The sequence below is a fragment of the Mustela erminea genome, chromosome 20, assembly GCF_009829155.1.
Source record: "Mustela erminea isolate mMusErm1 chromosome 20, mMusErm1.Pri, whole genome shotgun sequence".
Classification (NCBI taxonomy): domain Eukaryota; kingdom Metazoa; phylum Chordata; class Mammalia; order Carnivora; family Mustelidae; genus Mustela; species Mustela erminea.
The window spans coordinates 143,023-265,491 of NC_045633.1; the positions used below are offsets into that span (position 1 = coordinate 143,023).

A 122,469-nucleotide genomic window follows, 5' to 3' on the forward strand; every position below is an offset into this window, starting at 1 on the left:
TTCTTATTGGCAGTTTTTTAATTTCATTGTATGGATATACCACATTTCCTTTATCCATTCATCAGTTTCTAGACATTTGGGTTGTTTCTACTTTGGGACTATTATAATTAATGCTTCTGTGACCACCATGTACAAGACCTGAGGGAATATGCTTTTACTTTTCTTGGGTGTATATTTAGGAATGGAATTGCTGGATCATATCACTCTATAGTCAACCATTTGAAGAACTGCCAAACTGTTTTCTAAGGCAGATGTATCATTTTACATTCCCACAAGCCTTGTATGGTTTACAATCTTTCCATACCCGTGCAACAATTGTTAATTATTTTTATTTTTTATTATGGCGTTCCTAATGGGTATAAAGTGGTACCTCATTTTGGTTTTGATTTGCATTTTCCTCATGGCTACTGATGTTGAGCATCTTTTCATGAGCTTATTGGCCAGTTGTATATCATCTTTGAAGAACTATCTATCCAGGTCATTTGCCCAGTTCTAATTTGGGTTATTTGTCTTTTTTTTTTAATTTTTAAAATTTATTTTCAGCATAACAGTATTCTTTGTTTTTGTACCACACCCAGTGCTCCATGCAATCCGTGCCCTCTATAATACCCACCACCTGGTACCCCAACCTCCCACCCCCCGCCCCTTCAAAATCCTCAGATTGTTTTTCAGAGCCCATAGTCTCTCATGGTTCACCTCCCCTTCCAATTTCCCCCAACTCCCTTCTCCTCTCTAACTCCCCATGTCCTCCATGCTATTTGTTATGCTCCACAAATAAGTGAAACCATATGATAATTGACTCTGTCTGCTTGACTTATTTCACTCAGCATCATCTCTTCCAGTCCCATCCATGTTGCTACAAAAGTTGGGTATTCGTCCTTTCTGATGGAGGCATCATACTCCATAGTGTATATGGACCACATCTTCCTTATCCGTTCGTCCGTTGAAGGGCATCTTGGTTCTTTCCACAGTTTGTCGACCGTGACCATTGCTGCTATAAACATTGGGGTACGGATGGCCCTTCTTTTCACGACATCTGTATCTTTGGGGTAAATACCCAGGTGTGCAATTGCAGGGTCATATTTGTCTTTTTATTTTTTTTTTTTTAAGATTTTATTTATTTATTTGAGAGAGAGACAGTGAGAGAGAACATGAGCGAGGAGGTCAGAGGGAGAAGCAGACTCCCCATGGAGCTGGGACCCTGATGCGGGACTCGATCGCGGAACTCCAGGATCATGACCTGAGCCAAAGGCAGTCGTCCAACCAACAGAGCCACCCAGGCGTCCCTGTCTTTTTATTTTTAAGTTACCACAGTTATTTATATATTCTAGGTACAAGTCTCTTATCAGGTATTTGGCAAAATATTTTTTCCATTCCGTGGATTGTTATTCACTTTCTCTGTGATGTCCCTTGAAACACAAAAGGTGTTAATTTTGGTGGCATGCAGCTTATATTTTTTTTTCTTTTGCTGCATCTGCTTTGGTGTCATATATAGGAAAATATTGCCTAATCCATAGTCATGAAGACTCTAAGAGTTTTACAGTTTTAGCTTTTACATCTAACTCTATGATCCACTCTGAGTTAATTTTTGTATGTTCTTGTGAAGTAGGGCTTCAAAATCATTCTCTTGCATGTACAGATCAAATATCTATATAATGTATATTATATATATGTATCTCTATATAGATACATAATATATAATGTATCATAGTCTTGTGACTATATGTACAGTCACTATATTATACTATATGATATAATGTATCATATTCTTGTGTTGGAGGGCCAGTAAATGGTGTATTAAATTACGAATATGCAGTTTATGATTATGCTGGCACAAGCCACCCACACAGAATCAGTAGATAGTTCTCTCAGCATCCAAGCTCCGACTTCAGGGAACTGAAAACTCCTGGGGTCATTGTTTTTTTTAATATGGAACGCTTCACGAATTTGCATGTCATCCTTGCGCAGGGGCCATGCTAATCTTCTCTGTATTGTTCCAATTTTTAGTATGTGTGCTGCTGAAGCGAGCACTCCTGGGGTCATTTTGATTGAAATTTCAGTACACCCACGAAAAGAAAGTAAAGCCACAAGATTTATTACTTACAAATCTCAGACGTGGAGGGGCAATCAACTGGGGGAAGGGCAGCCTTCTGTCCTGGGTCATGACCACAGGAGAGAGAGAGCAGGGTAGCACCTATCTAAGCAACCATCTATGTGATTGGACAGAGGTCACTAACTTTTTAAGGGCTCAACTCCAAGTGGCTATTTTAGAAGGTGCCCTGGGAGAAACAAAATGGGAACTTGGGGCAGGAATGCTAAGTTCAGCTCTGAATGTAAACTCCAGACTCTGAATGTGAAGAGGGTTGTCATACAATAAAATGCCCAGGCAGTGACTCAAAATAGCTGTTTTCTCATTATGCACTTCTGACCTGCCAAGAAGCAGGCAAAGCTGACTGTAGAGTCCACAGAGAGTCCTCAAAGAACATGGGTGCTGGTAGTTAGAAATCAGGTGTGTATAGAAGTTGGGAAGAGTGAGAGCTTTCAAGAAGGGGACCAATAACCTTGACTAGCCCACTCAGCTTGATTATGCCATTTCCCAGTTTTAGACCTTTTCTGAAGCTCCATCTGAAACCCCTCACAAATTCTCCTAACAAGTAAACAACTCCCAGAATCTATTTCCTTTAGGAGGTTTTCTTAAATCTGTCAAATAATACCTTCACCCAGGCTATCCTAGGTTTGTTGATGCAAAACTTACCAACACTTACGCCTTCTACATAATGATGAAGCTGCTTTAGGATCTTGGGTGGACACCTACTCCCACAGAGGGAAATGCACAGCACAATAAGGGAGCCGAAGATGCAAGATAATTGTCTATTAAAAGATCTCCCCCCCACAACCACCCCTACTCCCACTGCAAGGTTTATACACACCCTCTCAGCTCCCAACATCTCCCTCCACGCCTGCTTCTTCTCCACTCTCTTAACAAGCAGGTAGTCTAGCTGATACCCCTTAGTTTCTCTGTTGTTATTATCTGATGGCAGCAATTTCCTTAGAAATGTGGACCTTCTGAGACTCATGGGTGGCTCAGTTGGTTGAGCATCTAACTTTTGGCTTTGACTCAGGTCATGGTGTCCGAGTCATGAGACCAAGCGTAGGTGCCAGCTTCCACACTCAGCAGACAGTCTGCTTAGGATTCTCTCTCCCTTTGCCCCTCCCCCAACTCATGCTCTCTCTCTCTCTCTCTCAAATAAATAAATAAATAAACAAATAAATATTTTTTTAAAAAGAAATGTGGACCTTCTGATAAGAGCAAATGGCTGATAACAGTTTACTGTTTTATTAATTAACTTACTGGGTAAGGCTTCAAGGTGTTTGCACTCTGAAAATATTAACTTAGTGTAAACTTCTCCAAAGGGGGAATTGATTCTTGAGCATCCCCAGGACTTGGTGCAATTGAGAGACAGTCAGGAGACAGCTCTGAACAGGAGGACTGTGAAACCTAGAGAGACCATCAATTTCAGTCCTTCCCTGGCCTTTAACTAAATCTCCCCTGTCCACTAATGTGTTATCAATCCAAGAGAATTAGGCAGGGAGACTGGTCATTATAATACAAAGTGTGGACAAAGTAAAGAAAGCACTGATGGTAGAGGAAGGAATTGCACGAAGATCCCACATGTTAGATTTAAATAGTGAGGCAGTTTCTCTAACCATGTAAAGTAGTTGGACTGGAATTTCAGGATCACGTGGTTGGGAGATAAGAGGTTTAGAAACTCCCCTCTTCCCCACCTGGAGGATTCTGGAGACTTGGCAGGACCTTATTTGGACATCAGCCCTCAGGTATCCCCAGTCTTAAAGACTTAAGAACACTTACTTGCCCTTTCCGTTTAGTGTAGTAAAATCCCACTGCTCTGAGATTTTTATTGTCACCAAGCTTCTGACCCAGGCTTTCAAGCAATAACCTCAGGGCCATCCTAATTCTTCTGCTTAGGTGTTTGACCAAGGGTCTGCTACAGCACTACACTAGCTCAACAATTTTGCAAATATTTATTAAGCACCTCCCACGTGACAGGCACTGTTCTAGATACTTTCCTATCTTTGCAAGCATTTAAAAAATGTTCTACATGCAGGAAAGTACATAAAATCTATGTGCTCATTTTTTTTTAAAAGATTATTTATTTATTTGACAGACAGACATCATAAGTAGGCAGAGAGGCAGGCAGAGAGAGAGGGGGAAGCAGGTTCCCTGCTGAGCAGAGAGCCCTGAGATCACCACCTGGGCGGAAGGCAGAGGCTTAACCCTCTGAGCCACCGGTGCCCCTATGTGCTCATTTTTGAAAGTTTGTTTGTTATTCATGCTCTGCACCCAGCGTGGGGTTCAAACTCATGACCCCAAGATCTAGAGTCCTGTGCTCTTCAGACTGAGCCAGGCAGGTGCTCCATCTACGAGTGTATTTCAAAGAATAGTTAAAAGGTACCCCTGTAACCACTACCCAGGGCCAGAAATGTTGTGCTCCAGAGCACCACTTCACACCGTCTTCCTCTCTTCTAGGGCTATAAGCACTATTCTGATATTCTATATATGTAGGATGAAATTATCATACATATGAAATTTTTATATATTTATATATTATTTATATATATGAAATTTATATATACTTATAAACATAAATATAAATATATAATCTATGTAAATGGATTTCTAAACAATATACTGTGATTCTGAGGGATTTTGAGCCTTATGGAAATGGAATTGGACTGTATGTCTTGTTTCTTCTGAGCTACAGTGTTTGCAAGTTTTTTATTGTTCTACAGTATTCCATTGTTTGCATTACCATTAATATTTATATGCATTTGACTGCTGATGACCATTGATTTCAGTTTTTGGCTATTAGGAACAATGCTTCTGGGATCACTCTGTAGTCATATACAAGTATGTGAGCTTCTAGTGAACTTTCTTTTGTTCTACCCTGTGAGAATCACTGCTGTTCAGCACTACCAGAACTCTCCTTAATAATGCAGTTGGACTCTGACTCTGCAAGGGGCAACCGTGAGGAAGAGGAGGCGCACGACGCGCCCAAGGTCGCTCAGCAGCCAGTGGCAGAATTCAGACCATCATCAGGGACTTCAGATATCGTCCGCTTCCGTGTCCCCCCACACTGAGGGGATCTGCCAGAGATGGGACCAGCTAAGATGAGAGGCACCACCTCCCAGTGTAAAATGTAAAGGCGCACGGAGATACTTGGTACTCAGGATTGACACTTGACTTTGTTTTTAGATCGGCCAACTGCAGCCTGAGCAGCCTGTGCAGCCAACTGTTCTTATAAATAAGATTTGTTTGCTTGTTTTTGAGATATTGCATTCAAATGTTGTTTATCTTGATTACAAAATTCTTGGGCGCCCCCTTAAATTCCGTGCCAGAAGCCAGCGCCTCACTTGACTCCCCCTAATCTCAGCCCTGCGACCCAGGCGGGGTCCTCTGGCCCCCCTCGACCTCGCCATCCTCAACCTTCTCCAACGCTTTCCAGCCCGGTCGGCGCCACCGCTTTCTGTCCCTAGGAGGCGCGGTCGCCCTGTCTCCAGCACATCGTTCTCTCTCCGTTCCCGGGCGCGGCGCGGGTCGGGGCGACCGCGGGAGGAGCGCGCCCGGGTGCGGGGCCGGCGCGTGCGCGCGACTCGCAGCCTCCGGCTCGGGTGCGCGGATGGTCCGCAAGCGCAGCGACCAGGCCTGGCTGGGTAAGCGGGGTTCTGAAGCCTCCGGCTTGAGGACAGTTCGCCCCAAGCCCCGTCCTCGGACGCTGCAGTTGGGGACTGGAATGGCGGTTCCTCCGGGGCTCTGTGGCGTGCCCACTGCCCAGACCGTTCCGCCCCATTCTTGGGAACGCCAGGGGACGTGCGGGGCAGGTTTTGGGGAAGTGAGAAGCGAAAAGGACGGGCCAGGACGAAATGCCCCTGGCTGAGGCTGGGTAAGGACGCCCGGGACCCTCGGCATCCAGGTCTGGACGGCCGGGGGGATGCCCGCGTGAGCGGCTTAGAGCCAGGGTCGGTAATCTTCCCGTTTCCGAGGCCCCTTGCCGGCGACTAGATTCTCCCGCAGGGCCAGCAGCGGAGGCGGCCGCCTGTGGAAGCCCCCGCGGCCTCTTTGCCGGAGTGGGGCGTCGGCCCTCGCGGAGCAGGGTCCCATCGCAGTGCCGCCGGACCTGGGGTCTCGGGTCCGGAGAGTGGGGATGACCAGCCCCGCTGGGCTGCACCCCCGGGCGTCCTGCAGGAGACCTGCGGACACGGGATCTCACGAGGTAAGAGCTAGCGAATGGCAGGAGCCTGAGCCTGCTGCCTCTTACCTCGAGCAGGGGGCATTTCCCAGCACGGCCTTCCGTCCAACCCCTTCCATAGGTTGTTCCATGGACCCCCCGGAAACATGTCAGTATTATCCGGTTGGGAAGGGGCAGCACGAGCGTCTCCACTGACCTTTTCAGCTTTGCGCTCTCCACTCTTCCCGGACTGTGCTCGTCCCATCAGCCAGCTCATTTCCCAGCCGTTCCCTCCGCACTTGCGGCACCACAGCCCCTCTTGGCCTTAGAATCCAGACCTCCTGCTATTCCCAAGGTCTCCACTGAATTCCACCTTTAACTGCCCCCTCACCTATGTGAAAACCTGCGCACATGTGTAAGCACCCAGGCCCTCAGGTTCAGCTTTCTCAGAACTTTACACTACACCACTGTGACTGAAAGTCTGTATATCCCCGCCCTGTATATCCACACTCATTTAGCCTTTATTTTTAACTTTCTGAGGAACTTCCTTCCACATTGTTGTCCAAATTATGTGGCATGGAGTCTAGCTATTGAGGGCTCCACACACCTAAGTTTAGGACCTTGACCTTACTTAATCAATACCCTGGACCCATGCCTGAAAAGGAAGGGCTATAGTGAAAGATAATGTAGGGTAATGGTAGAGATTTCTAGGATAAACTGAGATATCCCTTTAGTTCAAAGGCTCTCAGCTGTGGCTGTATACTATGTTATTACACCTGAGTGCAGCCTGGGCAAAAGAATTTTTAGAAACTGGTTAATTTTAATGTACAGCCAGGGTAGAGAGCCACTGCTTTAACCCTGAGGGCAGGTAGGTGGGGCCTGCCATGGCCAGAAGCGCTGGGCCAAGCACGCCTAGCTGGGAGCAGTGTCAACCCTTTTATCCTAGAATGCTGCACAAATTAACATTTTCCATGTGTTCCCTGCAGAAACTGGAAGCACTGCCCTATATTAAGAAACATGCCTGGGGTCCAGAGTCTATCATGGCCCGTCTCCCTCTCTGATTTCTCCCCTTCAGATTTTCCCCTGTGCTCCTCCTGCTATTGCTTCTATTCCATGTACGAGTGAAGCCGTATGATGACTGTCTTTCTCTGCTTGACTTACTTCACTTAGCATCATCTCCTCCGGTTCCATCGATATGCATCCTTTCTTTCTTTCTTTTTTTTTTTGAATTAGTGTTTTTTTAAATTTATTTATTTTCAGCGTAACAGTATTCCTTATTTTTGCACCACACCCAGTGCTCCGTGCAATCCGTGCCCTCTATAATACCCACCACCTGGTACCCCGACCTCCCATCCCCCGCCCCTTCAAACCCCTGAGATTGTTTTTCAGAGTCCATAGTCTCTCATGGTTCACCTCCCCTTCCAATTTCCCCCAACTCCCTTCTCCTCTCTAACTACCCATGTCCTCCATGCTTTTTGTTATGCTCCACAAATAAGTGAAACCATATGATAATTGACTCTCTCTGCTTGACTTATTTCACTCAGCATCATCTCTTCCAGTCCCGTCCATGTTGCTACAAAAGTTGGGTATTCGTCCTTTCTGATGGAGGCATAATACTCCATAGTGTATATGGACCACATCTTCCTTATCCATTCGTCTGTTGAAGGGCATCTTGGTTCTTTCCACAGTTTGGCGACCTTTCTAATGGCTGAGTAATATTCCATTGTATATATGGATATCTTTATCCATTCACTTTTTGAGGGGTAACTGGGTGATGGGTACTAAGGAGGGCACATGTTGTGATGAGCACTGGGTGTTATCCACAGCTAATGAATCATTGAACACCCCATCAAAAACTAATGATAGTGACTAACTGAACATAATATAAAAGAAGAAGAAGAAAGATGCCTGACAGCTTTGTGTAAGGTAATTGGAAGTAAGGTAAAACAAGCCAAAAAGGCAAACTAAGAAACATTGAGTAATCTCCAGATTTGGTAAAGAAAGCCTGGGCTAGATTAGTGATAAGGAATGTAGGAAAAGGTAGTTGGGACAGTTACAGAAAGAATGACGGACGATGGTGGCTACCTAGATGGAAGTTTTTGGCAGGCTGTATAGCTCTTATAACTGTTATAAGGACTGACTGCACTAACATATCCTAGTTGACCCCCAGAAGAGAGTCACCAGAACTGCTGGAGTCTTTCTAGAACTCCAGAGACCGTGAATAAGCTGGGGTCATTGTGGCTGGCCCAATGTCAGGCTCTAACAAATTGAACTATATCCATTCATGGTTAGAAGAGCTTCTGCTTTATGGTGGCCAGAGGCCCTTTCTGATATGGGGCAACAGCTATACTCCTGGGGATGATTCCTCATAAGAAATTCAACAGGGAAAAAACAAGCTCTGTGCATGGCAGGAAAATGCTTATAAAGCATTATTATAACAATGGTATATTCCAATAATAAAGGGAATTAATAAAATAAACTCATTTAACTTAAATAGCTAGCGTTAAGGGGCACCTGGGTGGCTCAGTCAGTGAAGCCTCCAGCTCTTGATTTCATCTCAAGTCATAATCTCAGGGTCAGGAGATCCAGCCCTGGGTCAGGCTCCATGCTCAGTGGGAAGTCAGCTTGAGGCTTTGGCTCCCTCCCTCTGCCCCTCCCCCCACCCTAGTGCTCTCCTTCCCTCCCCCTCAAATACATAAATCTAAAAATAAATAAATAGATAGCATTAAACTGTCATTATGAAAATGTGAATGAACCAGAGAACATTCATAAAGTATAAAGAGAATTTTCTTTTTGGGAGGCAGAATTAGATTCCTCTTTTGCTTGGAGTAGCTTCCTCTTCCTCAGTAACTAAACCATGATTATAGAGTATTTAAATATGTAGACATGGGCAAAGAAACTTTCTAACATGAACATGTTTTTCTTAGAGAGGGTCAGAATTATGGAGAAAAGGGAATTTCTTTTTCAAAATTGTCCCAGTGAGAGATATTGTAGCATACAAATTAGGAGAAAACTCTCTCAAGCCAGATCATTTGGGTCCTGGTCTGCAGCTTACCAAATGGATGGCTTTTGACAAGATTAACACTTTTCAGTGGCTTGGTTTCTTCATCTGTAAAATGGGTTAATAGTCCCCATGTTAGAAAGTTATTGGGAGGTTTAATCTATTTGTGGAAACTCTTAGAACAGCCCCTACATATAATAAGTATTCTATAAGTGCTAGCTATTTATTCTTTTATTAATTTTTGTCTTTTTATGTTATGTTAGTCACCATTAGTTTTTTTTTTCCCTATGTACACCTTCTTTCTTTTCTTTTCTTTTTTTTTTAATTCTCTTTTTTTTTCATCATTAGTTTTTCGTGTAGTATTCCATGATACATTATTTGCATATATCACCCAGGGTTCCATGCAATCCATGCCCTCCTTAATACCCATCACCAGGCTCACCCATTCCCCCCACTCCCCTCCCCTCTAAAACACTCAGTTTGTTTCCCAGAGTCCATAGTTGGCTCAGGGCTCATCTCCCCATCCAATTTCCCCACCTTCATTTTCCCCTTCCTTCTCCTAATGTCCTCCGTGCTATTCCTTATGTTCCACAAATAAGTGAAACCATCTGATGGTCATCTTTCTCTGTTTGACTTATTTCACTCAGCATAATCTCCTCCACTTCCATCCATGTTGATGCAATGTTGGGTATTCATCCTTTCTGATGGAGGCATAATATTCCATTGTATTTATGGACCACATCTTCTTTAGCCATTCCTCTGTTGAAGGGCATTTTGGCTCCTTCCACAGTTTGGGTATTGTGGACATTGCTGCTATGAACTTTGGGGTGCATATGGCCCTTTTCTTCTCTACATCTCTTTCTTTGGGATAAATACCCAGTAGCGCAATTGCTGGGTCATAGGGCAGCACTATTTTTAACTTTCTGAGGAACTTCCACATTGTTGTCCAAAGTGGCTGTACCAGCTTGCATTCCCACCAACAGTGTAAGAGGATTCCCCTTTCTCCACATCCTCTCCAACACTTGTTTCTTGCCTTGTCGATTTTTGCCATTCTACCTGTGTGTAAGGTGGTATCTCCATGTGGTTTTGATTTGACATACAAATGGCTAGCAGACACATGAAAAAATGTTCATCATCATTAGCCGTCAGGGGAATTCGAATCAAAACCACATTGAGATACCACCTTACACCAGTTAGATTATGGACATTTAAAATTACAAATTTATGTATATCCTCTTTTAAAAAGTTTTTCCAATGGGACACCTGGGTGTCTCAGTGGGTTAAGCCTGTGCGTTTGGCTCAGGTCATGATCTCAGGGTCCTGGGATTGAGCCCTGCATCGGGCTCTCTGCTCGGCGGGGAGCCTGCTTCCTCCTCTCTCTCTGCCTGCCTCTCTGCCTACTTGTGATCTCTCTCTGTGTCTCAAATAAAGAAATGAAATCTTTAAAAAAAAACTTTTACCAATGTCAGTTATACTTCAATTTTAAAAATATGCAAAACATTTTATTTTCCAATCTTATTTGTGACAAGCCATTTAATTATCTTCTTGGCTTGTGTGACTCCCTTCTTTTAATCACTTTAACCAATAAAGTAACATCTTTCCTTCTGCTATTGAGGTTGATTCTTTCTTGATGGTCAGTGTTCAGGTATTCCAGGCTAATGTGAATGAGCCTTCCTTGGTACATTTTAATGCACGATGAAGCTGTCAATGTCCAAGACTACTAAAATGTTATAACTCCAGGTGATATTTTAAAATAAATCTTACCATCAAGAAACACTGATTATATGATTCTGAAAGCAAAGTCTCCTTTGCAATTTTATAGCAAAACTATCCTCGATGCTCTACTCTCCCTCTCTGGGGAGCTTATCTGTGGAGGAATCTGAAACCTCCAGTTTCTTCCACAGGAACTGGGAACAAGAATGAGGACAAGCTCAGTAATGGAGAACATCAAGGGATAGACCCCAAAATAGTGTCATCTATTCCTGGACTCAGAGGAAGAAACACCTTTACATGACATTGTCCAGAACCTTAAATTAGAGAAATCTCAAGACAAGCCCTTGAGGATAGGGAGTACTACTCCTAGACTGTGAGCTTGCTGGACACAGGAAACCCATGCCTAATGAGAGACCCTATATCTGCACTGACCACAGTCACAGTCACAGCAAGAGCTTCTGGCAGAGATACTCTCTGACCCATCATCTTTGAAGTCATGCTGGTGAAAAGTATTACCTCCATCCTGACTACAGAAAACATTTCAGCCAAAGTTCCAACCTGATAGCATCAATGGATTCACCAGAGAAATAAGCTCTACAAGTGAAGGGCCTGTGAAAAGGGTTTTTCTCAGAATACATCCCTCATCCAGTATGGAAAGATCCACACCAATGAGAAACCCTGTCATTATCCCCAGTGTGACAAGACCTTCTGTGGGAGCTCCAACCTCATTAAGCACCAGTGAATCCACTCTGGCAAATATATATCTGTGGGGAGTATGGCAAGGGCTTTATAGTCAGCTCTGTGCTGCTGGCTCACCAAATACTGCATACTGCACTGAAGCCCTACATCTGTCCCCAGTACATGAAGGCTCTGGGGATGGGTAGAAGCTAATATTCTACAAGAGGGTTCACACAGGTGAGCAGCTTCTGCTGCTTTAACTGTGGTGACAGCTTTAGGTGGAAGACCTCCCTCACCTAGCACATTCATCTACAAACAGGGGGAAAGCCTTACAGGTGTGAGGAGTATGGGGAGAGCTTCAGCCTCTGCACCAAGCTCAAACGCCATGTGGCTTGTCACCAGCCCCAGGCACCACCTGAGGGCATTAGCCCTTCTAGTCCTCCCTCTGCTGGAGCTGAGCAGAAGCCCCAGGTCCTTCATGCCCCTTCAACAAGCTCCTTTTCTTTATCTTGCCCCTCCACCACAGTGATTGATGTTCCCACCCCATCCAGTCTCCAGGCTCTAACCATGCCCGGCTTCTTCAGACTCCTCCCCGACACCATCTTTTCCCTCCCTTATGTCTCCATTTTCCGTCTCCAGTATTTAGCACCCCTCCCTCATTCCTCCTCCACTCACCCCTTCCTCAGCTCTCCCTCTGCCCCAGGGATCCCTGCAGAGTCCAGACTCCAAGTTCCCCCTCCACAGATGAACCAGAAGCAGTAATGGCTGCTGAGTTTTCCTGTCCTGAGTGTGGGAAGAATCTCCCGGCCAGTGGCATGCTTCTCCATACAGGTGAGCAGCCTCATATGTGCTCTGACTTCGGGAAGTGCTTCACCCAGAGCTCCTTTCTGACCCAGCATAGAGAGCCCCATGAAGCAGAAAGGCCACACTTGAATTTAGAGTGTGGCTGTGGCTTCAGTCCGCGTGTCCACTTGATCAATCACCCAAAACATGCACACAGAGGAATAGCCATTCGCAGTACGGGGTTCTTCAATGTGGGAAATCTTTCAGCCAGAGGTCTAACCTTGCCAGATGAACCCATGCGGTGCGGTCCTAGATGAGCCCTGATAGCCTGGCAGGCGGACCTGTAGATGGGCCATTCATTTCCTTCTGTTTCCGTACCCTGAGGAAAGGCTTATTCTGCCTCTGTCCTCCTCAGAAATGCTGAGCGGTTTTGCTTTGCTCGGCTCAGCCCTGCTTTGTTTTGTTTACCTGAATTCCTCTCCCTTCCCTCAACTTCACAGTTTACAGAAGGATTCAGATGGTAAGCAAAAGTATGTTACTGAAATATGGGTATATACTCAGTATGGACAAGGATATTAAGTGACATCTTAATATCAGTGATTAATAAGTCATTTTTCTGTGCTTTAAAAAATCATTTAATTTTTTAAAATTTATTTATTTATTTTTAATTTTTTATTTTTTATAAACATATATTTTTATCCCCAGGGGTACAGGTCTGTGAATCACCAGGTTTACACACTTCACAGCACTCACCAAAGCACATACCCTCCCCAATGTCCATAATCCCATCCCCTTCTCCCAAACCCCCTCCCCCCAGCAACCCTCAGTTTGTTTTGTGAGATTAAGAGTCACTTATGGTTTGTCTCCCTCCCAATCCCATCTTGTTTCATTGATTCTTCTCCTACCCACTTAAGCCCCCATGTTGCATCACCACTTCCTCATATCAGGGAGATCATATGATAGTTGTCTTTCTCGGCTTGACTTATTTCGCTAAGCATGATTTATTTTTTATTTATTTTCAGCATAACAGTATTCATTATTTTTGCACCACACCCAGGGCTCCATGCAATCTGTGCCCTCTATAGTACCCACCACCTGGTTCCCCCAACCTCCCACCCCCCTGACACTTCAAAACCCTCAGATTGTTTTTCAGAGTCCACAGTCTCTCATGGTTCACCTCCCCTTCCAATTTCCCCCAACTCCCTTCTCCTCTCCATCTCCCCATGTCCTCCATGCTATTTGTTATGCTCCACAAATAAGTGAAACCATATGATAATTGACTCTGTCTGCTTGACTTATTTCACTCAGCATCATCTCTTCCAGTCCCGTCCATGTTGCTACAAAAGTTGGGTGTTCGTCCTTTCTGATGGAGACATAATACTCCATAGTGTATATGGACCTTATCTTCTTTATCCATTCGTCCGTTGAAGGGCATCTTGGTTCCACTCTCCCATCTTCTTCTTCCACCACTGTTTCTGTGTTTTTGTGTTTGTCCTGATAGTATATAAATCTTACACTTGGGGTTCTTTTTGACGAAGTTCTTCCTTTATTTGCATATATATATTTTTTTCTCTTGTCATATACTTTTATCAGTCTTTTTGTTTGTCTGTTTTTGTTTGTCTACTTCATAAATCTTACCTTGGGACCCATTCGGGCTGAACCTTCTCTTTCATCTTCCCTTTCTTTCCTGTCTCTCACTCTCTCTCTCTTTTTTTCTTTTTCTTTTCTTTTGTCTCTCATTTGGGTGGGGAATCCTGATTGCTCAGAAGTGTTCCAGGGTGCACCTTGACTGCACCATGGTCGATACATCCAGCTACATCTGTTCAGTCATCTCTCACCAAAATGACTAGGAGGAGGAATGCCCAACAGAAGAAAAATACAGAGGATGGACCTTCTGCAACAGAGCTAATGGATATCAACATAGACAATATGTCGGAAAGAGAATTCAGGCTAACAATTATGCAGGCAAGAGCTAGGTTGGAGAAAGCCATGGATGACCAAATGGAAGTGATTAAGGCCGAGCTGAAAGCGACCAGAGATGATGTTCACAATGTTAGGGTGGAGCTAAAAGCTACCAGGGCTGAGGTTCACAATGCTCTCAATGAGTTCCAATCTAATCTAAACTCTCTCAAAGCTAGGGTAACTGAGACAGAAGATAGAATTAGTGATCTGGAGGACAAACAGATAGAGAGAAAGGATCAGGAGGATGCCTGGCACAAACAGCTTAGAAACCACAAAAACAGAATCAGGGAAATAAATGATGCCATGAAACATCCCAACGTCAGAATTGTTGGAGTCCCTGAAGGGGAGGAGAAAGAAAGAAGTCTAGAAGATAAAGTGGAACAAGTTCTTCATGAAAATTTTCCCAATCTCATGAATGGAACCAGCGTTCATGTACTAGAGGCCGAATGGTCTCCACCCAAGATTACAGATTTCCAAAAAAACATCAAGGCACCTGATAGTCAAATTGAGGAATCATAATTGTAGGTAAAATCTCTTGAAAGCCGCTAGGACAAAGAGGTTCCTTACTTACAGAGGAAATCCCATCAGAATAACGTCAGAGCTGTCCACAGAGACCTGGCAAGCTAAAAAATCATTTTATTTGTTGGTTTTCCCAACAGTGTGCTATTAAAAGTGGGGGAAAAAAGTTGAGCTACACTGTGAGAATTCAGACTACATAGATGTCCTTAATAGCATCAGTCATCCAGTTTCTAAGCCCTAATCTTGATTCCTATTTCTCTTGTAACTTAAGTCCCACCAGGCACCACATCCTATTTGTTCTGCTTCAGAAAGTCTTCTCACCTTTGTCCCCTCCTCTCAGTGGCCAGTGCTACTGCCTTAAGTGCAAACTCTTGTCATCATTTCCCTGGAGTATATGAAAGACTCCTAGCCAACCTCCCCTGCTTCCAGTCTCTGCATTCTGGTTCATCATCCATATAATCCACCAGTTAGAGTCCTCACTTTAACCCCAGACTCCAATACTAAATCTGATGTCATTTCCCTGCTTAAAAGAATTCGTGCCTGCCACCCCATCTCCAAATGTGGCCTATAAAATAGAGTTCAAATGCTTCAGCATACCTTAAATGGCTTCTCACTTGGCTTTGTCCTACCTCCACAGCTTTAGTGGCCATGGCATTCACGCCTCTTGCACTTGTTTTATTTCCAACTACCCAGGATGTCCTTCCCCCTTTTCTGTGACCTAAACGTGTCCTACTTATCATATGAGTCCCAACTCCATTGAAAGCTTTCCCAAACTCTCTTATCATACTTGGTATGATAACTTATACTGCAGCATGATGAACCATCATGACTGTCTGGTCACATCGCTGCCTCCTCTAGTAAACTGAGCTCCATGAGAGCCAAGACGCAGGCACAGTGCTTGACTCATAGTAGATAATCAATAAATATTAAATAATATAATAATATAATATAATAATATAATATTAAATAAGGAACCACTTCCAGTTGCTCAAGTTTTTTTTTTTAAGATTTTATTTACTTATTTGTCAGAAGAGAGAGAGAGATAGCACACACAAGCAGGCAGAGTGGCAGACAGAGGCAGAGAGAGAAGCAGGCTCCCCGCCGAGCAAGGAGCCTGATGCAGGACTCGATCCCAGGATCTTGGGATCATGCATGACCTGAGCCAAAGGAAGTGGCTTAACTGGCTGAGCCACCGAGGCGTCCCAAGTTGCTCAAGTCTTTTATCCTAAAACTTGGGTTTCTTTTACTCTTCTTGTCCTCTCAAGTGACAAAATGGATATATTTGGAAATTTAACCAAAATGATCACATCCTATTTATGTCTTCCTAGTCCATGTGCCTGCCATTCAGTCATTGCATGGTTATTTTTATAGTGATAGCAGAGAAAAACAACTGAGAACAACACTGTTTACTTGGGTCCAGTGCATTTCATCCACAAATTTGTAATAATGAGATTACTAAAAATTTACAGGATGATCTCATCAAATTTTTAGCAGCATCAGTGATAGTGCCAAAAGGCCTTCAAGTTATTTTCAATAATCAGCATTTTTGATGGCAAAATACTTGAGATTAATAAGTCACTATTATAGGATCTCTTTACCAGCTGGCCTAGTGAATACAGCACATAGGATATGAGATGAAGATCTCATGGGAACAACTCCATACACTTGGCCTGTGGCATAACTTCAGCCTGGGCTCAAGTTATACAATTAATGAGACCAACTGAGCACAAGAATGCCTGCCTCAGCTAAAAACCTCACTGTTCCCAGGATTAGATACATATTTCAGAAAAATCAGGTCACAGTTATAGATTTACTTTTATGTATGATGTTACATTATTATGAAATGCAAGAAGAAAATAAAAGTATAGGCACAGCCATTAAACTTTTAGCAAGTTGGACTACATCTTTAAGCATACTTTGTTCAATTAATTTCATCTTAAGTAACTCTGGACTCACTTCAAGTGCCCATTAAGTTTCATCTACAAAATAAGGCAAAAAGTTTCAATAAAACAGACCATAGTACAGAAATTACGAATTCACTGGTAAACATTTAGCAATAGAATGTGTTTTCACAGAAATGTTCAGCAATTAATGAAGACTTGAAACCCAATTTTTTGGTCATTTTATGTAACTGAAATGTCTAAGGGTACAGACATTTCTCAGTTCTGGTACATCATGATCCAGGGGTTGAGATATTATCAAGAAGGCTTGATCTATCCCTGTCTTTCAGGTCTGCTCTGAAATATGGCTTCAGTATTGGCTTCAATATAAGGTTCCAGCCTGAAGCTCTAGCAACTCCAGGTCCAGTTGAAGTACTACTACATTTCAGTATCCAAGAAATAAGTCCCAAAATTGGGACTCATGGACATGTAGCCCTACCAAACCCAGTACTGTGGTTAGGAGGACAGAATGTTCTGGTTTGTCTAAGCCTGGGTCATGTTGCCCCTCCTGAAGCTGGAGGATGGAGTCAACACCACCAGAACTAAGAACTGAAAATGAGAAGTCGGTAGTGATTTTGCAAAGAAAACCCAGGTTGGGGGCACCTGAGTGGCTCAGTGGGTTAAAGCCTCTGCCTTCGGCTCAGGTCATGATCTCAGGGTCCTGGGATTAAGTCCCGCGTCGGGCTCTCTGCTCAGCAGGGAGCCTGCTTCCTCCTCTCTCTCTCTCTGCCTGCCTCTCTGCCTACTTGTGATCTCTCTCTGTCAAATAAATAAATAAAATCTTTAAAAAAGAAAGAAAGAAAGAAAGAAAGAAAGAAAGAAAGAAAGAAAGAAAGAAAACCCAGGTTTTTATTACCAGAAGAAGGCATATGTTGGGCAGACACAGAACAATAGATGGCCATTATAACAAGGTTCACCTGCTCCAAGGGCAAAGGGAGCCAATAACCCCTTTTTAGACCCTTTCATCCTGTTGTCATTAGCCCACTAGAGAGTTCCACCCTGATTCTGTCTTATTTCTAAATCCCTTCACAGTTCATCTTCAGTAACTCATATCCTGTATCCTCACTTTCTGGGACAATTCTAATTTCAGATATCCTGTCTTAAGCCTCCCCATAAACAAAATTTATATTTAGTAGATTAGACGTTGGACTGATCTTTGCTTTGGACAGTATGGTCATGGAATGTAGAATCCCAGGAAAGACATACAAAAGAAAATGACCGGGAATTGTTGCTTCACACCCTCAGACAGCTGAGGCATGTCTGAAAAGGGGCTGGCATGCTGCCCACTGGGGTTTACTTAACAACCAGTAAGTTTGTTCTCCCCCTGCCTAAAACAAAGAAAACCTAAACCTCTAGAAACTAGAAGCTTTGGAAGCAGCCCAATTACTTGATAGTATGCGAGACACCTTAAGAAATAATGGTGACTGCAAAGACCAAAGGAGCTGCTCTGCACCACCTCTACACAGATCAGCTAGGAAAGTGCATACTACCTAAATGTAAGGCTGAGTACTGGGCAGGTGTCCACATGGAGGCAACAGTAGCAGAGGATGGCACCATCTCTGGGCCTTCACCAAGAAAAATTCTTCACGGAAACTTCCAAGTTAAGACAAAGGGATGGGAGTGCCCAGGCAATCGTTTGGCTATGACCAGCAAAACTCAGCGGAGAGAGGAGAGCCTAGAATGTTTTCAGGTAAAAACACTTTGGGTCATTTGCTTTCTCCAAAAGCCATTATCATAAGCTGAGGGGACTGTATGTTAAGGGAGATGCCAAGTAACTTGTACTGGAATAAGGCCCATCTTGTCAGCAGCAAGTCGAAATTCCAACTGGGAAATAGCTATCATGGGAAGAATTCCATTATAGCTCAGTAAGGGCTATGGAATAAGTTAGAAGCACTATGAACATTTGACCGTTCAACAAGGTTACTTAAAAAAAAAAAAAGCCTCAGATGGGGCACCTGGATGGCTCAGTGGGTTAAAGCCTCTGCCTTCTGTTCAGGTCATGATCTCAGGGTTCTGGGATCGAGCCCCGCATCGGGCTCTCTGCTCAGCAGAGAGCCTGCTTCCTTCTCTCTCTGCCTGCCTCTCTGCCTACTTGTGATCTCTGTCTGTCAAATAAATAAATAAAATCTTTGAAAAAAAAAAAAGACTCAGGAAAAAAAAACCTCAGAAAGTTAAGTAGAAGTTAGTGTTCAGTTTCAAACCAATAGAATGAATAACTACAGACCCCCTTTCTAAAAATGTATGTTTCTCATTTTTCTTTTATATATTCAGATTAAATATAAAAAATTATTTTTCTTTTATATATTAAATTAATATTATGTACATCAGTCCTGATCAAAGCTAGAGGCATCCTGTTGGATTATAGTCCTGCAAAAGCATTTATATAGGGTTAAATAATGTAACATATTTGAAGCATTCAATAAAAACATATTTTTAGAACAAGAACTTCATGCCAGTTTCTGTGCTAGTACAGAGGACAGAACAGTGAACCAGGCAGAAATTAGCCCTGCACTATCATGTAGCTTTCTAGTGACCTACTTTGATACAGAGCTTATACAGGTCTCACTAAGCTTTCTTCTTTTTCCTCCAAGTAATCAGATTTTTCAGATTGAAATAATATACTTAACAGTAGACACATGTCAAGCTTGAGACTACCCAGTATCTTTGGAATATTCTTTTTATATTTGGGGATTTTGTCCAAGGTAGAATTCCTGCCTCCTTAAGGTAGAACTCAATTTCCCAGGCTTTCTTGAATCTAAAGAGTAGGCAAAGACCTAGCTATTGTAAACTGGGGAGCACATGATTCTCTGATTCAGAAGACATCAATTCAAAGATGCAAGCTTCATGAAGAATCCACTTTCCAGAAGATGTTAGGGTAGAAGGATCCGGCTTTCCAGAGCACCATGGTGAAGTTTTTGGCATCCGGAGTCCAACAGTACAAATTGTGGTGGTGTCTCATAGCAGCTGGCCCACAGAATTGTTTGTTTCTGGCTGCACAGATTACTGGCCTCTCTGGCCATACCAGAGACACTGTGAGCTACCTAAGATTTTCAATTGCTTATCTTTTTAAAACCAATTAGAGTAAGTTCTGTTCTTTGCAAAGAACTGTGACTAATACATATACTGAACTACTGTTTTATGCCAGACCCTAAGGTGCATATTCCTGTTACTTTACTTAAATTTCATAAGCTTCATTTAAGGTATAAATTATTATAAATTGTACAGATGAAAAAACTGAGATTCAAAAGCCACTTAATTCATTTTACGCATAGTCACTAAAGACCAACTGTGCGTCAGCCACCGGGAATAGAGTATTAGAGGAAATAGCTCCCTGCAACTATAAAAAGAATGGCATATTGGTTTTTTTAAGCATCTCTTACCAAATAAGAGGGACCAGATATCAGCTGTCTAGAGAGAAGGACCTCATGCCTAGTAAGGCCTCACTTTAAATATAGAAAACCCCTAAAAATAGCCACCCATGTTAGAGACTCAACAGGTGATTGGCCCAAAAAGAGGGAGGAGAATCTAGGCCTCCCTGAAGGAGAGCAAAAGGACAGTGCAGTTTCCAGCTTCTCTCACGACCACAATGGCTCTGCCTCTGAGGTCCTTGAGGCGGGGCTTTGCAAGTGCAGCAAAGGGGGACCATGGAGGGGCAGGAGGTGAGTTTGGCTGAGACCTGATCCTGTGGCTTGCCTACCTGTACCCCTCTCCCACCTCTGGCCTCCCAGGGTCCAATGACACCTCCACAGACGAACGCTCCCACTCTGACCTTCAGAGGCCCTGGCCTCCCACTTCTCTCTCATCTCGGCTTCCCCTCTCCTTCTGTAGCCAACACCTGGCGTTTCCTGACCTTTGTTCTGGCACTGCCGAGCGTGGCCCTCTGCACCCTCAACTCCTGGCTCCACGCAGGCCACAAGGAACGCCCTAAGTTCATCCCCTATCGCCACCTCCGTATCCGCACCAAGGTACGCTGGTCTGAGGCCTCTGCCCCAGGGTGGGAGCGAGGGTCAGGTGGCCAAAGGGTGCTGGGGTGGGGGTGAGGGACGGACGCAGAACCCCTCGGCCTGGACCGCGCTGACAATCCGCTCTCCCTCTCTTCACAGCCCTACTCCTGGGGAGACGGCAACCACACTCTTTTCCACAATCCCCACGTCAACCCTCTGCCCACTGGCTATGAACAGCCCTGAGACCCTGGGAGATGCCACCAGGTGCAATAAAGGTGGAAGCTATGTGTCCGCAGCCTCCTTGGGACGGGGGGTGGGGGTGCGTCAGAATAGCTCCCCTGGGTGCAGAGGTACAGTGCGGTCTGTGCTCTCCTTGTTCTTCCCAAGGCCATGATTTGGGAGGTGCTGGGGGGATGTCCTCGATGACTAGGTGGGAGACCCCCCCCCCACTCCTTTTCACTCACCTATTAATAACTAGGGCTCTGGGCTGTGAAGGTCTTTCACATAACACTGAATCCTCACAGTATCTCTAGCAGCAAGATGTAATTTTGATTCCCCTTCTCTAGAGGAGGAACTGAGATTCTTAGAGATTAAATTACTTAAATGAGGCCCCTGCTCAGAGGCCCTCTGGGAACTCCGGGCTGCAGATCACTTTTTGCCTGACACACACTGACAGTGTCTGTGAATTATGGCTTTCTGGAGACAACCTTGATTCCAAACAGAGGATCTACAGCCCTATGCATGAGGCATCATGACCTAATTTTGGATTTGGAATATTTCAGCCATTCTCTATGACCACTCATAATGTGTCTTCTGATTGGTCTGGGACATCAGACGTTCCTTTTTGGAAGTCTTTGGGGGACCTCCTTCAAGGGGGGTAGTAGTTCAAACAAGTTCAGGACATTTCACCCCACTCCTAGGACAGTCTGCTCGTTTGCCATTACCAAGGATCCTGAAGCCTGTGTTGAACCCCATGAGCAAAACACACATAGAGTTCTTCCTTTGGTTTCTCCCCTGATACTACTCATAGCACCACTTAAAAAAGATTATCTCCGGCCTCAGTCACCTAAACAAGTGAGAGAACGTTTTCTAGGCCCACAAAGAGGTTACCCCAATTCTTCCTAGAACAGGACTCAGGTCCCTGAATTAGAGCTCTTTCATACAAGAAGAATGTGTTATAAACATCCTTATTTAATGAGGCAATTCCTTTTTTTTATTATATTAGTCACCATATGTACATCATTAATTTTCGATGTAGTGTTCCATGATTCACTGTTTGCGCACAGCGCGCAGTGCTCCGTGGAATAGGCACAATTCTTTATACATATGAACATTCGTGTTGTCTTCACGCTTGGTTCCGGAAAACGTGCGTTATTACTGAGGACCTGACAAATATGTTAAAATATAAAAACCTTCCAATGCCTTGAAAAGTTTGCTTAGCACCCAATAAGTTGCTCAGACCAGCCCAGAACTATACAGAAATTTTTCCCATGGAAGCAGATTTGTAGGCAAAGGCAAAACCAGTCCTTGGGGGTAGAGACAAGCAGAAAAGTGAATTATTAGGACAAAGGCAAATTTGCAGCCTCACAGCTGGCATCCCCCCCACTGAATGTAGCAGTGTCTTCAGGTTTGTTATCCGTCATTTCTTTGTACTGACGTTTGAAGAAGCCAAGCTGTGAGAGGAAGTAAATCAGAAGAGCTGGGCAAGAGGGCAGGGAAGAAAGCTGGGGGTAGGAAGAAGCTGAGAGAGAAGACAAGCAGGGAAATAAGCTGACTCGTATTTGTGTGCCAAAACACTCATGTGAATAACAGCTATCTTGTATTATCTACTGTGTGCAAGCACAGAAGTTATGCATAAAAGTTATAGTAGAAAAGCATAAATTCATAGGCAGGCCTACACACATACCCCGGCTTCACTTCTGTCTCACTTAAACTACACTGTAATATAGGCATGACTATCATTTCAAAAATGAGGAAACAAGCTCAGAGAAATTGGACAACTTGCCTCACATTAAAAAGTGAGTAGGGCACGGATTGCATGGAGCACTGGGTCTGGTGCAAAATTTTTGGGACTTCATCAAAATCAAAAGCTTCTGCACAGCCAAGGAAATAGTCAAAAAAACAAAACAAAACAAAAAAAAACAACCAAAGAGGCAACCCACGGAATGGGAGAAGATATTTGCAAATGACAGTACAGACAAAAGGTTGATATCTAGGATCTATAATGAACTCCTCAAACTCAACACACACAAAACAGGCAATCATATCAAAAAATGGGCAGAAGGGGCACCTGGGTGGCTCAGTGGGTTAAGCCTCTGCCTTCAGCCCAGTCATGATTCCAGGGTCCTGGGATCGAGCCCCGCATCGGGCTCTTTGCATGACAGGGAGCCTGCTTCCCCCTCTTCCTCTGCCTGTCTCTCTGCCTACTTGTGATCTCTCTCTCTCTCTCAATCTCTCTCTCTCTCTGTGTCACATTAAAAAAAAGTTAAAAAAAATGGGCAGAAGATATGAACAGACACTTCTCCAAAGAAGACATACAAATGGCTATCAGACACATGAAAAAATGTTCATCATCACTAGCCCTCAGGGAGATTCAAATTAAAACCACATTGAGATACCACCTTACACCAGTTAGAATGGTCAAAATTAACAAAACAGGAAACACCATGTGTTGGAGGGGATGTGGAGAAAGGGGAACCCTCTTACACTGTTGGTGGGAATGCAAGTTGGTGCAACCTCTTTGGAGAACAGTGTGAAGATTCCTCAAGAAATTAAAACTAGAGCTTCTCTATGACCCTGCAATTGCACTCCTGGGTATTTACCCCAAAGATACAGATGTCCTGAAAAGAAGGTCCATCTGTACCCCAATGTTTATAGCAGCAATGGCCACGGTCACCAAACTGTGGAAAGAACCAAAATGCCCTTCAACGGATGAATGGATAAGGAAGATGTGGTCCATATACACTATGGAGTATTATGCCTCCATCAGAAAGGACGAATACCCAACTTTCGTAGCAACATGGATGGGACTGGAAGAGATTCTGCTGAGTGAAATAAGTCAAGCAGAGAGAGTCAAATTATCATACGGTTTCACTTATTTGTGGAGCATAACAAATAGCATGGAGGACAAGGGGAGATGGAGAGGAGAAGGGAGTTGGGGGAAATTGGAAGGGGAGGTGAACCATGAGAGACTGTGGACTCTGAGAAACAGTCTGAGGGGTTTGAAGGGTGGGGGGGGGGGGTGGGAGGTTGGGGGAACCAGGTGGTGGGTATTATAGAGGGCACGGATTGCACGGAGCACAGGGTGTGGTACAAAAACAATGAATACTGTTACGCTGAAAATAAAATTTTAAAAAATTGCATTGAAAAAAAAAAACCCTGAATACTGTTATGCTGAAAATAAATAAAAAGAATTTAAATGGGAGGTCGGGGAACCAGGTGGTGGGTATTATAGAGAGCACGGATTGCGTGGAGCACTGGGTGTGGTGCAAAAATAATGAATACTGTTACACTGAAAATTAAAAATAAATTTAAAAAATTTTTAAAAAAATAAAGGCAACCCCCACACACAAAATATAAATATTTAATATCACTAGTTCTTATTTAAAAATAAACTTAAAAGGTATTTTAAAAAGTAAGTAGCATAAAGCCAAAACGTACACACAGACCCACCTGATTCCATTGTCAGAGCTCTTCCCACTTTACTATCCTGTCTCTGGGGGGCTGTCTCTAGCCTGACTCTGGAGGGTTAGATGCTGGTGGTATTGAGAGTGAAATGAAAACAGTCACCTTGTGCAGGATGGCTGTGATGGGAGCCAAGGGCAGAAGTCCTCCAACAGAGCTTCCCACAATGAGAGGAATAGGATCATAGACCTCATACGCTTCAAGCACCATAGAAGGCTGATTTGTGAATGAGACAGTATCAAACTCTTTGCTGTCTCAGACACTTTAAGGTTCCTCAACTTTTAAGTATCTTCGAAACACTCATGAGCCACAGTAGCCACCAGCCCCAGGGACCACTGACTGAAGCCTGCACTGGACCCGCTCATGTCCAGGCAGATACCAGCTCTGGAAGGGCACCAGCTGTGGCCATTCTGGGACCATTGGCTTAGGTCCACCTCTGCAACCACCAGGTCCCAAAAATTGTCCCTTAATTCCCTTTGTTCTGTTTGAGTGCTGTTATCCGTCCTTTCCTGACTCGCAGCCACCAATCTCCAAGTTATTACTGGTCCCCAAGTGCAGGGCACTTTTGCATTGGGCATTACTTTCCAATGGCTCAGTGCTGGTGGCTGCCTCCCCCTTCTGTTTATCCTCCAATATCTGCCCATACACTTCCAACTCCTCTGCACTTCTCCACTGATGATCCTGCGCCCTCTTAGAGATCCAGAAGTGTGTAATCTTACATCTCAGGCTGATTTCATGGGAGCTTAGAGTGCTCTGGTAGATAGCTAGCTCAATTCAGGGGACCGGTTGAAATAGGGTCCCCTACTCCTCCACCACCTTGCACCTCCCCCTGTTACAATCATTCTAGGAAATCTTTGTTGCCTTACCTGAAAGCTCATTATGCCATGTTTCAAAATGACACAAAAGCTTTGATAGCTTCATGCCATTATTGAACAAAGTTTCAAAATGGACAACAGCCTAGGAAAAAATAGATATCTGACCCAATGGTACAATATTTTCTGGATATATTTTAATTTTTGGATCAGGATCACTCATCCCAGCATTCACACTTCCCTATACTAAATGTGGACCAGAGTCTCATTCAATATTGACTTTGATGAAATTATTCTAAGTTGCAACATTTTACTTCTTCATCTTAGTTTTTATGCTTCGACCAAAATTTTTGAGTCATTATCCCATTTTTGTGATTCAGGGATATAGCACAACACAATAGCAACTCTGAAAATATGCAAAGGGAAAAGTGTGAAAAGAACACCTGTTACTTTCCTTTTACACAAGAGCCCACTGCAGCCCTTGGAGTCCATGGACAACCGTTAGGAAGATAATAGGAAGGATATAGCAAGATTTCTATGAAAGTCACCATTTCAGATATGTGAGTTGTATGGGTTAAAAATTCTTTCTTGCTGAATTTTTTTTCCTCTGAAACTCAGCACTTAGGAGATGACATGGAACACATTTGGTAAAACAACAATCCAAAGCTGGACTCTCTTAAAGTCTAATCTGGAGCCCTACTTAAATCTATTGCATAATATTTCATCCTTCTGGAGACTCCAAAGGGATTGGGGACCCTATGATGATGAAAGAAGGAGACATTTTTCTGTGGCAGTAAAGAGTCGTTTTCTAGCTCCCCTATAATCTCATGATCAACTGCCTCCCCTTTCTGTGTTTCTAATTAGGACATCCACATGGACCAAACACCTGGGAAGTGGCAGCAACAATGGATCACTCCAGGGCAGGGAATGACCTGAGATGTGTTGACACCTAGCTCACTAACAGACACCACTTTGAACTTTATGCTAAGATGGGTGGCATAAACGTAACAATGACCATACTGGGGGCAGCAGGTCTCTGATCTAGGAGTTCAAAGTGCCTGCCAATCACTAACCATACGCAAACAATATCCCCTTCCCTATCTCCTAGGATTTGTAAGAAGCACTAGTGTATTGGTTCACTCAAATGACCTTTCCACCAGTGGCTCTTTTCTTGCCTCACTCCAACCTGCCACAGCTCCACTAGCTCCTCATCAGTGACAGCTTGGAGAACTGAGTGAGTAGAATAAGAAGCCAGATTATGCCAATATAGGAACATAATAACCTCCCTTCTATTTAACTTTCTTGTCCAGGCCCCAGGATTCAGGGCTGGCCACCATCCAGTATTGGTTAAGGGACACCATGGGCATCCCTGTACAGGACCCATATACCTAAAAGGCCTTAATTTTAATTTTAATTGAATTATTAATTAAATTTAAATTAATTAACTAAATTAATTTAAATTTAATTAAAAAATAAAATCTTTGACTTTTTTTTCCCAAAAAACGTACATACATTGATTTTGTGTGATGTGTTAATTTGTTAAGGCCAACATTTAAATACACACTTTTTATAATTAAGTCTCAGAATTTTTTCATTCACTATATCTGAAATCTCAAAAAATTGAAGTGTCCTGGGTTTCTTGATCTCTGAGAGATGCTAGAGCTAGGTGAGCCAAAGTGGCACTGGGGCAATACTCCTGCTAGCTTTCTATTCCTCCCTCCCATTTAGCAATGCTGACAAAGCCTGAAAAACACGTTTACAAATTCCAGTGTGCAGACATTTTATTCCCAGTTCAGTTTGGGAAATCTGGACTGAGATTCCGGAGACAAAGCTGATACTGACATTATTTTACTAGGAATAGAGCACAGAGCAAGTCATGGTTTCTGCCTCATAACCGCCCTCTAGAAATGGAATGCAATCCTAACATCAACTTGGATAGCTCAGATGTCAACCTGAAAATTACAGGGAGTCACTAAAGATAGAGGAGGATTGTGGCTTGTTCAGTACTGCATTTTGGAAAGACCATTGGTAGCAAGTGAAGCAAGAGAGACTAGAGCTTGACTCTATTGTTCATGTATTTCTAAGTAGAAATCCAAACCCACTCCACCCAGGGGCATGTTTAAGATCCTGCTCTGAGGTTTCCAGTTACAGCTTTGACAAGACAAATGACCCCTCCCAGACAAGGCACTTTGTGTGGACACACTGCATCCTCCCAAGGAGAGAAAGCAGCCTGACCCTAGCCTCACTCATGTTGAACAGTTCTCCCCTGTAGGCCTAACTTAGGTGGGAATAAGAGAGCCAGGAAACTTCTCAGAGGATATCAGGTCCAAGGGACAATAGTAGGTAGTTTCTTATTGGGCAGCTTGAGGGTCTGAAGTCCCATTTTCTGGGACAGTCTGTCCGTTTGCTTCCACCATCATTTCCTTATACTGACGCTTGAAGAAGCCAACCTGTTGGGGAGGAAGGAAAAGAAAATTAGGAAACCAGTGGAAGAGAGGGAAAGAGATGGCTTGAGGAGAGCGACCACTCTTTCTACAACTCCTACTATTGTGCAAGCACGGCACGAGAATATTTAGACATACCGAGTCATTTAGACTTTATTTATTTTTTTTAGGATGTGTACATTTTGCTTTATGTAAAGTATTTCAACATGAAAAAAAAGAAACCATAAGTAAATGTTGAACTCTAGTTAATCATTTGGTTGATGAATTATCTAGGGTTGGAGGGTACCATTGCTTACAGCTTACTTTAATAGACATCCAAAAAAATAACAAGAATAATAAGAATTGCTAGATAGTTAACGGGTGATGCAGAGACACATATGCACTTAAGGAAGGTTGGAAACTATTTATACTGTAGTTTCTAGGTTACATGGGTTGTCGATGTACAACTTAGTTGACTTTTCTGGATGTATGATGGGCTTTAAAACAAAATATTAGGAAGAACTGAATCATACTGAGCATTTGTACTCTAATCCTCTTCAGTAGAACTTGAACATACCTCTATATCATTTATATATGCATATCATTTTATAGATCTTTTCAATGGAGCCAAATACTTGCATTTTATAGGTGTTCTAATATTTCTGCCTTGTGCATAAATATACAAAACTAAAATTGCTTTTAGATTTTTAAAAAAGATTTTATTTATTTATTTGACAGAGAGAGATCACAAGCAGGCAGAGAGGCAGGCAGAGAGAGAGGAGGAAGCAGGCTCCCTGCTGAGCAGAGAGCCCAATGCGGGGCTCGATCTCAGGACCCTGAGATCATGACCTGAGCCAAAGGCAGTGGCTTAACTCACAGAGCCACCCAGGAGCCCCTGCTTTTAGATTTTACCAAGATTTGTATACTGGGTGGAATCAGCTTCAGAATGAGAAATCAAGGCCCAGCATGAACAAGACACTGCCTATAGTCAGACGGAATCGGTGGTTGTGTCAACACCTAATTCAGGCCACTGCTTTTATGTTGTAATTTGCTGTGAAGGGAAACATGTAGTGAGGAAGAAAAGAGTGGAAAAGACCCAGAGAGCAACTAAAGGAGACCTGAAAATGAGATAGAGAAGCACAGATATGGGAGACAGTTGGGAACCAGTGATATCATAGATGAACGGGGATGTCTCACATGCAATGACTTGCCAAGACTGTGCACCTATACCCAAGCAGAGCTCTTTCTTACATTATGGAAATAATGGGATCAAATTGCTGGTGGCGTCAAGAGCAGGATGGAAAGTCTCACCTTGTACAGGACGGCTGTGATGAGAGCCAGCAGCAGCAGTCCTCCCACAGAGCTGCCCACAATGATGGGGATAGGATTGTAGACCTCATACTTCTCCAGCACCGTCTCCATCTGGAGTGGAGATGACCTTATCAGAAAGTATCGGAACTCTTCCTCTCCCAGACTCTTTCTAGGTTCACCAAACTTTAACTCCCTCCCCTCCTTCCTTTTCTCCAAAAGGCGGGATATAGAAGCACTCATGGGCTTAGGGATAGATTTCCTGCTGATGGACATTCATCCTTCCTCCCTCCAGGCTTCTGAGCCTCCCACACAGCACCATGGATTTAGCATTAGTAGCCCTCCTACTTACGGCCTGGCCACTCCTACCACACGGTCACTACCTGAGCTCTCAAGAATGCCTCCTGTCCTGGAAGCTGGGAATACACGGATCTGTTGAGCGTGATTTCAGCCACAGTCATTACCAATACCTTCTTCTGCAATGTCTGCAATACACAGGGACCGAGCTGGGGAAATAGCCTGAGGAAAGGCCTCAGAGTTGGAGAACTCTCCTGACTTGAGGATCGCGCAGACATATCTAGTACCACCCAAATCCAGGGGAGGGACTCTGCTGTTGGACCCACGCACCTGGCTGACCCAGCCAAAGTTGAGTTTGCCCTTCAGGATGAAGTCAAGTTCCTCCTGAATGCCAAAAGTGGGGAGGTCACAGTGGAACTTCAGGCAGTCAGCAATGGAGCAGTTCTAGGGACAGGAGAAGAATGAAGCTGAGGAGGCAAGAACCACCAGAAAAAAGGAAGTCTGTCAGGTCTGGGTTGGAGAATAGATGAACAAATATAGGACATATATAAAGATCTCCAACCTAGCAATTGCATTTCCCTAAATCCCCCATTGGACAGCTGGTCCTGCAGTGGGAATCCAGGGTCTTTCTCACCAGTACAAGACTCCCTGGAATCTGGGTCACAAAGTCAGGATGCTGGGGAGGTACCCTCTCCGACACACAGGAGAGATTCTGGTGTGAGAGAGAAACAGCCACAGAATGATCAACATTTCACTGGTAAGAGGATGTGAGGCACTATAGGATCAGACTCTGGAGAATTAGGAAGGGCAAGGAGATACCTGAGAAGGGGCCACCACAGCCTCATCCCACACAGCCATTCCATTCAGCAGGACAGGAACCCAGAAATTAACGCTGATGGTCACATCTCGCTGACTCAGGTTATTCACCTGCAGAAAATTGAGACAACGTTATTGTGCTCCCAGAAGAATCCAAAATACCACTTCATTCCTGGATATAGCCCTCAGCTCCTTATTCTCTCTCCCACCAGCTCCCAACATTAGCAGCACCATGGGAGGGAAGATATGGACACTCCCTGCCTTCTCACACGATAACGATGCTCAGCTTCTTTCTTGTTCTTCTCATCAGAAGTTGAAAAGTTGAAGTACTTTGTAGACTCTTCCTGCCTGGAGAGAGAGGGCTTGTTGGTGAGAAACACTCCCAGAGCCATGCTCAGTTGTGCCCCTGTCTGAGGCCAAGGCTCTGCTGGGCCCCCAGCAGACAATCCCATGAAAGAATTATGATCCCCACATGCTTCTGCAGCCTCAGCTTCAACTCTTCTCCTATGGCATTTTCCCCAGTCACCCAGAACTGCTAGCTCATCCTTTGATACCCTGGCTCTTTCACATCCCCATAGCTTTGTTCAAGTTCTTTCTTTTGCTTGGAACACCCTTACCCCTCCTCTTCTGGAAATGCTCACTTAAAGGCCCAACTTAAACATGACCTCTCATAACATTTAAACATTTTCCCATGGGAAAAAAAAAAAAGGTGTTCACATGACTTTCTCCTCTACTAGGTATATGGTTGGCATCTGGCAATGCTTGCAGAGGCTGATGCCAGAACAAATAAGCCTAAGGGGACTCAAGGGAATCATGGTTGGATCACTCGGGGGAAAAAATGCAGTGCAAGCCCCTCCACGATGGAATGAAGAAAAAAGATGTGGCCATCCTGGGGCAGTCAAGTAAGCGTGAGAAAGGATGGTGCATAAACACAAGCCCCTGGAGTGGTCACAAATGTTCCAGCCTCAGGTGGCTTTCCGTGCATCCATCCATCCATCCATCCATCCGTCACCTCCTTCAGTAAACATTTACCCTATACCTGGCTGTGTACTTGGCTCTGGAGAGTCAACAGTTAACAAGCCATAATCCTTTCCTTCCCAGAGTTAACATCTAAGGTCTCAGTGGAATCAAGCAAACAAGCAGGGGTGCTGCACATTTCACCCGTATGTAGTGTACAGAAGCCTGGCCAGCCATACAGAAATTCCATGGGCTCCCCACAGTTTCCCACAAATGTAACTGTCAGTGTGATGATTAAATACACAGGCTTGGAACCAGACCATCTGACATTTCTGTCTACCATTTCCTACCCAAGTAACCTAAGGTAAGTTAATTAACCTCTGTGGATTCTTCCTGTATAACCTGAGGTTGCTAATAATAGTGCCTGTGATAGAGTTGTTGCAGCAATGATATAAATGTTAGAATTCATATTTTCCCTTACAGTGCTAACCTTTATGTTTTTCACTCCTACCCTTTCCCTCTCTGCTTCAGTTTTCGCCCTTTAAAATCTTCCAGTTCTAACACTCTTTTCAAATTTGAGTAAATCACTCATCTTCCCCAACCCTTGCAATGGCATAGTAGCATATGGACATGAGCACCAGCTCCAGAGCCAGACCATTTGACTGAGTCCTGGTTCTGTCATTTACCAGCTGACTGAGAAGAGTAAGTTACTTAACCTCTTGATTTCTTTGTTGGTGATAGAGGGGGGTTAACAATAATCATACTGGGTGCCTGGGTGGCTCCGTGGGTTAAGCCGCTGCCTTCGGCTCAGGTCGTGATCTCAGGGTCCTGGGATCGAGCCCTACATCGGGCTCTCTGCTCAGCGGGGAGCCTTCTTCCCACCCCCCTTCTCTCTGCCTGCCTCTCTGTCTACTTGTGATCTCTCTCTGTCAAATAAATAAATAAAATCTTTAAAAACAAAACAATAAGCATATCACATAGTTATTAGAAGGATTAAATGAATGTACTTGTAAAGTACTTTTTAAATGCTTGGCATATCGTATGTATATATAACTATAAGTTCTTAATGTAAGTTCCACTATTTTCCTGTGGACAGTAGGGGAGATTCATACATGGTTTTGGAAGGGCAATGACACGGTTTGATTGTCTCTCCCCAGTTGCGCTAGAAATTCATGGGTCATCAGCAGCAGCAACAGTGGCAAACTCTGTCCCATGGCAATATGACAAGCTTCTGACCACCTTCCAAACTTCTGGAGTTCAGCCGGATTTTCTGGGTGTCCTTGCCCCTCCTCCAGCCTGGCCCGACCCTGCTCCACCACCCACCTTCAGAACTGACAGCAACAGCCCTGCACATGACTTTCCTGTGACCTGCCACAGCCCTGGACTCTGGTGACTTTCCCAGCAGTTTGTCACATCTCTGGTCTCCTGTTTGCTGTGTGAAACCCTGACCTTTTCTTTCCTCTGTGTGGTGACAAACCACATCTCCCACTTCAGAGTGTTCATAGAAGCCTCAGTCTTAATCTAGCTACTTTCACTTCAGCACACTCAAATTTAGCATGAAGAATAGAATTGGCTTCATGTTAACGGAAGCCTGCGCCTTGGAGATAGACGGAGGTGTGCAAGAGTGGTGGCAAACTGTATGTGTGTGTCCCACCAATAGGTAAACCCATCAGAGAAGAAGCAAGAAGTATATAGTGTATGTTACTATAGCATAAATAGATGACTGGTCACAAGTATTCCCATGTGAGGAACTAGAGGGCTAGTTATATACCTATCCTTTAAAGATCAGTCTGGGCTGCAAGGGGAGATTTAGGCTTACAGGAGAGTCAAAATTTCACACCTGCTGATCACCACGTAGACAGCATATTTCACTGGGAGCTCCAGATGAACGTCGGTTTTGCTGGTCATAGGTTTATTATTCTCACTGGAGAGAGAGTGGGGGGAACCTCATTGAACAGAAACCCAGGGGAGAACTCTCTGCAGGGGCATGAGACGAAAGCGGGAGGGATACAGCTGGCCTCACCTGCTTGCACTGGCCTTCAGAAGCATCTTGTTGCCCAGGGTGGCCTTGTAGGAGACATCAAATGTGACTGTGAAGGTGCCCTGGGAGAAGACAGAAGGAATGAGGACAAGGAAGGTCATGGGAGAATACGAGACAGGAGCAGGTCAGGACAGGGGAGAGAGTGACGAGCATCTGTGGGGAGGCGCTCACCTTGGTGCCCTCTTGGAAGATGGGGTGGTTGATGCTACAGCTGCTGCTTGTCCGGCCCTCATCCCCAGCAGGCCCTCCCTCACACGCCAGGCGCAGTGGGCGCTGATGGGCTTGCTTCCAGGGAAGGAAATCAAATTCAAAAATGTTACTCATGTACATTTTGGGGCTTGATATATAACAGTGGTGGCACTGTGGAGCAGTAGGAGAAAGGACAGAATTTTCAACAAAAAATACTAGGAAAATTAGCCCATACAAAAAAAAAAAAAAATCAAGCAATCTGAAAAACAAACAAACAAAAAACCCAATGTTTCCTACCTCACTCCATACACTACAATAAATTCCAACTAGATTAAATATTTCACGTGAAAAGGCAAAATTATGAAGCTCCTAAAATGTAATAAAGGGGAATATCTTGGTAACATTGGAGTAGGGAATTATTTCTTAAACAAGATCAGCTGGGAGCCAACCGAGGGCGTTCCTGTCCAGGCTGCAGCCGCAGGAGGGAGCCCCGTGGAAGCGCCCTCCCGAGGCCCCACTGTCCACGCTGACCACCCAGCCTTCCCGCTGTGGATGTCATGAGTAACACCACAGTGCCCAATGCCCCCAGGCCAACAGGGACTCCATGGTAATGTATGTGCAGAAGAAAAAGCGAGTGGACCAGCTTTGCCATCACCTGCTCCCCATTTACAGCTACGACCCCGCGGAGGAACTGCATGAGGCCGAGAAGAAGCTGCTCTTGGATGTGGGGGACCCCAAGGTGGTACACAGCTGGCAGAGTGGCGACCAGCACACGCTGATGCCCCTGCTGGACGTCAAGACCTGACCTCACCCCCGTCCCCTCCCCCCAGAACCATGACATCACTAAGATCAGCACATAAAAACACTAAACCTAAAGGAAGTTTTGGTAAAAATCAACCACAATCAAATTAACACATTTGATTTATTAAAAGTCCCTCTAAAAGAAACTGAAAAGACAATCAATAGGGCTGGAAAATATAGCTAAACCCATGTAAATGGAAAAGTACTGGTAACCAGAATATCAAAGAATGCTTACAATTAAGAAAAGTATGTGAAAGTGCGTGGGTGGGTAATGGGATAGGGCCTTAAGGAAGTCAGTTTATGTAATGTAGGTATTATATGCAACTGATGGGTCTCTGAATTCTGCCCCTGAAACTAATAATACGATATATGTTAACTAAATTGAATTTAAATAAAAAATTAAATGAAAATGAAAGTATGGACAATTCAGTAGAAAAATAAGAAAAAAATTTGCACAGGCACTTCCTAAAAGAAGAAATCAAAATCACCAGGAAATAGACGAAAGGTTCCTCAACTTTATTAAAGAAATGCAAATTAAAACTGTAAGGAAATATCACCAGATGGACAAAAATTTAAAACTCTGACAATGCCAAGTGTTACAGTGGATAGAAACTCACAGGAACTCTAATAATCTGCTGATGGAAGTGAAAATAGGTGAAAATGGTTGGTCTCTACTTATTATAATTGAAGATACAGGAATCCAAGATCCAGCAAGTCCATATGTGGCAAATACCTTCCAAATGTTATGCATACGTGCACCAATATACATGCTCAAGAATAGTCATGGCCAAAATCAGGGAACAACTCAAATGACCACAAATTGTAATATGAGTACAGATGTCCACTCACACCATTGTTGTTTAATGTATTACTGGAGTCCTGGCCTCAATAATCCAACAATAAAAAGAAATAAAAGGCATCCAAATTGCAAGAAAGAAGTCAAGCTATTCACTATTCACAGAGGACAAAATTCGCTATTTAAAAACCTGGAAGACTCTGCAAAAAGTTCCTGGAACTGATAAACAAATTCAGCAAACTCAAACAATATAAAATCAAGGTACATAAATCTATTGCATTTCTTTTTTATTGTTGTTTTTTGTTGTTGTTTTTACTTATTAAAATTCAGTTAGCCAAGGTATAGTACATCATTAGTTTTGTGATATAATGTTCAAAGATTTATTAGTTGAGAATATCACCAAGTGCTCATCATATCACATGCCCTCTTTAATGCCCATCACCCATTTACCCCACCCCCCACCCACTGTTACATTTCTATACACCAGTAATGAAGCAGCAGAGTGAGAAATCAAGAAATTGATCCCATTTACAATTGCACCAAAAACCAAAAGATACCTACAAATAAATCTAACCAGAGGTAAGGGATCCATACTCTTCAAAAATTGAACACTAAGGAAAAAAGTTGAAGAGGACACAAAGAAATGAAAAAATATTTCATACTTATAGATTGGAATTAAAACATTATTAAAATGTCATACTACCCAAGGCAACCTACACATTTAAAGCAATCCCTAACAAAATATCACCAGCATTCTTCACAGAGCTAGAACAAACAAACTTAAAATTTTTATAGGACCAAAAGACCACAAATAGCCAAAGCAATCTCGAAAAAGAAGAGCAAAGTTGGGGGCATCACAATCTAGACGTCAAGTTGTGTTACAAAGCTGTAGTCATCAAGATAGTATGATACAGATACAAAAATAGACACACAGATAAATGAAACAGAAAAGAAAGCCCAGAAATGGGCCTACAACTATATGGTCAACTAATCTTTGATAAAACAAGAAAGAATATCCAATGGAAAAAAGTCTCTTCAACAAATGGTGATGGGAGAATTGGACAGTCACATGTAGAAGAATGAAACTGGACCACTTCCATACAACATACAAAACAATAAATTCAAAGTGGAATAAAGACCTAAATGTGAGACAGGAAACCATCCTAGGGAAGAACAGAGGCAGCAACCTATAGGACCTCAGTCTAAGCAACTTCTTACCAGGCACATCTCTGGGGGCAAGGGAAACAAAACCAAAGTGAACTTTTGGGACTTCATCAAGATGAAAAGTTTCTGCACAATGAAGGAAACAATTAACAAGATAAAAAGGTAACCAATGGAATGGGAGAGGATATTTGCAAATGACATATCTGATAAAGGGTTAGTAATCAAAATCTATAAAGAATTTATCAAACTCAACAACCAAAAAAATGAATAATCCTGTTAAGAAATGGGCATAAAAAATTTTTAAAAACTACATTGAGATATCACCTCACACCTATCAGAATGGCTAACATGGGGAGTTAGAGAGGAGAAGGGAGTTGGGGGAAACTGGAAGGGGAGGTGAACCATGAGAGACTATGGACTCTGAAAAGCAATCTGAGGGTTTTGAAGGGGTGGGGGGTGGGAGGTCGGGGTACAAGGTGGTGGGTATTATAGAGGGCACGGATTGCATGGAGCACTGGGTGTGGTGCAAAAATAATGAATACTGTTATGCTGAAAATAAATAAAAAATAAATTTTAAAAAAAGAATGGCTAACATAAACAACATAAGAAACAATAGGTGTTGGCAGTGATGCAGAAAAACGGAAACACTCTTACACTGTGAGTGAGAATGAAAACTGGTGCAGCCACTCTGAAGAACAGTATGGAGCTTCCTTGAGAATTAAAAAATAGAACTACCCTACAACTCAGCAACTGCACTATTAGCTATTTACCCAAAGGATATAAAAATAGTGATTCAGTGGGGCACATGGAACCCAATGTTTACAGCAACATTAAATATGAAAGACTAACTATTGAAAGAGCCCCAATATCCATCAAGTAATGAATGGATAAGGAAGATGTGGTATACTAGTACAATGGAATATTATCCTGCCATCTAAAAGAATAAATGAAATCTTGCTGTTTGCAAAATAGAACTAGAAAGTATTATGCTAACTGAAATAAGTCAGTCAATGAAAGATACCATATGATTTCACTCGTATGTGAACACTAACAAACAAAACATTTTTGAACAAACAAAACAGATGAACTAGGGGAAGGGAAAAAAAGAGGAAGGCAAACCATGAGGGACTCAACTGTAGAGAACACAGTGGAGATTTCTGGAGAGGAGGTGGGCCGAGGATGGGCTAAATGGGTGACGGATATTAAGGAGGGACTTGTGATGAGCACTGAGTGTTCTATGTAAGGTATTACACTACATGTCAACTACCTAGAAATTAAATAAAAACTTTCATTAAAAATTTTAAGATGGGTAAATAAATTGTGATATGGTCATTCAAGGGATTCTGTATACAATAAAAATGTTCTATAGGCAATGTTCATAAAGTAATGTTTACAATAGCTAAACTGTGGAAAGAGCCAAGATGCCCTTCAACAGACAAATGAATAAAGATGTGGTCCATATATGCATTGGAATATTACTCAGCCATCAGAAAGGATGAATACTCAACTTTTGAATCAGCATGGATGGAAGTGGAGGAGATTATGCTAAGTGAAATAAGTCAAGCAGAAAAAGTCAATTATCATATGGCTTCACTTATATGTGGAACACAAGAAATAGCATGATGGACATTAGGAGAAGGAAAGGAAAATGAAGGGGGAGAAACCTGAGGGGGAGATGAACCATGAGAGACTGTGGACTCTAGGAAACAAACTAAGGGTGTTAGAGGGAAGAGGGGGTAGGAAAACGGGGTAACATGGTGATGGTATTAAGGAGGGCACATACCGCATAGAGCACTGGGTGATATACAAAAACAATTGATCATGGCACACTACTTCAAAAGCTAATGAAGTACAGTACATAACTAACATAACATAATTTTAAAAATGTTCTACAGCCATAGGCAACAACATGGAATGAATTTCACAAACATATATTGAAGAAATGAAAAAACACACAAAAGAACATATAACATGTTTCCATAAATTTCAAATATTGGCAAAAAACAACAGTTTTTTCATAGATGAACTCATGGGTGGTAAAACCATAAAATACACAAGGAATTGATTATCACAAAGTCAGAATAGAGGTTACTTTGGGGAGAGACTGAGGTTTTCATGAGGAAAAGAACATAGAGAGAGTACTTCTGGAGGTACTACCAGTGTATTATTTCTTGAGCTGGATGTTATTTGCTTAATATTATTTATTTAAACATACATCTGATTTATGCACCATTCTCTCTCTGTCTCTCTCTCTTCTTCAGAATTGTCTGTATCTATGTTTAGATTTCATCATAGAAGAATTGAAAAGAACCTCCTGTAACCCAGGGCAGGGAAGAGACATAAGAGAACAGGGGAGCTTATTTACCTGTGTTTCTAACACTCGTCGATAGGACAGCCCTGCTGGGTAGTAGAAGTGGACCACAGTTCCATAGGAGTCCTCACCCTCATTCCACAGAGTCACTGTCACATTAAGCTCCAGGGAGCTCCCTACCACAAGGGTCTGCAGGCTGAAAGAGGAAGGACAAAAGTGAAAAAGAGACTCCACTGGAAATCAGCTGGAATTGGATCAAGGCTAAGGCCAGGGCTGCAGGAACTCATGAACAGATAACATTCCCATAAAAATTTGATTTCTTTGTTAGAAGGAAGCCAAAGGGAAACAAGCATTTCTCATCCCATGGGGATAGGAGACCCATATGCTTACGTGTCTAGAAATGAAAAGAGACAGACATCTCTCAGCTCACCCTGAGAAGCTGAGATTGATGCTCAGGTCCCCTTCACAGAGGTGATCTTGTCCACAGTTCTTCTCAAAGGGGAGCTGCAGAAAAGCAGGAGATTCTCTTTCTCTCCATGTCTTTTTTTTTTCTTTTTAAATGTTTTTTTATTTTATTTATTTATTTATTTATTTTTTAAAAGATTTTTTATTTATTTTTTTGTCAGACAGAGAGCGAGCGAGAGCGAGCACAGGCAGACAGAGTGGAAGGCAGAGTCAGAGGGAGAAGCAGGCTCCCTGCGGAGCAAGGAGCCCGATGTGGGACTCGATCCCAGGACGCTGGGATCATGACCTGAGCCGAAGGCAGCTGCTTAACCAACGGAGCCACCCAGGCGTCCCTCTCTCCATGTCTTAATTGTTCTGCATTTCCCTCATGAGAACCACTCATCCTGAGTGTTTGTTATTGAGTGTTACTGAGCACCCATCCCACACCTAGCACTATGCTAGACATTGCCAAGAAGTGGGGCAGTAAGAAAGGGACAGAATGATAAGATCCTTGGTTTCAAGGAACATGAAGTTTAGCTGAGGAGTTAATTCCATCTCACATTGGAACAATTATTCAACAAACAAAATTAAGTGTCAGTAGGGGACAGGTTCTGAGTTGGGAGAGGCATTAGGAAGCATGGAAGCACGGGTCAATTAGACATGACTCTTGTACTCACAGAACTCACAATTTCCAGAGATCAACCAAAGTGGATGCCAAATGCCCTGATTCCAGTGATTCCAGTCACGTAATATTTGGTATCACCGTGATGTAATAGGAAGCCAGTGAAGGAGCGACAGATGCTGACTGTGATTTCCAGAAAGGGGGAAGATAAGACTAGGGCTTAGAGAATTAGAAAGGATCTTTGAGGTGGAGAGAAAGAAATGTTTTCCAAGTAGGAACTACGACATGCACAAAGAAACAGAGGAAGGAATGAGAAAAATTGGGAAGGATTTGGAGAATAAGAATCAGAATTTATGTTGAGGTAAAGTGGTGACTAGCTGGGATGTGTGTAAGGGTCCAAGCTAGGCAGGGCCGTGGTAACTGGGTGGAGGCATTATGGACTTGATGTGGTTGATGAAAAGTTGAAAACCACAGAGTGAAAGTCAGTACATCCCTGGGACTTCACTGGAAGACTCACAGAAGCAGTGAAGAGGTCCTGTGAGTCCATAGCCAGCACAGGGCGAAGGTTCTGAGATGAGGGGATGGGCTTCCCAACCAAGGAGAAGTTGAGGCGTAGGATGATGGGATTGACCACGTCCTCCACACAGTCCTGAGGGAGAATGGGCTTTCAAGAACCCACTATCCTTCTCGTTATTTTCCACCACTGACCCTTCTCCTCAACTGCATCCATTTCCTACTGTCAGGACAGCATTCTGTCCTAGCTGTGGAGTCGGGTTCTCTGGCTTCAATTTCCTCTCTCTGACTCCAATATCCCCACCCTTTACACGCCACTCAACAGGGAGCAGAGGTACCAGAGGTTCTCCTTGGGCTCCTTCTCCCCATCCCCTTCCCAGAACCAAAGTCCTTACTGGTAAAAGCAGCTTAATGGTTTCACAGTAAACTCCCATTCCCAGGGTTTTCCTTCGAATCAAAGTCCAGTTCTTGGTTTCGTCAAAAATGGCACGAGAAACCAGACGGCCTGGGTCTAATACCAGATCATACTTGACAGAGCTTTGGACATCACCTGAAGCAGAAGGGAGGAATGGAAGATGGAAAGTCCAAGAGAACCTCGAATGTTCAGGTTTTGTTTATTCATGCAAAAAAATATTGCTGAGAACTTCCTATGGGCTATGAGCTGTATCAGGTGCTAGAATACATGTGGAGAAGAAGATAAAGAAATATCATCCCTGCCCTCATGAAGCTCTCAGTCTAGGAAAGGAGACGGGCATGCAGGACACAATCTCCCAGCATGATAAACCCAATGATGGGATCCTCAGTAGTACCAAGGAGGGCTTGCCTGGGATCAGAAATGCCTTCCTGGGTGGGCCTTGTCTGAGCCCCAACCTGGAAGATGACCACGGGTTGGTGAAGAATGGGAGGAGAAGCTCCCAGACCATGAGAACAATGGCTCGGACCAGAAGAGAGAGGGAGGATGGGAGAGTGGGGTGAGGTGAGGCCGGAAGGGCAGGCAGGAGCGAGATCAACGAGGGCATCGTAGAGAAGGATTTGGGCCTTCCTGAGTGGGGGAGAGGAGAGGTGTTAAGTGGGCAAGTGAGGAGAACAGATTTGTGTTTTAGGCCCAGTACTTCTAGTTGCTCTATGGAGACAGGTGGGGAGGCCGCAAGAACAGACGTGGAGACAGCTCAAAGAATAGGAAAGACAAGTGGTGGCTTCAAGGTAGGCAGTGGCTGGAGCAGGTGGAGAGAAGTGGGCAGACTCCAGGTCGTCTCCTGGACTTGCAGCCCACTGGCCTGGGTGTGGGGAGAGGGGGAGAGAAGGGACCCAAGGTTTCCTACACTGGCAGGCAGGTGGATGTGGAGGTGGTACCTGGATTCCTTAGCCCATTTTCTCCTGAGGTAGGCTTGGGGTCTCAAGGGGATAAGGGACTGGGTCCACTGGGAAGAAACTCACCTAGCTGGTCCAGTGAGCTTTTGTGGATAGTGAGACACACTGTGGCATTCCCAGCTTCCAGGGTGGATGGCATGTCTCCCCAGCACTGGTACACAACCTTTGGCACCTCCGCTGGCATGAATCTCATGGCCACCCCCACATTCAGCACTGGCCGACTCCTGAGGGTGCATGCAGGGGCTGAGGACCTGGATCTGGCCTCGGGCAGGAGGACAAGGGAGGGGGCAGCTTGTTGAATGGACACACAGTGGGCAAGGGTGGGATGTGGAGAGTTCTCACCTGAGCAGCAGCACCTGTCCCCAGGCCCCGACAGCCAGGTCCACCAGTCCGTCCTGGGTGAGGTCCTGACCCCCACTCAGGGACTGCCCAAAATACTGGAGTGAAGGAGAGAGCTGGGAGCCCGCGATCCGCTGGCCAGAGGGGAAAAGGAAAAGTGGAAGTCAAGGGGAAGGCATCTGAAAGATTTGAGAAGAAAGACTTGGAAAGAAAACTGCAGTGAAAGCAGAACTGAATGGAAAAATTCAGAGAGATAAGAGGGTAGGAATGGAAAGCAAGAGTACTGAGACCCCAGGGACCCCAGACATAGAGCTCCTTCGTTTAATGTCTCACAGGAGGAAACTAAGGCTCCTAGAGGCTAAATCAGTCGCTCGCCTAAGGCCACACAGCTGACATGGCCAGCCAGGCATTTGACCCACGCCCTGCAATCTCTTCACCACTAAGCTGCCCACAGGAGAAAGGAGAGATACTCTGTGCTTAGCTTGGCCTGGTGATATTCAGGGCACTAGACCCCTAAAAGGAGCATGGCTACTGTTCAGGTCAGTGACATGACAGGGCATCAGGCAAATCTGAGACCTAGAAAAGCACGTGGAACTGGGAGAGGCTTCAGACTTGGCCTCACCTGACTGTGGGAGGGGCTGATGCCCAGCCCTGAGGTTCCATGAAATAGGTAGACAGCACCCCGGCTCTCCTGCTCTCCTGGGGCCCCGATGGCCACGTCCGTCAGCTTGTCCCCATTCACATCCCCCAGCACCGTCAGCGCTGCCCCAAAGCGGCCCCAGGGGTGGCCTTGCTCCCCAAAGAGAATGGCCTCACATTGCCACTTAGCCCTCTGCAGAACAAAACCAGTGTCAGGTCCCAACACAGGCAATCCCTCCACCCCTCACCCAGGCCCCACCCAGCCCTGGGCTCATCAGACACTCACCCCCTGGGGCAAGGGGCACACAGACACCTGCCCCCCTCGGGTTGGCTTGTAGTAATGAGGAGCCCCGATGAGGACCAGGTCAGAGCTGCCGTCTCTATCCACATCCACAGTGCAGAGGGAGGCCCCAAAGTAAGAGCCGATCTGCAGGGCACAGCCAAAAGTCATCCCGCCTGCCCCTGCCAGAGGCAGCCCCTTCTGGGACAGGTCCCACTTCTCCCCAGCCACCGGGACCTCCTCCTACAGGCTCCCAGACCCCTTCATCTCCTCTCTCTCTGCCCCTGCAGACCCTGGCTCCCTCACGTTCCACTCCGGCTTCCTCAGCATCCAACCTGAGTCCCTGCGACTTCAGCCTTCGGCCTCCATTGCCCAGACGTCTTGGTGAAGATGACAGCCTTCCCAGTATGCTGATGGCGGGGGGCCCCCAGGATCAGGCTGGGGACCCCCTTCCAAAAGGCCAGCTCAGTGGAGTAACCTGAGGAGGGCACAGCTCAGCACAAAAGCTTCCTCCCCACCCCCGAGCTCCTGCCCTTCCCAGGCTCCTGTCCCACCTGTGCCCCCAACCACAGCCTTTTCTCACCCAGGTAAGAGTCCCTCATGTCCACATTCTCTTGAGACATGTTGATGAAAGTGGGGCTTTGGTTTTGGGGGTACAGGAAGGCACCTCCAGACCAGCCGAAGCTCCCCACTGCCCCCAGAACTGGTCCATCCTGGGAGGAAAGGGTTCCAGGGCTGAGCCAGACCAAGCCTAAAGAAGACAGCCTGTTCCACAGCAAGGCCTGCCACCGACTCTGCTCACTGTCTGGAATTCTCTTCCCCCTCCCCAGTCTTCTTCAACAACTTCAGGGTCGCTCACTCCTAACGTCTCAGCCGTGCCCAGTGCCACTGTTCCAGTAAGTACCAACTCTTCTCACCCATGACCCTTTCTACTCCATCCTCTAGTACACCAGAGTTAAGTTCCCCGGGACCAAGGCCACCACCCAGCTGGCAATCCAAGATGGCTCCCTGTCGCCAAGCCCCTGAGGATTGCATCCTCCCAGTCAAATCTGTGGAGATACCTTGTGTTTAAACACATGAAGCATTTGAGCTGGACACCTCTCTCTTATCTCTTTCTAGGACTCCACTCCTTTCTCAGGAAGACTCAACCTCAAACTCACCTCCTCTGTGAGGTCTTCTTTGGCTCCCTCAGGGAGTGATAGGCCTTTCCTACTCTGCATACTTTGTTTTTTGCCTTTTTAAACTTTTGACTATGGATAATTTAGAACATATACAAAAGTAGAAAGAAATGCTTAATGAACTCCTAAGTACCCATGACCCACCTTCAGTGACCAATTCATGACCAACCTTGTTTCATTTCTATGTCCCCCCAATTCACCCCCAAAATCACTTTAAAGCAAACCCCTCTGGATGTTTGGAACACACATCTACTTGCACACAAGCCATGCTATATTGTCGTTTCTTTCGTCTGCATGATCTGGCCGCCCCCATCTGTCCCCCCGCCCACACACACTCTGCTCCAGCTACGCCGGCCCTTCTATCTCTCTGGTCCAGTAACTGTGTTCAGGCCTCAAGACTTTTGCACTTGCTTTTTCCTCTTCCTGGAGCAATCTCTCTCAGATTTTTCCAGGGCTGGCCCTTTCTCATCATTTGGCCTCAGTTGTCACTCCTCGGGCCTCCTCTGATCACCTCTTTTGCTCTATCCTAATGCCTAGCACAATCTGAAGTTATTTGTGGTTGTTTGTTGTCTCCCCCCACTGGATATGTGCCCTATGAGAGCAGGAACCGTGGCTACCCTGTTCTCTGCTGTGCTCCTGGCACCTACATACACTACCCATATGTCTGTCTCTGAACAGACAATGAACTTGAAGACAGAATCTGCTTTCTTATTTACTCCTGGGTCCCAACCCCCAGCACAGGGCTGGCCCAGGATTGGTGCCTGACTCCTGTTTATCAAGTATGTGTTCCACTCACCATTGCGAGCGCTGAACTGAAGCCTTCTTGTGACATCTCATGTTGGAAAGAGCTACTTGCCTTCGACTGGGTTCCTGTGGGGAAACAGGCCACTTAGGCTCTGGGGACCATGAGACCACAAGGACTCAGAGCACAAGGAGAAGAATGAATCTGAAGCTCGGGTTCTGGGGCACAATTCTGGGTGAGCCGTGAATAGGGATAGCCCCTCCCTACTTCAGGGGACAGCTGGGTCCAGAACCTTCAATCCCAAGACCCAGGCTCGCCCTGCATTTACCCTCGACTGCAAAGATCTTCTCCTGAAGCTGCTCCTGGACGCTGCCGAGTGCCGCAAAGTTGTCCACCCTGAACACGTGGTCCTGAGAGGGCAGTGAGCCGATGGTGTTCAGCTCCTGCCTGGCAGTGGGTTCCTGGAAAGCATTCCCCACCTGTGACAGACAGACAGGTGAGGAGGAGACCACCAGCCTTTCTGCCAGAGTGAGATACAGCCTGAGTCTGAGGGAGACATGAGGAAGTGGACGTACCCCAATGGCATAGCGAATGATGCCAGCTTTCTGTGCCTGGGGGATGACGTTGCTGTAGTCCAGGGGGTCTTTGTATTTCTGCCCATCCGTGATGACAATGAGGATCTTCTTGGCACTTTTTCGGGCCCCATTCTTACTATGAAATAGTTCTTCCCTGTCAAGGAAGAAAGGGAGATGACTCTGAAGATGATATTGATTCTGGAATGAAATAATCTGTAGGGTGTCTTGGTGGCTCAGTTGGTTAAGCAACTGCCTTCAGCTCAGGTAAATCCTGGAGTCCCGGGATCGAGTCCCACATCGGACTCCCCGGTCGACGGAGAGTCTGCTTCTCCCTCTGACCTCTCCCCTCTCATAGTCTCTCTCTCTCTCTCTCTGTCTGTCTGGCTCTCTCTCAAATAAATAAATAAAATATTTAAAAAAGAAATAACCTGTAGCACTAGAAGTTCATCTGGAGAGACTGGGGAGTCCTGGTACCGTCAAATTATCTCAGGCATGTTAAAAAATCGCCTCACCCTTTTTTGAAAGTAATGCATTGATTAGTAAGACTAATAATAAAGGTACTCAGGGCACCTGGGTGGCTCAGTGGGTTAAGCCGCTGCCTTCGGCTCAGGTCATGATCTCAGGGTCCTGGGATTGAGTCCCGCATCGGGCTCTCTGCTCGTCAGGGAGCCTGCTTCCCTCTCTCTCTCTCTGCCTGCCTCTCTGTCTACATGTGATCTCTGTCTGTCAAATAAACAAATAAAATCTTTAAAAAAATAATAAAGGTACTCATATTCCTTTTTCTATAACTCCATCTACCATGGAATCTCATTTTCAGGAGGCAGTATGGTTCAGAATAGGAACCTTAGAGTCTAACAGACTTGGACAGTTGTTTTTACCTCTTTGAGTCTCTGCTTCTCTCTGTGAAGGTGAAAATAATAATTGTACCATAGCTATTCCTCAAAGATGATCCCCAGTGTGCAGCACCTGGTTCCATTCCCATATTGAATCTGACCTGTGACCAGTTTCAGCAATAGCATGAAATAGAAATGACACCATGCCAGTTATAGGCCTAAGAAGCCTTAATAGCTCTTGCACTTTGGGAGGCTATGAGCCATCATGAGGGAAGTCTATAGCTATGGAGAGAAAGACTCTACCACCCCAGCTGAGCCCAGCCTTCCAGCCAGTCCTACCCAGGCAGTACTATGGGAATGAATCTCCCATGTTCTAACTTCTGAAAGCAGATGAGCCCCAAATCATGAAAACTATTAATAAAAGAGTTGATGCTTAAGCCACTAAATTTGGGAGTGGTTTGTTAAGGAACAATAGATAAATGAGACAAAACATATGAGGTTATTCTGAGGATCAAATTCACCCCTAGAGAATGGCCTATAGGTAAGCATTAATTCTATAGTAGCTATTACAAATGATTAAAAATGTAACTATATGATCTTGTAGTTCTATAGATGCAGAATAAACACACACACACACACACACACACACACACACACACACACACACTCCACATATAATACTGGAAACAACCTAAATGTCCAAGATCAGGGAAGGGATTTAGCAAAGCATGATCCACCTGCTCGGTGAGAAAGTAGCCATTTCAAAGGAAAACAGTAAAAGCTGTAGAAAACATGGCACAAGCTCATGTAACAGATGAAAAAAAATAAGAAGGCAGGATGAAATTAGTTTCTGCCCACACTGTGACTATATAAAATATGTCTGAATAAAGACAAGGATGGACATGGCCCTGTGCTTTGTGGGTGGGATTTGTTTATTCATTTCTCATCCTTTCTTTTTGCTAAAATACTGTGAGGTGGTGGTAGAGGGACTATAACACTTTTCCCAAAAATTCCCTTAATGTTAATGCAATTGTACCTTTTTTGTAATGAAGCTTCTAAAAAAAAGAAAAAGAAAAGAAAAAACCAGTGGGTGGCAGAGAGGCCCTGAGATGGCTTTGGCTCTGGTGAGTGGGGAAGGTGCTGTTCTGGGTGAGGGGAGCAGAATGGGTCTTGAGGACAACTGCACCATCACCCACCACTGCAAGGAGCTCCAACAGTTGGGAAGAGGTATCACTCCTTTGTAACTTTCTTTTTATTATTATTATTTTTTATTATGTTATGCTAGTCACCATACAGCACTTCATTAGCTTTTGATGTAGTGTTCCAAGATTCATTGTTTACATGTAGTACTGAGCGCTCCATGCAATACGTGCCCTCCTTAACCCCATCGCCAAGCCAACCCATCCCCCCACCCTGTTTGTTCCTCAGAGTTCAGTGCCTCGTGGTTCATCTCCCACTCTGACTCCCCCAACCTTCACTTTCCTTCCTTCTCTAATGTCCTCCGTGCTCTTCCTTATGCTCCACAAGTAAGTGAAGCCGGGTGATAACTGGGTTTCTCTGTTTGATTTACTTCACTCAGCATCATCTCCTCCACTCCCACCCATGCTGATGCAAGATTTGGGTATTCATCCTTCCTGATGGCTAAGTAACAGTCCAGTATATATAGGGACCACATCTTTTTCCATCGTCTGTTGAAGGGCATCTTGGCTCTTTCCACAGTTTGGCTGTTGTGGACACTGCTGCTCTGGACACTGGGATGCATGTGGCCCTTCTTTTAAAGGACAGAGGCATTCGTCTTGGTTGTCCAGTCCCATGGGGCAAGTGTTCAAGGCAGAAAAGCCACCCAGCAAAAAAGAGGGTACATTTGGTGGAAGCATTTCTTGTTCAGCATTTCTCCTGCACCACCTCCAGAGCGGGACCCAGGGGTCCTCAGGAAGTCGAAAATCCCATATATTCAGCCCATTTCTTTCCCATAAGAATCACATCTGAAGGTTTTAGCGGGGAGGGGGTGTGGGGAACTGGTTATCCCAGGGGTGGGTATGAAGGAGGTCACATATTGCATGGAGCACTGGGTGTTATACCCAAACAATGAATCGTGGAACACTACATCAAAAACTAATGATGTGCTGTATGCTGACTAATATAACATTAAAAAAAAAAAAAAGAACCGCATCATCTCTTCTTGCCCCACCGCCAACTCATTCTTTATGGTTGGCCTAGCTGGACCAATCAAGGCTCATATGGGTGAGGAATGTGGGAAGAAAGGAAATGAGTGAAGAGAGAGGCGCAGAAACACTCGGCCACAATTCCAAGTATCTACCAGGGAGGTAAAGCAGGGGTGCACCATTCTCTGGATAAAACACTTACCTAGAACTCCTGGTGCAAAAGAATTGCATGCATGTTATCTCCTTTAATCCTTACAACCAAGTTGTAAGTGTATCCTCATTTGACAGTTTCCTGAGACTTAGAAAGACTCAGTAACTCCCAGGGTGGCCCGGGTCACCAACAGGGAGCTAGAATGAGAACGTGGGCGGACCTGAACCAAAGTCCATGTCTCTGGCTGCCCCATTTGGAATTAGGGTCCAGCCAAGCCAAGGGCAGGCAAAGAGGAAACACTGAAGAGAAGTGCTGTACTATATCAGGGGAATAATCCAAGGATATCTCCACCTACTTCCCCCTCACTTCCCTTTGGAGCCCCTTTCCCCAGAGTTCCCACAGCTGTGCAGAAGGGCTGTGCAGACCAGCATAGGAAATGGTGTGGTGGCTTATCCACATGAGGCAGAAGAGGGAACTTACACCACTGTCCGGATCCCCGTGGCTGTAAATGTGAGGCCATCCAGCTGGACAATGGGATCCACCAGGCTCTGAGGGTTCGAGATCCTCTGGAATTGGCGGAAGGTAAAGTGGACCTTCATAAGGTTGGAGTACTGTATCAGGGAAAACTGCAAAGGAGAAGAGGAATGCCCCGGGGCTCAGGGTTATTCTTTAATAAACTTTTTACTTTGGCATACCTTTGGATTTACAAACAACTTTTCATGTGTCTTTGAGGCTAAAACCCAAGGGAAATATGGCCCCAAAAGAAACTAGAAAATCGAAACCAAATGATGCTTCTTTCAGAGTTTGCAAGGAATAACCTTTCCTACCTCAACATTTCTTAACTTGGACTTAAAAAATTTTTTCATAACATGTGAAATCAACTTATAGACTACATTTTCTCACTTCTCAAGAATTTCTGCATACATATGCATGAATTACTGGGAAATAAAATAAGATAAATCATGAATTACATGGAAACATAATAAAGAAATCATTAATTATTTGGCTAAGTTACCTTTAGTCTAATTTCACAGTAAAACTTTTTTTGCAATCCTTTCAATGCTTTTAAATAGGGGAAAAAAAAAAAGTATTACCTAGGCCATGTGGGGACATATCAAATGCCATGGGGGAATTCCCTCAGGTCAGGACTCAAATCAGCTCTGTATTAGGACACTAGTCTCATCATGGCATAGGTCCCCTAAGCTAACCCCTAGCAATACCAGGTTTCCTACTAGGTTGGTCTTCCCAAGGCAGCTGCCACCCGCTCCTCCCTTCCCAGATCTCGGGGACCCAGTCTCACCAGGGTGTTGGTGCCTTCAAACTGTCCCATTACAGCTCTGACAAAGTCCTTCATCTGCTTAAAGTCACTTTGGACAATGCTGCCAGAACCATCAATCAGGAAGACAATGTCCATCTCTTGACTTGGACACTCTATAGAGAAGGAGGAAGGAATCAGAGATGCCCGTGTGGGTCCCAGCCATCTCCCAGGGTCCAAAAACCCTTCCTGCACCACAGAGTTAAGGGGCCATTCTTGGCCTAGGAATCAATTCCCAGCCAGTTTCCACACTTTCCATGGAGGAGGCCCAAATCCATTGCCCAAAACTTAAGAAACAAAACAAATGACTGAAGAAAAAGGAAAGAGAGAGAGAGAGAGAAAGAAAGAAAAAGAAGGAAACAGACTCTTAACTGCAGAGAACAAACTGATGGTTACCAGAGGCGAGGTGGTTGGAGGACGGGTAAATCAGTGAGAGGGCTTGCGGAGTGTACGTGTTGTGACGAGTACCAGGTGATGTATGGAACTGTTGGATCACTATATTGTACACCCACTAGCATAACACAGTACGGTAACTATACTGGCATCAAAATAAAGACTTCTAAACTAAAAAAAAAAAGAACTCCGTTGCCCCAGCACCCCTGCCCCCACCTGCGGAATCCCTCGCTTGGCTCCTTCCACAAGGTCTAGAAAGGGGAGAAAGAAGGAAAGGACAGAGGCAGGATGGTTTCTTACTCGACTACTCAACAAATAGTTATTGACTACGCACTAGGAATGCCATAGAGCACGAGGGAAAGGCAATTTAGCAAAGTGATTCAAGTGTGCATTCTGAGCATGCTGGGCTCAAACCCCAGCTCTGCCACCTACTAGTGGTGAATTCAGGCAACTTACTTAACTACACTGGGCTTCAGTTTTCCCATCTGTAAAAGGGGACAGTAAAATAGCAGTGCCTAACAAATGGGGTAGGCTAAAAAGTGCTGCTGTGTACCTAAAATACCTAAGACAGGGCCTGGCCCCCCATAGCTGTTATGGAGATTAGCTGTTATGACCATCATCACTGTGTGCCAGGCATTGTTCTAGGCACAAGAACACACCCACAGCAGATGCTAAGGTTTGCCCCCAAGAAGACACACGCCTTTTCAGGACAGAGGTCCTTATTATCAGCTACAGGGAGTAGTTGTGGATGCCTCCCAGATGATAACTCAGGAGAGGCCTTGCCTAAGATTACAACTCCTGCTCCTGGGGACGCCCTGCATCCAGCCATGTTCCAAGCTCCTCTGGATTGGCTGAGGAGCCCATCTTCTTTCACTGCCCAGTCCCGCTTCCTTCACACTCTAAGAACTGTTGTTCCCAAGAGTATTCCCAAATGAACCTCAGAGTCTATTTCTCAGGAAACTTGGTCTAAGACCATAGCTTGAAAAAAGATATCACCCCCGCCCTCATGGAGTCCACCATAATGGAAAATCACAGCTTACACCCATAAACAAATAAGACACTTCACATTGACCCCAAACTCACATAAGTGTTTGTGGCCTGTGTGAAGGACACAGTTGGTAGCTCCACCAGTGCCCCACATCCTGTGTTGCTCCCCAGGTGGCAGGAGATCAGCCACCACAGACAGTCATGAAGCTTGATGCTGAACTGTGGAAGCTGGCCTCCTGGCACTGAAATAAAAAATCAAAAATACTGGGATGCCTGGGTGGCTCAGTGGGTTAAGCAGCTGCCTTCAGCTCAGGTCATGATTCCAGCATCCTGGGATCAAGTCCTACATCCAGCTCCTTGCTCAGCGGGGAGCCTGCTTCTCCCTCTGCCGCTCTGTCTGCCTGTGCGTGTGTGCTCGCTCTCTCTCTCTCTGACAAATAAATAAATAAAATCTTTTAAAAAAGTCAAAAATGCTTTCTTCTTGCTCCCCACACCTCCCCATCCCATCTATGCAACCAGCTGGTGCTTCACCCCCGCTGAGAAGAAATGGAAGACCACTTCCCCCTGCTTTCTTTTTTTTTTTTTTAATTTATTTAGTCAACATACAGGACATCATTAGTTTCAGATATAGTGTTCAGTAATTTATCAGTTGGGTATAGCACCCAGTGCTCATCACATCATGTGCCCTACTTAATGCCCATCACTCAATGACCCCTCCATCCCCTACCTCCCTTCCAGCAACCCTCAGTTTATTTCCTATAGTTAAGTCTCTCATGGTTTTTCTCCCTCTCTGATGACTTCCCATTCTGGTGTCCCTCCCTTACCATTTGAAGCTCTGTGCTAAGTATACTCTTACATTCTGCCACCCACCTCTCCCCTGTTAACCACCAGTTTGTTCTCTACAGTTAAAAGTCTGGTTGTTGTTTTTTTTTTCTGAATTCTTGACCAGGAAATTCAGCCCCACACATGGCAGGCCAAGAAGCCCTCACTGCACCCCTCCTCACCCGATGACCCCACAGCTGAGTAGCTGAAGTCCCCATCCCCACATCTTACACCTGTGCTCGTTTTGTTAGCTGCACCACAAAACCACCCTCATATCCTCTCTCGGGCCACGATGGTGGCAAGTTCTCTCAAAATATCACTTCTGGGGTGCCTGGGTGGCTCAGTGGGTTAAAGCCTCTGCCTTCGGCCCAGGTCATGATCCCAGGGTCCTGGGATTGAGCCCCTCATTGGGCTCTCTGCTCGGCAGGGAGCCTGCTTCCTCCTCTCTCTCTGCCTGCCTCTCTGCCTACTTGTGATCTCTGTCCATCAAATAAATAAATAAAGTCTTTTAAAAATATCACTTCTGTTTCTTGTTCCTTTTACTATCTCCACTGGGCTTCCAAAAGCAAGCACCAGGCTATAGCTGAGCACCTTCTGAAAAACAGACCAAATCAGTCAGGTGAGGTTGGCTCCAGGTCTCAGCTCTGTCATTTCCTAACAGCAGGAACTCAGCTCTCTGAGCTTCAGTTTTCTTGCTTGTTAGACAGGACCATCCTACTTACCAGCCCGGATCTTGTGGGGTGCAATAAAAATGCACACCAGTCATCAGGCATTGTCTGGCTACAACTGAGGTAGTTCTACCTCTACTCAAACTTGATTTGCCTACACCAGGCTCACATGCCTGTGTTCCATTTTCATCAGGCATCCCACTGCGTGAGTCATGGAGACATCCAGGAGAAGAGACTCACCTCCTAGTGCTTAAATACCACACCGCCTCCGCTGGCTGCACAGACATCCCAGGCAAGCCATGGTATCCCCGACTCCTGGAATCCCGCTCTTTACTCTCTGTCCCCTTTGTAGACTCTGCTCTCGGAATCTGGGTGCGAGGCCTTGCTGTTGCAGCTCTAACCTTTGCCTAAAAGCCCACCATGGCTGGTATCATTGCTTCTCTAGTCTGAAACATTGCTCTCAGTCAGTGCCTTGAGTGGCCCCTGTCTCTGACTTGGAGCCCATTATCTCCTCCTCCTAGTGCAAACACATGGTCCTAGCTAGAAGGTCAGTCATGACAGTATTCACATATTATGTGTTGGGCAGAGGTCGAAACACTTTATATATATTAAATCTTTTGATTGTCACAACCACCTTAATTATTCAGACCCAGTTTACCAATGAGGAAATTAAAGCCCAGGAAAGAAGTCCGAAGTACACAGAAGACCAACTCATTCAGGCTGACTCCCAGAGTTGCTGCTCAGTGTCTCTGACACCATTCTTTGCAGAAAGCATCATTGCTGGCAAAACTGTGCATCACAGTGTCCATGGCTCTAGCATTTGCTCCCCTTAGAAGCTCAGCAGTCAATGATCCAGAACAGCCTCCTTCTTGGACCCTATCCAAGGATCTGTCATCCTCACCACATTTTCAAAATCCAGGGTCTTTCTTCTGAAAGCCCAGAAAGCATCCCTCCACTTGTTGGCAACTGTGAGGCCCTCATGCCTCCTGCAGCCAGCACTCTGAGACTCCCTTCTGCCTCACCAGAACTTTCTCCCCTTGACTAGCTTAGAGTTCCTTCTGTGATCTGCCCTCCCTACCAGGCCAGACCATGTTCCCAGACCTTCTTGGGCTTGCTGAGGCCTCTGAGAAGGGGCCATGGGCACAGGAAGCCAAGACCACAATCACATGCTCTGCCCACTCTTCAGTGCCAGCATGTACTCACATAGCATCACTGTCTCTGTAGGACCTACCTGGCAGGGAAGCAGGCATGGTCCAAATGGTCTGCAGGTGGGAACCCAACAGGAAGCAGAAGCCTTCTGCATACATATTCTCCCCACAGGCTCTGTGCATGGTGGGACCACAGGCCTAAGGGCAGAGGCCTGTGTGAACAAGGGGGTCCCCAGGACTCTCCATACTCTTTTCCGGTGCCAGCCTCCCCCAGCCCCTGCTCCTCCCCTCATCACCTCCTATGACCCAGGGAAACTTACCAGTATCCAGGAACGATTGGTGCAGGCTGCCAGGGACAGGCCCAGGGACATGTTCATGACCTCTGGGGGTGCTGAGAGGGCAGATACACATGATCATTCATGGGCACATCCCCATTTGAGGGGAGAGTCAGGGCTAGAGGCCAGGGAGGGAGCACTGCAGTCGAGGACTAAGGGCCACAATTCCTGGGTGGTCACTCACTGTGCAGTGGTATGGGTTGACATAGGCCAGTGGCAGCCACACAGTCGTACAACCGTCCTGTTTGGTTGACCGCCACCACCTCCAGGGGGGCTCCCACCACGAGTCTGTAGGCACAAACATGACATATAGTTACAGGAAGGGTAAGGGCACAGGGCACTTCAAGTGAGGAAGTATCACTGTGTAACAGGGAAGTGAGACTTTGAGAGGGAAGCTCTTGGCATTTGCCACTCATGAAGCTTTAAATAATGGGGCCTGAGTTCAACCCACATGTGCCAAAGGACCATGCTGGGCTTTTTCTTTGTTTGTGTGGGTGTATACATAAATAAATGTGTATTTATATACAAAAATGGTTTTAGTGTTATTGTTTTTTCAGAATTCACCAAAAATAAAACTATCCAATGCAAAGCAGCATTTCCCAGCCATGAACAAGAGCATTTGGTTTTTGAGGTGCCATCGTGCTGAGCTACCCAAGAATAGATCACCTCAGTTGAAACGGAAAAACCTGCTAAAGCCATAAGTTGTCAAAACAAATAGATGATTCTGTAATTAATTAGACAGTTTTAATAACAATAATTTAAGTTGGACAATTTAAAACCACAGTATCTGAGGAGGATATGTGCTATGGTGAGTGCTGTGATGTGTGTAAGATTAACAACTCACAGACCTGTACCCCTGGGGCTAATAACACATGATATGTTAATAAAAAATAAAAAGAAACAAAAAAATAAAACCACAGTATACGAACTCACAGACCTGTACCCCTGGGGCTAATAACACATGATATGTTAATAAAAAATAAAAAGAAACAAAAAAATAAAACCACAGTATCCAAATTCATATCAAAATCTATCATATAAGTGCAACAATTTTTGCAAAACTGTTTGAAATGAGAGAATTAATTTTGAATTAAAAAGTTATATTTACCAACAATCTCTCCTCTCAAATGAAATGACTAAATAAATGTTTGTGTCTTTCAATTAATTGCCAAGCAAAGGAACCCAGGGTAGGGGAGCTGAAGATGTTCTACACCTTGATCTAGGCAGCAGATACCTGGCTATATACATATGAAAAATTCATTGAGTTGGACCTTTCTAGTTTGTGCACTTCAGTTTATGAGCTCTGGATTTCAAAACAAACAAAGGAAAAGACAAAACTCTGGCACCTGGCACTTGCTTCCATGTCCCAGCTGGATGAGGAGGAGGGATGGATGTGCATGTAGAACTCAGTGACCTCAAAATGCTACTTCTTGCCCAGCTGAATCTTCCTGTATTCTCAGGCCCATTGCCAATGTCACCTCCTCTGTGAAGCCTTCCTGGAATTCCCTCTTGGGTTTGATCTCTCCTTTGCGGTGCCTCCCAGACTTTGGTTATGCTTGGATCACATGGTAACTTCAACATCTTGGGGCCCGGTCACTGGGAGCTGAGACTGCGCTTCTGGAGGCAGGGTGAGGCACATAGCGTGCCTGTCCCAGAGTGACATAAAGATGCGGGGCCTCTTGTACATGGGGAAAAAAGGGTTTTTTTTTTCCTTTTTCCCTTTTTTTGGGTTTTCTGTTCTTCTCCTCCTCCTCTTCCTCCTCCTCCTCTTCCTCCTCATTTCCTTCTCCTTTTCCTTCTTCTTATTCTTCTTTGCAATCTGCCTCTCTACCTTTCCTGGTATCTCCTTTTTTCTCTTTAATGCTGCATTCCCTCAGGCACAGGGGTACTCATGGGACAAGTGAAAAACCCCATAAGACTGGGTGAACTGTGCACCCGAGTCAACCCTGACCTTGTTCAGCTCGTGCCAGGGACTGAGGGTGGCAGCTGAGAAACATTCCCCAGCACGCCGGGCTGCATGTGAGCCAAGGCTTTAAGCCACAGCACAGCTCCACTGTCCCATGAATTTAATTTACAGTATACAAATGCTAAGATTAAATTATTAACATTTTCAAAAGGAAGACTGCAAAACATTACTTCAAGCACAAGGGTGACTGTACTGGTCACATGCACTGATCACAGAAGAACAGATTCAGGACCTCCCTCCTGAAGGATTATCTTGTCCAGAGTCTATGGTCCTTCTTGGGATTGTGAATAGTTAGTAGTAGGGGTGTCATGGGCCTTGGAGGAGCAGTGGACAGGCTTCTTGCCCATGCTGCCCTTCCTCCAGGACACCCTCCTAATCATGCCATGTTCAACCATTTGCCTGCAGGTGGAAGGAATAGAGGTAAGGGTGTGGGCAGGGCCTACCTAGATCTGTCAAACTGGACCACGCTCTGTCCAAAGCTAGCTCCATCCTCTCGAAATATCACGGGCTCCTCCACATCCAAGTTGAATCCATGATAAGAAGCCAGAACTGAGGAATATGGAAAGAGAGGCAGGGGTAGGGGGAACCGTCAGAAAAGCCTCATCTGCTCTGGACCCCTGACTTCTTGGGATCTTGATGCCCACCCCAGTTCAGCTCATGTGCCCAGGAGAAGGGTGTTCTCTTTTTCTTTGTTTCCTGATTTGCCATCTATATGGCTCCTGTCTCTCTCCCTCAGAAATAATTAAGCCACAATACAAAAAATGACAATCCAGAAAAATGCCCCCTCCAGGACATTTCATAGGACATCCACAATCTGAAATTAGGCCTGTCATCTCCTGGTCTGTTAGATCAGGCATGTCCCCTGAAGAGAAAGTGACCATGTAATTTATTTTCTAAACCGAGACCTTCTGTGAGTGAAAGGGGCACCATTAATAATTATACCAGGATCATTGGGACCGGACCAGGCAGATCAGGGCTTATGGTTACCCTCCTTAAATACTGTCCTGCTCCATCTTCTCATTATACAGAGACCCTAAGGTCCAGACTAGGGAACAGACTGAGAATTTTATTTGTAAATTTGATAATTTGTAGTTTTATATTTTCCATGTTCCCCTCTCTTGGTGTTAGGCTCTAAGAGGGCAAGGATTGCAACAGTTTTGTGTGGTGCCTGGTCCAGTGCCTGGCCCTTAGCAAATGACTAATTACTATTTGTTGGCTGGCCTAGAACTGCATAACAAGTCACTGATACAACCAGGATTCCAACCCACTCCGTTGACCCTTGGCATTCTCCTCTCTGGCGACTAAGCTCTAAACCTCAGCAGAAGACCCTCTACATTTCAAGGGCTTTTCCCAACACCCTTACTCCCAAGCAACATTGCTACTAACCATTTCTACTAGAATTCCCAGTCTCCGATTGAGGCATCAACTCCAACCCACAAAGTAAGGAAATTCTAAGGAGTTAAAGCATCAGGCCAGGAAGTGACAGGCAACGTCCAGACACTTGAACCCTAGGGTTCTAAGGAGAAGGCCAGATGTTGATGGTGCTGTAACCCTACTATAGGGAGCTTCACATCCTATATCTTCCTTTCAAAGAATGATTCTGTTTCTGAGTCTGAAAACAGGCTCTATGACCTGACAAGTAAGAGGGTGCCAAGGGTCTCAGACTCAAATACCTCAGAGGCCAGGCAGGTGATATCAGTAACTGAAGTGGGTAAGTGTGAGCACCAGGAATTACTGGTACTTACAGTCTGTGGCCCCTTTAAAGGAAGAAGCCACTACCAAGCTCTAGTGTTCAGAGCTCTAGACCTTACAATCTCTCAAGAGATGCTGACAGTCTAGACTTTTGTGTGGAATCTGATTTTTAATAGACACACAAGTGATTTCAAATGACACATCGATGTGGTCCTGATACAGTTTTTAATTTCTGGACTATTCTTTTGGCAACAGCGGGACAACATACCTGAAATCAAGACTTGAAGGACATGAGGGGCCAAGGAGGTGATATCCACCGTTTCCTCGTCCTAGTGACTCCTATGGCCTTCACCCTGAGGCCCTGGGGCAGAGTCCTATCCCCCATACCACACACCAGAATCCTCACAGGAGGAATTGTGGAGAGGGAGCTCATCCTCCACCCCAGCATAGCCTGTAAGTCCAACTTCTCTCTCTTTGCTCAGGTTATGACCCTCCCCTGATTCCAGGTCATTCCTCTTTCCACACAAGACTGGACACTATAGTGGGTCCTCCCCTGTTCTCAGCCCCTCCAGAGAGATATATGAGCTAACCACCAGCCCCAGCCTGTCCTACCAGATGGGAAAGCACCACCCCCAGGCTTCTCCCAGCCCTGAAAGCCCCCACTCACCACCCAGGAGGAGCACAATTGCAAAAGCCATCACAGAGCATGCATTGAAGAAGTGAAGAGCTGAGCAGCAGAGCACCGAAGGACACTCAGTGCCCTGGGGGAGAGTTAAAACACTGACTCAGAGCCTTGAGGTGACAGAAGGAAGAGCGCAGTCAGGAAGTTCTCAGTTAATCACAGAACAGAGGCAGGGGCAGGAGGCCAAAGACGCCTTTGGGGAAAATCTCCCATACTTTCCCACCACCATCATCTCTGCAAATCTGGCTTCCTTTTCCAGGGCCTGCTTTTCCCATAAGACCACCTTTCCCCAGCCCTTGAGACCCAGTTAGTATCAAGGGAATCTAGGATCCCTCTGGGGCCTCAGAAACCAGACTGCATATAAGTGGAAGGGATGAAATAGATGGTTACAGAGGCCCCACTGTAAGAATACGAGCCTGGAGAGAGGCAGACCTCCACCTCAGATAGCGGTGCTGGATGGGGGATAGCATAAGTGAGGATGTTGTTTAAAAAAGCAGTGTGGTGTGGTGCCACACCACAATGTGGTGCCATAAACAATGTGGTGCCATAAACAAAGAATCTTAGAACACAGAAAAAAATAAAATAAAATTTAAATAAATAAATAAACAGACTCCATCAAGAGATCAATGAAAAATCAAGTGGGTAAATAGACTTAGTAGTCTTAAATTGACTGACTGACTAGTAAGCAATAAAAGAGAACAGACTACAGATACATATAACAACATGGATGAATCTCAACTTTGTCATAAGTAAAAGCAAGTCAGACACCAAGCTGCATAATGTTTGACTACTTTCAAACAAATAGGAAAAACTGATCCACGAGGATAGAAATAGAACAGTGATTGCCACCAGTGGAGGTGGAGAAGAAACTTCTAGCACTTGTTAAATTTAACATTCAACCCTTGCTATTTTAATATTTAATAACAATACTTTAAAGTTAGTTAAATGGTAGAAGGGTAGATAGTGGGTAGTTGTTATTTATTCTCTGTAATTTTCTGTGTGCTTTGAATATTCTACAATTAAGCATATATGAGTGTTTCTCAAAAGCTTGAAAAAAGGCACATAGTATAAAAGCCGAGGAATAGACTTAGAAGGGTAGAATACATGACGAAATCCCTAACTATGGCATATTATTTTACGTATACTTGTGACAGTTATTTAAACACCTAAAATGCAGGTTACATGTCAAGTATAGACAATACGAAATAGTCTTCTAGACAAAAGTTTTAGTTCAGTTTTCTTGAGCTGATATTTAAGGAAGAGAAAAAATTAACTAGATACTGGAAAGGGCATTGATGCTGGGAATAGGGCCAAAGTTTGTGGTTGCTGGTTTTAAGGCCGACTTCCCTCCTCCCTGCTGAGAATGGCAAGGTCAAGTCAAGCTTGGGCTAAGGAGATCTAGCAAACAGCACCCATGCTTCTGTTCCATGGATCTTCTCTGTGTTTAGAACCACAAAGTAAAACCATATGATAATTGACTTTCTCTGTTTGACTTATTTCACTTAGTATAATCTCCTCCAGTCCCGTCCATGTTGATGTAAAATTTGGGTATCCATCCTTTCTGAGGGCTGAGTAATATCTCAGTGCATATGGAGCACTGGCTGTTATACACAATGAATCATGTAACACTATATCAAAATTGTGTAATGGTATACTGTATGTGACTAACACAATTAAATCAATCAATCAATTAATTAATCAATTAATTTTAATTTCTTGTTTTCTTTTTTTATAAATTAATTTATTTATTTTCAGAAAAACAGTATTCATTATTTTTGCACCACACCCAGTGTTCCATGCAATCCGTGCCGTCTATAATACCCACCACCTGGTACCCCAACCTCCCACCCCCCCGCCACTTCAAACCCTCAGATTATTTTTCAGAGTCCATAGTCTCTCATGATTCTTATACTCGTTTTAATCAGGAAAGGATGCTGAATCTTGTCAAATGCTTTTGTTTCTTTCTTTTTAGCCCAAGCTGGGAATTACAAAACTTGAAAGAAGTTTTCTATCTTGTACATAGCGATTCGGGGTCTCTTCTGATTCCATACAAATTTTAGGATTATTTGCTCCAGCTCTTTGAAGAATACCGGTGGGATTTTGATTGGAATGGCATTAAAAGTATAGATTGCTCTAGGACATTTTAACAATGTTTATTCTTCCGATCCAAGAGCATGGAATGGTCTTCCATCTTTTTGTGTCTTCTTCAATTTCTTTCATGAGTGTTCTGTAGTTCCTCGAGTACAGATCCTTTACCTCTTTGGTTAGGTTTATTCCCAGGTATCTTATGGTTCTTGGTGCTATAGTAAATGGAATCGATTCTCTAATTTCCCTTTCTGTATAAGAAAGCCACTGATTTCTGCACATTGACTTTGTATCCTGCCACGTTGCTGAATTGCTGTATGAGTTCTAGTAGTTTGGGGGTGGAGTCTTTTGGGTTTTCCATATAAAGAATCATGTCATCTGTGAAGAGAGAAAGTTTGACTTCTTCATTGCCAATTTGGATACCTTTTATTTCTCTTTGTTGTCTGATTGCTGTTGCTAGGACTTTTAATACTATGTTGAACAAGAGTGGTGAGAGTGAGCATCCTGGTCGTGTTGCTGACCTCAACAGGAAGGCTGCAAGCTTTTTCCCATTGAGGATGATATTTGCTGTGGGTCTTTCATAGATAGATTTTATGAAGTTCAGGAATGTTCCCTCTATTCCTATACTTTGAAGCATTTGTACATAATACTATAATCTCAGGAAAACAAATAACAACAAAAACACTAGGCCACCTACTAATTAATTTTAATTTCTTTTCAGGGTTCCAGAATTTATTGTTTATGCACACACCCAGTGCTCCATGCAATACTTGCCCTCCTTAATACCCAGCCCCAGAATCACCCATCCCTCCACCCCCTCCCTTCCAAGACCCTCAGTTTGTTTCTAAGAGTCCACAGTCTCTCATGGTTCATCTCCCCCTCTGATTTTCCCCGATTCATTTTTCTTTTCCTTCTACTAATGTCCTCCATGTTATTCCTTATGCTCCACAAGTAAGTGAAACCATATAATTGAGTCATTCTGCTTGACTTATTTCACTCAGCATAATCTCCTCCAGTCCCATCCATGTTGCTACAAAAGCTGGGTATACATCCTTTTTGATAGCTGAGTAATATTCCGTTGCATAAATGGACCATATCTTCTTTATCCATTTGTCTATTGAAGGGCATCTTGGCTCTTTCCACTGTTTGGCTATTGTGGATATTGCTGCTATGTACATTGGAGTACCTATGGCCCATCTTTTCACTACATCTGTATCTTTGAGGTAAATACCCAGTAGTACAGTTGAAGGGTCATAGGATAGCTCTATTTTTAATTTTTTGAGGCATTTCCACACTATTTTCCAAAGTGGCTGCCCCAGCTTGCATTCCCATCAGTGTAAGAGGGTTCCTCTTTCTCCACATCCTCTCCAACACTTGTTGTTTCCTGCATTGTTAATCTTTGCCATTCTAAGTGGTGTAAGATTGTATTTCAGTGTGGTTTCGATTTGAATTTCCCTGATGGCTAATGATGATGAACACTTTTTCATGTGTCTGTTCATCATTTCTGTGTCTTTATTGGAGAATTGTCTGTTCATGTCTCCTGCCCATTTTTTGACATGATTATCTGCTTTTTGGGTGTTGAGTTTGAAAGTTCTTTATAGATCTTGGATATCAGCCCTTTTTCTGTAGTGTCATTTGCAAATATCTTCTCCCATTCTGTGGGTTGCCTCTTTGTTTTGTTGAATGTTTCTTTTGCTGCGCAGCTTTTTATCTTTTTTAAATTTTTTTTTTTTTTATTTATTTGACAGACAGAGATCACAGGCCGAGAGGGAGGCAGGGAGAGGGGAGCAATCCCAGGACCCTGGGATCATGACCTGAGCCGAAGGCAGAGGATTTAACCCACTGAGCCACCCAGGCGCCCTCACAGCTTTTTATCTTGATGAAGCCCCGAAATTTCATTTTTTTTTTTACTGGATGTTAACTAACTTGAATTTTTTTTTTTTAAGTTTCTTGTTAGTGTTCCAGAATTCATTGTTTATGCACCACTCCCAGTGCCCCATGCAATCCGTGCCCTCCACAATCCCCACCACCTGGTACCCGACCTCCCATGCCCCTCCTCTCCAAAACCCTCGTTAGTTCCTCAGAGTCCACAGTCTCTCATGACTCGTCTCCCCCTCCAACTTCCCCCAACTCTCTTCTGTCCATCTCTGCATGTCCTCCGTGTTGTTACTTGTGCTCGCTTTCATTCCTCTTGCCTTTGAAGATGTGTCTTGAAAGAAGCTGCTGTGGCTGATGTCGAAGAGGTTACTGCCTAGGTCGTCCTCTAAGATTTTGATGATTCCTGCAACACGTTGAGGTCTTTCATCCATTTAGAGTTCATCTTTGTGTATGGTGTCACAGAATGTTCGAGTTCCATTCTTCTATACGTAGCTGTCCAATATTCCCAGCACCAGTTATTGAAGAGACTGTCTTTTTTTGACTGTATACTTTTTCCTGCTTTGTTGAAGATGATTTGACCATAGAGTTGAGGGTCTGTATCTAGGCTCTCTACTCTGTTCCACTGGTCTATGTGTCTGCTTTTGTGCCAGTAACGTGCTTTCTTGGTGATCACAGCTTTGTAGTAAAGCTTGAAGTGAGGCAACTTGATGCCCCCAGCTTTGGCTTTCCTTTCCAACATTTTCTTGGTGATTCAGGGTCTTCCTGGTTCCATACAAATTTTCATATTGTTTGTTCCAGCACTTTGTAAAATGCTATTGGTGTTTTTTTTTAATTTTAAATTTTTTATAAACATATAATATATTTTTATCCCCAGGGGTACAGGTCTGTGAATCACCAGGTTTACACACTTCACAGCACTCACCAAAGCATATACCCTCCCCAATGTCCGTAACCCAACCCCCCTTCTCCCAACCCCCTCCCCCCAGCAACCCTCAGTTTGTTTTGTGAGATTAAGAGTCACTTATGGTTTGTCTCCCTCCCAATCTCATCTTGCTTCATTTATTCTTCTCCTACCCCCTTAACCCCCCATGTTGCATCTCCACTTCCTCATATCAGGGAGATCATATGATAGTTGTCTTTCTCTGCTTGACTTATTTCGCTAAGCATGATATGCTCTAGTTCCATCAACATTGTCGCAAATGGCAAGATTTCATTTCTTTTGAGGGCTGCATAGTATTCCATTGTGTGTATATATACCATGTCTTCCTTATCCATTCATCTGTTAATGGACATCTAGGTTCTTCCCATAGTTTGGCTATTGTGGACATTGTTGCTATAAACATTTGGGTGCAAGTGCCCCTTTGGATCACTACTTTTGTATCATTAGTGTAAATACCCAGTAGTGTGATTGTTGGGTTGTAGGGTAGCTCTATTTTCAACTTTTTAAGGAACCTCCATGGTGCCTTCCGGAGTGGCTGCACCAGCTTGCATTCCCACCAACAGTGTAGGAGGGTTCCCCTTTCTCCACATCCTCTTCAACATCTGTCATTTCCAGTCTTCTTAATTTTAACCATTCTGACTGGTGTGAGATGATATCTCATTGTGGTTTTGATTTGTATTTCCCTGATGCCAAGTGATGTGGAACACTTTTTCATGTGTCTATTGGCCATCTGGATGTCTTCTTTGCAGAAATGTCTGTTTATGTTCTCTGCCCATTTCTTTTCTTTTAATTTTACTTATTTATTTGACAGACAGAGATCACAAGTAGGCAGAGAGGCAGACAGAGAGAGAGAGGGGGAATCAGGCTCCCCGCCGGGCAGAGAGCCTGATGTGGGGCTTGATCCCAGGACTCTGAGATCATGACCTGAGCTGAAGGCAGAGGCTTAACCCACTGAGCCACCCAGGTGCCCCAACCTCTGCCCATTTCTTGATTGGATTATTTGTTCTTTGGGTGTTGAGTTTGGTAAGCTCTTTATAGGTTTTGGAATCTAGCCCTTTATCTGATATGTCATTTGTGAATATCTTCTCCCATTCTGTCAATTGTCTCTTGGTTTTGTCGACTGTTTCCTTTGCTGTGCAAAATATTTTGATCTTGATGAAGTCCAGATAGTTCATTTTTGCCTTTACTTCCTTGCCTTTAGCTATATCTCTAGGAATAAGTTGATATGGCTGAGGCCAAAGAGATTGCTGTCTGTGTTCTCCTCAAGGGCTTTGATGGATTCCTTTCTCACATTGAGGTCTTTTATCCATTTTGAGTCTATTTTTGTGTGTGGTGTAAGGAAATGGCTCAGTTTCATTCTTCTGCATGTGGTTGTCCAATTTCCCCAGCATCATTTACTGAAGAGACTGTCTTTTTTCCATTGGACATTCTTTCCTGCTTTGACCATAGAGTTGAGGATCTATTTCTGGGCTCTCTATTCTCTTCCATTGATGTATATGTCTGTTTTTGTGCCAGTACCACACTGCCTTGATGATGACAGCTTTGTAATAGAGTTTTTTTTTTTATTTTATTTCCAGCATAACAGTATTCATTATTTTTGCACCACACCCCATGCTCCATGCAATCCGTGCCCTCTATAATACCCACCACCTGGTACCCCAACCTCCCACCCCCCGTCCCTTCAAAACCCTCAGATTGTTTTTCAGAGTCCATAGTCTCTCATGGTTCACCTCCCCTTCCAATTTCCCCCAACTCCCTTCTCCACTCTAAGTCCCCATGTCCTCCATGCTATTTGTTATGCTCCACAAATAAGTGAAACCATATGATAATTGACTCTCTCTGCTTGACTTATTTCACTCAGCATAATCTCTTCCAGTCCCTATGTTCTCCTCTAGGATTCTGATGGATTCCTGCCTCATGTTGAGATCTTTTATCCATTTCGAGTTTATCTTTGTTTATGGTGTAAGAGAATGGTCAAGTTTCATTCTTCTACAAATAGCTGTCCAATTTTCCCAGCACCAGTTATTGAAGAGACTGGTGTTTTTTTCCCACTGGATATTTTTTCCCGCTTTGTTGAAGATGATTTGGCCATAGAGTTGAGGGCCAATATCTGGGATCTCTACTCTGTTCCATAGGTCTAGGTGTCTCTTTTTATACCAGTACCATGCTGTCTTGGTGATCACAGCTTTGTAGTAAAGCTTGAAATTAATCAACGTGAGGCTCCCAGTTTTGTTTTTCTTTTTCAACATTTTCTTAGCAATTTGGGGTCTCTTCTGGATCCTTACAAATTTTAGGACTGTTTGCTTCAGCTTTTTGAAAAATGCCAGTGGAATTTTGATCAGAATGGCATTGGAAGTATAGATTGCTCTAGGCAGTATAGACATTTTAACAATGTTTATTCTTCCTATCCATGAGCATGGAATGGTCTTCCATCTTTTTGTGTCTTCTTAAATTTCTTTCATGACTGTGTTTCTAATTAGAACATCCACATGGCCCAGAGATGGCAGCAACAGTGGGATCACTTCAGGGCAGGGAATGACGTGATATGTGTTGACACCCAGCTCAGTAACAGACATAGTAGTAACAATGACCATATTGGGGACAGCAGATCTCTGATATAAGAGTTCAAAGTGCCTGCCAGTCACTAACCTTATGCAAACAATGTCCCCTTCACTGCCTCCTAGGATTTGTAAGAAACACCAGTGTACTGGTTCACTCAAATGACCTTTCCACCAGAGGCCTTTTTCTTGCCCCATCCCCATCTGCCACAGCTCCATTAGCTTCCCATCAGTGACAGCTTTGAGAATTGAGTGAGTAGAATAAGAAACCAGGTTACCCCAATATAGGGATGTAATAGCCTTCCCTTTATTTAACATTCTTGTCCTGGCCCCAGGATTCAGGGCTGGCCAGCATCCACCATTGGTTAGGGGACACCATGGGCATCATTGTACAGGATCTACATCCCTAAAAGGCCTTAATTTTAGATCTTTGACTTATTTCCCAATAAAGGTACATACATTGGTTTTAACGACACATGTTTATTTGTTAAGGCCAACATTTAAATACTGGCACTAAATACCTAATGACATTTAAATTTAAATTAAATAAAAATTTTTATAATTATGTCTCAGCATTTCTTCATTTACTATATTTGCAATCTCAAAATATGGAAGTGCCCTGGTCCTCTTGATCTCTGAGAGATGCTAGAGCTAGGTGAGCCAAGTGGCATTGAGTCAATACTCTGCTGGAGTTCTTTTTTTTTTTTTTCTATGAGACCAGTATTACCTTTATTCAATATCAGAAAAACCCCTATAAAAAGAATTACAGACCAATATCTCCGATGAACATGGATACAAAAATTCTCAACAAGATACCAGCAAATCAAATCAAACAGTACATCAAAAGAGCCATTTGCCATGATTAAGTGGTATTTGTGGTTCAATATTTGCAAATGGATCCAGGTGATATACCACATTAATGAAAGAAAGAATAAGAACCATATGTTCTTCCCAGCAGAATAAGCATTTGACCAAGTACAGCATCCATTTTCAATAGAAACTCTCAACAAAGTAGGTATAGATGGAACATACCCCAACATCATAAAGACCATATATGAAAGACCCACAGCCAACATCACCCTCAATGTGGAAAAACTGAGAACAGAAACGTCCCCTCTGCTGGGGTTCTATTCCTCCTTCCCAGCTAGCAATGCTGACAAAGCCTGAAAACCAAGTTTACAAATTCCAGTGTGCAGACATTTTATTTCCAGTTCAGGTTGGGAAATCTGGACCTAGATCCCTGAGACAAAGGGCTAATATTGATAGGATTTTACTAGGAATAAGGATGATGGGGAGGCACAGAGCAAGTCATGGCATGTGGGCATGGTTAGAATCCCGTTTTGGGGTTTCCAATTACAACCTTGACAGGACAAATGGCCCTCCCCAGGCAAGGCATGTAGTGTGGACACACTGCATCCTCCCAAAGGGAGAAATCAGCTTGACCTTAGCCTCACTCATGTGGAGCATTTCTCCTCCTGTAGGCCTAACTTTGGTGGTTGTAAGAGAACAAGAAAGCTTCTCAGAAGATAACAGGTTCAAGGGACAATAGGAGGTAGTTTCTTATTGGGTAACTTGAGGGTCAGAAGTCCCATTTTCTGGGACAGTCTGTCCACTTGCTTCTGCCATCATTTCTTTATACTGACGCTTGAAGAAGCCAACCTGTGGGGGAGGAAGGAAAAAAGGATTAGGAAACCCAGTGGAAGAGAGGGAAAGAGATGGCTCAGGGGAGAGGGATCACCATTTCTGCAACATCTACTCTATGTTCAAGCACTGTACTAGAGTCTTTGGACATACTGGGTCATTTAGACTTTGCCACGATTTGTGAACTAGGTGGAATCACCTTCAGAACAAGAAATCAAGGTCCAGCATGGACCAGACACTGCCTACAGCTACAGACAGAATCAGTGGTGGTGTCAACACCTAATCCAGGCCACTGCTTTTATGTTAATATTTGCCATGAAAAGAAACATGTAGTGAGGAAGACAGTACAAAAGACAGGAAGAAGAGAGTGGAAAAGTCTCACCTTGTACAGGACGGCTGTGATGAGAGCCAGCAGCAGCAGTCCTCCCACAGAGCTGCCCACAATGATGGGGATAGGATTGTAGACCTCATACTTCTCCAGCACCGTCTCCATCTGGAGTGGAGATGACCTTATCAGAAAGTATCGGAACTCTTCCTCTCCCAGACTCTTTCTAGGTTCACCAAACTTTAACTCCCTCCCCTCCTTCCTTTTCTCCAAAAGGCGGGATATAGAAGCACTCATGGGCTTAGGGACAGATTTCCTGCTGATGGACATTCATCCTTCCTCCCTCCAGGCTGAGCCTCCCACACAGCACCACAGATTTAGCATTAAGAGCCCTCTTACCAGCCTGGCCACTCCTACTACATGGTCACTACCTGAGCTCTCAAGAATGCCTCCTGTCCTGGAAGCTGGGAATACACGGATCTGTTGAACGTGATTTCAGCCACACTCACCACAGATACCTTCTTCTGCAATGTCTGCAATATAGAGGGGCAGAGCTGGGGACTATCTCTGGGAAAGGCTCAGAGGTCAAGTAAAGTCCTGGTTTGAGGGTGGCCACAGACACATATGGTCCACCTGGATTCAGGGAAGAGACTCTGCTGTTGGGCCCACACACCTGGCTAACCCAACCAAAACTGATGTTGCCCTTCAGGATGAAGTCAAGTTCCTCCTGGATGCCAAAGGAAGGGAGGTCACAACAGAACCTCAGACAGTCAGCAATGGAGCAGTCCTAGGAATAGAGAAGTAACACGAGGCTAGAGATAGGTGGTTTTAAAGGTAGAAGACAGCATTAAACTGACTGATGAGAGGAGTAGCCACATTTGAATTCAAGAGGACTGTTCAGCAGACAGCCATCTGAATATAATATTGATTCCTGAATTAAATTCCTCTGAAGTGTGGCTTCAAGTGGAAATGGCCCATAACCCTCCTTACCAGCACATAACTCTTCTGATTTTTGGTCAGGAAGTCAGACTTTGTGTGAACTATTCTCTCTGAAGAGCACTGAATGGAGGGATTCTAGGAAAATACAAAGCAAGCATTTCAATGGGGTCATTGGAAATTCATGAGGGACAGAGAGAATCCAGGTAAACTACATGAGCTGTACACAGTCCTGGAGTACCTGGGGGTGGAAGACCTCTAACTCTGTCCACACAGGTACTCCATTCAGCTTCACAGGCACAGAGAAGATGATGCTGATAGGCAGGTCCCTCTGTCCCAAGTTGTTCACCTGCACAGAGGACAGTGAGGGCAAAGACCATGTCAAAACCCATTTCTCTCCCTAATTATTGGATACCAGGTCCTTGACATAGCCCCCAGTCCTGAGTCATCATCACTTACCTGGTATCTATGCTGAGCCTGGCTGCTTTCCTCCTGGTCTGAGGCTGAGAAGTTGAGGTACTTGGTGGACTGTTCAAGGCTGGTGAGAGAAAAGGCATGGATGAATTTGAGGTCCCATGGGGGCCTCCTAAAAAGTTCTGGCTAGCAGCATCACAGGATAGGTAGTCACTGGGGTCTTGGGGTGGTCTTCAATGAAGTCTATTACTGATGTTGGATAATGGGAGTGTTTATGGAGCAGGACTGGGCTTCAGGTTGGGTGCAAGATTCTCAAAAAGAGCTCCCAACAGAGGAAACTAACCAGGGGACTGGGCAGAGACTATAGTGAAATGGACCCAGAACTATGTCATTGACTCACTGGAAAGCATGGGCCAGGCCATCCCTCCCTGTGACTGTTTCCCTTTCAGGCTTTCATGGGCACAGAGGATACTAGATATGCATGTGAGACACAGTAGAATTTTGGAGAGATTTATGCTGATGCTGTTGACAAATGTCTACTGAACACTACCCTTGTCTGGCCTCCCACAGGCCTTTTCTCATCTCCTATTTCCTTGGCTTTTCTGGGATTGGAGCTTAGAGGTGAGGGAAGGTCTAAAAGTAGACTGTTGGCTAGATCTCAGTGTAACAATTCCTCCTGAGGCCTTCCCAGACCCATGTGTGGAGACCCAGTGGCCAGCCTGGTCCCTTGAACATGTGGTCTCACCCCCACCCCTTCTTGCTCTACTTCTTAAGTATCTGTCCTTTGCCAGCACAGTCCTAAATCTAGACTACTTCTATTCTGAATTCTCATCCCTCTTCTGTGAGCAACTCCCCCCAAATGCCCCAGCTTCATCTTAAGGGCCTCTCTGAATGTCCCCACCCACAGAGTCGGATCAGCAGAGCACAACTGAACTGTAGAGCCACATACACTTAGATGTGGTGTACCCTGCATATGGGTCCCCAGTGCACACTCTAATAAGCAAGCTCAGAGCATGCACCTGGCCAGGCTGCTGAGAGCTCCTGGTATGGAAGTGTGAATTAGAATGTGAAACTGGGTGGAAGAGGATGTCCAATGAGTCACAAGGACAGAACTTGTACAACAGAATGTACCCATACTAAGCCACATGGGTTTGTTGTACATCATGAGTGTACACATCACACAAGGACAGGTTGTTACATCTGGTTTTGATTATACATAATAGAGGCTCCATAAACCTTTGTTGAATGTTAAATGAATTTATATAAAGCAAATATAGCCCTGTCTTAGAACACAGCAAATGCTAGGAAGGTATTTACAGAAGGAAGGTATATGCTCAAATATATTACTTGACTCCTAAATTTTAAACAACTCATCTATTATCCCTCCTGGAGCAGCATTTTTTTTCCTTTTTTTTAAATTAAATTTATTTATTTTCAGCATAACAGTATTCATTATTTTTGCACCACACCCAGTGCTCCATGCAATCTGTGCCCTCTATAATACCCACCACCTGGTACCCCGACCTCCCACCCCCCGTCCCTTCAAAACCCTCAGATTGTTTTACAGAGTCCATAGTCTCTCGTGGTTCACCTCCCCTTCCAATTTCCCCCAACTCCCTTCTCCTCTCCATCTTCCCATGTCCTCCATGCTATTTGTTATGCTCCACAAATAAGTGAAACCATATGATAATTGACTCTCTCTGCTTGACTGATTTCACTCAGCATCATCTCTTCCAGTCCCATCCATGTTGCTACAAAAGTTGGGTATTCGTCCTTTCTGATGGAGGCATAATACTCCATAGTGTATATGGAACACATCTTCCTTATCCATTCGTCCGTTGAAGGGCATCTTGGTTCTTTCCACAGTTTGGCGACCGTGGCCATTGCTGCTATGAACATTGGGGTACAGATGGCCCTTCTTTTCACGACATCTGTATCTTTGGAGTAAATACCCTGGAGCAGCATTTTAAGGTGTTTCTTTTATCTACCTTCTCCCTGACACTCGGCTTCTGCAGCAAGCAGTTCATTTCTTCCTATACCTCCCAAAGGGAACTGGGAAAAGGAGGAATAGCAGTTCTAAAAGACCTATGTGGTGTACATCTGTTCCTTGCAATGAAGAATTGTCTTATCCAAATGCCAAGGTCTCCTTTGAGAATCACTGGCTAAGCTCAAAGTTATGGACTTTTCAACATTTAGCTGAGGCCTCCCTGAAAGGAGTCTCTAGCTGCTCTTGGGAATTCATAATAGCTTCAGGGTACAGAACCACAGAGAGGTCATTGATGAGATTCTACCTTGGATCAGGGTAAACTCCCTCCCCAACAAAGCTGTAAAAACTTTAAGACTGGAAAATGTCTCATATGTCTCAGGAAACCCAGGACAATCTTGGTACTTTTAAGAAAAACTTCTAAGAACCATAACCTCAGGACATCTGAGTGGCTCAGTTGTTTAAGCATCTGCCTTCAGCTTGGGTCATGATCCCAGGATCCTGGGATCGAGCCCCACAGTGGACTCTCTACTCAGTGAGGAGCCTGATTCTCCCTCTCCTTCTGCCTACACTCTGCCTACTTGTGCTGTGTGTGTGTGTGTGTGTGTGTGTGTGAAATGAATAATTTTTTAAAAGGACCCATAATCTCTATTAAACGTATGATGTAATGATAATAATATCACAATTATTATCATCATAACAAGCTCACAATAAACACTCAATACTTGATCATCTACCAATAGAAAGGGTGGTGATAAAACCTGAATGTCTCGGGTGTTCAACTGCTGCAGTGGCTGCAACACTTGCCTAGACCCATCAGAGTGGAGAAGTCATGTTATGGTACCTGCTAATCACGGTGTAGATGGCATACTTCACCATGAGCTCCATCTGAAAGGTGCTCTTGCTGGTCCTGGGAGTGTTATTTTCACTGGAGAAAGAGGAGGAGCCTAGTTGGTAAACATCCCAGAGGAGGAGGCAAGGTGCAAGGAGATCTAAATTCGCCCAGCTCACCTGCTCACATTAGCGGTCAGAAGCAGCCGGTCCCCGAGCATGGCCTTGGGGGAGACATCAAAGGTGACCAGGAAAGTGATCTGAGGAAGAGGCAATAATGAGGGAGGTTACAGGGAATGAGATTGGGTGAGGGCAGGGGAGCTGGGGGTGGACACAAGCAAGGCTAACCCGGGCACCCTCATGGAGGATGAGGTGGTTGATGCTGCAGCGAGTGCTCTGAGTACCCTGGCCCTGGGCTGGGTTGCCATCACAGGTCAGGCGTGGGGAGTGTGGCTGCAGCTGGTTCTAGGCAAGGACAGGTGGAAAAAAAAAACAGGTGAGCATTTGTTCATATTCCAAAGAGACTCCAGAAGTAGTTATAGTTTCCTGGTATCTACCTTCAGATTATGTTTTTTAAAAAAATCCTCACACTAAAAATAAAATAAAATAAAAATATTTAGACACTATTCGGTCAAACTTCTTCCTAATAGAAATGCCAGATTTATTAGAGTCTACCCCCTTTTTCTTTACTGTTCTTTTTAAAAGGCTTTTTATTATGGAAATTTTGAAACATACTTAGTAAGGTAGAGAGAGACTAGGAAAGTAACGCCCCCATGTTCCCATCACTCAATTTTAATTACTAGCATTTTTCTACTCTTTTTTGTTTGTTTGTTTGTTTTTCCATTTTTTAAATCTATTTATTTTCAGCATAACAGTATTCATTATTTTTGCATCACACCCAGTGCTCCATGCAATCCGTGCCCTCTATAATACCCACCACCTGGTACCCTGACCTCCCACCCCTCCCCCGCCACTTCAAACCCCTCAGATTGTTTTTCAGAGTCCATAGTCTCTCATGGTTCACCTCCCCTTCCAATTTACCCCAACTCCCTTCTCCTCTTTAACTCCCCTTATCCTCCATGCTATTTGTTATGCTCCACAAATAAGTGAAACCATATGATAATTGACTCTGTCTGCTTGACTTATTTCACTCAGCTTTATTCAGCTCTTTGCCACTTTTTTCCTGAAAAATTTAAAGCACATTCTGAATATCACATCATTTTATCCAGAAATACTTTAATGTATGCCATCAACAGATAAGGGGGGTTTTTTTGCATTTCTTTTTAAAAAAATTTTTATTTAAATCCAATTTAGTGAACATATACTATATTATTAGTTTCAGGGGTAGAATCTAGTGATTTATCAGTTACGTATAACTAACCCAGTGCTCACTACATCCAGTGCGCTCCTTAAAGCCAATCACCTACTTACCCCATACCCCCAACCCACTTCCCCTCTAGCAACCCTCAGTTTCTTTCCCATAGTTAAGAGCCTCTCATGGTTGGACTCCCTTTCTGTTTTCATCTTATTTTATTTTTCCTTCCCTTCCACTATGTTCATTGCTTTTATTTCTTAAATTCCACATATGAGTGAAATTATATGGTATCTGTTTTTCTCTGACTTATTTTGCTTAGCATAGTACCCTCTAGTTCCAACCACATCATCACATATGACAAAATTTCATTCTTTTTGATGGTTGAGTAATATTCCATTATAGATATACCACATACTCTTTATCCATTCATCTGTTGAAGGACACCTGTGCTGTTTCCATATTTTGGCTATTGTGGACATTGCTGCCATAAACAATTGGGTGCAGGTGCCCCTTCAGATTACTATGTTTGTATCCTTTGGATAAATACCTAGAAGTAAAATTTCTGAGTCATAGGGTAGCTCCATTTTTAACTTCTTGAGGAACCTCCATACTGTTTTGGAGAGTGGCTATACCAGTTTACATTTCCACCAACAGCGTAAGAGGGTTCCCCTTTCTCCACATCCTCACCAACATCTGTTATTTCCTATCTTGTTAATTTTAGCCACTCCAACTGGTGTGAAGTTGCATCACATTGTGGTTTTGATTTGTATTTCCCTGACCCCTGATTCATATGTTTGTTGTCCATTTGTATGTCTTTTTTTTCAATGATTTAACTCTTTTTTTTCATTTATTTATTTTCAGCATAACAGTATCATTATTTTTTCACCACACCCAGTGCTCCATGCAATCCGTGCCCTCTATAATACCCACCACCTGGTACCCCGACCTCCCATCCCTCCTGCCACTTCAAACCCCTCAGATTGTTTTTCAGAGTCCATAGTCTCTCATGGTTCACCTCCCCTTCCAATTTACCCCAACCCCCTTCTAACTCCCCATGTCCTCCATGCTTTTTGTTATGCTCCACAAATAAGTGAAACCATATAATAATTGACTCTCTCTGCTTGACTTATTTCACTCAGCATAATCTCTTCCAGTCCCGTCTATGTTACTACAAAAGTTGGGTATTCGTCCTTTCTGATGGAGGCATAATACTCCATAGTGTATATGGACCACATCTTTCTTATCCATTCATCCGTTGAATGATTTAACTTTTTATTTAAATTTTTTAAATTTCTTTTCAGTGTTCCAGAATTCATTGTTTATGCACTACACCCAGCGCTCCATGCAGTAGGTGCCCTCCATAATACCCACCACCAGACTCAGCCAACCTCCCTCCCCTAACCCCTCCAAAACCCTTAGATTGTTTCTCAGAGTTCACAGTCTCCCATGGTTCATATCCCCCTCCAATTTCCTCCAACTCCCTTCTCCTCTCCATTTCCCCATGTCCTCCATGTTATTCCTTATGCTCCACAAATAAGTGAAACCATATGTCTTCTTGGAGAAATGTCTGTTCATCTCTTCTGCCCATCTTGACTGGATTTTTTGTTTCTTGGGTGTTGAATTTGATAAGTTTTTATAGATTTTGGATACTAGCCCTTTAGTATCGGTAAAGGGTCTGTACTCGAGGAACTACAGAACACTCATGAAAGAAATTGAAGAAGACACAAAAAGATGGAAGACCATTCCATGCTCTTGGATCGGAAGAATAAACATTGTTAAAATGTCTATACTGCCTAGAGCAATCTATACTTTTAATGCTATTCCGATCAAAATTCCACCGGAATTCTTCAAAGAGCTGGAGCAAATAATCCTAAAATTTGTATCGAATCAGAAGAGACCCCGAATTGCTAAAGAAATGTTGAAAAGGAAAAACAAAACTGGGGGCATCACGTTACCTGATTTCAAGCTTTACTACAAAGCTGTAATCACCAAGACAGCATGGTCCTGGCATAAAAAGAGACACATAGACCAGTGGAACAGAGTAGAGAGCCCAGATATGGACCCTCAACTCTTTGGTCAAATCATCTTCAACAAAGCAAGAAAAAATATACAGTGGAAAATAGACAGTCTCTTCAATAAATGGTGCTGGGAAATTTGGACAGCTATGTGTAGAAGAATGAAACTCGACCATTCTCTTACACCATACACAAAAGTAAACTCAATGGCCACAGTTGCCAAACTGTGGAAAGAACCAAGATGCCCTTCAACGGACAAATGGATAAGGAAGATGTGGTCCATATACACTATGGAGTATTATGCCTCCATCAGAAAGGATGAATACCCAACTTTTGTAGCAACATGGATTGGAATGGAAGAGATTATGCTGAGTGAAATAAGTCAAGCAGACAGAGTCAATTATCATATGGTTTCACTTATTTGTGGAGCATAACAAATAGCATGGAGGACATTGGGAGATGGAGAGGAGAAGAGAGTTGAGGGAAATTGGAAGGGGAGGTGAACCATGAGAGACCATGGACTCTGAAAAACAATCCAAGCATTTTGAAGGGGCAGGGGGGAGGGAGGTTGGGGGAGCCAGTTGGTGGGTATTAGGGAGGGCACGTATCCCAAGGAGCACTGGGTGTGGTGCATAAACAATGAATTCTGTTATGCTGAAAAGAAATTTTTAAAAAAGAAGAAGTATAAGGGGCAGATACATGTCCAGCCTTGGGTTCCAATGCTATGAGTGTTGCTGTGGGGAACATGACAAGAGAGGCTGTGGTTTTTAGCAGCACAGACAGAAATGCAGACAGTGTGGCCTGGAGAGTTCAGTGAAAAGCAGACTGTGATTTCTCTGTTCAGAGACAGAGGTTTGGATGTGGCCAGTTTTGCTGTGACTTTTGGAAGAGACAAGGAAAGCCACCAGAAAACAAAAGCCCCAGTTTTCACTGAGTCCATCTCCTCACCATAGGGGGCAGTACAACTCTGCCTGAACAGGGATGCCTGAGTAACAGTGCACCAATCCCCTCCACCAGAAGATAGGATGGAGAACAAGAAAACGACAACCCTAAGTTCCCTATAAAACAGGTACATCTTGCTGGGTCATGGTCAATACTTTGGACTCTGTACATTCCCTCAACTGCCCCTAAGGAGAATGACTAAGAGGAGGAACCCAAAAAAAGAATGGACATGGATAAAACCAAGATGTCAGAAATAGACTTCAGAGTAAGAATTAGGAAGTCAGTATCTAGGCTTGGGGAAAATATTAATGACAATATAGGGTCTCATCAGGCCAAACTTTAAAATGTTATGAATGAAATGCAGTCTAAATTGATACTCTAATTGCCAGGGCAAACGTGGCAGAAGAAAAAAATTAGTGAGCTAGAAGATAAGATGGAGGAGGCATGGGAAAAACAGATTAAAGCCCATGAGATCAGATGGAGAGAGATTAATGACTTAATTAAATGTTCCAATATCAGCATTATTGGAATCCCTGAGTGGGTGGAGAGAGAGATAGATAGATTTCAACAAATCATAACTGATAACTTCCGTAATCTGGGGAAGGAGACAAGCATTCATGTCCAAGAGGCACAGAGGACCCCTCCCAAGATCAAGAAGAGACCAATGTCATCACATACAATACTAAAATTCGCAAATCTTAGATCCAAGGAAACAATCTTGAAAGCACCAAGGGGGAAGAGATTTATATGTACAGAGGGAGGAGGAATATCAGAATAATATCATACCTCTCCACAGAGACCTGGAAAGCCAGAAAGAGCTGGAAAAACATATTCAGGGTACTAAATGAGAAGAACATGCAGCCAAGGATATTTTATCCAGCAAGGCTGCCCTTCAGAATGGATGGGGAGACAAGGAGCTTCTAAGACTGGCAGAAACTGAAAGAATATGATCACCAACCCAGCCCTACAAGAAATATTGGTGGGGTTTCCTATAAAAGAGAAAGACATGAAGAGTGATATACATCAGAAATTTACAGAGACAATCTATAGAAACAAAGACTTTACAGGCAACACGATGAAAATAAAATCTTATCTTTCAATAATCACTCACAACATGAACAGCCTAAATGCTCCCATGAAATGGCACAGGATTGCAAATTGGATGAAATGACAGGACCCATCCATATGCTGTCTACAAGAGACTTGTTCTGAACCTACAGATACATCCAGACTGAAAGTGAAGGGATGGGGTACTATTTTTCATGCCAACATACCCCAAAGAAAGCTCCAGTAGCAATTTTCATATCAGACAAATTAGACTTTAAGCTAAAGACTGTAGTTAGAGATACAGAAAGACACTATATCATTCTTAAAGGGTCTCTCCACCAAGAAGATCTAACAATTTTAAGTATCTATGCCCCCAACATGGGAGCACCCAACTACACAAACCAACTGTTAACCAAAATAGGGACATATCGATAATAATATGTTAATTGTATAAGACTCCAACATTCTCCTCTCAGCAACAGACAGGTCATCTAAGATCAAAAAAGAAACAAGAGCTTTGAATGACACCCTGGACCCAATGGACCTCATAGATATATACAGAACATTATACCCTAACCCAACAGAATACTCATTGTTCCTGAGCACACATGGAACAGTCTCCAGAACAGACCACATACTGGGTCACAAATCAGGGCTCAACTGATACCAAAAGATTGAGATTCTTCTCTGCACATTATCAGACCACAATGCTTTAAAACTGGAACTCAATAACAAGAAAAAAATTGGAAGGAATTCAAACACTTGGAAGCTAAAGGCCATCCTGCTCAAGAATGTTTGGATCAACTGGGAAATCAAAGAAGAACTTAAACATCTCATGGAAACCAATGAGAATGAAAACACATTGGTCCCAAACCTATGGGATATGGCAAAGGTGGTCCTAAGTAGAAAATACATAGCCATCCAAGTCTCAATCAAAAAAAGAAAAGAAAAGAAAAGAAAAATCTCAAATACACAAACTAACTTTACACCTTAAAGAACTGGAGAAAGAACAAAAACTAAGCTAAGCAGGAGAAGAGAAATAATATTAGAGCAGAGATCACTGGTATAGAAGCCAGAAGTATAATAATAGAACAGATCAATGAAACTAGAAGGTGATTCTTTGAAAGAATTAATAAGATCGATAAATCACTGACCAGACTTATCCAAAAGAAAAGAGAAAGGACTCAGATAAGTAAAATTATGAATGAAAGGAGAGATATCACGACTAACCCCAAGAAAATAGAAATCATCAGAAATAATTATCAACAGCTATATGGCAATAAGTTAAACAACCTAGAAGAAATGGATGCCTTCCCAGAAATCCATAAACTACCAAGACTGAAAGAGGAAAAAAAATTGACAGTCTGAATAGACCAAATAATCAGTAACAAGAGTGAAGCAGTGATCAAAAACCTCCCAAAAAACAAGATTCTAGGACCTGATGGATTCCCAGGGGAATTGTACCAAATAATTAAGGAAGAAATCATACCTATTCTCCTGAAGCTCTTTCAAAAGTAAATAAAATCTTTAAAAAATTTAAAAAAAAATAGAAACAGAAGGAAAACTTCCAAACTCATTCTTTGAGGCCAGCATTACCCTGATCCAAAACCAGGCAAAGATCCCATCAGGAAGGGAATTTCAGACCAATATCCCTGATGAAAATGGATGCCAAAATACTCACCAAATCTTAGCCAATAGGATCCAACAGTACATTAAGTGGATTATTCACCATGACTAGGCGGGATTTATCCCTGGGATGCAAAGGTGGTTCAACATTCACAAATCAATCAATGTGACTGAACACATTAATAAGAAGAAAGAGAAGAACCATATGGTCCTCTCAATTGATGCAGAAAAAAACATATAGCATCCTTTCCTGATTAAAACTCTTCAGAGTGTAAGGATAGAGGAAACATTCCTCAATATCATAAAAACTATCCATGAAAAGCCCACAGCAGGTATTATTCTCAACGGGGTAAAGCTGAGAGCCTTTCCCTTAAAATCAGGAACATGACAAGGATGCTCACTCTCACCACTATTGTTCAACATAGTACTAGAAGTCCTAGCAACAGGAATCAGACTACAAAGAGAAATAAAAGGTATCCAAATTGGCAATGAAGAAGTCAAACTCTCCCTCTTCACAGATGACATGATACTTTATATGGAAAACCCAAAGACTCCACCCCCAAACTATTAGAACTCATTCAGCAATTCAGTAATGTGACAGGATACAAAATCAATGTACAGAAATCAGTTGCTTTCTTATACACTAACAATGAAAATACAGAGAGGGAAATTAAAGAATCGATTCCATTTACTAGAGCACAAAGAACCATAAGATACCTGGGAATAAACCTAACTAAAAAGGTAAAGGATCTGTACTCAAGGAACTACAGAACACTCATGAAAGAAATTGAAGAAGACACAAAAAGATGGAAGACCATTCCATGCTCATGGATCAGAAAAATAAACATTGTTAAAATGTCTATACTGCCTAGAGCAATCTATACTTTCAATGGCATTCCAATAAAAATTCCACTGGCATTTTTCAAAGAGCTGGAGCAAACAATCCTAAAATATGTATGGAACCAGAAGAGACCCTGAATTACTAAGGAAATGTTGAAAAAAAAAAAAAACTGGGGGCATCACACTGCCTGATTTCAAGCTTTATACAAAGCTGTGATCACCAAGACAGCATGGAACTGACATAAAAACAGACACACAGACCAGTGGAACAGAGTAGAGAGTCCAGATATGGACCCTCAACTCTATGGTCAAATCATCTTCGACAAAGCAGGAAAAAATATCCTATGGAAAGAAGACAGTTGGACAGCTATGTGTAGAAGAATGAAACTTGACCATTCTCTTACACCAAACACAAAGATAAACTCAATGGCCACAGTTGCCAAACTGTGGAAAGAACCAAGATGCCCTTCAGTGAATGAATGGATAAGGAAGATGTGGTCCATATATACTATGGAGTATTATGCCTCCATCAGAAAGGATGAATACCCAACTTTTGTATCAACATGGACAGGACTGGAAGAGATTATGATGAGTGAAATAAGTCAAGCAGACAGAGTCAATTATCATATGGTTTCACTTATTTGTGGAGCATAACAAATAGCATGGAGGACATGGGGAGATAGAGAGGAGAAGGGAGTTGAGGGAAATTGGAAGGGGAGGTGAACCATGAGAGACTATGGACTCTGTAAAACAATCTGAGGGGATTGAAGTGTCAGGGGGGTGGGAGGTTGGGGGAACCAGGTGGTGGGTATTATAGAGGGCACGGATTGCATGGAGCACTGGGGGTGGTGCAAAAACAATGAATACTGTTATGCTGAAAATAAATAATTTTTTTAAAAAAGACCTCAAGGTGAGGCAGGAATTCATCAGAATCCTAGAGAACATAGGCAGTAACCTCTTTGACATCAGCCACAGGAACTTCTTTCAAGATATGTCTCCAAAGGCAAAGGAAACAAAAGCGAAAATGAACTTTTGGGACTTCCTCAAGATCAATAGCTCACACACAGCAAAGGAAACAGCCCACAGAACAAAGAGGCAACCCATGGAATGGGAGAAGATATTCACAAATGACAATACAGACAAAGGGCTGATGTCCAAGATCGATAAAGAACTCCTCAAACTCAACACACACAAAACAGATAATCATGTCAAAAAAAAAAAATGGGCAGAAGACATGAATAGACACTTCTCCAATGAAGACATACAAATGGCTAACAGACATATGAAAAAATGCTCATCACCATTAGCCATCAGGGAGATTCAAATCAAAACCCCACATTGAGATACCACCTTACACCAGTTAGAATGGACAAAATCAATGGGACCAGAAACAACAAGTGTCAGAAAAGATATAGAGAAAAGGGAACCCTCTTAAACCATTGGTGGGAATGTAAGTTGGTGCAGCCACTTTGGAAAACAGTGTGGAGATTCATCAAAAAATTAAAAATAGAGCTACCCTATGACCCTGCCATTGCACTACTGGGTATTTACCCCAAAGATACAGATGTAGTGAAAAGAAGGGCCACAGAGACCCCAGAGTTCATAGCAACAATGGCTACAATCACCAAACTGTGGAAAGAGTGAATATGCCCTTCAACAGATGAATGGATAAAGAATATGTGGTCCATATATACAATGGAATATTACGGAGCCATCAGAAAGGATGAATACCCAACTTTTGTAGCAACATGGACAGTACTGGAGGAGATCTTGCTGAGTGAAATAAGTCAATCAGATATAGTCAATTATTATATGGTTTCACTTATTTGTGGAGCATAAGGAATAACACAGAGGACATTAGGAAAAGGAAAGGAAAAGTGAATAAGGGGTAACCAGAGGGGGAGATGAAGCATGAGAGACTGTGGACTCTGAGAAACAAACTAAAGGGTTTGGAGGGGAGGGGTGGGGGTTAGGTGAGCCTGGTGATGAGTGTTAAGGAGGGCACATATTGCATGGAGCACTGGGTGTGGTGCACCAACAATGAATCTTAGAACACTTTAAAAATGAGACAAATTTTTAAAAAGAAAGAAACTAGTATTGTGCCTGGTACTTAATAGGAACTCTCTAAACATTTATTAAATAATTGAAAGAATGAAAAAAATTAAATTTTTTAAATTTAATCTTTTTTTCAGTTTTTATTATGTTATGTTAGTCACCATACAGTACATCATTAGTTTTTGATGTAATGCTCCATGATTCATTGTGTATGTATAACACCCAGTGCTCCATGCAATACATGCCCTCCTTAATACCCATCATGTTTTGACAAAAGTTACTCATCTTGTCCTACTTCTCTCTGTACGATACTGTAGAGTAAATGAACTTGACCACATGAGGCCCCCACACTTCTTCCCGTATAACCTTTTACCAATTATACCAAACTTAACTATATTCTCCTTGGTTTCAAATGATACCTTCAATGATTCTACATAGTGAATGTATTAGCCCCCATAAATTAAGAGAAGTGCTATATGAACCCCCATGTTACATTTTTGTCTGTGGATATCAACACTTCCCTTGGCAATATGAATTATTAAATAGCTGGAGCATGGAAGGTACTTGTCTTTTAGGATATTTGGTCATCCCTTTTTTTCATATGTAATTCTAATTAAATCAGCCATTGGACCAGTACTATCAACTATTCTCAGGTTAAAAAGAGAAATCACCAAGTATTCTGATCATCTTCCCAGAAATCAAGAAGATGGAATTGGGTACATGTTTAGGATACATGTTTAGGAGAACATTACTGCCATGGTGGGCAATGGTATCACATGGAAATACAATTTGAAATTTTTCAATAACTTTAGAAATTATAGCAAATGAAACGGCCCAAGACAAACAGCCCAACAAAAGGCCTTAGACCCTTTGGCCAGAATATTGTTTAAGATAATATAATTGCTTTAGATTATATATTAAGATTTTATTTATTTATTTGACAGAGAGAGATCACAAATAGGCAGAGAAGCAGGCAGAGAGAGCGGGGAATCAGGCTTCCTGCTGAGCAGAGAGTCCGATGCGGGGCTTAATCCCAGTAGACTGGGATCATAACCTGAGCTGAAGGCAGAGGCTTAACGCACTGAGCCACCCAGGTACCCTGCTTTAGATTATATTTTAGTAGTGCAATGTGTTTGTGTAGAAGCTAATTCATCCTACAGTACATATATTAATACTTCCTCAGAAATTTGAAGTTTGTCCTCACAAAATAAGAACATGAGCTACTTGGTTACAATAAATCTCCCCTGAAGTCACAGATTCAGATTTGAGCTAGTTTTCAGGGTTATTTTCTTGGATCCTCCAAAAAATTAGGTCAATTTTCCTAAGATATGTAGAATATCCATATTCTTAACTCTTGTTCTTTGCTACTAAATCATAAAATGTAGTATAAAATGTTGTACAAAAACAAAAAAAGTACAAAAATACTGATAATGCAGAATGTTGGCTTACAAACTGGAACAAAGGAATATTTCCAGGTGAGTACGAAAAGTTTCCATTCCTCTAACCCTGGTTTCCACACTATTTCAGCAGGAAATAGCTAAAGCAGTCATCTTCCCAATTCCCTCAAGAATGAGGAATGATCAAAAGACAGTGGAAGTAGAAACCAGTAACCAAAGGGTTAATGGGATTAATAAGTGTAACAGCAACTTTTTACCCAGATCTGCTTGTTCTCAGAATACAGCCTGCCACTCAGATTCTATAGAATCTTGCCTGACACCATGATAGCAGAATATTGATTTAGTTGTCTTACTCAAGACTTCACTGAGAAAATGACCAAAACCAGTCAGGAACACTGTCTCTGAGCATGCACAAGTGTCCAATGGATGAACTTTTGACCTAGAAAGTCCTAAAACCCCACCTTCTGATCGTGTTAAGGATGCCATTTTCTGGTTATGGATTGCATGAAAATACATACAGAAGCTTTTAGCAGGCAGAGATAACAAAATCAACCCTCCCCTACTTAGTAATTTCCTTTATCTATTCTGAAGTCACATCCCTAAACTCCTCTCCCCTAAACAGATCAAAAGGATCTAACCAGATCCTTTTTTATTTGCCTTAAAAATCTCTGACTCTGTCATACCCACCACCTGGCTCCCCCAAGCTCCCACCCCGCCGCCCCTTCAAAACCCTCAGATTGTTTTTCAGAGTCCATAGTCTCTCATAGTTCATCTCCCCTTACGGAGGGCACGTATTGCATGGAGCACTGGGTGTGGTGCATAAACAATGAATTCTGTTACACTGAATATAAATAAATAAAATTAATAAAAATAAAAGTAAAAACAAATAAATAAATATCTCTGACTCTCCCACTTAGAGGGGGTAGATTTGAGGCTGGCTTTCCTGTCTCCTGGTTTGGCTGTCTCTTCAGTAAATTCTTACCTTGCTTCAAATTCAATGTCTCAGTGATTGGCTTTGCTGTGCATCAGGCATACAGACAGGTTTGGTTATCAAGGTATGCAAAACCCTCAACTAGAGTTAGTGATAAATTCAACTCTTTCTTATACAGAACAATGTTTTAAAATATTTGATGGTAGAGATATGTTTTCTTTCAAAGGAATATTGGTATGATGTGGAATACGAAGAAATTTAAGGCAGGGTCCCCTCTCTCTCCACATTAGCAGCCTTGTGAGAACTCATTCCTAATAGTCAATGTCTCTAAAATGCAATACCCAGAGTTGAACACATTATGAGGCAAAGCAAGCCCCAGAAACATGACTAAATCCATCATCCAACCATGAACAACCTAGACCTCTTGGCTTACAAGAGGCTGCCAAGCAATGGCAGCACCCTCCTGGGCTTTGAACCCAGCACAGGAGTTTCTGCTGATCTCCAGGCATCAGCTGCTTTATTCCCCAGAAAGAAATACCTTGCTCTCTGCCACACGTCGATAAGACAACCCCGGAGGGTAGAAGAAGGTGACTGTGGTTCCATAGGAGTCCTCACCATCATTCCACACCATCACTGTCATATTCAGCTCCAGGGTACTCCCCACCAACAGGGTCTTCAAGCTAGGTGTTGGGGTAGAGGGCAGAAGATAATCCTGGAATTGGGGCTAGAAATGGTCTGGAGATGAAACACAGAGTGGGGAGGTAGAGGAGAAACAGGGAAGAGGAGGTCTTTCTGAGCACAGGCTAGAAATGTTAGGGAGAGCCAGGGCAAGAGTCCCAGGCTCCAGAAGAGGAGCTGGGGAACCAGGACGGGTCTAAGGGAGTGGTAGCTCACCCTGAGAAGCCAAAGGAGATGCCAAGGTCATCCTGACAGACATGGTCAGTTCCACAATTCTTCTCAAAGGGGAGCTGAGAGGGAAGGCAAAGCAGGGTTTTCCTCAAGGTCTGGAGTCTACACCCTCCACTCTCTTCTGGAAGATTACAAAACCAAGACTTACAGAGGCTGTGTAATATCTCTGAGCATCCATAGCCAACATAGGCTGGAGATTTCCAAAGGAAAGTATAGGCTTGCCCACCAGGGAGAAGTTGAGACGCAAGGCGATGGGGGTCACCGTGTCCTCCACGCAGGCCTAGAGGATGGACATTAAAGACAGCAGTGACTAAGGAATGCGTCTTCACAGTCACTGTCCAGTTCCTTCATCTGTAAAATGGGGTAATAATGATACCCAGCTTTGTTCAATTGCTACAATTCCACCATGCAGATCCTCTGCTTTGCCTGCTTTCTGCCTTATTCCTTCCCTACAGCATCCCCCATGGCTCACTCATTCTATTCAGGATCTTCCCAAACTTTACCTGATCTAAGAGGTCTCCCAACATCTTCTCTACTCTCCTCCTTGACTTCATCTTTTTTCATAGCATTCATCACTACCTGATATCTATTATCTAGGAACTTGATTGTTTTTTTGCCTTCTCTCAGAGTTTCCGGTGGGCACGACTGTTTTGTCCACTGCCGTGTCCCCAGTGCCTAGGACAGGGCCTATCTCAGAGAAGCAGCTCCTAAAAGAATCCCAACTCATCACCCCATAGTTCTCTGAAGCAGTAATACTCTCCTAAAATCCAACTGTGTAGCCTCAGCAGTTGTAGATGACCCATCCATTTATACCTGTGCTTGCTCACTTACTCATCAGCTAACCAGTGTTATATGCCTCCTTATTCCAGGTTCCTTCCCTGCCCATCCCACTGCCAGCCTCAGAATCTCTGCCATCCCCAGGACTCTGAGGTCCACTTACCAGGAGGCGCAACTTCACAGTCTCACAGTGTTGACTCAGCCCAAGGACTCGGACACGAGTAAGATTCCATGTTTTTGTCTCCTCAAAGATGGCACGGGGACTCTGGCGGCCAGGGTCGAGGGTTAGGTCAAAGGTCACAGAGCTTTGGATGTCACCTGTAGGGGAAAGGAAGAGATGAGGAGGGCTGAGAGAGCGAGGAACTCCCCAGATGGACAAGTGTCAAGGCAGGAGACAGAAGTCCTGAGCTGAGGGACTCTAAGGACCAGACATCTTGGGTCAGAGAGGCGAGGACTCACCCAGTCGATTCTTGGGACTTTCATAAATACGAAGACAGACATTAGCATCACCCAGTGCGTTGACAGAGGTCTCTTCCCGACACTCAAACAAAGACCTGGCTATCTCTGCAGGTCTGAATTGGATTCGCATCCACACCCTGAGTACAGGTCTGGTCCTATGGGCAGAACACTGAGCTGAGGGTAGGTCCTTGGTCCCAGGAGGGCAAACTGGAATGGGGGTGGGGAGGCTAAAATCCTAAGCAGACTTAGAATGATCTGGAAGTGATTGAGAAGGGCTTTCTCACCTGAGCAGCAGCGCCTGTCCCTGGGCCCCCACGGCCAGGTCCACCAGTCCATCCAGAGTAAGGTCTTGGCCCCCACTCAGTGACTGCCCAAAATACTGGAGGCTGGGAGAGAGCTGGGAGGCTGAGATCCTCTGAAAAGAGAGGGAAAGGCAAGGCAGATTAAGGGTGATGGAAACAAGTTGGAAATGAGCAATAAGAAGAACAGGAAGGTAGGAATGTAGGAGACAGAAAAAGGTGAGTAATGAAAAGATGTCACCAGAAGTACCTAAAAAAGAGGAGGTGGGGTGGGAAAATGATGACCAGAGAAAAGATCCCTAAGACATAAATGAAGAAGTGGTGATTGAAGTGTTGGCCTGGTGACCTGTGTCTCATTCATTCACTCATCCACTTACTCTCAGGTCAGTTTCTGGCTCTTGTCATGAACCATGAGGTCTTGGGCCAGGATCTAATCTTCCTGTGCCTCAGTCTCCTCATCTTTCACATAGGGATAATAATATCTTAGACTTTAGCAGTAAGTAGTAAATGAATTAACGCATATGTCTTTGAACAGAAGACATCAGTAGTCATTGATTATGATGAGTATTAGAGCTAGAGGGGAAACTCAGAGCTCATTTAACCCCACTTCCATACTTTGCAGAAAATGCCAAGGCCAAAGAGCCTTTAAGAGGTCACCTCCAGACCTGAAATCAAACCCTCTGACTCCGTGTCAGGGCCCCTTTTTGCTTTCCAGGACCACCCTATCTCTTCAGGGGACAAGGAGGGGAAAAGTTGGGATGGGAAGTGGCTATTGCCACAAGAAAATACTAAGCTCTGGAACATTGCCTCCCTGTGGGTTCCTTCTCTTTTATTTCCATTGTTCCTATAATGACCAACCCTTTGGAGAATGTGCCCTTTAAAATCTCTAAGCACGGCTGGACTGGTAGGCATTAAGCATAGTAATAATAAAATGAAAGATAAATTTACTAATTACTAAGGACATCTAAAAAGAAAGAGGTAGGTCGAGTTAGCACAAATCCAGTCGAGCAGCCTCATGCTCAAGAACACTGATCTCACGGCCACATCCTCAGGTTAGTGTGTGGGCCCCATGGGAATAAGGCCAGTCCTTCCCAGTCAAGTAATGGGGTGGGATACCTCATAGTGGGAAGGAAGAAAATCATGGTGGACTGGCAAATCTGAAAGGCCTTCTCTTAGAGTCAAGACTTTCAGGTATAACTCAAGTGATACTTGCAATTGCGGGTGTTCACACACATGCCTCTAAACTGCAGCAGCAAAGGGAAGGTTCAACCAGTTGGTGTAGAATGAATGCAATTCCTGAACATCTGGTGTTACTGTCAACAAAGACTTTCATTCTCTTCTTAAAGTTCCAAGTTCTTTAGAACCCTTTCAATTGTTAAATTGTATTAACAATCATTGATTATAATACTCTAATACCTATTATATGCCAGGTACATATATATATTTATACTATGTAGCTACTGTATATGTACTAACTCATTTAATCCTCAGAGTAGCAGCCCAGTGAGGTTGGTTCTCTTACTATGACCATTTTACAGATGAGGAAACTGAGCACGGAGAGGTGTGTAATATCCTATAGCTAGGAAGTAACAGTACTATAGGAATCTTCTTTGACATTTTTTTCTAAAAACTTCTTAAGATGTAATTCATAAAGTATACAACTCAATGGTTTTAAGAAGTTGTCAGAGTTATGCCACCAACACCAAATCAATTTTAGAACATTTTCATCACCCCCCCCAAAAAACCCTTTATCACTCAGCCCCTTATTCCTATTTTCCTCCACCACCAGCACCTGACAACTCTTATCTACTTTCTGTCTCTATGGAGTTACCTATTTACCTTTCATATAAAAAGAATTATACAGTATGTACCCTTTTGTTTCTGGGTTCTTTTACTTAGCATAAGGAAAAGAAGGGGTTCATTCATAGAGCAAATACTAGTTCTTCATTCCTTTTATGGCCAAATAGTATTCCATTGTATGCATATCTATTTACAATAGAATGTATGTGTTCACCAGTTAATGGACATTTGGACTGTCTCTACATTTTAGATACCATCAATAATGCTACTATGGACATTCATGTATAACTTTTTGTGTGGTTTTCAATTTTCTTGAGTCATACAGTGTACAATTGCTAGGTCATACAATGACTCTACAGATAACCTTTCGAGAAACTGCCAGATGTATTCTAAAGTGACTGCAGCGTTTTATATTCCCACCAGCAGAGTTTGAGGGTACCAAAGTTTCCACATTCTCATCAACACTTGTTATTTTCTGTCTTTTTTATTCTAGCCATCATAGTGGCTGTGAAGTAGTGTCTCATACTGGTTTTTATTTGCTAATGACTGATGATTAATGATGTTCAGTATTTTTTCATATATGTATTGGTCCTTTGTATATCATCTTTGGAGAAATGTGTGTTCAGATCTTTTACCTATTTTTAAATGGGGCTTTCTTTGACTTTTGCCAAGGGAAGAAGTCTTCCCTTTTCAGGGAGCTTTCCCCATCAAGACAGACATTTGGCAGGACAGCTGATGGCATGAGGGAATGGTCATATAGCATCTATGGAGAAGAAGGGGTGAGTAGACAGGCAGACTAAGGCAGCCAGACCTAGACGGGCACCAGGGAGCCATCAAAAGACCAAGAACTGGGTTAGAAGTCAGGAAATTGGACCCTCATCACCGTTCCTGATCCACTATAAACCTTGGACAAGTCAAATCACTGGTATTCTCCGTGCCCCAGATTTCATTTCTAAAATGAATCTGTTAATACCAGGCCTGTGTACCTTATAAAGCCACTGTGGGATTAAAAGTCCTGAATGGAGATCTCACTCAAAAGTCAAGTCCTCTGGGGCACCTGGGTGGCTCAGTGGGTTAAAGCCTCTGCCTTTGGCTCAAGTCATGATCCCAGGGTCCTGGGATGGAGCCCCACATCGGGCTCTCTGCTCGGCGGGGAGCCTGCTTCCTCCTCTCTCTCCATCTGCCTCTACTTGTGACCTCTGTCAAGTAAATAAATAAATTAAAAAAATAAATTTAAAAAAATCAAGTCCTCATACAAAGCAGAGAACATTCCAATGTGTTCATTTTTAAGTTCCACAGATTTTGCTTGCTGCCTACAAGGTGCCAGTGCTGGGCAAAGAAGTAAGATGAGGTAAAGGAGAATTTTCTGGTGGCAGACTAGAAAACAAGAAGAAGCAAGGAAAAAGCTGTTGTAACAAAAGAACACGTGACTGGGCCTCACCTGACTGTGGGAGGGGCTGATGCCCAGCCCTGAGGTTCCATGAAATAGGTAGACAGCACCCCGGCTCTCCTGCTCTCCTGGGGCCCCGATGGCCACGTCCGTCAGCTTGTCCCCATTCACATCCCCCAGCACCGTCAGCGCTGCCCCAAAGCGGCCCCAGGGGTGGCCTTGCTCCCCAAAGAGAATGGCCTCACATTGCCACTTAGCCCTCTGCAGAACAAAACCAGTGTCAGGTCCCAACACAGGCAATCCCTCCACCCCTCACCCAGGCCCCACCCAGCCCTGGGCTCATCAGACACTCACCCCCTGGGGCAAGGGGCACACAGACACCTGCCCCCCTCGGGTTGGCTTGTAGTAATGAGGAGCCCCGATGAGGACCAGGTCAGAGCTGCCGTCTCTATCCACATCCACAGTGCAGAGGGAGGCCCCAAAGTAAGAGCCGATCTGCAGGGCACAGCCAAAAGTCATCCCGCCTGCCCCTGCCAGAGGCAGCCCCTTCTGGGACAGGTCCCACTTCTCCCCAGCCACCGGGACCTCCCCCTACAGGCTCCCAGACCCCTTCATCTCCTCTCTCTCTGCCCCTGCAGACCCTGGCTCCCTCACGTTCCACTCCGGCTTCCTCAGCATCCAACCTGAGTCCCTGCGACTTCAGCCTTCGGCCTCCATTGCCCAGACGTCTTGGTGAAGATGACAGCCTTCCCAGTATGCTGATGGCGGGGGGCCCCCAGGATCAGGCTGGGGACCCCCTTCCAAAAGGCCAGCTCAGTGGAGTAACCTGAGGAGGGCACAGCTCAGCACAAAGGCTTCCTCCCCACCCCCGAGCTCCTGCCCTTCCCAGGCTCCTGTCCCACCTGTGCCCCCAACCACAGCCTTTTCTCACCCAGGTAAGAGTCCCTCATGTCCACATTCTCTTGAGACATGTTGATGAAAGTGGGGCTTTGGTTTTGGGGGTACAGGAAGGCACCTCCAGACCAGCCGAAGCTCCCCACTGCCCCCAGAACTGGTCCATCCTGGGAGGAAAGGGTTCCAGGGCTGAGCCAGACCAAGCCTAAAGAAGACGGCCTGTTCCCAAGCCACCGACTCTGCTCACTGTCTGGAATTCTCCTCCCCCACTCACTCACCGAACACCCTCCTCACCTTCCCTCCTAGCACTTATCCCTCTTCCTACATCAATGGCTTGAAAGGGGCCCGACTCACAGGTGTGATCACAGCACTGAAGCCCTCCTGGGACATCTCCAGTTCAAAGGAACTACTGCTTATGGTCTGCGTACCTGGTGGAAGGCATGACACCTGGGTTTCAGAGAGAAAGACAGGCTTTGCCAAGTCTGAGAAGGACACCTCCGCTTTAGAGGATCTAATGTGGGAGATTAACACCCAAAGGGATGGGTTTATGCCTGGGATCCAGGTTCAAGAAGCATTTATGGGTGAGGGTTTCTGAAATGAGTATTTTCTTCTGTAGCTTACCCTCAATGGCAAAGATCTTCTCTTTTAGTTGGTTTTGAATGTCTCTCAAAGCATCAAAATTCTCCACTCTAAAAATGTACTCCTGTGAGGGCTTCGATGCAATGTCATTTAACTCTTTCCAGGAACGTTGGTTTCGAAAAGCTGATCCCACCTGTCCCCAGTGAAGACCAACTCAGTGAAAACAATCATGAATCTAATATGCCTGGCACATGCTGGATGCTGACATACGCCAGTAACCCCTCAAGGTCAATATTATTACACACAGTGTACAGATGAGAAAAGTGAGGCTCAAACAGCATCAAGGAGGGTAGGGAAAGGATCAGGGTCCCCAGACACAGCTTTCATCCTGAAGGTAGTAGAAGCTGAGAGAGCTGGCAGGAGGGAGCTTCCCTTCCCTGGAAAGGGAAGTTGCCTTAAGAGGAAGCAAGGGGAGGAAGTGTGACAGGGTATGTCCACATCCTACCCCAACTGCATAGCGGATGATACCCGCAGCCTCAGCCATAGGGATGACATCCTCATAACCCAGGCGGTCGCCTTGTTTTTGCCCATCTGTGATGACAATGAGGATCTTGGAGGCATCTTTTCGGGCTCCTTTTGAGGTAGTGAACAGTTCGTTTCTGTCAGAGAAAAGGATCCAGAGACCTATGAACAGGCCTGCCACTAGCTCCTGATGCCTTTGGGGAAGGAGATGCTCCCTATCCCTTGGAGGCCCTGCTCCCACCCCTAGGTCCCCAGCTGGATGAGGAAACCACAGGCTGAATTTCAGTACCAACCTGTCCCTCTCTCATGGAGAGAGATGAGGTCCAAAGGAAGACCCAGATGCTTTAGGGAAGGACCCAGGAGAAGCCAGGACTCACGTGACCATTCGGATGGCTGTGGCTGTGTGAGTATACCCTCCCAGCTGGTCCACAGAATCCAAAAGCGCTAGTGGGTTTGAGCTGTCTGTGAACTTTTTGAAAGTGAAGTGCTCCCGGAACTTGTTGGAAAACTGCATCAGGGAGAACTGAGGGAATTGCAGGGGCTGGGAGCCAAGGCCGCCGGAGCAGAACCGCAGGCTGTCCGCCACCAGCCTCCCACACGGGCCCTGCACACTTCCCTTCCCTCTCCCAAGGGCACACCTGGGTGCTGGGTTTCTGGAACTGGCTCATCACAGTCTTCACAAAATTCAGCATCTTGGCAAAATCGGGGAAGGAGATGCTGCCCGAGCCATCGATCAGGAACACGATATCCTGCTCTTGCCTTGGACACTCTGGGAAAAGAGGTGGCACCCGTCCTCCAAAGAACACTCCAGAGCCTAGGACCTCAACCTCTTGGCTGTAACAACTCTCCACCCCCGACCCAAGGGCTTCCACAAACCCTGCATAGAACAGGGCCCTTTGGCCTCCTAAAGTCCTTAAAGAAGCTACATCTGTGACACAGCTGCTCACACCTGTGTAGTCAGCCTGGTTTATTAAAAAAAAAAAAAAAAAGTAAAACTTCCTCAGATCCAATCTGAGGGGTTTGAAGCGGCGGAGGGTGGGTGGTTGAGGGAACCAGGTGGTGGGTATTAGAGAGGACACGGATTGCATGGAGCACTGGCTGTGGTGCAGAAACAAGGAATACTGTTATGCTGAAAATTTAAAAAAAAAAAAAAAGTTCCTCGAATCCAGACGGTAAGAAGCTGGGAGCCATTCCCCAAGGTAGCTTGGCTGTCCATGTCTCTTTCCCAAGCTCTGCTCTACCTCTTTCCCCACATCTCCATGATCTAGCATGAAAGGGACTGCTTCCGCCCTGGCCAGAGTCCATCTTCATTAGTCAGTGCCAAACTGTACTTTTGCTGAATATTTTTAATGTCACCCCGACAACAGCCACATACTGGCCCTTTTCTGTTCTCAGCTTAAATATAAGCTCTTAAGCCCCTCCTGAGTGAATTCAGAAGTGGTCAAAAAAAAAAAAAGAGGAACCTCTCCCAGGTTCCCCTTTCTGTTCCAGAGGTTCCCACCTGGGTGTTCTGAAGGGAGCCCAAGCTCCTATGAGTAAAGACTAGAGTCTACGAGGTACTGTAAGGGCACTCCATTCAGTGGCCAGATGTCAATCTCCGCAGGAGCCTGAGTGTAAATGTGAGACCAAGGAGAGGCCTAGGACTGCCGTGGTTAGATCTGAAAACTTACTGTTCTTACTCCGTATCTCCTACCCCTATCAACATGGGGAAAGCCAGACCCTATGCCTCAACCTGCATGCACACACACACATGCATACATGTACCTATATACATGTGTGCATATGCATGTGTGTGCATATATATGTGTATACACATACATTCATGCATACATATTTACATATACATACACACATATACAGATGCATACTCATATGCACACACAGACACACATACTCATGTATACGTTTGCATGCAAATAGACATCAGACACATGCATACACATATATATGCATATGCACAGATGTATACTTCCATACATACACACACACACACCACTCAGACTGGCTTCACTCTCATGACACATTTCCACAAACCAAGTGGTTAGACCCTAGGATGTACTGTGTGCAAATAAATCCCCTTCTCCTAAAACAATAGCAGCTAACATTAAATGAGCCTTCACCACTTGCCAGGCACTGTGTTAAATCCTGGCCATGGATAATCTTCTGTCCCTCTTAGGCTTGGTTGTGTCATTATCACCATCAGACAGATGAAAAAACTGAGTCTCCAAGAGGGTAAGTGGGACAGTGACAGGGCAAGGTGTAAAATCAGGCAGTGACTCTCCAGCCCACATTTGGAACCACTCTCCCATCCAATAATGTTTTTTTCCAGATATCTTTTTTTTATCCAGTCACAAGGCGTGTATGCCCCCTCAAAGGAGCCAGTGGACGCCCAACACTCACCCTGCAGGGCAGCCGGGAGCCTCTGGGCTTGCCAAGAAGAGGAGCCCATCAGGAAGCAGAACCCCGTCAGGTACACGTTGTCCCTGCACGCATGGTGCACTGTGGGGCCACAGGCCTAGGGACAGAGGCGCCTGAGGGGAGGGCCTGCTCCTCCTTCAGTCCTGTCCTCCTGTCCCAGTACCTTCACCCTCCCCTAGACCCCGAGCCGCACCAGCTACAGGTCCCCACTCCTTCCCTCAGGACAGTTCCACAACCCAAGGCAACTCACCAGCAGCTGAGAGGGACTAGTGGAGGCTGCCAGGGACAGGCCCAGGGACATGTTCACAGCTTCTGGGGGGACTGAGGGGACATATATGTGTTACCCACAGGGCAGAGGAGGCTGTAAAAGATCTGGGCAGGGGTCACCTCAACCCTGAAAGACAAGAAGTCTGACTGGTGAAGGGCTTTCGGGTCTTGATGGAGCCGTAGGGGTGTGGGGGTGTGATGGACAGGGAGGCCATAAGGGGGTCAGGAAGCCCGGAAGGTTAAGGGTCTCAGACAGAGCTGGAACTGAGAAGGAGGGCTTCTGTGCTCCCCGCAGTTCCCTAGAGCATGAGAGTCTAGACCTAAGTCCTAAGGAGGGGCAGTGACTTACTCTGCAGGTGGATGGGCTCACACTTGCCCATGCTGTAGTCACACCGGTAGAGACTGCCTGTTTGGTTGGTACGCTCTATCTCCTGGGGGGCTCCAACCACCACCCTGGAGGGAGACAAAGAACACTGTAACTAAGAATGTGGACCGCAGGGGGCCTGGGTTGTTCAGTCATTAAGCGTCTGCTATGGCTTAGGTCATGATCTCAGGGTCCTGGAATCGAGCCCTGTATCAGGCTTCCTGTCCCACAGGAAGCTGGCTTCTCCCTCTCCCCCTACCCCTGCTTGTGTTCCCTCTCTCACTATCTCTCTCTGTTTGTCAAATAAATATATAAAAGTCTTTATAAATTTTTTTTAAAAGAATGTGAACAGCAGAGCCAGACTTCTCAGTAAGTTTGTCTCACTCCTCTAAGCCTCCCGTCCGCAAAGTGGAGATTAATACATTGTAAGTTCCACATGGGAGGGATTTTTTTTGTCTGTTTTGTTTTCTGGTGTATGCCTGGCTCCTGAAATATTTAGTAATAGGGGTTCAAAAAATATTTGTTGAACAGTTGATACCTATGTACCTCATAAGGTTATTGTGAAGAATGAATCAGTGTTCACCTAAAAATTCACATCAAAACTACAGTGAGATATCACCTCACACCGATCAGAATGGCTAAAACCAACACAAGAAACAAGAGGTGTTGATAAAGATGGAATCAGGAGGGAGACAAGCCATGAGAGACTCTTGATCTCAGGAAAACACCTGAGGGTTGCTGAGGGTGGGGGGTAGGGAGAGGGTAGCTGGGTGATGGACATTGGGGAGAGTATGTGCTCTGGTGAGTGCTGTGAAGTGTGTAAGCCTGATGATTCACAGACCCTTACCCCTGTGGCATACAATACATTATATGTTAATAATTTTTTTTATTTAAAAAAAGGGGTGTTGATGAGGTTGTGGAAAAAAAGGAACACTTGTGTACCATTGGTGGGAATGCAAACTGGTGCAGCCCCTGTGCAAAAGAGTATGGAGGTTCCTCAAAAAGTTAAAAATAGAAATATCCTATGATCTAGCAATTGTACTACTGGATATTTACCCAAATAATACAAAATCTGAAAGGGCTATATGCACCCTGATGTTTATAGCAACAATATTTATAACAGCCAAGAGATGGAAGCAGCAAAAGTGTCCACCAACCGAAGAATGGATGAGGAAGATGTGGTATATACAGATAAATAGAGATAGAGATATTATTCAGCCACAGAAAAGAATGAAATCTTGCCATTTGCAATGGCACAGACGGAGCTAGAGAAGAGTATGCTAAGTGAAATCAGTCAGTCAGACAAAAACAAATACCATGTGATGTCACTTACATGTGGAATTTTTTTTTTAAGATTTTATTTATTTATTTGACAGACAGAGATCACAAGCGGGCAGAGAGGCAGACAGAGAGAGAGAGAGGAGGAAGCAGGCTCCCCGCAGAGCAGAGATCCTGATGTGGGGCTCGATCCCAGCACCCTGGCATCACGACCCGAGCTGAAGGCAGAGGCTTTAACCCACTGAGCCACCCAGGCGCCCCTTACATGTGGAATTTAAGAAACAAAGCAAACAAAAACAGGGAGAGAAAAACCAATCACAGACTCTTAGTTATAGAGAACCAGCCAATGGTTACCAGAGGGTATGGGCATGGGGGCTGGGTACAACAGGTGACGGGGGTTACGAGGTGCATTTGTCATGACGAGCACAGGCGAGGTATGGGATTTTTGAATCACTGTATTGTACACCTGAGACTAATAGTGACACTTTGTGTTAACTATACTGGAATTTAAAGTAAAGTGAAATAAAATAAAACAGACCAGGGCCCACATGAAGGGTGCTGGGCACTTAGTAAGCACTCAATAAATATTAGTTGTGATTATCAAGATGGCACGACAACACCTGCTTTCAGTCCAACTCTCCATAGCACTGGGGGAACTGCCACACCAGACAGAGGATAAGAGGGTCATGGGGAAGGACAGGACCCTATGCCTGGAGAGGAGCTGGTAAAAATCAAAGGCAAGTCACCACCCCGTCCTTACCAGGTATTGCCATACTGGACCACGCTGTGTCCAAATCCAGCACTGTCCATAAGGAAGATTGTTGGCTGGTCTGTGTCCAAATTGAAGCAGAGAGAAGAAGCCGAGGCTGAGGAACGGGGTGAGAAAAGGAACTCTGAAGAAGGGTCTTCCTCCTGTTCCATCTCCCCAGCCCCCAACACCTGTTGTCCCCTGTAGGCCCAATGTCCCAGCATCTCCAGGATTTCTCAACGCCCAGCCGCTGGCCTCCCTAGCCTGTCCTTCTCTCCTCAGGCAACAGAGACAGTTCTTCACCCGCTGACCCACTTGCAAGCTTCAATTCTCCATTTTCACAGAGCAACACACAAGCTCGAAAGACATTCCTTTGTCACCCCTGCCACTGGGGGCTTCCAAGAGGAAGAATCCAGGAAAACTTAGGCCAAAGTAACATTGTGAATAGAGTACAAGTTTGACTTGTTCTTCCTACTTGGGAAATCACTGGATTATTCAGGCAATTGGCTCCTTTTCTAGTGTCTCTTAAACTCCCCTAAAATTAGTTCTTCATTATCCTCTTCCTCCAAAAACTCCAGATCCAAAACCCTATGCATTTCCAGATACCCCCTTAATGTCTGGGTCTAAAACATGTACAGTCTCAGCTCTCTCTACCTGGACCCCAATCTTCTCATATCCCTTCACTGGGGCCCATGACTTACCCATCAACAAGAGGAGGGATGTTCTGATCCTGGTCATGACTGGAAGGTCAGACATGAGCTTCTGTGCTCCTCAGCTGCTGAGAGAACAGCTGAACCAGGGTGCAGAGGGAACAAGTGTGCAGAGAGGTGACCAGGGGGCCAGAAGCAGGAAGGGAAGCTGTCAGCATGAGTCAGAGGTAGAGGGCGGAGAATAGGACTAAATTAAGCAGAAAAAAAGGGTCGACATAGCCACATATGCTGTAGGTCAGAGTCTTTCCTTCTTTTTTTTAGATTTTATTTATTTATTTGACACAGAGGGACAGAGAGCACATGCAGGGAGAGTGGGAGAGGGAGAAGCGGGCTCCATGCTGAGCAGGAAGCCCAATGCAGGGCCTGATCCCAGGACCCCAGAATCATGACCTGAGCTTAAAGCAGATGCTTAAACCAACTGAGCCACACAGAATCTCCTTCAGGAGTCTTTCTAACCAGAGATTTCTTGGCTTGCTTCTTTTGCCTTACCAAACTAGGTTTAGGTGGTTGTAGATCCCTGCCCTGCAACACCTCTCCAAGTTTCTCTAGTTGTACTGGCAGAAGATTCCTCTTGACCTTGAAATTTCAGTTCACCTGCTGAGGGAAAACCACCAGATGCCAGAGTAGTTAGGGCCCTAAGGAAGACCCTGATGGGGACCCTCCACTTCAGACCTGGAAATCTCTGGGCCACAAGTCATGAATCCAGGCCTTAGGAGGAGAACAGAGTGAATATTCAATCAGTTACACAACATGCTAATTTGAGGCTGATCATGTACCTCTCTAACAACAAAAAGATAAAACAAAGACACAAGCCCTGGGGTCAGTAGAGAAGACAGATGTGCAAACAGCAAGATGTTGCTATGAAATGAGAAGCCCACAGACCACAGAGTAGCTTACTCAAGTTAGAAGGGTGTGGATTTCCTGAAAGTCTTCCTGGAGGGGCACTTGAGCTGAGTCTTGAAGGCAACTGACCATAGGGGTGTGTATTTTAGAAGAGGTAACCAAATATAGAAGAGGCATGAGAATGAGTGTGCATCTTGGGAAAGCAGTGATGGGAAACCAGAGAGTAGGAGGTAGGAAGTGGCAAGAAATGAGGCCAATACCATGGGAGGCGGGGGAGAGGAGAAGTAGGACCCAGGTCTGGAAAGCCCCATTAAGACATGTTTATTTTATCCTGAGGGCAAAGGGAAGCATTGTATCAAATTAGGGAGAATTAAGTCTTCAAATTTACATTTTAGGAAGCTAAAAAGAGGGGCTATATGAATTGGGTTTCATTGGGAACTCGCTGGAGACAGATCAGTTAAGAGGGAGGTAACGGGGCCCTATAGGGTGAGCTAGTGGCCATGGGAATAGACTGGAGGCTAACTGCTCCCTAAGGGGAGGACTGTGGTCATGGTCCCTGAGAATACTTGTAGGAGTGGGGTGGCGGAGGGGAACAGTGAGGTAGGACTACTTTGATTTTGAAAACCAAAATTCAGTGTTTAAGAGCTTGGACTCTCTCAACCTCTCTAGGTTCCAGTTTACTCATCCACAAAGTGGGGGGTGATAATAAAAGTACAAATGTCCCTGGGTGCCTGGCTGGCTTAGTCAGTGGAGCACATGAATCCTGGTCTTGGGGTTGTGAGTTCAAGCCCCACGTTGGTGTAAAGACTACATCAAAAACTAATGATGTACTATACAGTGGATAACTGAAAATAAATAGATAAATAAATAAATAAACAAAAATAAATTAAACATTGACCCTCAGATTCACAACGGAAAATAAAATCTTCAGAGTCCATAGTCTCTCATGGTTCACCTCCCCTTCCAATGTCCCGCACTCCCTTCTCCTCTCCATCTCCCCATGTCCTCCATGCTATTTGTTATGCTCCACAAATAAGTGAAACTGTATGATAATTGACTCTCTCTGCTTGACTTATTTCACTCAGCATAATCTCTTCCAGTCCCATCCATGTTGCTACAAAAGTTGGGTATTGAAGGAGTGGGGGGTGGGAGGTTGGGGGAGCCAGGTGGTGTGTATTAGGGAGGGCACATATTGCATGGAGCACTGGGTGTGGTACAAAAATAATGAATACTGTTATGCTGAAAATAAATAAAAAATAAATTTTAAAAATATGTATATATAATCATGGAAAAAATGAATACTGTTATGCTGAAAAGAAATAATAAAGAAATAAAGAAAATTAAAATTTAAAAAAAGAGAACGAGCATAAAAAATAACATAAAATCTTCAAAAAAAATACACACCTCCTATTGTTGCCAGGAAGGTTGAGTTAGTAAGTGTGAAATGTTAAGAAGAATGTATAAGAGCTTCTGTTATTGACTATTATCAATACTATGCTGTGATGATTATTGTGTTAGGTAAGAGGCTACTAAAGGCTTTCAAAGAGGAGATGTCCTAGAGGAGGACTGAACCAGTGGGGCTAGATCTCGAGAGAAAAGTCTTGGTTGGAGATGAGTTTTGTATCCATCAGAAGTGCTGGTTGAGATCCTGATGGGAGTGTAAAGAAGGAAGAGAAAGATGCTCAGAGGAGGGAGAGAAAAGTCAGTGTTGGCAGCAGAGCAGGAACAGAGGAAGACTGAGAAGAAAGGTGTCCTCAAAGAGGAAGAAAGAAGCCCAGGAGAAAAAAAGAAGGACATCATGGAATGGCTGCCTGGAAGGGAGTGTATACAGTGTCACAAGCTGTCAGATGCAAAGTGAGGAAGTTCTCAGTTATGACAACAGAAGCTTCCAGGGACCCTGGAGTCAGCTGTGCCAGGGTAATGGGAAAGGATCTGGGAATGAAGAATGTGGGCACCAATGTCACTTGGAGATAAGCAGCCCTGAAGAGACCTCAGATAAAATATGGATGGAGAAAAGCCCTGGAATTCTTGGAGATGAAGAAAATTTGAGGGAGAAGGAAATTATGACAAAGAACCCCAATAAAGAAAAAGGAGAAGTGGCACAGAGTCCAAAGAAAATAAAAGACAAGGCAGAAATGACTCAAGCCAGAAGATGTCTGTGAGACTAGAGCTCACAGACAGGGTGAGTATCAGAGAGGACCCCAGCCTTCGAAGGTGAGTCCTGACCTTTCCATTGCTTCCTTTCCTTGGGCTTGGGCTCCACCTTTGGTGGGTTAGAGTACATAAGACAATAATATTGGACAAATAAGACTTCATTTCTTCTTTCAAGCTGCCCAGCATACTTCCATGATACTTCAGAGAAAAGCCAAGCAAGCTAAGACATCTAACCTGCAGCAAAGATAACTTAAACCATAACAGTGAGAACAGGGTATGTCTTTAGTTCAGCCCATCCATTTTACAGATGAGAGCAGTGAGGCTCCAACCAGGAACTAAAACGCACAGCCCCTTTTCATTTCAGTGAATCATGATGTGACACTTTCAGAAAAAGGAAGGCAGGTGAGGGAGACAATATAAGCAAAGAAGGAGTGGACGCCCAAATTCCCCAATCTCTTGAGTCCTGTGGGACCATGAATCAGTCACATCCAGCTCTGTCCATCTGGCACAGCTAAGGTATTCACATGGGGAGGTCTAGGGAAGTTTGGAGGGCAGCCAGCCTTTCCCACTGCTGACATTCCTCACTCAAAAAGTTTTTGCTCTGTCCCTGAGCCTAGAGGTGCTGACTGAAGAAGATTCTGGCAGGGCAGTGGGGCAGTAAGGGCTGCATCTGATCTGTTACATAATGGTGGGGCTGGGGAGGGGGCGGTTGTTAGTGGAGAAACACAGACATAAGCTGCTTTAATTCAGGTTTGATTTGCCTGAGCTAAATAGAACTGAATAATCTTGGGTCTGTCTCCCATGTTTCTTTTCCATGGAAAGAGAACCGATATCTGGTGGGTGGAAAACTTGTATTTTCCACCCCACCCTTACTGGTGTAGCCTGAACGGATTTTCCCTAGAGTTTCTGCCCTTCCTCTTACTACATGAAGTCTGTCTCACTTCTCTGTCTTTGAAGGACATTGCCTGCCTCACCACCAGATTTTCCCAAAACAGAATTTATTTTAATTCTATAGTATAGAAACACACATGCATACTCATGTTCTCAGGAAAAAAGCTGTCCTCCAAAAGCAACTGGTTCTCCTGAATTCCTGGAGCTCTAGGCCTGGAGTTGTGTTATGATGAATGATTTGAAAGTGCTAGAGGATTTTTGCCAGTAGTTAGGAAGCTTGGGACGTGGACAGGAGAAGCTAGCATAAGGTAATAACATCTTGGTGGCAGAACAAAAGAACTGAGGTAATACTAACATATTGTACACTTTATGTATGTTAGCTCACTGAATGTTCACAACAGTCTATTGCAGGTGGGGAGTTGCTATTACTCTCATTTTACAGATGCAAAATTGAGGCACAGAGAACTTGAGTCATTTGTCTCAAGTTTCCCAGCTAGTACAAGGTAAAGACAGATTTCAAGGAACCAGAATCTTGACCACACTGCTAATGATTTTACTTCCTCCTCTCTACCCCATATGCTGCCTGGGCAGCATTTGTTCACTCAACCATTTATCCTACACACATAAGCTGCTCATGTGACCCAGACTGTGGGCTAGCTGCTGGGGAAGCAAGACAAGCAGGAAAGGGTGCTGGCCCTCAAGGAGTCCATACCCTACAAGGGAGAAAATATTTTCATGCATTCAAATCACAAGTTTTACTAGACAGAAGAATGATTGTATTGCTCAGAAAGGAAGTGATTAACTCAGCTTTGATGAGTCTAAGAAGGAGATGCTTGGGGGGAAAAAATGTCTTGAAACACCAGGGATTGAGGTAGGGACTATAGACTTCAATTTGGGACTTTGTCCTTCTGGCTCCTCTAACCTCAGCATTCAGCACAACACCTGACACACAGGAAGCACCCAGTGAATACTCGGTACCCACATGAAGTTAAAGAATGGCAGAGCTAATCCCAGGCAAGGGAACAAGTCTTTTTGTACAGAAGATCCAACAGTTCTGGTCTCATTCGCTGTTGCAACTCAGCTATGTGCCTGGGAAATAGCACTTGCTGCTGTTTGTTGCTGCTGTTGCTATAAGCTGAGGACAAAGGTGAAAATTAACAATCAGTCTTCCTTAGTGAAGAATAAAAGGTGACGCCCTCTCAATGAGGCTCATTGAAAGCAGACAGTCATTTCTCTTTTTCTCTCCAAGGATCACCTGTAGGATTGGAGTAGATACAACCAGGGCTCAAACATGTCTGTTGAGTATGTGGATGAATGAGTGTGATAAGAGGGTAGATGAGGGGCATCTGGGTTGCTCAAATGGTTGGACATCTGCCTTCGGCTCACCTCATGGTCTTAGGGTCCTAGGATTGGGTCCTGTGTCAGGGTCCCTGCTCAGCAGGGGGCCTAATTCTGCTTCTCTCTCTGCCACTCCCTCTGCTTGTATCCTTGCTCTCACTCACTCTGTCTCTCTCTCTCTGTCAAATAGATAGATGACAGATAGATAGATGATGATAGATAGATAGATAGATAGATAGATGATAGATAGATAGATGTAGATGAGTATGTGCATGGACAGATGAGCAAGTGACAGGGTAAATGGAAAAGTGAGTGGATGAGTGTGTAAGTGGGGTGGACAGGTATGTGGAAAGGGAGTCTGCAAAGATTTGAAGTTAATAGTCCAACTCTTCCATCCAGATCACCCTGCAATCTGCTTAATTGTTGCATAAATCAGAACACTGCCTCAAAACAAGGCAGAGGCAGCCTTACTAGAATGCAAACTAACTTGAATTAGGGCAAATTTTGGATACAACAGGGATTTGTTTAGGTTGAGTAAAAGGCTTTAGGAAATAAGAGGGATGTTAGGGAACCCAGCAAATGTGTACCTGCTGGATGAGGAAAACCCTGGGGCAACAGTGAAGGAATAAGGAAGGAGCACTGGTTTGGTTCATGTACAGACAGTTGCAAAACTCCTAGGAGAGTCAAAGTGTTGTTCTTGCTCTGACTCCCACTGCCGGCAAGTGACTTCGCTGGAAGGAGAAGAACATAGTACTTAATTTGTACTTGAGTTCTGTGAGATCGAGACAGAAGAGAAAAGAAGAAGCAAAGACAAGTCACTGGAAAATGAGGAAAAAGAAGAGGAAATTATGTGGTCAGAGTAAGGGGGGCAGGGGCTTAAGCATTGATAACTGAGCTATCTCCTTCTGTGTTTCCGTTGGAGAGAACATACTTTCCATCTGAAGGCTCCACAATGCTGTCCCAGCTCCCAGCCTTCAATCCGGCTCTCAAAGGTGAGTGGGTAAAGCTGGGTTGGAGTCTCAGCTATGAAAAATCTACCTGACCTTGATTACGTTAACATAACCTCACTAATAATCAGTATCCTCTTCTGCAAAATGGGAACAATAATATCCACCTCACTGCAGCTGTGAAGAATTTCATGAGAACTGGATTGGCCTTCAAGACAGGACTTGTCCAGCCTTGTCTGAACTAGAATCTGGTCATCACACTCCTTAAAAATGAATGAAAACCTTCTCTTATTTATGTGTTCTATCACACTGATGAGTTGCAAATATTGAACCATGCTTGCATTCCAGGGATAAATCCCACCTGGTTGTGATGGACTGTGATGTACTGTTGGATACTATTAACTAAGATCTTGTTGAGAATCTTGGCATCCATATTCATGAGGGATATTGGTCTGAAATTCTCCTTTTCGATTGGGTGTTTGCCTGGTTTGAGGATCAAGGTAGTGTTGGCCTCATACAGTCTGGAAATCATCCTTTAGTTTCTATTTTTATTTTTTTTAAACAGTTTCAAGAGAATGAGTATTATTTTTTTCTTAAAATGTTTGGTGGAATTCCCCAGGGAATCCATCAGACCCCGGACTCTTGTCCTTGGGGAGGCTATTGATCACTGCTTCACTCTTGTTTCTGGTTATTGGTGTATTCAATTGTCAATTTCTTCCTGTTTCAGTATTGAAGTTTATAGGTTTCCAGGAAGACATCCATCTCTTCTAGGTTGCTTAACTTATTGGCATATAGCTGTTGATAATAGTATCTGATTATTGTTTCTATTTCCTTGGTGTTAGTCATGATCTCTCCCCTTTCATTCATAATTTTATTAATTTGTATCCTTTCATTTTCTTTTGGATAAGTCTGGCCAGTGGTTTATTGATCTTATTAATTCTTTCAAAGAACCAGTTTCTAGTTTTGTTGATCTCCTTACTGTATTACTCATTTCTATTTCATTGATGTCTGCTCTAATCTTAATTATTTCCCTTCTCATACATGGGTTATCCTTAATTTGTTGTTGATTTTCCAGATCTTTAAGGTGTAAAGATAGTTTGTGTATTCTGGATTTTTCTATTTTTTATTTGAGTGAGGCTTGGATGCCCTTGTATTTCCCCCTTAGGACCACCTTTGCAGTATCCTATAGGTTTTGGACGGATGTGTCTTCATTCTCATTGGTTTCCATGAATTGTTTAAGTTCTTCTTTGATTTCGTGGTTGACTCAAACATTCTTGAGCAGGATAGTCTTTAGCTTCCAAGTGTTTGAATTCCTTCAAAACCTTTTCTTGGGATTGAGTTCCAGCTTTACATAGTTGTCTGAGACTATGCAGGGAATAATCTCAATCTTTTGGTATCAGTTGAACCCTGATTTGTGACCCAGTATGTGGTCTATTCTGAAGGAAGTTCTCATTGAGAAGAATGAGTATTCTGTTGTATTAGGATGCAATGTTACAGATACCTATATATATCTATACAGAAATATAGATATATATTGTCCATCTGCTCCAGAGTGTCATTCAAAGCACTTGTTTTGTTTATTTTCTGCTTAGTTGACCTGTCTGTTGCTAAGAGTGGAGTGTTAAGTTCTCCTACAATTAATGTATTATTTTTTTATTTAATTTATTTTCAGTGCAACAGAATTCATTGTTTATGCACCACTCCCAGAGCTCAATGCAATACGTGCCCTCCATAATAACCACCACCAGTCTCCCCCACCCTCCCACCCCCCACCCTTTCAAAACCCTCAGATTGTTTTTCAGAGTCCATAGTCTCTCATGGTTCATCTCCCCTTCCAATGTCCCTCAACTCCCTTCTCCACTCCATCTCCTGATATCCTCTGTGTTATTTGTTATGCTCCACAAATAAGCAAAAGCATAAGATAATTGACTCTCTCTGCTTGACTTATTTCACTCAGCATAATCTCTTCCAGTCCCGTCCATGTTGCTACAAAAGTTGGGTATTCATCCTTTCTGATGGAGGCATAATACTCCATAGTATATATGGACCACATCTTCCTTATCCATTCTTCTGTTGAAGGGCATCTATATGTAGAAGAATGAAACATGACCATTAGCTTACACTGTACACAAAGATAAACTCGAAATGGATGAAAGACCTCAATGTGAGACAGGAATTCATCAGAATTCTAGAGGATAACATAGGCAGTAACCTCTTCGATATCAGCCACAGCAACTTCTTTCAAGATATGTCTCCAAAGGCGAAAGCGAAAATGAACTTTTGGGACTTCATCAAGATCAAAAGCTCATGCACAGCAAAGGAAACAGTCCAGAAAACAAAGAGACAACCCACAGAATGGGAGAAGATATTCACAAATGACAGTACAGACAAAGGGCTGATATCCAAGATCTATAGAGAGTGGCTCAAACTCAACACACACAAAACAGATAATCATGTCAAAAAATGGGCAGAAGACATGAACAGACACTTCTCCAATGAAGACATACAAATGGCTATCAGACACATGAAAAAATGTTGATCATCACTGGCCATCAGGGAGATTCAAATCAAAATCACATTGAGATACCACCTGACACCAGTTAGAATGGCCAAAATCAGAAAGACAGGAAACAACGTGTGTTGGAGAGGATGTGGAGAAAGGGGAACCCTCTTATGCTGTTGGTGGGAATGCAAGTTGGTGCAGCCACTTTGGAGAACAGTGTAGAGATTCCCTAAGAAATTAAAAATAGAGCTTCCCTATGACCCTGTAATTGCACTACTGGGTATTTACCCCAAAGATACAGATGTAGTGAAAAGAAGGGCCATCTGTACCCCAATGTTCAAAGCAGCAAAGGCCAAAGTCACCAAACTGTGGAAAGAAACAATAAATGTATTATTATCAATATGTCTCCTTATTTTGGTTAGCAGTTGGCTTATATAGTTGGCTGCACCCATGTTGGGGGCATAGATATCTACAGTTGTTATATCTTCTTTTTGGATATACTCTTTAAGAATGATATAGTGTGGGGTAGGAGTCATGATGGCAAAGAAGTAGCAGGCTGAGACAACATCAGGTAACAGGAGATCAGCTAGATAGCTTATCAAACCATTCCAAACACCTAAAAATCCAAAATGAGATTGAAAAGAAGAAGAGCAGCAATTCTAGAAACAGAAAATTGACCACTTTCTGAAAGGTAGGACCTGCAGAGAAGTAAATCCAAAGTGATGGGAAGATAGATCGCTGGGTGAGGGGCTGGCTTCCAGCAAGTAACGGAGCAATGGAGCACAAAATCAGAACTTTTAAAAGTCTGCTCCACTGAGGGGCATCGCTCCAGAGGCTAAGCTGGGGTGAAGCCCACGCAGGAACAGTGGCCTGAAAATGGTGGCCTCCTGCTCTCTGGCCCAAGGACCTGAGAGCTCAGGCCCCCACTCCTCAGTGGCCTCAGGTCCCAGGGGGGTCAGGTCCCAGAAGGATCAGGGCTGAGTGTCACAGAGCTCACAAGTATTAGAGAAGGGAAGCTGGCTACAGAGACGGAGCCAAGGAGTGAGCTCTCAGCTCAGGGTTACCTTATCATCATCTGTGGCACAGGCCACTGTTCTGTGAGCAGGGACCCCACAAGATCCGGAGAGACCCCTCGGAAGAGCTTAGGGATCTGCAGGGTTTGGAGAATCCAGGCGGGGCTGTTTGCCAGAGACAGAGAGGCTTGGTCACAGGCTGGGTGAGGTCAGAGAGCAGCCAGAGGCCAGGGAGATGGGAGTGATTGAGCACTTTTCTCCAAGGACGCACTGAGGAGTGGGGGCCCGAGCTCTCATGTCCTTGGGCCAGAGAGCAGGAGGCCACCATTTTCATTCCCATCCTCCAGAACTCTACAGAAAGCGTTCAGGGAACAAAAGCTCCCGAAAGTGAACCCAAGCAGATTACTTCGCCTGGTCCCTGGTAAGGGTGGTACAGTTCCGCCTCGGGCAAAGACATTTGAGAATCACTACAACAGGCCCCTCCCTGAAATAATCAGCAAAAAATCCAGCCAAGACCAAATTCACTTACCAAGGAGAACAGTGGAATTCCAGAGGAGGAGAAAGCAAAGCATGGAATTCATGGTTTTCTTCCCGTGATTCTTTAGTCTTGCAAAGTTGAGTAATTTTTTATTTTATTTTATTTTTTTCTTCTACTAAACTTTTTTTTACTTTTACCCTTTCCTCTTTTAACATTTTTTAAATAGTTTATCTTAACAATACCTTTCATTTAAAAAAATCTTTTTTGAACCTTTTTTATTATACTCATATTTTATCCTTCGTTGTATACAACTTTTTTTTTTTGTATACGCAGTTTTTTTTTGTAATTTTTTCTTCTAAAAAAATTGGGGTACAACTTCTTCTAATATATCAAAATACACCCTAAATCTAGCACAGGGCTTTGGTCTAGTCTCCAGCCTGAGCAAATACTCTCCACTTTCTTTTCCTTTATTCTCCCAACCAACTTATCTTATTAACTCTATTTTTTGAAATTTTTTAAAAATAAAAATAATTTTCATCTTTATACTCTTTTTCCATCCCTTCATTGTGCTTACCCTTAGACATGTTTTTCATTCCTTAAAATTTGGGGAGGTAGTTTCTTCTAAGAGACCAAACTACTCCCCAATTAAGTGGGTGACCCTGTTCTATTCAACAGTCTAATATATATATTTTTTATCTTTATTTGTTTTCCTTTTTTAATTTTTTTTCTGGACTTCTTTTTACCCTCTTTCTTCCCCCCAATGATTTGGAGTCTCTTCCGATTTGGTTAAAACACATTTTCCTGGGGTCTTTGCCACCCCTTTAGTATTTTGTTCGCTCCTTTATATATTCTTTTTTTATTAATTTTTTTAAATTTTCTATAAACATATAATGTATTTTTATCCCCCAGGGGTACAGGTCTGTGAATCACCAGGTTCACACACTTCACAGCACTCACCATAGCACATCCCCTCCCCAATGTCCATTACCCCACCAGCCTCTCCCTAATCCCCTCCCCCCCATGCAACCTTCAGTTTGTTTTGTGAGATTAAGAGTCACTTATGCTTTGTCTCCCTCCCAATCCCATCTTGATTCATTGATTCTTTTCCTACCCTCCAAACCCTTCACGTTGCATCTCCATTTCTTCATATCAGGGAGATCATGTGATAGCTCTTTCTCTGACTTATTTTACTAAGCATAATACCATCTAGTTCTATCCTCCTCCGTTCCAAATGGCAAGATTTCATTTCTTTTGATGGCTGCATAGTATCCCATTGTATATATATATATACCACATCTTCTTTATCCATTCATCTGTTGATGGACATCTAGGTTCTTACCATAGTTTGGCTATTGGGGACATTGCTGCTACAAACATTCAGGTGCACGTGCCCCTTTGGTTCACTACCTTTGTATCTTTAGGGTAAATACCCAGTAGTGCTATTGTTGGGTCATAGGGTAGCTCTATTTTCAGCTTTTTGAGGAACCTCCACGCTGTTTTCTAGAGTGGTTGCACCAGCTTGCATCCCCACCAACAGTGTTCCCCTTTCTCCGCATCCTCACCAGCATCTGTCATTTCCTGACTTGTTAATTTTAGCCATTCCGACTGGTGTGAGGTGGTATCTCATTGTGGTTTTGATTTGTATTTCCCTGATGCCGAGTGATGTGGAACATTTTTTCATGTGTCTGTTGGCCACCTGGATGTCTTCTTTGCAGAAATGCCTGTTCATGTCCTCTGTCCATTTCTTGATTGGATTATTTGTTCTTTGAGTGTTTGCTAAGAGTTTGCTAAGTTCTTTATAGATTTTGGATACTAGTCCTTTATCTGACATGTCGTTTGCAAACTTCTCCCATTCTGTCCATTGTCTTTTGTTTTTGGTTTTGTTTTGATTACTGTGTTATTTGTGGAGCATAACAAATAGCATGGAGGACAAGGGGAGATGGAGAGGAGAAGGGAGTTGAGGGAAATTGGAAGGGGAGGTGAACCATGAGAGACTATGGACTCTGAAAAACAATCTGAGGGGGTTGAAGTGGCAGGGGGTGGGAGGTTGGGGGAACCAAGTGGTGGGTAATAGAGAGGGCACGGATTGCATGGAGCACTGGGTGTGGTGCAGAAACAATGAATACTGTTACACTGAAAAGAAATTTTAAAAAATTAAAAAAAAAAAAGAAGTGGGCAGAAGACATGAACAGACATTTCTACAAAGAAGACATCCAGATGGCCAACAGACACTTGAAAAAGTGCTCCACATCACTCGGCATCAGGGAAATACAAATCAAAACCACAATGAGAGTATCATCTCATGCCAGTCAGAATGGCTAAAATTAACAAGTCAGGAAACAACAGATGGTGGATAGTATGCAGAGAAAGGGGAACACTCCTACACTGCTGGTGGGAATGCAAGCTGGTGCACCCACTCTAGAAAGCAGCATGGAGGGTTCTCAAAAAGTTGAAAATAGAGCTACCCTATGACCCAGCAATCACACTACTGGGTATTTGCCCTAAAGATACAAATGTAGTGATCCATAGGGGCATGTGCTCCCAAGTGTTTATAGCAGCAATGTCCACAATAGCCAAACTATGGAAAGAACCCAGATGTCCATCAACAGATGAATGGATAAAGAAGATTTGGTATATACACAATGGAATACTATGCAGCCATCAAAAGTAATGAAACCTTGCCATTTGCAATGATGTGAATGGGAACTAGAATGTATTATGCTGAGTGAAATAAGTCAATCAGAGAAAGACAATTATCATATTATCTCCCTGATATGAGGAATTTCAGAGGCAACATGGAGGGTTTGGAGGGTAGGGAAGGAAAAATAAAGAAAGATGGGATTGGGAGGGAGACAAACCATAAGAGACTCTTAATCTCACAAAACAAACTGAGGGTTGCTGGGGGGAAGGAGAGGGTGGTTGGATTATGGACATTGTGGAGGGTATGTGCTATGGAAGCCTGATGATTCACAGGCTTGTAGCCCTGGGGCTAATACTACATTATATGTTACTTTTTTAAAAAAGAAAAAACATAAATCTGGATTTCTCTCAGAAATCTCTCAATTTTAAGATGGGGAGATGGAGTAACTGGTTGATGGGCATTAAGAAGGGCACACGATGTACTGAGCACTGTGTTATTTATGACTGATGAGTCACTGAACTCTATCTCTGAAACTTATACTATATGTTGATTAATTGGATTTAAATTTAATTTAATTTTTTTTTAAAAAAAGCTCTCGGTTTTAAAATGTTAGCAACTAATAAAAAAACAAATAAACAAAACCATGTAGGCTAAATAAAATCTGAGGGCTGGATTTGGCCTAAGCGTTGTCATTTAGAAATCTCTTTTTATTATTATTATTATTATTGTGTTCAACTAGCCAACATATAATACATCATTAGTTCTTGATGTAAGGCTCAACAATTCATTAATCACTTATAACACCCAGTGCTCAGCACTACAATGTGCCCTCTTTAAAACCCATACCCCTGGGGATAGAGTATTATGCCTCCATCAGAAAGGATGAATACCCAACTTTTGTAGCAACATGGACGGGACTGGAAGAGATTATGCTGAGTGAAATAAGTCAAGCAGAGAGAGTCAATTATCATATGGTTTCACTTATTTGTGGAGCATAACAAATAGCATGGAGGACATGCGGACTTAGAGTGGAGAAGGGAGTTGGGGGAAATTGGAAGCGGAGGTGAACCATGAGAGACTATGGACTCTGAAAAACAATCTGAGGGTTTTGAAGGGGCGGGGGGTGGGAGGTTGGGGTACCAGGTGGTGGGTATTATAGAGGGCACGGATTGCATGGAGCACGGGGTGTGGTGCAAAAATAATGAATACTGTTATGCTGGAAATAAAAAAAAAAAAAAAAAGGTAAAAAAAAAAAAAAAAAACATCTAAACTGGAAATGAGTAAAGGGGAAGGATAAAAAAAATAAATTAAAGACCATGAGCTTTCCCTGGGAAGGGAAATCCATACCATCAAGATATACATCTCTGGCAGAACGCTGCTGAGCCAGCGAGCGGTTGGGTGAACGGGGACCAGGCCATGGAGAGCCGAATCCAGAGAGTTCGCGACGCGTTCGCGTCCGGCCGGTCGCGCCCGCTGAGGTTCCGGCTGCAGCAGCTCGAGGCCCTGCGCAGGATGGTACGCGAGCGCGAGGACATCCTGCAGGCCATCGGCGCCGATCTGTGCAAGAGTGAATTCAACGCGTACAGTCAGGAAGTCATTACCATTCTTGGCGAACTGGATCTTGTGCTGGAGAATCTTCCTGAATGGGTTACTGCCACGCCAGCCAAGAAGAACTTGCTGACCATGCTGGACGAGGCCTATGTCCAGCCAGAGCCCCTGGGAGTCGTACTCATCATCGGAGCTTGGAGCTACCCCTTTGTTCTCACCATTCAGCCTCTGATTGGAGCCATTGCTGCAGGAAATGCTGTCATTATCAAGCCTTCTGAACTAAGTGAAAAAACAGCTCAGCTCTTGGCCAAACTCCTTGCGCAGTATTTGGACCAGGAATTGTATGCCGTGATTAACGGTGGCATCCCTGAAACCACGGAGCTCCTGAAACAGCGGTTTGACCACATCCTCTATACGGGGAACACGGCTGTTGGGAGGATTGTCGTGGAAGCCGCTGCCAAGCACTTGACCCCCGTGACGCTTGAGCTGGGAGGCAAGAGCCCGTGTTACATCGACACAGATTGGACCTGGATGTTGCCTGCCGGCGCATAACTTGGGGGAAATACATGAATTGTGGCCAAACCTGCATTGCTCCTGACTATGTCCTCTGTGAACCGTCCCTCCAGCATCAAATTGTGCAGAAGATTAAGGAAACCGTGAAGGAATTTTATGGTGAAAATATAAAAGAATCTCCCGATTATGAGAGGATCATCAACCTTCGTCATTTTAAGAGGATACTAAATTTGCTGGAAGGACAGAAGATCGCTTTCGGTGGGGAGACCGAAGAGGCCACACGCTACGTAGCCCCAACGATCCTTACTGACGTAGATCCTGAAGCCAGGGTGACGCAAGAAGAAATTTTCGGGCCCATTCTTCCCATCGTGCCTGTGAAGAATGCCGACGAGGCCATAAAGTTCATCAACCGCCGTGAAAAGCCACTGGCCTTCTACATCTTTTCTCACAATGATAAGCTCGTCAGACGGATGACCGACGGCACGTCCAGCGGCGGCGCCACGGCCAACGACGTCATCATGCACTTCACCCTCAGCTCGCTGCCCTTTGGGGGGTAGGTTCTAGCGGAATGGGAGCTTACCATGGGAAGTACAGTTTTGATACCTTCTCTCACCAGCAGCCCTGTCTGCTGAAGAGTTTAAAGAGGGAAGGTGCTAACAAGCTCAGGTATCCTCCCAACAGCCAGTCAAAGGTGGATTGGGCAAAATTCTTCATCCTGAAGCGCTTCAACAGAGGAAAACTCGGCCTGCTGTTGCTGGCTCTCCTGGGCGTTGTGGCGGCCGTGCTGCTCAAGAAACACAAGGCTGTGCTGAGGAGAAAGGCCCTGTTGATTTTTCTCGCAGCTCAGACTGCGTTGTCCCGTAAGCAGTGACGACCACAGATCCCACGGCCCAGCTCTGTCTTTAAGAGTGAGGCCAGATACTACTGAAGAAAGATCCTATTCAAACTCCTGGTTGCCTCTACCGAATTGTTCCTCTGTTAAACAGTTAATGAACCAGTCATTTTAAAATCCTACCAAAAATAGTAAGGAAGTAACGCAAATGCATCTGAATCAACCGTCAAAGTCATTGGTGTGCCCCGTGGAGAAAACCTGCCATCTCAGCCAAACCCCAGCCTTCTCCTCTGTGGAGTGGGGGACGCACTCCGAGAATGCATTTTACATGGGTTACCCAGACCTTAGAGCTTGAGTCTAGGGGAGGCGAACGTGTTAGGCTAAACCCTTGGGACATGTAAAGGAGTCTTGGAACCTGCTGAGTGACTTCTTCACTCCAGTTCTTGGGACACAAGACACCCTGCCCAGGGTTATCCACAGCCCTCCGTGTCCAGAGAGGTGAGGCTAGACCTTCCAGCTCTGCTTGAGTTTTGAGGCACTAGAATTGTATATGGGGGGGGGGGGGCAGGTGGTCCCTGTCTCTCATCCACTGGGACATGAGGACTTAACCTTCAGGAGTCAGCCCTCCTGTCAGATGGGCCACCTGACCAGTGGTCTTCCTCCTTTCTCATCCATTCTCCATCCTCTCTCCTGTTTATATTGGGACAGTCTCTTGGGGCCATCCACAAATGCCTTCTGTGACTAATACCACGTAAAACATCACCTTGTACGCCCCGGGGCTTCTGGGAAGACAAGTTGCCAGTTTCATGCACGTATCATCTGTCATTCTTCCCGTGAAGGAGTTGTAGGATTCTGCATCTTCTAAAACTCTAACTGGCATGTTTAATGTTGTAATAAGGAGACTTCTAACAAGTTAACTTCTAACAAGTTAAGTTAATACTTAACTCTCTCTCAGGATCTTAAAGTTTCAAGTCAGTGGATCTTCAAGGACAAATCTTTAAGTTTCTTAGGTGCACAGCACAATGCACATAAATTCCACTTTGCTAAACTTCAGAGAGATCCCTGGGTAAGTGCAGCCTTCAGGACCTAACACAGAAAGCCACTGCCTACCATGACCAAGAGGCCTTGGATAATCAGGACTTCAAAGTTGGAGAGCTTTGGAGGGGGTTGATGGTGGATTGTTTGGAGGACTCTGTGAGCCACGGCAGTTGGCCACGCTGAAGAGGACGGAGGACACAGGAAGGGGAGCCCTGTTGAGATGGCTGGGACCGGAGACCTGAAGCAGTTCAGTCCAGTAGGAAAGACCTCAGCCTCCCTGCCAGGCCTTGGGGACTCCTGGCTGTAGGGGCCCCACCATCCCCAGAGCATGAGTCACCGGCTTGATTGCACACACTCAGCGTGTGACCTTCATGTCAGCATGAGGTGTCAAGAACTCGTCACTAGGCTAGTCCATCAGGATAATCGGTCATAAAATATCTTAGAATATCCATGTGGAATTTTTCATTTAGCCTACTAAATTGTACTTTCTAATTTCTAGTTCAACTAAATTATTGGCTTGTCTATTGGTATATTCTGCTTAAAAATAAATACATTATATTTACTAAAAAAAAAAAAAAGATATACATCTCTGGTAATCTCGAGAAAGAAGAAAGAGAAGTACCTTCCAAGTACCTTTCTCATGCATCTACAGGGGAAACAGGCCAGTTAATTTCTCTATCAGGTCATTTAGCCACCTGGAGGGAGGAAATAAATGGGTGGGATCCCAGCTTTGTGCTCTCAGAGGTTGAGGATAAATTCTGGAGACCAAAACCAAGAAGGTTCATCAGAAAGGCCCCACAGATGGAGAAAAGTATAACTGAAGCCTGTGACCATCCTGAGGATGGATAGAGTGGAACACTCCCAGCCCCTCTTTTTGGATGCCAGCCATATCCTAAGTCCTGACAAGAAGGAGGGGACTGAAATGCTAGGAATTAGGCTAGCAGCACCACCATGAAACTTTCAGGCTTTATGACAATTTCTTAGACCAAGTAAGAAAACAAAGCTTTTGAGAAGGTAGTGGTATTACCATACAGGGGCAGCTGCTGTATTGGAAGTTCAGAATACCAGTGCCAAAAAGATTCGTTTTCATTTCTCTTTTTTATAGCAATATGAGATTATGGATCCCAGGGTTAACATGGTAGTTCTACAGAGTTAGAACCTAGATTTCTGCTGTCTCACTCTAGCCTTTTTGTATGTTGCCCTTATCTGCAAGGTCCAAAATGGTACACCATGGCATTCATGCCCCAGCTGGTAAAAAATGGTAAGGGGAAAGGAAGCACACTTCTGTCAGTGGGCTGACTCCAAAGTTGTTCACTCAACCTACTCATACCCCACACAGAACCTAGCCACACAGCCATCATAGCTGCATAGGAAACGAGGAAATATGCTCTTTAACTTGGTGGTTATATTAGTTACCCATTGTGGCATAACAAACCATTCCAAAGCATAGTGAATTGAGATATCAACAATATATTATTTCTCACAGTTCTGAGAAATTCTTTTGTTGGACTTGCCTGTGGCTGCAGTCATCAGATAGCTAGACTGGGCTGGAAGGGCCATGAGGACCTCAAGCATGCAGTCTTGCTGGCTGTCTACTGGGGGCCTTAGTCATCTCCTCCTGTGGCTGCTCATTCTCTAATGTGTTCAGTGGGTCTCAGGATGGTGGTCTTGGGATTCTGAGAAGGTGAGAGCAGAAGCTGTAGTGCTTCCCAGCCCAGGCTCTGGAACTCCCACACATCCCATAAGCCATCACATTCTATTGGTCAAAGCAAGCCACAAGACCAGCTCAGATTCTAGTTGGTAGAGATAGACCCCTCTACTTAATGGAAAAAGCAATAAATGAGTGGTATATGAGGAGACACAATCATTGGGGGTCATAATTCTTTTTCTTTTATGTTCAGTTAGCCAGAATATAGTACATCATCAGTTTTTGATGTAGTGTTCACTGATTCATTAGTTGCTTATAACATGCAGTACTCCATGCAATACATACCCTCCTTAATACTGACCACCCAGTTACAATTTCACCCCACCCACCCTCAGTTTGTTTCCCAGAGTCCAGAGTCTCTCGTGGCTTTTCTCCCTCTCTGATTTCTTCAGCATGAGGGTCATAATTCTAACAATCTTCCATGGTGTCCCAGATAAGAACCCTATTCCTGAGTAAAAAAATGAGGATTGAAACTGAAGGGCTCTATGTATTCTGAAGCAAGGGACTCTAAAAAGTAAAAACAAGAGATTTTCCTGGGGTTGGCTGCTTATCATGAGATTTATGACCCTGTTTATTAGTAACTTTGTGGTTATACTAGGGTAATCAGTCACTAAAAATTATTTATTTTCCAACCCATCATAAAACTCCTATCTGGCTGAATTCAACAGAATCTTCCAACTCAATGATGTAAATGTGGACTCTGAGCCCTCAGGACCTTAACTGTTCATTCAAAGACAGGCCTCTGCAAATACAGAAGCCCTCCCCTTTCCTGGCTCAGTTAAGGACTTCTGGAAATATTAAGGTCCTTTATCTTTCAACTTAAGGAAGTAGAAAAACATTTTTAACGAATTTTGAAGTCAGAAGAGGAAATTGTGCAGAATCATCCAAAGGTGACATGTGCTATGGCACCCCCAAGGATACGAGGACCATTGTCTCATTAGTCACCCTTTAATGACATCATATTTCACTTTTGAGTAAAATAGAAACTCCTCACTCTGGCTTACCAAGCACAACTGCCCAAGCTCCTGCCCACTCCTTGACCCCATCTGTGCTTCCCTCTGACTGGAACATTCCTGCCTCTACTTGAGTCAGGTGTTGTCTCCCCTGGGGACCCTTCCCACACCTTCCCAAGTAGGATAAGCCACCCCTCCCTCCTATCATCTCTGTTCTTATCCTGGAACAGATGTCTAAGACATGATTTTCTGTATTTTGATGAGCCCCATGAAATTGCCATTTTTGTCAAAAAAAAAACATGTTGACAATTTCATATGGTTTATCACCTAATATTATAACATCTAGATAACAGCCACAGTCTCCCCACACCTCCCTGTGCCTGCCCTGTCACAGGGTATTCCTCAAAAGCCATCAGGACAGTAAAAGAGAAAAGCTTTGGAACCAAATAGAGCCAGATTTTAATCCCAGCTCCCTTCTATTCCTATATGTATGATCTCAGGCCATTGGGATGATCTCTAAGTCTGTTTTCTCATAAGTGAAATTCAGGTATTATTAAATAGCAAGTGGTGGCTGCTTAGCAGGACTGGCGTCAGAATTAGGATGCACACTAAGGTGAGAGTCATGGTTAACTGCATTGGCAAAGGGATAGGAGAATGGGAACTGGTAGTGCTCCCCTGAGGAGGGAAGTTTGCCTAGAAACAGCTTATCAAAAATTTACATGCCCTTGATAGCAAGTGCTACCAATGCCCTGTTTGGATCCATGTGGACCTTGACAAGGGACCATAAGCTCATCTTTCATATTTCCAACTAGCAGAACTTGTTAGCTCTTTGGCCACCAGAGCCCATTCTGTCTTCATTCAGGTGAGGTCAGAAGTGCCAGGGAACTGATGACACCGCTGCCCACCAAGAGCAGACCTCAGCCAATAATTATGTAGAGCTGCTATACAGTTCACTATTGAACAACACAGGTTTGAACTGCACAGTTCCACTTATATGTGGATTTTTCAAAAACTGCATACAATACAACAAATGTATTTTCCTTAACAATTTTTTAACTTACATAATTTTATTATTTTAATTTTATTTTTTGTGTTCCAAGATTCATTGTTTATGCACCACGCCCAGTGCTTCATCCAATACATGCCTTCCTTAATACCCACCACCAGGCTCAACATCCCCCCAAGCTCCCCCATTCAAAACCTTCAGTTTCTTAGAGTCCACAGTCTCTCATGGCTCATCCAAAAATACAGATGTAGTGAGAAGAAGGGCCATATGTACCTCAATGTTCCTTATGATTTTTTTTTTCTCAAGTAACCTTTTTTTTTACATTTCTTTTCAGTGTTCCAGAATTCATTGTTTATGAACCACACCCAGTGCTCCATGCAATATGTGTCCTCCATAATATCCTCCACCAGGTTCACCCAATGTCCCACCGCCCTCCCATCCAAAACCCTCAGATTGATCTTCAGAATCCACAGTCTCTCATGGTTCATCTCTCCCTCAATTTCCCTCAAGTCCCTTCTCCTCTCCAGCTCCCCATGTCCTCTGTGTTATTCCTTATGGTCCAAATATAACCAAAACCATATGATAATTAACTCTCTGCTTGACTTACTTCACTCAGCATAATCTCTTCCAATCCTGTCCATGTTGATACAAAAGTTGGGTATTCATCCTTTCTGATGGAAGCACAATACTCCATAGTATAAATGGACCACATCTTCCTTATCCATTCATTCACTGAAGGGCATCTTGGTTCTTTCCACAGACTGGTGACTGTGGCCATTGCTGCTATAAACATTGGGGTACAAATGGCCCTTCTTTTCACTACATCTGTATCTTTGGGGTAAACACCCAGTAGTGCAATTGCAGGGTCATAGGGAAACTCTATTTTTAATTTGTTACGGAATCTCCACACTTTCTTCCAATGTGGCTACACCAACTTGCATTCCCACCAACAGCATAAGAGGGTTCCCCTTTCTCCACATCCTCTCCAACACACGTTGTTTCCTGTCTTGTTAATTTTGGCCATTCTAACTGGTGTAAGGTGGTATCTCAATGTGGGGTTTTGATTTGACTCTCCCTGATGGCCAGTGATGACGAACATTTTTCATGTGTCTGTTAGCCATTTATACGTCTTCATTGCAGAAGTGTCTGTTCATGTCTTCTGCCCATTTTTTTTGACATGATTCTCTGTTTTGTGTGTGTTGAGTTTGAGGAGTTCTTTATAGATCCTGGACATCAGCCCTTTGTCTGTATTGTCATTTGCAAATATCTTCTCCCATTCTGTGGGTTGTCTCTTTGTTTTGTGGACTGTTTCCTATGCCATGCAGAAGCTTTTGATCTTGTGAAATCCCAAAATTTCATTTTTGCTTTAGTTTCCTTTGCCTTTGGTCACATATCTTGAAAGAAGTTGCTGTGGCCAATGTCAAAGAGGTTACTGCCTATGTTCTCCTATGATGGATTCCTGTCTCACGTTGAGGTCTTTTATACATTTTGAGTTTGTCTTTGTGTATGATGTAAGAGAATGGTAGAGTTTCATTCTTCTACACATAGCTGTCCAATTTTCCCAACACCTTCTATTGAAAAGACTGGTTTTTTCCCACTGTATATTTTTTCCTGCTTTGTCAAAGATTATTTGACCATAGAATTGAGGATCCATATCTGGGCTCTCTACTCTGTTCCACTGGTCTATGTGTCTGTTTTTATGCCAGTACCATGCTGTCTTGGTGATCACAGCTTGTAGTAAAGCTTGAAATCAGGCAACGTGATGCCCCCAGTTTTGTTTTTCTTTTTCAACATTTCCTTAGCAATTTGGGGTCTCTTCTGATTCCATGCAAATTTTAGGATTGTTTGCTCCAGCTCTTTGAAAAATCCAGTGGAATTCTGATCGGGATAACATTGAAAGTATAGATTGCTCTAGGCAGTATAGACATTTTAACAATGTTTATTTTTCCGATCCATGAGCATGGAATGCTTTTCCATCTTTTTGTGTCTTCTTCAATTTCTCTCATGAGTGTTCTGCAATTCCTGCATTTCTCATTCAGAAGTATCAAGAGTACAGATCCTTTACCTCTTTGGTTAGGTTTATTCCCAGGTATTTTATGGTTATTGGTGCTATAGTAAATGGAATTGATTCTCTAATTTCCCTTTGTCTGTTTTCATTGCTAGTGTATAAGAAAGCAACTGATTTCTGTGCATTGATTTTGTATGCTGCCACATTACTGAATTGCTGTAGGAGTTCTAGTGGTGTGGGAGTGGAGTCTTTTGGGTTTTCCATATAAAGTATTATGTCATCTGTACAGAAAGTTTGGCTTCTTCTTTGTTAATCTGAATACCTTTTATTTCTTTTTGTTGCCTGATTGCTGTTGCTAGGACCTCTAGTACTACTTTGAGCAACAATGGTGAGAGTGGGCATCCTTGTCGTGTTCCTGATCTCAAAGGGAAGGCTGTCAGCTTCTCCCCATTGAGAATGATATTCACTCTGGGCTTTTCATAGGTGGATTTTATGAAGTTGAGGAGTTTTCCCTTTATCCCTGTACTTTGAATGGTTTTAATCAGGAATGGATGTTGTATCTTGTCAAATGCTTTTTCTGCAGTAATTGAGAGGACTATGTGGTTCTTCTCTCTTCTCTTATTGATTTGTTCTATCCCATTGATTGATTTTCAAATGTTGAACCACACTTGAATCCCAGGGATAAATCCCACCTAGTCATGGTGGATAACCTTTTAATTTACCGTTAGATCCTATTAGTTAGGATCTTATTGAGAATCTTGGCGTCCATATTCATTAGGTATATTGGTCTGAAATTCTCCTTTTTGATGGGGTCTTTGCCTGGTTTGGGGATCAGGATAATGCTGGTTTCATAAAAAGAGACTGGAAGTTTTCCTTCTGCTTCAATTTTTTGAAACAGCTTCAGGAGAATAGGTATTATTTCTTCTTTGAAAGTTTAGGAGAATTCTCCAGGGAATCCGCCAGGCCCTGGGCTCTTGTTTTTTGGGAGATTTTTGATCACCGCTTCAATCTTTTTACTAGATATTGGTCTATTCAGATTATCAGTTTCTTCCTGATTCAGTTTTGGAAGTTTATACGTTTCTAGGAATGCATCCATTTCATCTAGGTTGCTTAACTTACTGGCATGTAACTGCTGATAATAATTTCTGATGACTGTTTCTATTTCCTTGTTGTTAGTCGTGATCTCTCCCTTTGCATTCATAATTTTATTAATTTGGGTCTTCTTTCTTTTCTTTTGGATTAGTTTGGCCAATGGCTTATAGATCTTATTGATTCTTTAAAAAAACCAGCTTTTAGTTTCATTGATGCATTCTACTGTATCTCTAGTTTCTATCTCATTGATCTCTGCTCTAATCTTGATTATTTCCCTTCTTAAGTGTGGGGTTGGCTAAATTTGTTGTTGATTCTTCTGTTCTTTAAGGCATAAAGAGAGGTGGTGTATTCTGGATTTTTACTTTTTTTTTTTTTTTTTTTTTGAGGGAGGCTTGGATGCCTATGTATTTAATAATACTAGAGGCCGAAAGGTTTCCCCCCAAGATTACAGATTCTCAAAAGTCCTCGAGACACCTAATAGTAAGAATGAAGAATTATAATTGTAGGCAGAACCTCTTGAAAGCAGCTAGGACAAAGAAGATCCTTACATACAGAGGAAAGCCCATCAGAATAACGTCAGACCTGTCCACAGAGAAATGTCAAGCCAGAAAGGGCCGGCAAGATATATTCAGGGCACTGAATGAGAAGAACATGCAGCCAAGAATACTTTATCCAGCAAGACTGACATTCAAAATGGATGGAGAGATAAAGAGTTTCCAAGACCAGCAAGGCTTAAAAGACTATGCAACCACCAAGCCGATACTGCAGGAAATATTAAGGGGGCTTCTTTAAAGGAGGAAAAAGCCCAAGAATAGCATTGAACAGAAATATAGAGACAATCTACAGAAAGAAAGACTTCAAAGGTAACACGATGTCAATAAAAACGTATCTATCAATAATCACCCTCAATGTGAATGGCCTAAATGCACCCATAAAACGGCACAGCACAGGGTTGCAGACTGGATAAAACGACAGGACCCATCCACGTGCTGTCTACAAGAGACCCATTTTGAACCTAAAGATACACCCAGACTGAAAGTGAAGGGATGGAGAAGCATCTTTCATGCCAATGGGCCTCAAAAAAAAGGCTGGGGTAGCGATTCTCATATCAGACAAATTAGATTTTAAACTAAAGACTGTAGTCAGAGATACAGAAGGACACTACATCATTCTTAAAGATGATCTAACAATTGTAAATATCTATGGGCCCAAATGGGAGCAGCCAATTACATAAGAAAACTGTTAATCAAGATAAAGAGTCATATTGATATGAATACACTAATCGTTGGAGATCTTAACACGCCTCTCTCAGAAATAGACAGATCATCGATGCCACGTGGTTTTTTCAAGCAGTCTTGCTGGAGTTGAGTCCTGCCCCCTATCAAGGGGCTGGGCTCTGAGGAAACCGGTTTTTCAGGCTTTTGTTCTCTGGAGGGTTTTTTTGTTTGTTTTGTTTTGTTTGTTTTTCTTTTTCCTCCCTTGGTGGCTTTTGGTGATTCTTTGGAGGTTTAGACAAAAGCAAACTGCAGTTTGCTGAGACCT

General features: G+C 43.9%; 4 protein-coding genes, 1 non-coding gene and 1 pseudogene across 12 annotated transcripts; 3 read left to right on the forward strand and 3 right to left on the reverse strand.

Annotated features, from left to right (window-relative positions):
• Positions 1-1,923: 1,923 nt before the first annotated feature.
• On the reverse strand, positions 1,924-2,031 carry LOC116581560. The gene has a single exon (XR_004282106.1). It is a non-coding gene; the product is annotated as a U6 spliceosomal RNA (small nuclear RNA).
• An 18,348-nt stretch (positions 2,032-20,379) lies between these two features.
• On the forward strand, positions 20,380-21,075 carry LOC116580981 (cytochrome c oxidase subunit 6A2, mitochondrial). The gene is made up of 3 exons (XM_032327908.1): positions 20,380-20,503; positions 20,673-20,809; positions 20,948-21,075. Exons 1-3 carry the CDS (start codon positions 20,431-20,433, stop codon positions 21,029-21,031), a joined length of 294 nt encoding a protein of 97 aa, XP_032183799.1. The 5' UTR covers positions 20,380-20,430; the 3' UTR covers positions 21,032-21,075.
• A 5,972-nt stretch (positions 21,076-27,047) lies between these two features.
• LOC116580979 (integrin alpha-D-like) lies at positions 27,048-58,364 on the reverse strand. Of its 5 annotated transcripts, XM_032327903.1 has the most exons (30): positions 58,233-58,364; positions 56,317-56,422; positions 54,092-54,195; positions 53,893-53,963; positions 53,656-53,770; positions 49,540-49,670; positions 48,720-48,865; positions 45,091-45,244; positions 44,844-44,994; positions 44,570-44,643; positions 43,179-43,308; positions 42,931-43,073; positions 42,602-42,742; positions 42,299-42,508; positions 41,680-41,810; positions 41,404-41,561; positions 40,362-40,516; positions 39,971-40,102; positions 38,818-38,891; positions 38,442-38,583; positions 33,298-33,411; positions 33,109-33,188; positions 32,926-33,009; positions 30,398-30,476; positions 30,132-30,239; positions 29,947-30,024; positions 29,643-29,756; positions 29,399-29,500; positions 29,019-29,129; positions 27,048-27,734 (listed from the first exon to the last, which is right to left on the reverse strand). In XM_032327903.1, exons 1-30 carry the CDS (start codon positions 58,261-58,263, stop codon positions 27,636-27,638), a joined length of 3,468 nt encoding a protein of 1,155 aa, XP_032183794.1. In that variant the 5' UTR covers positions 58,264-58,364; the 3' UTR covers positions 27,048-27,635. The 5 variants fall into 5 exon arrangements, with proteins under 5 accessions (XP_032183794.1, XP_032183796.1, XP_032183795.1 ...); XM_032327905.1 differs by lacking the exon at positions 39,971-40,102; XM_032327904.1 differs by lacking the exon at positions 29,947-30,024.
• LOC116580982 lies at positions 33,759-34,143 on the forward strand (annotated as a pseudogene).
• An 8,519-nt stretch (positions 58,365-66,883) lies between the features above and the next one.
• ITGAX (integrin subunit alpha X) lies at positions 66,884-97,562 on the reverse strand. 4 transcript variants are annotated; one of them, XM_032327768.1, is made up of 30 exons: positions 97,413-97,562; positions 96,724-96,829; positions 94,671-94,774; positions 94,305-94,375; positions 94,037-94,151; positions 92,275-92,405; positions 92,014-92,159; positions 91,620-91,773; positions 91,157-91,307; positions 90,890-90,963; positions 90,573-90,702; positions 90,325-90,467; positions 89,996-90,136; positions 89,693-89,902; positions 86,437-86,567; positions 86,153-86,307; positions 85,857-86,011; positions 85,065-85,196; positions 84,902-84,975; positions 84,546-84,687; positions 72,188-72,304; positions 72,020-72,099; positions 71,853-71,936; positions 69,070-69,148; positions 68,852-68,959; positions 68,665-68,748; positions 68,348-68,461; positions 68,184-68,207; positions 67,732-67,842; positions 66,884-67,367 (listed from the first exon to the last, which is right to left on the reverse strand). In XM_032327768.1, the coding sequence occupies exons 1-30, from the start codon at positions 97,465-97,467 to the stop codon at positions 67,269-67,271; spliced, it is 3,420 nt and encodes a 1,139-aa protein (XP_032183659.1). In that variant the 5' UTR covers positions 97,468-97,562; the 3' UTR covers positions 66,884-67,268. The 4 variants fall into 4 exon arrangements, with proteins under 4 accessions (XP_032183659.1, XP_032183658.1, XP_032183656.1 ...); XM_032327767.1 differs by having other exon boundaries at positions 68,106-68,207; positions 92,014-92,144; positions 97,413-97,561; XM_032327765.1 differs by having other exon boundaries at positions 68,106-68,207; positions 97,413-97,561.
• Positions 97,563-111,601: 14,039 nt separating this feature from the next.
• Positions 111,602-113,661, forward strand: LOC116581170 (aldehyde dehydrogenase family 3 member A2-like). The gene is given in 3 exon segments (XM_032328238.1): positions 111,602-112,297; positions 112,300-112,842; positions 112,845-113,661. Coding segments are annotated over 3 exon segments (1,512 nt in total). The 5' UTR covers positions 111,602-111,645; the 3' UTR covers positions 113,162-113,661.
• Positions 113,662-122,469: the final 8,808 nt, after the last annotated feature.

What these genes read in the sequence shown, in the direction of transcription:
- ITGAX (XM_032327765.1), bottom strand. Translation starts at nt 97,467, where the DNA reads ATGTCTGACCTTCCAGTCATGACCAGGATCAGAACATCCCTCCTCTTG. An exon ending in CATGAGGGACTCTTACCTGG is followed by an intron (nt 90,468 to 90,572) that starts GTGAGAAAAGGC and finishes TGCCCTCCTCAG; the next exon opens with GTTACTCCACTGAGCTGGCC. An exon ending in AAGTCCCAAGAATCGACTGG is followed by an intron (nt 86,012 to 86,152) that starts GTGAGTCCTCGC and finishes TTTCCCCTACAG; the next exon opens with GTGACATCCAAAGCTCTGTG.
- LOC116580981 (XM_032327908.1), top strand. Translation starts at nt 20,431, where the DNA reads ATGGCTCTGCCTCTGAGGTCCTTGAGGCGGGGCTTTGCAAGTGCAGCA. An exon ending in GGACCATGGAGGGGCAGGAG is followed by an intron (nt 20,504 to 20,672) that starts GTGAGTTTGGCT and finishes CTCCTTCTGTAG; the next exon opens with CCAACACCTGGCGTTTCCTG. An exon ending in ACCTCCGTATCCGCACCAAG is followed by an intron (nt 20,810 to 20,947) that starts GTACGCTGGTCT and finishes CTCTCTTCACAG; the next exon opens with CCCTACTCCTGGGGAGACGG.
- LOC116580979 (XM_032327903.1), bottom strand. Translation starts at nt 58,263, where the DNA reads ATGGCTTTTGCAATTGTGCTCCTCCTGGGTG. An exon ending in TCATTCGCTATGCCATTGGG is followed by an intron (nt 44,995 to 45,090) that starts GTACGTCCACTT and finishes TGTCTGTCACAG; the next exon opens with GTGGGGAATGCTTTCCAGGA. An exon ending in AAGCTGAGCATCGTTATCGT is followed by an intron (nt 30,240 to 30,397) that starts GTGAGAAGGCAG and finishes AATTTTCTGCAG; the next exon opens with GTGAATAACCTGAGTCAGCG.